General features: G+C 43.7%; 3 protein-coding genes and 1 pseudogene across 18 annotated transcripts; 3 read left to right on the top strand and 1 right to left on the bottom strand.

Moving 5' to 3' along the window:
- Window positions 1-4,126: 4,126 nt before the first annotated feature.
- Window positions 4,127-35,027, top strand: STRADA (STE20 related adaptor alpha). 12 transcript variants are annotated; one of them, XM_063080485.1, is made up of 14 exons: window positions 4,157-4,213; window positions 4,292-4,481; window positions 16,535-16,590; window positions 18,350-18,407; window positions 21,023-21,051; window positions 25,988-26,090; window positions 26,499-26,620; window positions 28,018-28,126; window positions 28,244-28,367; window positions 30,169-30,340; window positions 30,847-30,951; window positions 33,273-33,514; window positions 33,799-33,841; window positions 34,106-35,027. In XM_063080485.1, the coding sequence occupies exons 3-14, from the start codon at window positions 16,579-16,581 to the stop codon at window positions 34,256-34,258; spliced, it is 1,272 nt and encodes a 423-aa protein (XP_062936555.1). In that variant the 5' UTR covers window positions 4,157-4,213; window positions 4,292-4,481; window positions 16,535-16,578; the 3' UTR covers window positions 34,259-35,027. The 12 variants fall into 12 exon arrangements, with proteins under 12 accessions (XP_062936556.1, XP_062936552.1, XP_062936562.1 ...); XM_063080483.1 differs by having other exon boundaries at window positions 16,535-16,614; XM_063080486.1 differs by lacking the exon at window positions 4,292-4,481 and having other exon boundaries at window positions 4,127-4,213.
- A 3,679-nt stretch (window positions 35,028-38,706) lies between these two features.
- On the top strand, window positions 38,707-39,482 carry LIMD2 (LIM domain containing 2). The gene is made up of 4 exons (XM_063081458.1): window positions 38,707-38,766; window positions 38,957-39,001; window positions 39,078-39,217; window positions 39,294-39,482. Exons 1-4 carry the CDS (start codon window positions 38,725-38,727, stop codon window positions 39,451-39,453), a joined length of 387 nt encoding a protein of 128 aa, XP_062937528.1. The 5' UTR covers window positions 38,707-38,724; the 3' UTR covers window positions 39,454-39,482.
- A 2,268-nt stretch (window positions 39,483-41,750) lies between these two features.
- MAP3K3 (mitogen-activated protein kinase kinase kinase 3) lies at window positions 41,751-103,740 on the bottom strand. 5 transcript variants are annotated; one of them, XM_063080696.1, is made up of 17 exons: window positions 103,419-103,740; window positions 95,465-95,586; window positions 93,723-93,815; window positions 85,042-85,082; window positions 79,881-79,980; window positions 74,652-74,765; window positions 67,619-67,739; window positions 56,639-56,772; window positions 51,655-51,728; window positions 49,457-49,524; window positions 49,170-49,262; window positions 48,341-48,532; window positions 47,636-47,784; window positions 46,785-46,916; window positions 46,172-46,301; window positions 45,595-45,772; window positions 41,751-44,517 (listed from the first exon to the last, which is right to left on the bottom strand). In XM_063080696.1, exons 1-17 carry the CDS (start codon window positions 103,420-103,422, stop codon window positions 44,289-44,291), a joined length of 1,974 nt encoding a protein of 657 aa, XP_062936766.1. In that variant the 5' UTR covers window positions 103,423-103,740; the 3' UTR covers window positions 41,751-44,288. The 5 variants fall into 5 exon arrangements, with proteins under 5 accessions (XP_062936766.1, XP_062936767.1, XP_062936768.1 ...); XM_063080697.1 differs by having other exon boundaries at window positions 51,667-51,728; XM_063080698.1 differs by lacking the exon at window positions 103,419-103,740 and adding an exon at window positions 103,137-103,259.
- Window positions 77,247-78,249, top strand: LOC134365027 (ribosome production factor 1-like; annotated as a pseudogene).
- Window positions 103,741-103,940: the final 200 nt, after the last annotated feature.

Below are 103,940 nucleotides of genomic sequence, written 5' to 3'. Positions count from 1 at the left end.
AAGCGAGGATAGTAATTGTTTTCCCTACCTACCTCACAGGTAGCTCAACACTGGGAGATAATATATGTAAAATTGTCTTATAAACCATTAAGCACTTTACAAATGTATCACTTAGGACTGTTCTTCAAGTAGTACATTTTTGCTTTACTGTCTTTTGCTTTTCTTTTTCTCAATGGAAACCAAGCAGATCCATTCAAAGTTCTCTAACTTTATCTGCAAAAACTGATAGGGTAATTTGGGGGGAAGAGAGGAGTAGTTTACGATTGTGTTTCCTTAGTAATAGGAAACCTTTCCTTGTCAAGGACCAGGTGTGAAACTCCTTGCTTTAGATGGGACTTAGACCAAAGAAAAACAGTGGCATTCTAATACTACCCGTCCAATAGGAATTGGCAATATGAAGACTTAGGGCCTTGTACGAGGAAACATTAGGTTTGGTGGGGAGAGGCGAAATATGGTACTTCATCCTCCCAGGTTCTCTTTCCTTATTTCTGCCTCCACTCATTTTGAATGATGTGAAAGGATAAGAGGGAGAAGAGTTATAACCATAGGAATGGCTTCCATTACAGACTACTAAGACAGAATAGCAAAAAGTATTTTCTGTTTCTGGTGTTTGGTGATCGGCAAAAGATTTAATTACGTATGGAGGAAAATATAATGTTTTTATCTTTGTGCAAGTTGAGTACCATTTTCAGCTCCATGGCCTGAGAATTAATACCAGTTTCAGAAGAAGACAAATGTTTTTTCTCTTTTGTTTTCCCAAAGGGAGAACCTTATCTATACCACTATACCACTTTTACATGGATATTAGTTTTTAATCCTTTATTGCTTTCTTCATCTTTTAAAAGTAACTGTTCTCTTTAAATTTACCTACTTGGTTTTAACCAAATAGTGTAACTTTTTTTATTTATTTAAAAGACACCCAGTCCAAGGTTTGATCCCTGTACCGGCCAGCCACCAAAAAACAAAAAAATAAAGGACACCCTGGCATTTTTTTAAGTATTCGGTTCCATGGGAATTATTTGGAAATCAGATACTGTTACATCTGCCTGGATTACTTGCTCTGTCAACTTACTTGAGGGAGAACTCTCAACTGCCTTCCTATTACATTTTAAATTGAAATGCTTGGGCCGGCCCGTGGCTCACTCGGGAGAGTGCGGTGCTGATAACACCAAGGCCCCGGGTTCGGATCCCATATACGGATGGCCGGTTCGCTCACTGGCTGAGCGTGGTGCTGACAACACCAAGTCAAGGGTTAAGATCCCCTTACCGGTCATCTTTTAAAAAAAAAAAAAAAAAAAAAAAAAAAAAAAAAAAATTGAAATGCTTATAAAGCTTTATCTGCGTATTTTTCTTGCCTCTACTATATCACGAAAGAAGGTGGTAGCAAAGCTAGAATTGAAGCCAGTTTTCTGCTTCAGGAGAAAGCTCTGGATTTGTGGGCGGAGACCTACATACTGTCCTAGTGCTTTAACAAGTCTGTTTCCTCATCTGTAAATGGACATTATCTTCTCTCTCCTTCCTAAAATGTCTGCTTGGAGGATCATACTAGATAATATGTATAAAGTGCTTTGAGATATAAAATGCTCTACAAATTAACCCTGTTCAATTTGTACACACCCTACACATTTTTCTGTTTCTCTCACGAGTATTCTTATAGGCAATTAGTTTTACCTTTCTCACAGTGAATTTATGTGATATCTTGAAGAGGCTAATGTACTTAGTTTAAACTGAATACTCAGGGCTGGCTGGTTAGCTCAGTCCATTAAGAGTGCTGTCTTGTAAGACTGTATTAGTCCATTTTTGTTGCTTATAACAAAATACATGGAACCGAGTATTTTATAAAGAAAAACAACATTTATTGCTTATAGTTCTGAGGCTGGGAAGTCCAAAGTCCATGTGGTGGTGATGACAGTGATTCAGGGATCTCACATTGCAAGAAGTGGAAGCAGAGAGAGCAGAGAGAGAGAGAGAGAAACGGACTCTCCTCTTCTTTTAAAGCCCTCAGAACCATGCCCCTGACCACCATTTTAATCCATTCACTGTGGCATGGTCCTACAACCCAATCACCTCTTCAAGGCCCCACCTTACAATTACCATAATAGGATTTCCCTCCCTCTTAACAGTCACAGTGAGGGCTAAGTTCCTAATACATAAAACTTGGGGACACTATTCAAGCTTCAGGGAGTTTTGGGGGGACACAATTCAGTCCACTACAAAGACCAAGGTCAAGGGTTGAGATCCCCACACAGCCCAGCCACAAAACAAAACAAAACTGGATACTCGGTTAAGAACAAAAAGCCAGGATTTTCAGTCCATCTCCATTCCACCAGGCTTCAAGTTTCAGAAAGCTCTGGAAATCTTGGACAGTCCATACCAATATAAGCAGGTGAAAAGCATTAGGGAGGGAGCTTGTGCATCCCAGGGCTCATAAGTCAAAAGCAAAGCAGGATAGACTTTGTAAATTTGGAAAGTTGACCTTTAGTTACGCATTAGTTTGTTCTGAATTATCTGGATTGGTATGTGGGAGGTCCTATCACAAGAAAAACTAAAACTAGTATAAATTTGCTCCTTGAAACTGTCACAGCAGTCTGGGCCAAAGGGTTCTCTAACTAGCTTTTGTGGGCATTCATGAAGTCGGTAAGATCTTTTAGCCTCTTGGTTTGACTTATGAGCCCTGGGATGCACAAGGACATCCAGTTAGAAAATGATGTAGCACCTGGGCTATTAGATATTAGAAGAGGTGGGGAGTACGTCCATGTTTATACTCCCCATAGTAATGGCTGAGGAAGTATGGCATCTTTTCAGGCACTGTCTAATACTCTCAATTCCAAAGACCACATGCGAAGGTCTTTTCAACTCAACACTGCCAGGAATTTTACTTCAATTTCTATCTTCGTGAATTTACCAAGTTTACTGTTGAGAGGGGCATCTTGTTTTGAGAATGAGAGAATGTAAGGGCAGTGCTTTGGAATGTTACAGGCACTCTACCTAAGATCAAAATGATGTATGTAAAATTGAATAAGACCCTCAGGTGCTTATCAGTAGGGTGGCAAAGCCCACATAGTTTCAGTGGTATAGTTCCATCAGCCCCTATTTGGGTGTAGCCGTAGCATATTCCCATCTTGGAAGCGAGACCAGTATAAATCTGTGTCAAGAGTCAGAGCTGGGACGAGCGAGTGTTCATTACTTGAGGTACATATTTCACTTTCTGGACGCCCCCTACCCCCAGCGAGGGGAGTGAGTCGCTGAAAAACCTAGTCTTACAGAAGGAGATCTTGCTTGATAGCTTCCTTATTTCTCAAGCCCTGCATAACTTGTCTTGGGCCAGCTTCCCATCAAGGCAAACCTTATGATAGGTTTCTGCAAACAGTGTCTCTCGGAGTTGTGGATGAGGAAGGGTTCAGGGACAAAAAGATCCGGAAGGGAAAAAATTATAGTTCTCATTGGGCTATTTTCCTCGTGTTACAGACAAGGAAACCGGAGCACAGAGAAAGGGTAGGTACCTCGTTTGCAGTCTGTCGTCTGGTGCCCGAGGGGGCCAAAGTGAGGAATGTCCTCAAGGAAAAGTGAGAGACGGGTTTTCCCAGTGAAGTCCTACCACATAAAATGAAAAAAACAAACAGAAACCCCCCTCAGAGTAGCCAAGTCAGCAGCCAGAGTTGGTTTGTCTTTTTCTAATTCTCTTGGCCCTTCAATACTGAAATCACCTACTTCCTCTCCTGCTGCGGGGGCGGAGGCTCTGGGGAGCCCGGTCCACACGGATGACAAGCTAGGTCTTAGGCTTCCATACACTTGGGGACACGGGTCTGCTCCGAGATCGAACAACCCAGGTAGGCGCTGCGCGGAACCAAATAACAGAGGACCCGAAAACGGCTTTCAGCACAGCAGAAGGCGGAGGCGCCGCACCCCAAGGGCCTCGGGAAGGAGGAAGAGCTTCCCCAGCCACGCGGGCCAGGCGGAGCGGGGCGGGGTCGGGCGGGGTCGGGCGAGGAGGGGAGGGGCCGGGCGGGGCCGGGCGGGGCCGGGCGAGGAGGGGCGGGGCCAGACGGGGCGGGGGCGGGGCTCTCCTCTGCCGGCCCTCCCCGGGTCCCTCTACTGCGCATGGCACGTTGCGTACCTCCCTCCCAGCAACCGGCCTGGCGGCTGCGCGGCCATAAAATTGAGGAGGCGGAGCTGAGACGGGGTCAGGACTGCTCGCTAACTCCAGGAACAGGTACCGGACTGGCGGGGCAGTCTGGTGCGTTCCCGGCACCAGTCCCTTCTCGCCCTGACGCCGGTCCTGTTTCCTCAGGGGCGGGCCTTCGTCAGAGCGGCCATCCCGGGCTGCCCCTCGCCTTCCGCGGGCTCCCTTGAACCCTCAATCAGGGACCGCAGCCCGAGAGCAGCATAGGCTTGGGCCTGGCTGGGAGACGCCGAAGCGGAGTCGCTGGGCGGGAGAGGCGAGCTCCTTTCCCTCCTTCTCTCCCTCCCGGGATTTGCAGGTGGGAAACCTGAGGCCGGGTGTCAGTTTGACACATGCTCAAGCCAAGTGGCGACAGATCCCAGTGCTGACCTCTTCCCGTCCCCCGCCCCATCCCATCCCCATCTCATCCCAGTCTGGACAGGCAGCGGGCCAAGCCCCTGTAAGGACACAAGATCCAGGTGACTCCCCAAATCAGCCAAAACGAAGAGCTTCTAATTGTCTTTTTGTTTCCCAAGACTGTTTAAGTGCCCGCAGTTGGGGTAAGTGACGGGGGTGGGGGTAGGGAAGTGAGCATAAAGGAAGGGGAGTGGTTGAAGTTGTTCGTGGTTGTCAGGAAATAGGGAACTAACCTCTCTGCCCAGCCTTCAGCTAAGATCCGAGCACTTTAACTTGACTCTGCCCAAAGAGGAAAAGCCGTTGGAATCGGTCCTTTTCCTATTGTAATATCTCTAGAAGCAGAACCATGTTCCAATATGTATTCGCGGCATTAATATAGTTCTTCATTGACCGATTCGTACTTTCTGGAGACACCCAAGACTGTTGCTTGTCCCTGAGAGTTGATGAAGAAGCCGAACTTGATTGCCTGCCTAAGGCCAGGAGCCTGTTAATTCAGCCATCAGTTACAAGTGCTGAACTGGTCAAAGTTGTCCCCCCTCATTTAACGAGGTTTCTTAGAGGTATTTTGTCCCAAAGGCAATGTTTATAGTTGTAACCTCAGACATGGAGAAAGTTTAGAAAACCAGTGACAAGTAGGGAGAAAAAAATTTTTTTAAGTCAGGGTCAATGTGTTCTCCTTTCTGTACCATTTGGCATCTGGTCAGCAGGTGGTATCTTCTCAGACCTCACTTTAACTCTCTGCACCCGGTCTTGAACCACCACTCTAGGCTTCTCTATTATCACTCTGGTTTCTAGAGCACAGGCTTTGGAATAGATTTAATCAGTCTCCTACCACTTGCCTGTTAAATGCTTTGGGGCATTTAACTTCCTCAGCCTTCTTAACTTCCTCATCTGTAAAACGGGGATGGCAATACTTTTATTGTGAGCTGATCTCCATGAAGCATTTAGTACAGTGCCTGGCACATAGTAAATTCTCCATAAATGTTTGCTGCTATTATTATTTTGGCGCTGGCCAGTATGGGGATCCAAACCCTAGACCTTGGTGTTATAAGGCCACAGCCTAACCAAATGAACTAACAAGACAATCCCTTATTATTTTTACTATTATTAATTTAATAGATACCTGGGGGCACAGGAAGATATCCTGGGAATAGATACCCTGGGAAGGCAACAATGAACAAGATTCATTCCCTGCTCTCAGAGTCTCTGTTCTAGTGGAAGAGATAAAACAGGCAATTAAGAGTGTGATAGGTGTAAGGGTTGAATGGGAAGAGGGGAGAGGGGGGTCAGAAGGACTTCCTATAGCACAGAACACCTGAGGTGAGAACTGAAGGACAGGACGTGGTCCAAGGGAGGAGGCAGGATCTTTAAAGTGTTTCATTTAGGCTCTGTCTCTTACCTGTCTACCAAGAGCCATGCCCTAAATAAGGAGCTATCCCAAGGCTTGCTTCTCAGCCTCTGCTTTTCTCTCACCATTTTCTCCCTTAGTGAATTTATGTCACTCTTATAGCTTTACCTGCTGACTCCCAAGTCCCCATAGGCATCCCTAACCTCTCTCTTAAGCAACAGTTCTTTTCTAACTGAAAGCTATATATTTCTTCCTGGGATATATAACTGCTTGACTTCAATATGATTTAAACACTTGAACTCATCATTCCACCAAAACCACTTGCACCTCTGAGCTTTCTTGTTTCTGTATTGACACACTACTCTTTTTCCCAATCACTTGGACACACAAAAGAAACTGGAATCGTAAGAGTTGTCCACAGGTAGGATTGGCTCCCTGATAGCGTAGTAAGTCTCTGGCATGGGAGGTTTTCAAGCAGAGACGATATATCCAGGAGTTTGTAAAAAATTACTCCAAAGGACGGAGGATGGATTAGATGACTTCTGGTGTTCTTTCTAACTGCTTTATAATTTCTTTATTCTCCCTCTCTCCTGTCTATTTCTTTAACATTCCCAATGCCACAGGCTCTTATCACCACAAATGTGGCCCACTATAATTGTATTCTAACTGGCATTCCTTTCTCTGGATTATTTTCACCCCTCCCCTCTCCCATCTCTTTGCACATTAATATTCCTTAGAATGTGACTTGTAACAAGATGTCTCAAATGTTAGTTAATATGATGGTTGACAGATCAGCAGCATTACTGTCAACGGAATTTCTTAGACCTACCAGGCCCCACTCCAGACCTGAATCAAAATCTGCATTTTAACAAGATCCTTAAGTGATTTGCATGCACAATAAAGTTTGAGAGACACTGCCTTAGAACCACTGTTGTGCTTTTGTCACCTTACTGTTCAAAACCTGCTGTGGCTTCCTCCTGCCTGCTACATAAAATCAATACTCTAGGATGCATTTCAGGCCTTTTCATTGTTCTCATTTACATGGAGTTCTGCTTCTGTAACTACTCACATTACTTGGAGAGTACATGCAAAGTGCTAAAACACTTCTCTGCACATTTGTTCAGTCATTCAGTGTTTAGATGCCTACTGTGTGGCAGGCACTATTCTAGAAGCTGGGAGATGTACCTGTGGACAAGACAAAATAAGCACTAAATAATCAGTACCTAATAGTATTTCCAGCTTGGAATTCCCATTTCCTGGGTCCACCCCGGCTCATAGCTTTCCCTTTGCTGAACAACATAAGTTGCCCCTCTCTCATTTCTACTTGTGTGTTTCCTTGCTATTTATCTTATGTGTCCTGCTTCCATAATTAGTTTGGAAGCTCCTTGCTTTCCCGGAATGTATCGTTCCTTACACCATTTTGTATCCCTAAGGCGGGGCACCAAAGCCCTATTAGAGGAGGTATCCACACATTTGAGGGTGATGAAATGGTTATCCTTTGAATCCTGTCTCCAGCATACACTCTGGGTTTTTAAGATTAGCTAGAAGCCCCATGCCTTTTTCTAGTCTGAGTGTACAAACCGCTCCATAATAGCTATTATTTCTATCAGTGCTCTGAATGTAAATAAGTATATCACATGATCCAAGTGCTGAGACTTAGAGACAGTTTGTTAAAAAATGTATGTATGGAATTTAGTCATGCTCAGCAAGACCGAAACTTCATTCTCACTATTCTTTAGGATTTCAATCATAGGTTTGAATACCAGTAGAATCTTTTAAATAATCATTTAAGTCTGCTTCTAAATAAAGCTATTTCCATGTCTGTTCATTAGTAATGTTGTTTTGCTAATGTGCATATGGTGTTAAATATTCTTGATAAATGCAGATATATCTTTTCAGTGATACATCATCTGCCCTCGCCTTCCACTTTGCTTTTTGGTTTGTTTTGTGGGGTTTTTTGGCAGCTGGCTGGTAGGGGATCCCCTTCTACTTTGACTTTACATTTTAAAGAAATTAGAAGGCAGCATTATGATTTTAATGTCACACAAAGTTCATTTGTACATGATTCCATCTGAAACTAGAGAAATCCTCCAAAATTTATGTAATATATATCCCTAGTCCTTAGGTAGAGCTACTCTAAACCATCTCAGATGATTATCTTTTTTGTTAACAAAATTCTGTCAGAGAAAATATAGTCTTAAAAATAGTAGCCCCAGCTACTATTAAAAAAAATAGTAGCCCCAGCTACTTTTGAAACTACTATACTACTACTATTATAAGTAAAAAGCAGCATCCCTCAGTTTCCCCTATCCCCATCCCATGTCTATTCCCTGTTAACCATTTCTGGTTTTAGTTCTTCCATAATTCTGCACAACATGCTCTGACTTGATAGAGGACTGACTAGGGAAGCTTATCCTCATTTTCCCAAAAGAATAAAGGTAGAGCCGAATCTCACACTACCCTGTCCTCTCCACCTCTCAACTTTTAATAGTTGAATCACTCTATTTTTGTTCTTGTTACCTTTGCAACCTTAACTAATGTATATAAATCTCTATTCTTATCAACTTTTAGCATTACTTTTACCCTCTTGGCAAGATAGGGAGGGTAGCTTCCTCAGGCATTCCTGTCTCTTCCCTTTTCCATCTCCCATCTTCTGACAACTGAAGTTTTACTTTCATATCACATCTGAAGACCTTCACATTCTGTTCTTTTTTTTTGTCTTTTTCGTGACCGGCACTCAGCCAGCCAGTGCACCGGTCATTCCTATATAGGATCCGAACCCGCGGCGGGAGCGTTGCCGCGCTCCCAGCACCGCACTCTCCCAAGTGCGCCACGGGCTCGGCCCCACATTCTGTTCTTTAACCTTAATTGTTTATCATGCTTTCTCTATAGTTTCATCCTAAAACTTGAAAGCTACTAAGAAGCAATTAGAATTTTGTAAGCACTACAGAGCCAAGTGGAATGCTTCACCCTAGTTCCATTGTCTTCCTTGTCATTCAGGATCAAGTGGATTTTTCTTTCTCACATTTGTTGCTCAATTGCTTAAAATTATACCACATTTAAGTTTGTTTCATGTTCAGACTTTGACTTTTTTAGTACAATTTTTCTTTTTTTTTTTTTTTTTGGAGTTTTTACTTGCCTTTCTGTTTTCTTTTTGGGATAAGAAATAGGCCACTTTCTACCCCGTCTCTGATGTCTTTCATCTTTTATACTCATTCTATATATTTAATGAAATAATTTTATTTTCTTCAACCCACAAACTTCATGTTCTAATTTTGACTGATTCTTTTCTTGACCTACTTCATAGCAGCCATCCTGAGATTTCTTTTCAATGGACTCACCATTTTTTGTATCTCATTACTTAATATTTTTGCCAGAGTACATCCTCAAGTAATTTCATTAAACAAATACAGGAGGTAATTTTGTTTTTAACTTTTTTCATGTCTGACAAGTTATTTTGCTCTTACACTTTATTGGTAGTTAATTTGAGTATAGAATTCTAGGTTCAAACTAATTTTTTTGTCAGAACCTTGAATGTCTTGTTCCATTTCTTCTAGCATTCTGTGATGTTTTTAAGAAATCTGAGGGCTGGCCGGTTAGCTCAGTTGGTTAGAGAGCAGTGTTAGTAACACCAAGGTCAAGGGTTCTGATCCCCATACTGGGCAGCTGCCAAAAAAAAAAAAAATGTCTGATGTCAATTTGACTCTTATTCCATTGCAGGTGACTTGTTTTTTTCTTCATTTCTTAATATTTTTCTCCCCTCTGTTTTCATAGTACTCCTACTTTCAGATGTATCCTCTTGCTTGATCCTCCGTGCCTTATGTTTTTTCTAATATTTTTCATCTCATATTTTGCTTTTTGGGGGGCCAGTGGCAGGCAGTAGCTGGCCCGCGCAGGGATCCGAACGCTTGACCTTGGTGTTATTAACACCACTGTCTAACCAACTGAGCCAACCAGCTCACTTGTTATTTTGCTTTATAATCTAGAATATTATTCTTTTTATTATTTTTTACTTCAGATATTATAATTTCCAATAATTTTTTCTTTCTGATTGTTTCTGTCATGATCTTTTTTGGTTTTATGGAAACAGTATCTTCTGGAACCTCTAAAGATACTAGTGTGGGTTTCTTTGTTTTTCTTTCTCCTAAATCATCTGTTTTCCCTGGAGTTGGGTGTGTGTGTGTGTGTGTGTGTGTGTGTGTGTGTGTGTGTGTGTGTGTGTGTGTGTGTGTGTGTGTGTGTGTGTGTGTGTGTGTGTGTGTGTGTGTGTGTGTGTGTGTGTGTGTGTGTGTGTGTGTGTGTGTGTGTGTGTGTGTGTGTGTGTGTGTGTGTGTGTGTGTGTGTGTGTGTGTGTGTGTGTGTGAAATGCCATAGACTTTTTCTCTGATTTCTGAGGATCCTTGATATTCACTTGTGTATGGGGATAAGGGAATAGAAAAGCTGACTGGGAGCTCTGTATATGTGACAAGGCTAATCATCTGGCAAGTGTGGATTTAGGGACACGTGGACATAAGGGGTCAGTTACGATGGGGGCTTCTTTTGAGCCCCACTTCTGCTCTCATTCCTACTGTTGCACTTTTGGTTCAGAGCCCCTTAGGATGGTCTGCTGGGCAGGTCTCCTACCATCTCCTTCATTCACATTCTAGCCTGTAGCTTTCTCCTCTATATTTCATGGGACAACACTTTTGTCCACTTTTCACCTCCTAGAAGTTTATTGGAATGTCACCTGTTAATGGCCCCTCTCATACTATCCTCTGATACAGGTTTATTATTTTTTATTCTTTTACTTTAATCATGATGGAACCTTGGGAGATAGGTGAGATAAATACATATGCTTAGTCTAGAAACCTAAATCAAGAGCTTGAATGTCTTCTATTTTGAAATCTCTAAAAAATTTCAAGGTCTCTTTTAGAAATGTACTTCATAGGATGGGCCCGTGGCTCACTTGGAAGAGTGTGGTGCTGATGACACCAAGGCCACGGGTTCGGATCCCATATAGGGATGGCTGGTTGGCTCACTGGGTGAGCATGGTGCTGACAACACCAAGTCAAGGGTTAGGATCCCCTTATCAGTCATCTTTGGGGAAAAAAAAAAAAAAAAAAAGAAATGTATTTCATTATTATTAGCCTCACTATCAGAGGGAGACGGATATCCATGTCCCAGGTATAAGAGAGATGTCATTAACCTCATTTTAGAGATGTTAAAGTTGAGATCCAGTGAACCAAAGTAACTTCATCAAGTTAACACAGATGACAAGAAACCAATTCATGCCGGGGCTATCTAACTTCAGAGTCTGTGCTTTTTTTCACTCAGTTGCCACCCATAAGTATAAATTTTTGACTTCAGATTACTTTTAGTGTGTTTAGCTAATTTTTTAGTGTTCTTGGTTGTTCTTACCATTTGCTTAATAACATTTTATGTAAAATTAGCTTGTTTTTTTCTAGACGTTAACCTTTCCTAATAGCTTCTGTTTTTCTAAATCTTTGTTTTACAGTCTTTGAAATGTTTTCAAGTTCTTTATGTGTCTTTGCTATTTTCTTACATAGGGAGTGAAGTATGCATTTGATAATTGCTGTTAGAGAAAGATTAATTTGGACAAGGATGAAGTAAATTTAGCAGAAATCCAGAAAAAGCAAAATTATTCCTGATTCTTAATCCAGATTGACTTTTCCTGTGATTATTCTCACCAAGTGAATAAGAAATACAGAGCATTTTTAGAACGTGCTTATTGGAAACAAAGTCACAAGTTTCCTAGAGCTTTAATGTAAAATATAAAGGCTATTCAAGTACAGTTTAGTAAAAGCAGTTTTATTGGAGGCAGAGTAGGATCTAGGCTTATAGCTATCCATTGTCCTGCTTTATTCCAGAAATAAATTTAGAATATTTAGAATAATTTTCTTTAGGTAGCTCTGTATTGGAGGTTCCCAAGACCACCCTCAGGTTGAGTAGTTCACTAGGAGGGCTCACAGGACTCAGCATTTAGTCACACTCATGGCTATGACTTTTTACAATGGAAGGATAAGAAGCAAAATCAGCAAAGGGAAAATGCACATGGGGTGAAGTCTGGGGGAAACCAGGTGCAAGTTCCAAGGGTCCTCCCCCAGAAGAGTCACACAGGACTCCCAGCAAGGGATTGTGACAATATGTATAAAATGTTGCCAACTTGGAAAGCTCATTAGAGATTCAGTGCCCAGTATGATCACTTAGGCAACCTCTGCCTGGTGTGTACCAAAACTCCAGACCCCTGGAAGGAAAGCAGGTGTTCAGCGTAAACCGTGTTATTTGTACAAATAGTTTAGGCATAGTAAGCCACTCTTATTTCTGGTAATGGTAGGAAACCTGAAATCCAAATTCCCAGATGCCAGCCAGAGGGTAACCATGTAAGCAGACTTTTTTAAGGATAAGCAGTTAGGCCTACTATATTAATTCTTTGATGCACAAGCCCAATCTGTAAGTATTATTATTATTATTATTTTTTTTTTTAAAGATGACCGGTAGAGGATCTTAACCCTTGGCTTGGTGTTGTCAGCAACACACTCACCCAGTGAACTAACCGGCCATCCCTATATAGGATCCGAACCTGTGGCCTTGGTGTTAGCAGCACCGCACTCTCCCGAGTGAGCCACGGGTCAGCCCTTGTAAGTATTATTTCTTCAAACTGGTCTTTTGAGAGATATGGGGGTAGGAGTGAGTTTAAAATTGTACTCTGACAAATACCAGGAATATTGCTGTTAGCTATAACCCACAGATCTTAACAAACATTTAGTAGTAAAAATTGAGGAGCCTAGTAAAGACTTATACCTGAACAGAAGGGCATCCTGCTTCTTTGCAAGAGTATGCCTAGCTTATGCTCATTGGCAGGCCCAAAATATTTTTAGAAAATGATTTTTAATATGCCATTGTGCACACACACAGTCTCTCTCTCTCTCTCTCTCTCTCTCTCTCTCTCTCTCTCTCTCTCTCTCTCTCTCTCTCTCTCTCTCACCATGGCCATGCCATTAAAGGAAGAAGAAACGAGTAGACCACCAGTGGCACCAACACTCTAACCATGAGGAGTTCCACTTCCAGTGTGTCCTTCAAGATGAACTCTTTCCAAATGTATATCTGAGGGGCTAAATTAGGTGACTTTGCCCAGTGAGATTATTTAACATAGGTCTGAACAGGTCAATTAAGAATTTCCAGAAAGATAAACGATGGATACATTCAGCTGGCTATATGCATTTCCGAGAGAGAACTAAAAAATAAGCATTTCTTCTAATAGAGTAGCTATTAGCTACATGTGGCCCTTGAGCACCTGACATATGAATAATGTGACTGAGGAACTGAAATTTTAATTTTATTTAGTTTTTCTTAATTTAAATAACCACATTGGCTAGTGGTTACTATAATAGAGAGTGCCGTTAGAGAAGATACCCTTGTAACTAAATTTCTATATACGTTTTCCGTAGGGTAAATTCATAAAAGTGGGCAAGCAGCAATTTTTAAGATCCTTACTGTGTATTTAACTTGAGATTTTCAGTTAGCTATACATTTGAGGAAATGTTCCAAGACCCAATCAGAAAAGCAGGAAGAGCCTGGAACTTCATCATTTTTTTCAGTGGTTCTCCTGACAGTGCAGGCTTTTGTTGTTGTTCTTGTTGTGGTGGGCTGGGGGAGAATAGTGGTGGTGGCAGCAGCTAGAACTTTAAAAAATATATAGATGTCCAAGGCCCTCCCCAGACATGCCAAATTAGTTTTTTCTTTTTTCTTTTTTTTTAAACAAATGAGGCAATTTATTAGCTCAGCATCACTTGTTCTAATGCTTCTTGTTGGCAGCTACCACCTGTCTGGCAATTCTGTCCAGATCCCACTGTCTCCGAGGTGTCAAGTTTGCAGCCCCCATCTTGGTCCTTTTCTAACATTTTCAGCCCCTCCAGGGCTTGGAGGGCCCAGTGGGCCATACTCTTGGAGTCTGCTGAATTGGCTAGGCATGACACCATTTCTTTGATGTCCCCAATAGATCTTGGTCACAGAGGCAACCCCAGCACCGCCTGGGAGGTATAGGTGCTGTGCTGTGGAAGCAGCTCATGTGTAAACCAATTCTCATCATAGGAAGCAAACTCTTTATGCTTGGCCAGCTTGACTGTCCACCCATTCAGGGACTTTCAACTTCCTGGACTTTTTGAGGAAGGCTGCCAGAGCTCTGATTTACAGTAACTCTGGGCTTCATGTGGCCTCTGTGCTGCCAGCCAGGAGAAAGGACTGAATTAGAAGTTTTGAAGGTGGGCGTCCAGGCATCCGTAGGTTTCTATAACTACACAAGTTAATTTGGAACACATCCTGGTTTGAGAACCAATGGTTCATATCATTAATGAAACTGTTGATGTGGTGGCCTACAACCAGTTCTTAGTTCTTTCCAGGTTGGCAGTTATATTAGTTAATACAGTGTTTTGAAATTGATTTTATTTTTTATTTACAATATTTTTTCCAGAGCATAAACCATTTCTTTTACAGATACCTCTCTAAACTTTGAAGGATTCTGCCCAATTGCCTTTAAGGCATTCTCCCAATTTACCTCCTTCCCCGCTGGGTATGATTTTCTTACCATCTCACTAGCATTAAGCTTTATCAGTCTTTAAACGTTTTTGCCAATCTGATAGGTGAGAGTAAATTTTTGTTGTTTTAATTTGTATTTCTTTGTTAGTTTGAGCACTGTTTCTTTTTAAGTGAATTTCTAGTTTTAAGCCTTCTGCATATTTACTATTGGGTTGTTTTCCTCTTTTATCAAGTTGCAGAAAGTTCTTTATACATTAACACTATTAACATTTAGTATGTAGTAAATGTTGAAAATGTTTTTCCTCAAAAAAAAAAAACCAACCCTACTTCTCTTTATTTACATTAATATTCTCTTTTCTTTCTGTTGTAGGCTACATAAGGATATGGACCTTGTTTCTTCTTAAATTTCTTTTTCATGATGCTTTGTGTTTTTTGTTTAATTGGTTTTTTTTGGCAACTGGCCAGTACAGGGATCGGCACCTTTGACCTTGGTGTTACAACACCAGCTCTAACCAACTGAGCTAACTGGCCAGTTGCTTTCTGTTCAATGTTACTAAATAATGTGCATTCTAATAATCTTTTTTTCAAATTCAATCTATATTTTAAGAATTTCGTGACGGAATAAATGAGTGATTCTAAATTGGAGGAAGGGAGGTGGTTTCTATAACAGTATCAGGGTCGGAGTTGAGAATGGATACAGTTTGACAAAGATCTACAGATGATTTTGAAAGACCTCCTGTCTCCCCTGGATTGAAAATCATTGCTTTGATTTCTCTGAAACAGTTCTTCTAAGGATTTCTGGAACTGTGTGCTCCAGATCAAGCCTTCTTCCTCCCAGACCCCCATTACTATTACCACTACCATAACCCCTGACAACCCCACACCACTTCAAAAAAAAAAAAAGGAAGTGTGGCAGGTTCTTGTCTACATTATTCAAAAGCATTTCTGATTCTTTAGCCATTTTATTTTTTAAATCAACTTTATTTGCGTAAAATTTACCTATAATAAAATACCGTTTTGTACAGTTTACTGAGTTTTGACAGATACATTCATGTAATCACCACACAATCAAGATATGGAACATTTCCATCACCCCAGAAAGGTCTCTTGTGCCCCTTTGAATTTGGTCTCTCATCTCACCCCTGGTACCAGGCAACCAATGATCTGCTTTCTGTCATTATATTTTTACTTTTTCTAGAATTTTGTGTAAATAGAAACAATATGTACATTTGTGTATGACTTTTTTCACTTAGCATAGTATTCTTGAGATCCATATTGTTATATGGATCACTAGTTTGTTCCTTTTTGTTAGTGAGTAGTTGTCTATTGGTGTCTGTACTACATTTTGTCTGTCCATCTAACTGTTGATCGACATTTAGGTTGTTTCTGGTTTAGGGCTATTGTGAATAATGTTGTTATGAACCTTCACGTACAAGTCTATGTGAAGCTTTTTTTGTTTTTTTTTTGGCAGCTGGTCTGTACGGGGATCCAAACCCTTGATCTTGGTGTTTTAACACTGTGCTCTAACCAACTGAGCTAACCAGCCAGACTTGATCATATGTTTTTATTTCCCTGGAGTAGATAACCTAGGGATGGAACTGTTGAGTGATAAGAAGCTACTAAACTATTTTCCAAAGTGGCTGTATTATCTACCATGGCAGCATGCTAGTAGACAAGTGTTTAAGACTAAGTCATGGCCATATAAACACTAAGAATGATGATCAAACGCACGATAAACAGACAAAAGAATTGAAGACAATTGCTTCTACTAAAGTGTCAATGGGGGGTTAGGTCAAGAGAAATTTAGAAACTAATTTAAATAAAACCATATAAAACAAACATCTCTTTGTAGAAGTCGCAGAATTTCAGAATGTACTTGGCCAAAGTACATCCAGGTTTATCATCACTGAAAGTTTCTCTAAACAAATCTTTAGAATCTAGCAGTTTATAGGTCTAGTACAGTGCTTTGAATGCTTTTCTTTTTCTGAAGAAACCCATAGTAATTTTTTTTAATTAGAAGGTATTTCTATAAAACATTTTACTAACTCAACCTATTTCTATTTTCCTTTTAGGTTTAAGTTTTTGAAATTGAAATAGGTCTACACATTAAGAACTCATGTCTTTTCTTGTAAGTAAACCAGAGCGAATTAGGGTGAGTGTTTCTATTCTTGCTTTACTATGTTTGTTTTCTGAAAAGTAATCTGTTTTGGCAGATATTGTAGGTATACTTAGGTGGTTTATTATGTGATGCTGGGAATCATATAGAACTGAGGGATGTAGGAAGTGAAGTAGAGGTAGGTACTCATATTGCAGCCTCCATTCCTGAGAGAAGAGCTTGCAGGCAGTGGCGGACCAGAAACACAAAATATACCCCCAGCTTGTCTGACAGAGAAGAAACAAGAAGGTGGCTTGTTTTATAAATATCGGTCATACAATAGTTAATGAGTTGATGGCTCTTTTTAGTGTAGATGTGTAACTACTAATGATGTCCCCATTTCCTCTGTGTTTTTGATGGGTTTGTGTATTTTTAAAACCAGTAATAAATTGTAATTACTGGAACACTTTTTTCTAAGTATAATCCTTAGTTTTAATTGAAGGTTTTTCGAACATGAAAAATTTTATTACTCCTCAAAATTTTATCAGCTAAAATGACCTCAAAAACAAATAGTGGATTTAGCTTCTTTACAAGCTCCTGTGATTTAATACAAGAGTATCTTATTTTATTTTATTTTTTAATTTGGAAAAAAAATTGTTATAGAGGACAGTGAATGATGTTGTAGTTCCCATTGACAATCCATGTTCTGCAACTTATTTCTGAATGTTACTTAGTCTTTTTTCTTATGTTTATGTATATTAAAATAATTTATATTAGAAAGAGTAAATTTCACTGTTAATTAAGAGGAAAAAGGGACTCTCTCCTTACACAGAACTCTACCCAGTGGAAAGAATGCCCCATGCCAAACTTTAACGCCAGTTCTTAAGTGAAATACCATCTTGATTCCATTGCTTTTAAGTATGAGCTTCTTTTCTGTTTCAACCTAGCCTGATTCAGGTGAAACCAGACCACTGCTCAGTGTGATGGAAATCTAATACTCATTTGAAATAGGCCAGTGAGGTGAACCATAGATTGGTCCTGCTAGTTTGGTCCTTGTGAACTTGGTAGAAAATGTAAGCAGTGATGTCTTTAGAAACTCTAATGGATAAAAGAATATGAAGCTTGCTGTGTTTCCTTTTACAAAACTATTAGAGGCTTGTGAAAAACTACTGTTTCATCCCTTTTTCTGTGTTATGAATTCCAATAATAATTTTTATTTATTTTAATTTATTTTTTATTTATTTATTTATTTTTTTTTTTTTAAAGAGGACCGGTAAAGGGATCTTAACCCTTGACTTAGTGTTGTCAGCACCATGCTCAGCCAGTGAGCGAACCGGCCATCCCTATATAGGATCCAAACCCATGGCCTTGGTGTTATCAGCACCGCACTCTCCCGAGTGAGCCACGGGCTGGCCCTCCAATAATAATTTTTAAATTAGCATTGATCAAAGGCATCTGTAATAGATAGCTATGGAAGGAGTAATATGGAACAAAAGGTAATTTTATATATAAGAAAGACAAATGTGCTTTGCTTTAGGGACAGTACTGTGTATTTCTTAATCAGTCAGAATTAAGAATTATTTATCAAATTAGGCAAAGAGGAATAGAGAAAGAAATCAATCTGTTGTTTTTAGTTGATTTCAAGATTCTTTTCAAAACTTTTCCATAGAAATGTGTCCTAACTGTACTGCATGATTCCGTATTTGTAGTTGTGTTTTTGTTTGTCTAAAGGCTGATAGCTAATTTGTAGCTTGGAAGAAATACTAATTCTCTTTGGGGTTTTCCTCTTTAGCGGTGGGTCTCGGAAAAGTTCATTGTTGAGGGCTTAAGAGATTTGGAACTATTTGGAGGTAAGTACAGTATGACATTTAGCTTTCACTTGAGGATAAATATCACTGCTCTTTTGTTGACTAAATCAACTCATAGAAATTAGCAATTCTAAGGACAGTGTAAACTATAGTTGTTGGATTTATTTGGCTTCTTTTTGAATCTGTGGTTTCCCAAAGATTTGAGGACTAATATGGCAGTTATTCTTGGCCTGATTGTTAGAAAGCCAGTATTTACTTAAAGGCACACATGTTTCTTCTAAGTATTTGTCCACTTAAAATACATATTCTTTTTTTTTTTTTTTTTTTTGGCCGTTGGACTGTACAGGGATCCACACCCTTGACCTTGGTGTTATAAGGCTGTACTGTAACCAACTGAGCTAACCAGCCAGCCCAATATTAATATTATTATTCTTACTTTTTTTTTTGCAGCTAGCTGGCCAGTGCAGTGATCAAACCCTGGACCTTGGCGTTATCAGCACCATGCTCTAACCAACTGAGCTAACTGACCCACCCCAAAAAAAATATTTTTAAAGGAAAAAACTAAGTGTTCAAAAGTCTCTAGCCTTGAAGATTTAAGAAAATAATAGGATGAAGATAGCAGTGATAAAATGCTGGTTTTACTGATCGATCTAGTTGACTCATTTTTTCATGGTAGAAATTATGAGACTTAAAAGAACTAAGGAAAAATATGTTGGGGCAAAAATATTAACTTCCTACTGTAAAACCTAAATGTTGGTTTCAGAAATAAACTGCTAAGTTTTAACAAGCCCAGGTATTCCCCTTTGGCCATTTCAAAGTGAGCCTGTGATCTCAATTTAGGGCAAAAATATATACATATTTCTTATAAAGATAATAGTAGTATTGCCCCATTTTTTGTGTCTGAATACTAAGATGCTCTTTTAGGATCCCATAGCTAAAGAAACAGGTTATCAGACTGAGTGCATTGATCAACTGCTCCAAAATACCCCCAGACAGCTGGCCAGTTAGCGCAGTTGGTTAAAGTGTGGTGCCAATAACACCAGGGTCCAGAGTTTTATCCCTGTACAGGCCAGCAGGGGAAAAAAAAGTCTACATAATACACCCAAACAGGGTTAAGTAATTGAAAACTCAAACTTCTAAGTTACTAGATGGTACCTATTAATTTATTTTTCCTAATGCATCCCAAAGGACTTCTAGAGTAGTAGTATTTGTCAACTTTGTCAAAGTGTTATGTTTTAGACAAATGGAAGTTTATAGAAAAATGATGAGTTTTTTTGTTTTAGCTATAAAGAATAAAAATTAGCTGCACAGTAAAGGAAAGGCTAATGGGACCAAAATACTATATTGTGATCCTGTTCTCATTTTCTTCCCATCATTAATGGGAGTAAAATGTTTAAAAGTAAACATTGGCATTGATGGAAGTTGACTTGGAAGTCCAGTATACAATGAATTAGTTACAAATATTCCAGTATATGTGAATTGAATTAATGGGTTTTGGTTTCAGTATCTTGAGAGTAGGATCTCTGACAATGCCTTAGTCTCTGATCTGAGGAAGGTGAAGAGGTTGTTCTATATAAAGTCTATATTAACAAGTTTTGTACAACTTGGAATTTGCCTTCTATCTGGAAGATTGAGTTAGATTTCCTTCAATTCATTCACCTGGCTTTTTACCTTTGGTATACTGTCTTAAGCAACTGCTCCTGCCATTGGTGTACTAGAAAACTGATGTTAAAGGAGGAAAAAATTCCTATTTTGATGAATTTGAGGCTAACTTATTCTGTAGGCAGTCTCCTCTAGCAATAAATTTGGATACTCTAATATATTTTAGAAGAAAGAATTTTCCTTGGTGACTAGAGTTACTTTTCTAATTTTTTATAGTTTAAGATATTTAGAACTACATAATTTACTTGGAACTGTATAAACACCCCAGTACTTTACAGTTAAAATTCTTCACTTTATTTTAATCACTTTGATACAATGGAGAAGATCAATAGCACATACATAATTTGCCTGATTTAAGAGCAGAATGTTATTTCAGTTATTCTTTGCTTTGTTCATTTTCACTAAGAGTAGCAGAATGCCAAAATGCCTTTGCTTTATTTGCATTCAGAATAGAATGTATCTTTTTAAAAAAAAAATATTTATCTGATTTGAAAAATCAAATTGGGTAATGGTCCCTCATTACATGTGTTTCTGTATGAAAACATTTTTTGCTTTTAAAAAAAATTTTTTTTCTCGTCCCTGTACACCCTGGGAAATGGCCAGCTCTTTAACTTTATAATAATGACTTTTGGGCTCACAAAGTGTAAGATCTGAAACCAGCCTATTCAAAATAACACTGTGTGCTGACGAAAAGTAAATGTATGTCCAGAATTGTAGCTGTTGTGTTAGACCCAGTAAAGAATACCCATAGAGTAGTAGCCTTGCCAAGTTTTGAAGAGCCATAGATCCATGTTTAAAATCCCACTTATCTGTAGCATTTTTACTGTGGATCTGTGTGTGTGTTTATATGTAGCACGGCACGCACTTTCTGCTATAATGACTTTTAAGTGGTTTCCATTCATAAATGTAGTCCTAAGTGCAATGATTGCTATTCTGAAAGTGGGTTTGTCTCTTGCTAAAAACCAAAATGCCAACAATCAATTTCTCTACTCCAGAGCAGCCTCCGGGTGACACTCGGAGAAAAGTAAGTGCCTTTCTAGGCTCTTTAGCATTGTGGCTGTTGCATGGAAATGACTTCTTGTGGAAGTTTGTTTTGCTGACTTCTCATTTTATGTTTCTGCTTATCTGTCGTTGAGTTTTATTTGTAGTGTAATTCTTTTACTCGTGGAGATTCAGGTTTCACCCTGGAAAGATTTTGATGTGTAGTTTCAAAACTGAAAAAGTCTCAGGTACTTTTTGTCTCTTCTTGGTTGGGGATTCCCAACCCTACCAATCACCCATCATCCCCTCCCCCCAAAAAGTAAGTTTCAACAATCTGAAATGTGGTTATCTTTTAGTGGCTGGTAGAACTAAATTTTCCATCCTTACCTTATTAATAATAGATTTCAATTCACAGAGATAATATAGACCTCATTCTAGATAATAAGGCAGGACCTCAAATTTCCTACCTTAAAAACAAAACCAAATTTAACAAGTATAAAACAGAAAATTTAGTTCTTTCATTGGCAAAAGCTGCAAGACTCTTGCCCTATTTCCTCCTCTTCTAGTTTATTTTACCTACGTAAATAGCACCAGATGTGCACAGTGTACCAAGCAATTTTGGAAAATGTGAATCAGTGTCATTTGAAGAGAAAGGATAAGAACCCTTTCCTAAGTAGACAGCTTTTTTTTTTTTTTTTTTTAAAGATGACAGGCAAGGGGATCTTAACCCTTGACTTGGTATTGTCAGCACTACGCTGTCCCAAATGAGCTAACCGGCCATCGCTATATAGGGTCCGAACCCTTGGCCTCTGTGTTATCAGCACCACTCTCTCCCAAGTGAGCCACAGGCCGGCCCTAAGTAGACTTCTGGTTACAAATGCAAAGGTTTGCGCCTTTTGCCAGCAGCCTCAAGGTTGATGGAAGAAAGTAATGTTGACTGGGAGTTTCTCTTTGAGTAAAGCTTTGGCTGTGCTTGTATTGTCTGCTCTTCAGGAGCACCTGTCTATCAGATCCAAGTGTTTTTCCCGTCAGGAGACCAAAAAAGTTTCCTGTGGGATCAGTTAGGTGTTTTTCTAGAATACAGTGTCAATTATACGCAATTTTTATATCTTCATGGCTGCTGATATTATATCAAAAAGTTATCCTGTGTGAAACCTGTGGGAAGTTGAATGTGTTTATTTGGTAGCATTTCATAAATATTGTCTTTGTATGCTCTATTGTATTTTGTTTTAAAGCTCTTTAAACAAAGTTATTTTGTGGTCATGTCTGGATATCGTAGCTTATGTATTTTTCAAATGCTTCAAAATGAATAAAATGCTTTTCATGGTAGGAGAAACTAAGAAAAGACTTTGATAGAATTAGTTTCTTTCTTTGAGTAATTTGAGATTATACATTACACTAATAAAACTGTGCCATGCTGTGTTTAAAGAGAATGGACTAAATATTTTATCCTTTTCATCTGAATGTAGACATTTTCTAAATCTGAAACAATATAAAGAACTAACCTGCCTTTTGTGTGGCAATATCAGGCCAGACCTCTTCCTTTCAAAATATTGCCTTTGTTTCTTGGTTTGTTTGTTTTCCTAAATAAACGTTGTCTTTCTCTGAGTTCAGACCTGTAGAATATCCACAAAGTAGAAAATCTCGGTATTAGGGTTGTTTCCAGTGAGTTGGGGACAGAGGGGTGGAGCCACAGCAATCACTAGACTAGTTCATTTCACGCAGTTCCCAACTGCCATAAACTCATATTCCCAATTACCCAGAGAATTTTATTTTCTAAAGCTAACAATTTTGAGTAGTTTTCTGTACTACTAGATAGTAGAAATATTTGTCAGGTTACTAACTAAGCACATCAATAATTTAATGAATCATTTCCTACTTAGGCTCAATAAGAACGTATCTTGCGTATAGTCTGGTAGACAGTATGTTTTATATGCACCAGTGTCGAGGAAAAGGGACATAGGGTAATAAAAGTATTTAACTGTAGTTCTTCCAAAGGGAGTTATTTGAAGTGGACTCAGCAGGACTCAGCTGTTCTTCATAGTCTCTTTTTCAAATCAGAGAAACTTTAAGGAGTTTGCTTGGAGATCAAAGGAGAGAAAACCTTCAAATACAAAGTAGTTGCTTCTCATTGGTCCATATTGTTACCTGCTAAAAAAAAAATGCAGTACTTTCTCACATGCGGGTATTGGATTCTGATCTACAGAGTGCTCCTAGTATCAGGGGATTCTGGTGGAAGCGTTGTATGAGGGGTGGCACTTCCAGTATAGGTTATTATGGTGAACCCTGTCTCCAAAGGAACTGGCTGGTAACATTTTTCCTGCTGTCCTCTTCAGTGCATGGGAATGACAAGGTCATGGGCAGAAAACCCCCTTAGTTCAAACTTCGCCTAAATGATTTTTGTTTTTCAAGTATGTGCCAGCATTGTTCTAGGCACTGGGAAATAAATACATCAGTGAACAAAACAGACAAGGTCCCTGCCCTCATGGAGTTTGCATTCTAGTGGAGGAAACAAGCAATAGATAGATAAGCTGTGGTGATAACTACTGTAAAGAAAGTAAAGCCAAGCAATACAATAAAGTGACGAGGAGCCTACTTTGCTTTGGCTGAACAGAGTCTTCTCTGAAGAGATGATATTTAAGTTGGTCTTTGTGTAATACTTTGTTTTACTAAAAAAAAAAATAGCCTTTCCCAAATTACCTTCCCCCCAATTTAATAGATATTAGGCACAGAAGTTTCCCTGGACAGACATATTTGGGAAGTGCTAGGTTAAATAAAGTGAAACAAGTTTCCTTACTACAAAGCATCTCAATGCCTTTAATATGAGAGTACACCTTGTGATTCTCCATGAGAAAAGCGTATGTCGCATTTCCTGACTTGACATGGGAATTTTTTCATGCATCGATTAACACTGCAACATCAGTGTTCTGTGGGACCTACTTTGGGGAAATCCTGCACTGACAACTCAGCAGAAAAATGTAGAAGAGACAGGAAGAGGCATTTTCACCTTGGAGAAAATCTACATAGCCAATAAAACACATGAAAAGATGTTCACCTTCATTAGTAATCAGGGAAATGTAAGTCAAATCCACAATGACATTGGCAAAAATTAAGAAATCTGAAAATACCAAGTGTTGGGGAAAAGATCAATAAACAAGAACACACATACATTGCTGATAGGAGTGTAAATTGGTATAATCATTTTGGAAAACAGTTTGGCATTATCTCATAAAGTTCATTGTTTAAATACTCTGTGACCTAGCAATTCTGTCTACTTCTAGGTATAAGCTTTAGTCAGGAGACATCCAAATGTGTTTATAGTCATAACAGCAGAACTGAAAAACAACCCAAAAAGCTCATCAATGTCGGAATGGAGAAGTTGAGGTATATTCATGAGATGAATATTATGCAACAATAAAAATGGATGAACTATAGCAAAATATAGTATGGCTGAATCTTAGAAATATAAAAAGTTGATCAAATTAGAAATGGAATTTCATTGTTAACAGGGCTCGATTTTGCTTGGCTATTTTCCTGTAACTGGCAGTGTAAGTTGTAAGGGGAGGCAGAGCCCCACATGGTTCCTTTCCCCATCGGCAGCATCCACTGTTTTGAAACCAGATGTTCTTGAAACATCAGCTAACAAGGTGGTGTATTAATTTCACTGGCCTGGGTCCTGTCTGTGCTGTGTACTCACATTTTGGTTTTTGGCAAATCTCTTAAACTCTTTGGCCCTCATTTTTGTTATTGCACATGGGGATGACATCTGCCCCATCTACTTCACTGAAGATCAGAGGCATAGGTCAGATGCAGTGTGGAAGTGCTCTGGAAAGTATATCATGGTCAGAGACCAGGTATAGAGTACTTTCATTTTTATGGGCTCCTGCAGAACCACATCCCTGATACTTGTTCTGGCACCACCTCGTCAGAACATTCTCAACTCTCACTCTCCTGGCCAGTGCTGAGCCATGAACCTTTCATGCGTTCACAAGGATCTTTTTCTGACCAGAGGTCAGGTTTATGAATGCCACATATGAAATATGAGCTAGCCTAAGTTTTATCCATTTCAGTTAGACACACATCTAAAGAAAGAGAATCTAACAAAAAGCAAAATATTCATAATCCCTAAATCATACAAATAAATTTGAGTCTAGAAGGAAACTGAGCCCATTAAGCTGAAAGAAGAGCTGTTGTCTGCCATGTGTTTTTCTTCCAGCACTCAGAGATTGCTGGACACATTTTTTTAGGACTTCAGAGGCCAGAGCTGTGACACCCACATCCTGAATGGCTGAGCTGCAGCTTCATTCACAGCATGAGTGGGCAGGAACGAGGGAGCAAGTCCCTTCTGCTGCCTGGGAGATGGCTGCGACCAGACAGCTCTGGTCCTTGCCTGCAGCTCCGTGCATTGGTGGTCCTCTCACTTCACTTGGAGATGTCAGGGAATGACTGGCCTGGGTGCTTGGTTTGCTAAAGATGGGGCTGCTTCCTGCCACATTTTCCGTAGAGCAAGATAGTGTTTGACCTTTTGGGATCTTGCAGTAAGGACTTTTAAAATAGGACCCTGATGCAGCAGGATATTGAGGAGAACCCCCACCTCTCCACCCCCTTTTCTTTTCTAAATGTGCCTTTCTTTCTCCAGACATCCTTTCCCCAGGTAAGAATTACACGGTTTTTAGCAAATGTCGATTGTTGGAAAGGACAAGAAGATTAAGAGCTGACTGGAATGGGTCCTTGTCCCCCCACAGTCCCCCATTTGTAGATAACACTGGCACTTGCTTGCTCTGATACTGGTGCTGATTACTACAATGAACATCTGATATTTCATTGCTCTTCAAATAGCGCTGGCGCTACTTCTTTGCCACCAAGTCAGGATTTGTATGTGTGTCTAGATGCCAGTCTCCTTGTGGGTCTGAATTATCATCTCCCCTCCACTTCCCACCCCCAGTTTTCTCTATTAACCTGTTTTTCTTTTTCTTTAGACCAATGAGGCGAGCTCAGAGTCGATAGCATCCTTCTCTAAACAAGAGATCATGAGTAGCTTTCTGCCAGAGGGAGGGTGTTATGAGCTACTCACCATTATAGGTAATGTCTGGGGACTGTCATTACTTTCCTGCTCCAGGGACTGCTGCAGCTTTCTCAGCATCCCCAGATGAAGTGCACCAGAGGCCGCCAGCTAGGTAGTAAGATTCATGATGACTAAACTGGCTTTTGTGGGTCTTTTTGTGTTTTCTTATGCCAAGACAGGAAGAGATCATGTTTTGAGGAGAGAAGCTCTTTCGCCATTTTTTTCTTGGTGGCTGCACACTCTAGGCCATAGTCAGTTAGAATGGTTGGCTGAGAAGGAACTAATAGGAGAAAAATCAAGAAATATCAGCCATGAAAGTAACAGCAGTGAAAATTTTAACTTGAATTTTCCTTTGAAATCAAGTCCTTTTTCTTTAAGGAAGAAAAGCCTTCATTGCTATTGTCCTTGTTCCTCTTTTCTTTTAGGCAAAGGATTTGAGGACTTGATGACAGTGAATCTAGCAAGGTACAAACCAACGGGAGAGTATGTGACGGTACGGAGGATTAATCTAGAAGCCTGTTCCAATGAGATGGTGACGTTCTTGCAGGTAATAACACATGAGCATGACACTTGGAGGGTGGGCTCTTGGTTCCAGTAGTAATTGCCAGGCATCTGTCACTCTGGTCCTCTGAAAGTACCTGGCAGGAGATGAAGGTAGACCAAATATTAAGAAGTTGTGGAAGCTTTCAGTGGAGAATCTTGGCACTCAGCACTAAGGATTGGGCTGTAATACTGCTCAACCCCATTTATATTCCCCTCTTTTCTCCAAATACTCCTTTCTGGCTCATTTATTTGTCAGAGAGTTTAAGTAACTTACCTGTGGTCACACACACTAGTAAGCGGCAGAGGCAGGATTCAAACCCAGGCAGTTTTGTTCCAGCTGCAAAGTAGCCTGCCCTGCAAAGTGGCTACCTTCTGGCTCTTAGCATCCTGTTTGCCCAAGGTTCCTTTCTAATGGAGAAGCAAGTAGCCGCCGTCTTGTTAAACTGAGAAGAGACTACAGGTCTATTAACTGACTGGACCAGATTCTCCTTCGTTGATGCAGGCTTAGGTTTAGGCCTGGGGCAGTGCATGTTCAGTTAGTTGCAGCCCCTCCCTGTCTTCATTTACGATGTTGCTCTGACTTGATGCTCACCTGATGGTGCTCTAGTACCAGCTCGTCCGTCCAGAGTAGTTTGGTGGCTCTGAGGATGGAGCAGGCCAGTCTCAGCTTAGTTATTTGAGAAAAAACATATGAGTTGTTCTCAAGTGTGTTGGAGTTTATGGTTCTTCTGGATTTTCTTCTGTAAAGTAGTGGACATGCAGAAGGTACAGCCCATCTGGGCTTAGCTCATGTCCCAAAGGCCAGGACCCTGGAGTTTCTGTAATTCTTTTATCCAGATATTCTTTACACTTCCTGTAGCTGCTGCTGAGGAAGGATCTGTCAATCTGAGCTTGCTGGAAAAATATCTTCTAATGTTTAGTAGTTGTCATTTGTTTTTTAATACTTTCTTGTTTCTATCAACTACAACATTTTCATTTATAATAGAAAAACATTTTTTTGTTTTCTTATTTGAAAGAGAAATTCTGTACATTGGCCCTTGAAGTTGAGCTAAGCTTATAACTTCGTAAGTCTCCAATCAACAGTTTGTTTTCACCATCTCTGAGGTGGTGAGCCAGGACCCTCCATTGTGTTGTCAGCAGTGTCCTTGTTGGGCGGGGGATTGTTTCTTGGGGCTCTTTAGGATTGGCTGGCAGGGCCACATGGAGGCAGAGCTAGCAAAGCAGTGTGGCTTCCCTCAGAGACAGCAGGACCTAATTTTTCCTGTAGTGGTGAGCACCAGGACTCTGAAAAGAGCACTCAGAAAGTACTAGGTCCCCATATTATTCATGCTGCCCCCTTCACGTTGAGCAACACTCTTCAGTGCCCTTTGATTCTGACTTCATCTTTACCATTGCTTTCAGGGGGAGCTTCATGTCTCTAAACTCTTCAACCATCCCAATATTGTGCCATATCGGGCCACCTTTATTGCAGACAATGAGCTGTGGGTTGTCACATCATTCATGGCATATGGTGAGTGGCAAGGGGTTCCTGGAAGAGAGGGGTTCTAAGAACTCTGTTTTCAGATTGCTTATGTGCTGTTTTCCTCTCTATTAGCCTTTACTACCTCCCCACAATTCTTTTCTTTAGGTTCTGCAAAGGATCTCATCAGTACCCACTTCATGGATGGCATGAACGAGCTGGCGATTGCTTACATCCTGCAGGGAGTGCTCAAGGCCCTGGACTACATCCACCACATGGGATATGTACACAGGTGTGTTCCTAGGCAGCCTCACCCTTTATTAGAGCAGGTGTCTGTGTCCCCAGGTCCTCAGGTAAATGAGGGTTGAAGGTACAAACACTTGAAGTGTTTTTTAGTTGGTTTTTTTTATGGCGCTAGCCAGTTCATTGCTTGAAATTTGACTGAAGTTAGTGAAGCCAGAGTTTAAAATCAACGATCTGGATTCTGACCTTGCGACTGACTTGGGGGACAGTCTTTTAGCCTGTCAATGCTGAAACCGTTGACTCTTTACTGAGCAGCTTGGTCCTGTGTATTGTGTGAAAGGAACATCTGATGTGGACCTCTGACCCCCGCCCCCTGCCTCATGTGCCCCAGAGTCAGTCCTATGCTGAGAGATTGCTTAGTAGGTGGTGTCAGGAAAATGAACTCATAGTAGGAAAGGTAATAAAACTGCACCCCTACATAAGTCCATGTACATCGAGGACTCCAGATGGATTAAAGGCCTAAATGTAAAATGTAAAAACTACACACTTAGATAGAAGGAAATGTGAGGAAATATTTTTATAACCTGAGGCATAGAACTTCTCAACATTTTAGAAGCACAAAGCATAAAGCAAAAAAATGATGAATTTGGTTATATCAAGATTAAAGATTTCTATCCAATAAAGGAAACCATGAAAAAAGTCAAGAAATGGATGACAGAGAAGAAGAAGATATTAGCTTTGTCTAAAACACAGAGGTAAAAAAAATGAAACACAGTGGAGTTTAATTACGTGGAAATCTTGCAAAGCAACAAGAAAAGGACAGCAAAGAATAGAAAAATGGGCAAAGGACATGAAGTTTATAAAAGAGGAGACTCCAAAGACTAGCAGTCATTGGAACAGACAAATGTTTAGCCATCAGAGAAAAGCAAATGGAAACAAGATGGCACTTTACCCACACGAGGCTGGCAGTGGTCAGGAGGGTGGGTAAGGCCAGTGCAGTGAGGATGTGGGAGCCTCCTGTCCAGGTGATGGGAGATGGCCCCATGCAGCCAGGAAGAGTCACGGAATCAGACCATCAGTGCTATCTCTGGGTGTTCATCCCAAAGGAACCTTCGTGCAGGACCACCAGGGAACATGTTTGCAGACGTCATTGTTCATATTTGTGCTAGTTAGAGGCAGCACGAGTGTCCCATCCCAGAAGAATTGAAAAGTGTTAGATCCCATCACAGAGTCAAGGTGGCAATTACAAGCAAAGATTAGGAGTATACACATAGCAACACGATGGATCTTGAAACCATAGCACTGAGTGAAAAAGGAAGAATGAGATGCATAACATGGTACCGTTAGGTAAATTTAAATTATATGCATATGGCTGGTTAGCTCAGTTGGCTAGAGCATGGTGCTGATAACACCAAGGTCCAGGGTTCAATCCCTGTAGTGGCCAGCCACCAAAAAAATAAAAAATAAATTATATGCATACAAAACAATGGTACACTTTAGAAGAATGCCTACCAACAAAAAGTACAGATTAAAAGCATTAGTAGGAAGTAGGGGGAAGAGATAGTCTATGAGCATAAAAGAGAGATTAACAGGGTATAAATGAGTTTTTAAATCTGGTGATATGTAAATGAGGTCATGCTATTTTCTCTTTTGTGTATGTTTGAAATTTTTCATAAAAACATGTTTTTTTATATATAAAATTCATATGTGCACATATAATACACACACACACACACACACACACGGCCAGGGAAGAGAGCTGACTGGATCTAGCATGTGAAGACCAAGGTTTGTAATGTGAGAGGCTCCTGCTGCCCGTGACACCTCCCCGCCTCCTATATCCCCCACAGAAGTGTCAAAGCCAGCCACATTCTGATCTCCGTGGATGGGAAGGTCTACTTGTCTGGTTTACGCAGCAACCTCAGCATGATCAGCCATGGGCGGCGGCAGCGTGTGGTCCATGATTTTCCCAAGTACAGTATCAAGGTCCTGCCTTGGCTCAGCCCTGAGGTCCTCCAGCAGGTCTGTGCACTGGGTCCTGATGAGCCCATCTCTCACCAACTCGTGATTTCCCAAGAAAACCTTCAGGAATTTCCCGGGATAGGGGCTGGTCTCTCCTTCTGAGTGGGGTTCCCAGAGGGAGGGCGGTTCCTGCCCATTGCAGATGGATGTGGTTCCCTTCTGTGGGGACCTCAGCTGTACATCATCTCAACTCCCTGCAGGGACCCGTCCCACTCCATGAGAAGGGTGAGCATTTTGGAAATAGTTGGTGCTCTCTAGATCCCCGTGCTGAGCAGACCCATGGGGCCCCGCACTTCTTGCTGATTACAGAGCACTGCCAAACATTTGTTCCTTGTAAAGCAGCAGTTAGTCTTCAGTAGTGTAGTCAGGAAGAGTCGTTAGCAGCTGGTCCCGATTTGGGGACAGGCGTTCTTTTCATCCCCTCAGTTTTTGCTCCATTCTTCTTTTTCTAAGAACAAAGACCAAGGCTACAAGTGGAGTCATCTGTGGCTTTTTTCTCCTGACAGAATCTTCAGGGTTATGATGCCAAGTCTGACATCTACAGTGTGGGAATCACAGCCTGTGAACTGGCCAATGGCCATGTCCCCTTTAAGGATATGCCTGCCACCCAGGTGAGCCTGCAGCCCACTGGTTTCTTTCTTGCCTGCCTGCCTGCCTTCCACAAATGTTTGAGTACCAGGACACTCAGGACACTGACCAGGGATACTAAGATGAAAGACAGTCCTTTCCTTCAACAAGCCCCACCCAGTGGGGAGATGGTTGTATAATTCTTTGTTTACTTCTCTGTGTGATAAATGCTGTGGTAATGGAGCCCAGCCCAGGGGACAGGAGCCCAGAGCAGGCCCACTTCCAGCACTGCAGTGCCTGGAGCAGGAGAGCAAATGGAGACCCACATACCATATGTCATTTAAAATGTATGAATCGAGCTAGCCAGTTTTTATAAATTTAGAAATTATGTTCTATTCTCCTATCTTGATAAATATACCTGAAAAGTTAATTTCTAATTTAGGATTCTCAGGTTTCTCAGAGTACTGTGCCACCACATTCCGGCCAACCCCTTTGGAGCCTCCATTCTGCAAATTCAACTTCTATTCATGCCCCCTACCAATGCCTGCCCTTTGGCCATCCCTAGGGCCTAGGGGCACACAGCCAGTGGCACAGTCTACCCTTGGGAGGACAGACCCAGGGAAGAGGCTTATCTAGGCATCATCACATCCAGGAAGTGGACTTGGAGGTATCTGGGCAAGGATTACCTGGGTCCCAGGCACCTGGGAGTGGGAGGTGTGCAGGCTCTGAGCAAGCCTCTCCCTTAAGCCCACAGTCTGCTTACCCTGTGGGGAGGGGCAGCTAGAGAATGGCCAGAGAGGAGCTCTCTAGAGCAGGGATCCAGGGAGGCTTTTGGGAGGAAGCAGCACTTGAATTGGGTCTTAAAGGCAAATAGCAATTAATTGGGTGAAGAATGGGAACTAGAAAGAGACATCAGGGCAGAGAGAACAGCATGACCCAGAGTCAAGACAGGACAGGATCTGGGGAACAGCAAGTAGTTGTAAATGGCACAGGTGCTCCTGAGGAGCTGCCTGGTGATGAGGCTGGAGAAGGAAGCAAGCGCACGTTGTGGAGGGCCTTGAATGCCACTCTTGGGCACTGGGTTCCTGTTTCAAAGCATGTGGAGAATTGTTGAAGGATTTTAAGCATAGGAATGATAGCATGAAATATATATATTTGATAGATCACTCTAACAGATGGATTGGATCTGATAGAGCAGTTAGGGGTGTGTGGAAATTTAGGAAATCTAAGTAAAATAATTCAGTAACACAGATGTTCAGGAAAGAGTTAAAAGGCTATTTAGGGTGAATAAGAGTACTGATCTAGAAGCAATACTGTCCAATAGAACTTTCTGCAATGATGGAAATGTTCTGTATCTGTGCTGTCCAATATGGGAGCCACTACCTACCTGTTGAGCACTTAAAATGTGGCCAGTGAGAATGAGGGACTGACTTTTAAACCTAATTAAAAGTAATTTAAATGTAGGGGCCGACCCCGTGGCTCACTCGGGAGAGTGCGGTGCTGGTAGCACCGAGGCCGCGGGTTCGGATCCTACATAGGGATGGCCGGTGCGCTCGCTGGCTGAGCGTGGTGCGGACGACACCGAGCCAAGGGTTGCAATCCCCTTACGGGTCAAAAAAATAAATAAAATAATAAAATAAAATAAATATATGTGTATATGTATTAAAAAAATTATTTTTTAAATAAAAAGTAATTTAAATGTAAACAGCCACATGTGGCTAGTAGCTACTATATGAGCACAGCTCTAGAGAAATTTCCAGGTTTCTGGCCTGGACAGCTTATGAGGCTCCTGAGGACAGCCTCGAGGACAGCCCCAAGGTGTAGCTGGCTCTGCATGTGTTGTGTTTGAGGGCTTTGGCACAGCTGCCCAAGCTGGGCCTACCCTGGGCACACTGCTGCTCTGCAGCCTGCCACAGCCACAACCCAGGATGTGACACTGCAGGTACCGTGCTGCAGGTACTGCACTGTGGACCCCTTTGGACCCATGTGGGCCTGGCAAACGGGCTGGCCTTCAAAGAAGGTGACTTGGCCTTCTCCATCCTGGGGGGCGGCCTCTACAGTTAGAGGAATTGGGTGCCTTACAGAGGGGGAGAGGAAACTGTGAGCCCCTTCCTTCCAGCCCCCGGGCAAGGGGGTACTTTTGCACAAGTCCTCCTCTCCTCCTCTTCATGTTGGCCTGGCTGGGGTGGAGCTGCCGAGCTGGTGACCCGCATTCCAAGGAGGAAAAGTTAGACTTACTCCACTTCCATCTTTTCTCAACTCCCAAAAGACACAATTGTATACTAGGAAAAGCGTATTTGTGAAGAGACTCCCTAGGCCTTCCAGGGACCCCCTGCAGCCCAGTCCCTGGCTCTGTCCTCCCCAGATGCTGCTGGAGAAACTGAATGGCACAGTGCCCTGCCTGTTGGATACCAGCACCATCCCCGCCGAGGAGCTGACCATGAGCCCCTCGCGCTCAGCAGCCAACCCTGGCCTGAATGAGAGCCTGGCCCCCTGCACACCCCGGCCCTCCAACGGCGACTCACCCCCCCACCCCTACCACCGAACCTTCTCCCCCCACTTCCACCATTTTGTGGAGCAGTGTCTTCAGCGCAACCCAGACACGAGGTATTCCCGCTGGCCTGGGACTGGGCTTCGGGAGAGCAGAGAGAGCTCTGGAGTTAGGCCAGGGTCTGAGAGGATGTGCCCCCCAGAAGTTCTGCAAGGGGCTGGCTTCCAGGAGGACTCTGGAGACCCCACAGCAAGAGGGGTCAGCACGAGGGTTTGCTAAGAAGCCAGCGTGGGTGGCTCTGGCTGTTGTCCTCAGTGAGCTGAGGGAAGTAGAGGGCCCTTCAGGATTTTGGAAGCTGGTCGCAGAGGTGAAGCTGGTCTCTCTTGCCCTTTTTCTCCAGGCCTACTGCCAGCACCCTCCTGAACCACTCTTTCTTCAAGCAGGTACAGTAGCACTTTCCCTTGGCTCCGTTTCCTCTTGCGTAGGTTCTTACTACCCACAGTCCCCTAGCTTTGGGGTCTTTTGTTATTACTCCTCCCTTTGAATTAGAGAAATTAGCAAGTTTCTGAAGCCACTTAAAGCACTGCTCCTTCCTCATGGAGTCTTGGCTCTGATGGCTCATCTGTCACTGGGCCACGGTTCCTTGCCCCATGATGTCCTGGGACCCAGAGCAACAGGATCCATCACCCAACTCTCTCCTCTCCTAGATCAAGCGACGTGCCTCAGAGGCTTTGCCTGAATTACTTCGTCCTGTCACCCCTATCACCAGTTTTGAGGGCAGCCAGTCCCAGGATCACAGTGGAATCTTTGGCCTGGTGACGAACCTGGAAGAGCTGGAGGTGGACGACTGGGAGTTCTGAGCCTCTGCAGAAGGTGCACATTCTCCAGCCCGGGACGTGGGAGCCTCCAGGGACCCCTCCTGAGGGCTGGCCACATTCCTACCCTCCCGGGTGCAGATTGGGTAGAAAGGACATTCTGCCAGGAGAGTTGGCTGCTTACTGATTAGGAAAGAAATTCCTGGAGAGACTTTTCTTCACTGCTGCTCCAAGGCTTTTGAAACACAAGGGAATCCCAACAACCAGGGATCGGGAAGCGTCAGAAAGCTGACATCCCCAGTCCTGTGAGCTTAGACCTTCTTGAGAAGGAAGGGATGCTGCTCTGGCCCTGGTGGCTGAAGTCCAAGCCCAGTGTTTAACTCCTCAGCCGAGGGAACTGTGTCACCTCTTCCAGCACTTGCTGTCCTGCCAGCCTAATTCCATTCTTTTCCTTTGCCCTCAGGTCCTATAGGTCCACAGGGCAAGTAATAAGCAGCCTGCTTCCCTTCCCCTCATACCTCTCCCTAGTAATTGAAAGGAAGGGTATTTCCGTGTTTTTAAGCACCAGGTTAAAGCTGGGGCAGTCCATCCTTATTCCTCTTATCACCTGGGCCCTGACACCTAAAACTTCCCATCACTTATCTGTGTAGCTCATTCCTTTCCCACCAAGAATCCATCTTCACGCCTCCTGCCAGCTGCCTGGTGCTGTCTCTGAGGGCCATAATGTCTTGCCTAGCCTGAGAGCTTAAGTCCTTATGCTGTGTTAATTTCATTGTCAGAAAAAATTAAAATTTTCAGAGAATCCATCAGAGAATGGAATGGTGCTTGCTTGAGTGCAGGGACCACAGCCCTGCTGCCTAGTGTTTGTGCCTACATGGGTGGCTGTACAGGCCAAGACCAGAGTGCTCTGCCATCTGAGAGTGTACCCTTGAGGGCTTGTGGAAGCACAGCAGTGACCTCTCTCACTACATAAACATAGCAGTTTCTTTTAAAACCCATAGCTGGCCGGCTGGTTAGCTGAGTTGGTCAGAGTGTGGTGCTGTTAACACCAAGGTCCAGGGTTTGATCCCTGTACTGGCCAGTCCCCTAAAAAAGAAAACACGTGACAGACTCGTCCCTTTACTATCTAAAATTTCGAGACTGTTAATTTTGATGGCCTCCCCCGTGGCCATCAAACCACTTTGGGGCTGGAAAGGTCTAAAGGTCAAGGTGCTGGAGACAGCCACTCTGCAGGACCACTTTGGGGCCTCTCAGGGTTGAGGCAGAAAAGGAGGTAGAGGGTTTTGTCGTGTAACCTGACTTTGGGTGTTTCCTTACCTTGGGTGCTAACACCTAGAGAGCAAGCAACCTATGGAACAGACCTGCCCCCTCCCCTGTCATCTTGGCTGGTGGCTGAGTGCAAGTGAGGGGCGGTTCTCCCCTGGGCCGCCTCCGCAGTGCTTCACAGGCACGTGTGTGCACGTGTGTGTGCACGTGCGTGTGCAGCCCCAGCTGGGTGCCTTCCCCCTTGCCAGCCCCTCAGGGTGAGCGGCCCTCTTCTAGGTGGGGCACGTCAAATGCCAGATTAAGGAAGTGCCCTTCCTCTTTCCTGAAGCTCTTTGAACCACCAAATGCCCCCACTTTCCCTTTCCTCAGAAATGTTAACCAACCCCAAGGGCTGGCCTGTTAGCGCAGCTGGTTAAAGAACGGTTCAGATCCCCCTACGGCCAGCTGCCCAAAAACACCAGTTTAAAAAGGAAAAGTGAAAAACCTCTTCATTTGGGCTGTTATAGGAGCCGAGGAGAAGGGAATGACACCGCCATGGGGGGGGGGCGGGGTTGGAGGGGACCTGAGGTGCCAGGTCACGATTATTTCCAGCCTCCTCCTTCCCCTGCTCAGCTCTTTTCTTTCAACCTCAAGTTCCCTTTTCCTAACACGTATCAGTTCTCTTGCCTTCCGGACGGCCTGCCTCACCTGCTGCCGGTGCAGCCTGGCCCCGCGCTGCTGTGCCAGCCGCCTGCAGCTCAGCCCCGCGTCTGTCCTGCCACGCACAGGTGCTGCACCAAGCAGCCCCTGGAGAACCTGATGACAGCCGGGGACGCTTGCCTCAGAGAGAGACACAGCTTCAGAGGGTCCTCCCTCCCCACCAGTGAGCCCTCGGGTCCAGGGCACAGGCAAAACCCAAACCTTCGCCCAAGACGCGAGGAGGCTGAGGGGAAAGCGAGCGGGCGGGGGCTGGGGAAGCTGCTGCCTCGCCGCTTCCCTGCCAGGCGCCAGGCGGGAGCTGTTCTCTCCCCTGACAAGTGTGTGGGCCGCGCTCCGGCGGGAGCCACCGGTTCTATTCCTGCCACAGCGTACAGCGTGGGAACACGCAGTGCTTAGGGCTGTGCTTCCTGAAGCAGCTTCCCCCCTGATTTCAGGCAAAGCCGAGCAGTCCCTGGTGCCCAGAAAGGCCCGGCCTCCCAGCAGAGGTCGCTGCCCTGTGTCCTCCCAGCGCAGCTGAGGCTCCATCCCTGGGAGCGACCATCAGCTGCCTCCACGTGCCTCGGGCTTGTAAAGCGGCAAACAGTAGTTCTGCTGCGCTGGCCCTGCGACTTGGAAGAAGCCCCTTCAAATGCCCCCAGGTTAAATGGGGTTCGGGTGCGCCAGGTTTGCTTGTTGGATGGAAATCTCCTGAGGGGGTGCCCCCCCAATTCTTGCAGGCACCGGTGTCCGCAGGGGTCTGGGGTTACTAACCCCACAAAATCCGGGCACAGAAACGCTTCGGGACGTCGGGCCTTAGGAGGACGGGCGCTCTGGGAACTCTTGGTTGCTGGGACGCAGGAGAACGAGGGTGGTGAGCTCTCCGCACCCCTCGTGCCGGCCAGCCGCGGCGAGCGGGCAGTGACGGGGACCGAGCGCGGGTGGCTGGGCCCCACCTGCGGCCCGGGCCTCCCAGCCTCGCGTCCGGGCTTGGCGGGACCGCGTGCCCGCCGCGCTGCCATCTTCCTCTGCGAGACGTGCGGGGGCGGCCCCTGGCAGCAGGAGGACTCCGCGGCTCAAGGGGCGCGGGATCCGAGCCGGTGGACCCTCGGCCGGCCTCCGGGGTCGCCCCAGCGGGGTCTCTCAGGCTGCAGGGCCCGCAGACAGCTGGGAGGGACGGGCGCCGCCGAGACCTGCACTCGAGGGCCAGCCTGGGGAAACTGAGGCAGCATAAGGCCCTGCCACAGCCCGGTTATCCCCATCCACCGCAGGGGCCGCGCCGGTAGCACCTTGTGTCCCGCAACCACAGCCGTCCCAACCTGAACTTGTCCCCGCCCCAAGGGGTGCGATGAGGGGCCCTCCGGCCCGCCGCCGTCCCTTCCCCTGGCGTCGGGAGCGGGCAGACCGGGCGGCAGGTCCCCCGAGGCCGGCGAGCGCGAAGCCCAAGGGGCGGTGCGGGGCCGGGAGCGCGGGGTCGGAGCTGGGGGCAGACAAAGGCGGGGGACGGCGAGCAAGGATAAGACAAAGCGCAGAGGGGGGTCGGCGGCCGCGCCGAGGCCCCGGAGGCGGCTCCGGGAGCGGCGGAGCCAATGGGCGGGCGCGGGGCGGGGGCCGGCGGGGGCGGCGCCGCGATAAGGCGGCGGCGGCGGTCGCTCGGGGACCACTGGCAGCGGCGGCAGCTCGCGCCCGCGCCCTCCTCGCAGCCGAGGCGCCCCCCGAAGACCGACTCCCGCCCGGCGGCCCAGGCCGGGGCCCGGTGAGACCCGCGGGCGTGCCGGGGGGAGGGACCCGCATCCGGCTCACGAGCCGCGGCGCCGAGGTGGGGGGGCCAGGACCGCCTCCCCCGCCGCCCGCTGGGTCCCGCCGCCCGGCGTCTCCGCGCGTCGCTGTCGCCTGAGGCCAGGAGGCTCGCCTCCGCCCTCCAAGGCAGGCCTCCGTCGGGGGCGCGGCCGAGTCCCGCTCGCGTGGGTCTGCAGGGGTCCCGTGTCTGGGGTCCCGTCCACGCAGGTCTGGGGCCGAGGAGCGGCGCGCGCGGGCGGCGGCTCGGTCGGGAGGGGCGGGCGGCCCGGCCCGCAAGCGCTGCCCAGGGGCGGGGCAGCCGAGCCGAGCGCCCGCGGGCTCGGCAGGGCGCTGGGCGGTGTTGGGCCCGGGTCAGGGGTTCTCGCCGCGGCCCCGCCCGGCCCCACCCTCGCCTGACCTCCCTCACCCCAGACGGGGTTCCTGCCCGCGGGGCGCACACAGCGGCTGCGCGGAAGCCCCCAGTCCCTGTTCCGCTCCCCGAGCTCGCCGCTAACTTTGTTCTCCCGCCCACACATGGTTCCACTCAGGGACCCCTGCCCCTTGGGGAGCAGTGTGGGGGGAGGTGGATGAGGGGCGGAAGTGGCAAGACCAAAAGCAACAGGAAATGACTTAGGGAAAGTCCCAACCACAGCCCCCCAGTCCCTGCCTGTAAACACCCCCCACCCCTGCAGGCTGGAGAAGGCTGGTGGGGCCCGACCGACCGACTTCCCCTTGCAGAACCCAGCGGGTGCCGCGTCTCCACTCGGGGCTTCCATCACCTCCAACGAGCCATGTTCCAGGCTGCAGGAGCCGCCCAGGCCACCCCCTCTCATGTAGGTGACCAGCCGAATGGGAGGGTCCCCCCAGGCAGGTGCCTGGCCTGGGGTGAAGGGGAGAGGAGCAATGTGTTTGCCTGCCACCCTTTGCCCCCTTTTGACTGCCATTGGGATCTGGGCTGGCGACCACTGCGGTGAGCGGGGGCGTCCCAGAGCTGCCCCTGCCCTGACTGCCCCTCTCCCTCAGGAGGCCAAAGGCAGCGGTGGCAGCAGCACGGTACAGCGCTCCAAGGTAGGGCCCCGAAGGTGGGATGCGGGGGGAGGAAGGGCCGGTGCCCGTCAGGCTCCTGGCTGAGTCTCCTCCACAGTCCTTCAGCCTGCGGGCCCAGGTGAAGGAGACCTGCGCCTCCTGCCAGAAGACTGTGTACCCCATGGAGCGGCTGGTAGCAGACAAGCTCATTTTCCACAACTCTTGCTTCTGCTGCAAGCACTGTCACACCAAGCTCAGGTGCGCCCCTGCCCTGCGTGCCCCTACCCTCGCCTTCCAGCCTGGCCTGGCCTGACCCCGTGTTCTGCCTCTGCAGCCTGGGCAGCTACGCGGCGCTGCACGGGGAATTTTACTGCAAGCCCCACTTCCAGCAGCTGTTTAAGAGCAAAGGCAACTATGATGAGGGGTTTGGCCGGAAGCAGCACAAGGAGCTCTGGTCCCACAAGGAGGTGGACCCTGGCACCAAGACAGCCTGAGGCCCCTCTGACCTTCCACTTCCTCCACAGAGAGCCTGGAGCTGGGCAGTGGGAAGGGTGGGAAAGAGGTGGGATCTGGACTTGGGTGGGGGACAGGGTGGGAAGGGGATGAGGCTTGCTCAGGCGGAGAGTTCCAGGGGCAGGGGTCTGCCCTGGGACCCCTTCCTTTTCCCTCAGTGGGCCGGGACTTGGGAACCAGGATTGGGGTTAGCTCACCACCCGACTTCCTGCTTTCAGCCCAGCCACCTCACCCCATGGCCCCCTGGTTGGCCCCCAAGCCCAGCTTCCCTATCTAGGTGCCTTTTCTCCAGCAAGGAGTCAGCATGCCCTCCTCAGGGTCCCAAGCTTCCTCACTGCCACCCAGGCCATGTGCAGCCCCCATGTCTCCCCATCTACCTCTGCCCTTAGCATGGTCCTGAGCCACGGAGACTGGGAGAAGGAGGTCGCAAGTGCCACCTGCTGGGCTTCACAAAAGCCACCGTGCCGGTGGGGGAGGGGGTGGGGAAGTGTGGCTGCCCTGCCCTGCCCCGCCCCAGTGGGGCCTGGGACCATCTCGCACCACCAACCACCAACCGAGCGAAGTGGAAGCTGAAGCACCCGCCGGGCTGAGAGCCTCAGAGACCGGTGGGGGGCTGGCAGCACCCATACTCCCCTCCTCCACTCCCTTGTTTCTTCCCGTTCTGTTGTGATCAAGCCTGTTTTAAACATGTTTAAACAGATCCTGACTCTGTATTATGTGGCCTGATGGGGGGCTTTGTGGCAGGAAGGATGCAGACTCTCATGGGGAGGGGAAGAGGAGATAGGGTCAGCCCAGAGCACCCTGGTCTTGATAGGGGAAAGGGGGGCTGGGTGCTAGGGGAATACCAGGCAGCTTGAGAAAAGGGGGTGCTGCTCTTCCCAGCCGGGGCTCCATGCTGTCAAACCTGGAGTGGTTTTATGACTGAAACCCCACTTTGCCCCTCGGCTCTGCGTTGGTTAAGACACCCCAGGCCCACCAACTCACGCATACACCCCCATCCTGATCCTGAAGAGGAGAGCGAGCGGGAGGGCCGGGCCTCGGCGTACATCAGTGTGGTGGGGTGCAGGGCACAACCCTCTAACAAGTCCTTGTCTGAGCCCCCTTCCCCCCTTCCGGCTGGTTCCAGCCGTTCAGCTCCCTCATTCCCAGCCCTTTGCCCTGGACATCAGCAAGGAACGGTGGAAACAGCAGACCTAGCAAGTGCTGAGGAAGGCTTTAGTGGCTGCCTTCTTCTGTCCCTCCCAGTCTCTGTGCCCTTTCCCCCTCTCCTTGCTGTTACCTTCTTGCCTTTTTCAAGCTCCGGGGAGTGGGGCTGTCCCACCTACTGTCCCAGGTGGTCCACGGAGAAGCTGTTCACCTGCTCCTAAGCACCCAGGCACACTGAGATGATAGGTCACAGCACAGCAAACAACGCAAGCTTGGAGGCCCACCCCTGGCCCCAGCGGAATCCAGGCAAAGTCTGAGTTGTCCTGTCCTGGACCCAACTGTCCTTATTTTCCCAAACTACCCTCGTAATAGGTGAGCTGGTGGAGCAAGAGAACAGACTCCTGGAGGATTTGCTGTCGCCACCCCATACAACTCATTGAGTTCTCTCTCAGGTGACTTCAAACCTATGGAACAGGGGAGGGAGCTGGACCTCAAGCTTTGGTGGCTGGTGGGCCACTATGCCACACTGAGATAGGCACTGCTCCTTGAGGAAGCAGAGCTAATACTCAATAAGCAGAAATGGCACCCTGAGTCTCATCCTTGGAGCATGCGGAGAGCTGTTCAGAGCCTGTCAGGGAAGACAACTTCCTGACCAGAGGTCTCAGATGGGGACAAGGGTCGTCTCTCCCTGCTCAGTTGAGCAACAGTGGCTGATGGGCCAGGGTGAGATACTGGAGAGGTGGCTCCTGGAGGCACCTGATCCCTGCCCTGTAAGGTTGAGACTAAGGGGAGTCCTCTGGGCCAGGAAGGCACTACTACATGCCATGAAAGTCTCAGGAACCCAGCTACTGGCGACATGAGGATCAGGAAGGCCAACAGGGCCACCTCACATTAGCCCTAATGGAACCACCCTCAGTGAAGGTCCTGGAGGGAGAAGGGAAGGAAAGGGGCAGCCCCTCCGAGCTAACAAGGGTACCCAGCCAGGTCATCCCCGGAGCCCTCTTCCTGGTGTCACTCTAAGTTGTCTTCTGCCTGAGGGGCCCAAGCTTGCTGCCAGGTACCATACCCAGCCCCTCCCAGGCAAACACCTACCTGTCACCACCCAACCAAAAGCACTGCCACAGGACCCCTCTGGTATAAATGATCCCTTTTATTGTAAGTAATGCAGGACACTGGCCTGGCTTTGCACTGCAAGCCCTCGGTCAAGATATAATCAAATAACTATGGCTGCAGGTTCTTCTGCACGATCCACAATTCAGACATAGACACAGAGCTGGGGTGGGTGGGAGGAGCAGGAGAGTGGCACAGTGTGGACTATCCCCAGCCCTGACCTCTCCATGCAGGGTTGGCCAAGGCAGACACACCCCGTGGAATGAGAAAATGGCAGCATGGTCCCTTCCCCCAGCTAAGCCTGGGGCTGCTAGCAAACTGCCTTTCAGAACCTTTGGGCCCATGCTATCCTAGAGCCCCACAACTTTTCATCTGGATTAGTTTAAAAAAAAAAAAATTAAGCAACAGCTTGGGCCTGAGGATGCTGAGCCAGCATGTCCACAGTTTTTGGCACAAAAATATCAGGGCCTTTTTTGTTTTCTGAGGTGCAGGGTTTGTTGGCTTGTTTTCAAATTCATTTTAAAACACATTTCCTGTGATGTAAGACCCCAGCGGGGTGGGGCTCTGTGAGAGCCTGAACCTGGGACACACAGAGTCGTCTCATCTTGTCAGCTGGCACCACACTCGTTTCCTCTTGGGGAACAGGGACTGGGGACAAGGGTGTGGGCCAAAAAGAATTCTACAGCCATCAGGATGGGGTCAGGGAGAGGCCGAGCTGCCACACAGCAGCTTTGGTCAAGATGAGGGGCCAGTCCCCACCCTGGGCAAGGACCGAGATGGAGGAAGGAGCATGTGCTTACTGTCTTCAGAAGGCAGTGTGGGGTGGATGGGGCCTAGCAGAGGCCCCTTGAGGAAAAGGGACAGAAACAGAAGAGCCCAGGCCCAGTTGGCACCATGCAACACACATTTCTGCAAAACCAGCTGCTTTCATTTTCTCTTCTCTCTCTCTCGAGGCGTCCATCACCTGTAACAGTCTAGAATTGATATATATAAAAACCATCAAATATGATCTGAGATATAAATTAACAAGTACAAGGCCTCACATTACATGATGTGAAAAGGCTAAAAACAGCGATAGAAACTACATTCATAAAAGTGCATCGTCAACACACAACGAAGGCTTTGGCTTGTTCTGTGCCCGTGGGGAAGTGGGCATGGCTGGCAATGAGCTGCCTGGCACTAATCCCCAGCTCCCTGGAGACGCCCATCCCCGGGCACTGGCTTTTTTTTCTTCCTGTAATGACAACTCCCAAAGAATCTGGGTGTTGAGAAGGAGGAGCTCTAGCAATAGGCACATTTTGGAGAGGAGGGGCCGGAAGAAAGGACCAGCGCCCAGGCTGAGGTAAATCTGGCCAACTCTAAGCTGCTTGGAGATACTGTTTCCCCGACCCTTGCTGCCATTCGTCTCCCAAGGGAGAAGAAAGAAGGGACAAAGAAGCTGAGACCTCATGGGGATGGGCAAGGCTGGCTAAGGAAGAACAGAGCTGGCAGTTTTGGACACAGTCGGCAGCATGTGGGCTTTCCCTTCTACCAGATGGAGAGAGCTCTGGCTTGGTGGGTCACAACTCAGACAGCCTGAAACACTCCCCTAGCTTTCCTGAATGGCCCACTCCAGGCTCAGGGCAATCCAGCCGGGCCAGTTGCCCTGTGTTGTCCACCTTCCTTTCTGCTCCGGTGTGGGGGCAGGTGCCAGGCCAGGAGCACAAAGACTGTTACCTTCAGCTCTTTCCAATCCAGCCAAGGCCCAAGCCCATAGCAGGGGTACTCAGAGCCCAGAGGGCACACAAAGTCTCCAGTTTAGAAACTGGGTACAGCATAAGAGTGACTCCAACTTGTAAAACAGAGACAATTGCATTGACAAAACTGGGTCTCCCCCCTCAGTAGGGGCAGTTCCACATCTCAGTCCCCTGCGTGGGGGAGGGGAGTCATGGGGGCAGGCAGGACAGGCTCCTCCTTCCCTGAATAAGGCAGCATAACATTTGCTTCATTCATCTTTGGTAAAGGACAAGGACTGGTGAAGCTGACCCGGAGTTTTAAGGGAGAGGGCAGCCTGGGCCTCTGCCTTCCATTGGCTGGGGGATGCTGGGCTTTACCCCAGGCTTAAGTGGGCTCATCCATCTCAGAGACACCCTGGTGGTCTCCAGACGTTGAGAGGAGAAACAAAATAACACTCTGAATGAAAATAACACTATTCATACCCTGGCATCAGTCCTATGACCCAGACCCTTTGGGCTTTGGCGCCGATTGCAGTGTCAGGACATGTCCCCGAGAGTGGGGCCCATGGCCACTTTGCACACTGTTCCCAGCTCCTTCCCCTCCACGCTGAGCTTAGGATGATGAGCTCTGGGGTTTAACAGGCTGGGAACTCCCAGTCCTTGAGGCTGCAGACAACCATCCTGACTCTGAGCCCCAGTGGTGGAAGGGCACATACAGATGCTGGCTGGACTGCAGCTCCATGGTCCACAGCCTTGCCTGGGAGAAGCAGCAACTTCGCTGAGCCCTGCAGCAGCCCCCTGCTGGTATAGCAGGGGGCAGCCAGCAGCAGCATGGCCTTGAGAGCTCAGTACACGAGCTGTGCAAAGTGGTGTGTGAGCAGCTCCTCAGCTGAAGGTCTCTGGCGAGCCTCCACAAAAATGCGCCTCAGGAAGTCCCGGCCATGTTCAGAGATGTGGGAGGGCAGCTGAGGATTGGTGGGCTGGGTGGCAATCTTGAAAATGGCAGCCATTGCTTCATACTCTGCCCAAGGTGGTTTCTCTGTTAGCATCTCCACCACAGTGCAGCCCAGGCTCCTGAAGAGAGAGGACTCCACGTCACCCCTGGGCCATCCCTGGGCTCCCAGCTGCCTGCACACTGTGTGAAAGGAGGTGCCTTTCTCAGAACGTACTGAGGCACAGGATGGGACAAGCTAAGGGTTGACAGCCCTTGGATCCCCAAAGTCAGGAGAGACTTCCAAGCACTCTTGGCCCTTGTCCACATAGGCTTCATCAAGGTACTTATCACCACCCACCCCAATACTCCTTGAGACTGGGGAAAAGAGAACCACTTAGCATTGACAGAGAAAGCTCCACCAAGAAAACGGTATTAGCCTCCTACTACTGCTGTAAAAATTACCACAAATTTAGTGGCATAAAAGCAACACAAATTTATTATCTTACAGTTCTGGAGGTCAGAAGTCTAAAATTAGTTTCACTAGGCTGAAGTCAAGGTATCAGCAGGGATAGTTCCTTCTGGAGACTCTGAGGGGAGAATCTATTTCTTTGCCTTTTCCAGCATCCAAAGGCTGCCTGCATTTCTTGGCTTTTGCGATAAAGCCTCCTCGCATTACTCCAACCTCTTGCTTCCACTGTCACATCTACTACCCACTCCGATCTCCTGCCTCCCTTGTGATTAGGACCCTTTTATAAGGACCCTGGTGATTATATTGGGCCTACCTGGATAATCCAGGATAATCTAGGATAGTCTCTCCATCTCAAAATCCTTAACTGAATCACATCTGCAAAGACCCTTCTGCCATATAAGGTAATAATTACAGATTCCAGGGATTAGGATGTGGACATCTTTGAGGGACCACTATTTAGCCCACCACAATAACTTTTCAAAGGGAGAAGCTCTCACGACTTCTGGGCCCTTTCAGAGTATGCACACAAAGTTAGGCAGAGCAGATGCAAGCCATCTGAGCACTAGAAGGAACAAATGTCTGCTCTTGTTTAGAGACTGATCCAGGCCTTCTGAGTGAATTCTACTTCTTTAAAGAATTCAGCGAACATGAGGAATATTTTCCGTGGCCTAAATTCCCAGCACTAATCAAGCGGTTTGCCATTTGGGGTTCAAACACAACCCGTTTTGTCGTATGTGCTAGCGCTCACCACACGTCTGCCTTCCTTCCGTAGCCCTCGCCGCTTATCACCTCAGGGCTCATCCAGTAGGGTGTGCCAGTGACCGAGCGCATGCCTGTCCCTGACATGCAAATGGTCTGCAGGCGCTTGCTGGCCCCAAAGTCCCCCAGCTTCACATTCCCAGCAGAGTCTCGGAGGATGTTGGCTCCTGAGGCATGAAAGAGCACAGGTTGCAACCTTGGACCCCCTTGCATATCCCACCATCCTCTTCCTTCCTTCCTAGGTCACTGAGACCTGCTGGGGAGTGCGGGGGTTACACTGAATTAGACATGAACTGCACACAGCAAACAGTCTAGGTAAGGGAAGCCTCAGATCTACAGTATGAAATGACCATCACCATGGCAAACATTCGCAGAGAACTTTATGGTATTTTCCCAAATTGCTCAACCAATCTTTACACCAATGCCCCAAGGAAGCACAGGGGTCCCACTTTTCAGAAAGTTCAGAATGGCTAAGTGATTGGTCCACCAGTAGTTAAGTAATTGGTCACTAAATGGTAGACTTGAACCCAGCTGTTGGAGACTCCATACAGCCTGACCCTGTTCACCTTTGATGTCCCGGTGGACAATCATGTTGCTGTGCAGGTACGACATGCCCTCCAGGATCTGCCGGGTGTACTTTCGGGTCACACTCTCCGTCAGAGCTCCGTAGGCCTTCAATTGGTCCTTCACCGAGCCCTACCAGCCACAAGGAGTCAGAAGAAGTCCTCTCAGGGCAAGGGTGTAGAGGGGGGCAGGGCTATTCCCAGCCCCCAGCACAGGACTGATTCATCCAATTCCCATTTGCAATATGCTGGACACTTTACCAGGAGCTGCTGGGCAGTTTGGAGAAGAGTATGAAACAGTCTTTTCCTCAAGCAACATTAGACCCCAATACAAGAGAAGGCAGGTCTGCTTACTGCAGGAAAAGGCTGTATTTCCTGGACAGAAGACCAGCCCTGCAAGCCTCAGGTTAGGGCTGGGCCTGGGACATTTCTCACCTCACACCATCACTGCAGCCCTCCTGACTCCAAGCGGGGCTATCACCTCATGTTGCTCCCTTGAGCCTTTGGAGCTTCAAGTGGTTAGACCCATGTCAAAAGCGACCCCTCCCCTGCAGCCCCAGCCCCCAGGTCAGGCCCTCTTTTGTGTATGTCTCACATGCATTCAAAGGGCACATACCCCTGGCATGTACTCCATGAAGATGGTCAGAGTCTTCTCAGCACGGTCCCGCAGACAGCCGTAGTACTGCACAATGCGCTCATGCTGCAAGTTCTTCAGCAACTGGATCTCACATTCCAGAGCACTCACCTCCTAGGGGAGGAGTCAGTGGTCACCTCAGCTCTCAGGACTCCAGTTCTGCCCACCTGGCATCAGCTCAGCTTGCCCTAGTCAGTGGCCTCACAGGGGTCTACCTTGGGAACTTCGGCTGAAGAAAAGGGGGGCTCTCAACTGTCTGGCCCTTGGCCACAATACCGGGCAGCCCTTGGGATGGTGGCACTCCCATGGCTGGAAAAAGGTAGACAGAGAGGTGGGAGAAGGGATTGTGGGTACATAGCTAAGGCAACTGCTGTATCTGTCCACTCAAATTGAAGTGTAGGCCACATCCAAAGCTGAACTCCAAAGAGAGGCCATAAATTTCCTCCTTTAGAACCAGACTAAATGAGTGAGCTCCATGGCTCCTTCTGGGCCAGGGGCTGGGGAGAGGTGTCTGTTTATTTGGGTGGGGGTTGGAGGGGGGCAGGGAGTGCTCTTTGTGGCACTGGTCATCACTCTCAGTTTGGACTGCTTGGGACTTTGGCACTGACTCCGTTCCTCATACCCAATCCCTCCCCCAGATGCTTGGTGCTCTTTGGACCACAGTCCCTTCACCCCATGGCCAGAGCCAGGGTGGACAGCAAGGGAACTTAGGAGGAAGAATGACGGGGGAAGCAACCTGTAGCATCTCAAGCAATCACTTTACTTTGTGCATTAAGTCAGGCATTTTTGTTGAAAGGGGGGAACTGTAAGTCAGACCATGGGAAAGGCAGTACCTTGCTTGTCTCAGGACTGTCTGGGTCAAATTGGACCTGCTTAGAGGCAAGTTCACGTCCCGTGTCCACGTCATAGCACAAATAGACCCTGCCGAAGGCACCCTGGCCCAAGAGCTTGCCCCGGCGCCAATTGATGGGAGCACTAGGAGCTAAAGAACAGAAGGAAGGAGGATTACTTCATGTACATTATTTATTGATACCCTGCCTCATTCTCCAGAAGCCCTATAATGAGGCCTCTGGCTCAGGTTCCCCCTCACCCAGCACCATTCCATCTCAGTACAGAATCTCCACCCCAATCTAGAGCAAGCCCAGTACCCTGGTCAATCAGACCTAAGATTAGAGTCCTGAGAAACAGAAGACTAGCTAAAGTCATGGTTAAATGCTCATCTGCATTGATCAAATACCTTTACTTCCAAAGCCCCTAAATATTTTAATATGGCAGGGATTGTGGCAGGGCTCTTCAGTTTAAACATGGAAAAACTGAAGAAAAGAGAAAAGAAATGGCTTGTCATAATAGTGAAGTAAGGCTTAAGGTCCTGGGGGGGGATCTGCTGCCTACTCCAAAGCTTTTCCAGTGTGGTGAGGATGGGCCAGAGCAACTGACTGCTGAGCCTAAGAGCCCAGTGGCCCGGCTGTCTTCCCACCCTTGCAGCTTGTCTGAGCAACCCCCTGGGAAGCCTTTCCTAGACAGGGATGACTCCTCACACTTGGTAGGCACGTTCCTTTCCTGCACAGAGAGGGCATTCTCGCTGTCCGCACTCCTCAGGCGCCCACGGGGGTCCAGGTATTGCACTGCCAGACCCATGTTCTCGCCGTTTGTGCTCAGGGAGCGGCTGGAGGGCACCAGAGTGAACAGGTTGCCTTGATGACGCCGTATTCGGGGAAATGTTCTTCTGCCTGAAAGGGTGCAGGGGCCAGAGTAGAACAAGTCAGACCCCTGGCCACAAGGCTGAATGTGGAAAACAGATCCTCACTAGATGTGACAGATAACACCAGCTCTAGGCCATCCTATCTGCCTTCCCAGCTGACTCAAGCCAGAAAGGCTGCTGTCCCAAGCACCCCAAGAATCAGGACAAAATCAGAAATTAGAAAGTAGCCTGCTTCAGGGGGCCCTGGCCAAAAGGAAGGAGGAACAGGGCTGGCCCTTGGGTCCCAAATCATTCCCGACACCAATCCATAGCTGAAGTCTCCATTTTCCTTGTGATCCTACTCTTAACCCCTCTGAAGAGGCTCCATCTGCTGCTACAGGGCAGGAGAGGGTGGTGGAGAGGTGGTGCCCCTGGAGTATGCCACGGACTCAGACAAAGGACAGAATTCCCAGTGGCAGCATCTTGGTCTACAAATAAGACCCTCTTTTTTTTTTTTTCCTCCTGTCTCCCCTGCCTCAAGTCTAGGGCATAATTCCTCAGAAACAGGAAAACACAGTTTCTGGAGGGCCAGGGCCAACCCCCTTGTGGTGGCTTTTCCAAGGTAGAGCTTTAAGCATGTCCTTTAACAAAGCAGCCTGCAGGGGGCAGCATAGAGGTACACTCACCATCATTGTAGTCCTTGTGGTGCATAGACACATGGTAGCGCCGGGGGTAGGTTCCACCTTTGACCCCTTTGTCATAGAGCTGAGTTTCCCGGTCTGAGTAAGACATGAGAATCACAGGTCAACATGAGTGAGCCACTTAACCCCTCAGGTGGTCTCAGACCTCAGGGCAACAGGCCCAAGAATTACATTATAGCCCTCACTTCTCAACTCAGAGCAGTTAAAAGCAGAACCATCTGTAGCCCCACCCAGACACCCTGTAGTGCCCATCCAGGCTCTGTGGAACTCACCTGAGTATTCCTGTCTGTTATCTGGAAAGCTCTGGGCTCGAGACATTCGTGATTTCCGGAAGGATGGGCTAGAGAAAACAAAAAACCACAAAATAGACCTCAGCACACTTCCAGAGCAGCAGAGCAGGACAGAAGGCTGGGCATCCAAGTGGTCTCCCTTTCTAATTCCTTCCCGCATCGTTAGGTGTTGGGAAGCAAATTTTGAGGGAAACAGCCCTTTTCTGAGCCCAGCCTCCAGCTTTCTCTACCCTCCCTTTGACAGGACCCTGATTGGTAAATCTCTCCTGCTCTACCAAACTCCGCCTTGGCTGCACAACCCTTTCCCTCTTTCTTCCCAGCTCTGTAACAGGTAAACAGATGCAAGAATCTTTGCCCAAAGCAGTAATAAAAATAGCAACAACAATGTAGTTTGCAGATTGCTGCTTTCTTATTTATTTCACAAAGTGAGCTTTTCCCCATTTAATCCTCCCAACCCTGTGAGGTAGGAAATATAATAAAAATACTATAATAGCAGGTACCTATTATTGCACAGCTGCTATGCTATTTCTAGTCCTCACAGATACCCTACAGATTAGGTATTAACATTCCTATTTACCTGCTCAAGGATACAGCTAGTAAGCAACAGGGCCAGACTTCAAATCCAGGTCTGTGACTACAAAGTCTACATTCTTGCTGCTAAACCAGGCATCTTCCTTTCAGACTAATCACCGCCATCCCATTTTAGAGATGGAGAAACTGAGGAACAGAGATTAAGGAACTTGTCTGAAGCCACTCAACTAAAAGTTGATGGAGCTGGGACTGGATCTAGGTTTATCTGGCTCCAGACCCCATGCCCTTTCCTAGATACCATGAAGGGAAGATGAGAGCCCTGAGCGTAAGTTAGACGTGGCCTCAAGGAAATAAGTCCAGATCATTAGGTTTCATTCCCAGAGAGAAAACAAAGCACTGTAGGGATGGAAGAAAAACCTGAGAACAGAGAAGTGGGTAAACTTAGCTATCTTTCCCAGCATCCACCTGAATGGCCTTTTCCCTCGTATGTGAGTGCCTTTTCAGAGGGCAACAGGTCAGAAATCCTCAAGACGGTGACTTTGGGGGATGGGGCGGACTGCCCCCTATTTCCCAACTACTTGACCTTCTGTAGTCATCCCTTCCCTTCCCCTCCAAGCTTAAGAGATAGTCCAAAGCCAGAGTCAGCCCTTTTCCTAGCAGAGCCCTCTGTCTATGGCAGCACCTCCTGGTACTTTTACCTGTGCCTTCTTGCTCCCCTGGTTGCAGAGCAAGCCCAAAACAAGGCTACACGTTGGAAACCAACAAGTAACTACGACTGTATTCTATGATATCTAGAGGGAAGACAGTGCTCACCAGTGTTCAAGTCTGTTAGAAAAGACATAGTACAAATTTGGCTATAGTTATAAGACCAGTACCCACATAAACAATTAATCAGTCACACAAACTGATTACAGTTACAGAAAAAGAAATCCCCAAATCTGCTCCGTAACCTCTCAACCATAACCCTAAGACCAGCCAGACATGATCAAACGTACTCTTGAGCTTAATGAGATTGAGGTGAGAGAGCGGCGGGATCAGCGCCAAGGCCTGCTCCAAACAGACCCTTGCCACCAGGTGAGTCAGCTCCACAGAGCTGTTTGGTATGTAAAGGACAGCACTTGTTTGCTCCCAAGTGTAAGAAAAAGATCACACACAAGCAGGCAGTGTGGCATGCTAGGCAGTCTGGATATCTTGCTTTCTGATTTTTAAATCCCAGTTTCTTATTCTACCAGAAACACTTGGAAAAAAAAATGAAAGTAAACCCATGTGTGAGAATTCAGTTTTTCCCCCAAAATTCGATGGTCCACTGTTTCTCAGTTCAGAACACAGCAATGAGGCCAAAACTACAAGAGCAGAATATATTATGTGGAAAGTTAAAACATGTAAACACTTAGAACAACACAGCAAGCACTTAATAAATGAACTGCTATTTAATGAGCTACTATTACATTCATTTAATCATGTAAACATAGCATTCTCATGGCCCTTAGAAAATTAAGGAAAGGGCTTTCCTAGAAGCATGATGTTATTACCTGGGCCAGTAGACCAATGTCTCAATCAGAGACACACACTAGCTAACTCTACTTCCTCAGCCTATCAGTTCCAAAAATGCCTACACATTAACTCCCAAACCACCCCCAGTCCCATACCTGTCTGCTGACCTGTCCAAGGATTGGCAGCTTCCCGACAAGGAATTTTCAGCACTGCTCAGGGGATCCAGCACCTGTAAGGGCAAGTCACACAATAAAAATAAAACTTCAGCCCTAGCCCAAGTCCCAGCCAGGTGACCTGGGCTTTATGACCCAGTCTGTGCCAGCAAATGGTCCTTTTGGTCAAAATATCAAAGTGCCCTTTCTCTTGCCATGCAGCAGGAAGAATGGATAGTAAGGTACATTCTCCTCCTTAGTTTGAAAGGGAAGTTTCCAGGAAGGAGAAAAATGCTTGGCTGGCATCCCAAGGAGCTGTGCCAGGACGGCAAAGCAGAGATGCTGCTTCTCTTGTTGGCATTTTCTTGGTTCATTAACATCAGAGCCTGGCACTGGAGATGGTACTACCCTGGAAAGGATTCCAGTGAGTTTGGGTGGGACCTTAATACTTCTGTTTACACTCCATAATTTACAATTTACAAAGACAAGTATTGCCTCATTTCACAGACAAGCATTACAGATCTTGAAAAATTAAGAGACTTGTCTAAAGTCATAAAACCAGTTAGTGCACAGCTGATGCCAGAACAAAAATTTCCCAGTTTCTGGTTCTGATGCGAAGTTAATAGGTACCTATATAATTAAAATATTTATCTGGCCCCTGGTCAAATATAGTAACAAAAAGCCTTCAAAATAGCCTTTTCTCCAACTAATCTCCTGAAGGTCTTCTCCTTCATTTTCTCTGTACAGTGGTAGGGGTGGGTGTGGGGTCTCCAATTTCACAGAATTCATTATCTGAGTTCCAAAGTTAAACATTACATAGAGAAATAGCTGGAAGAGAGGATTTTGTATGTTCCCACCACAAAGAAATGGTAAACGTTTGAGGTAATGGATATGGTAATTACTCTGATTTGATTATACAATGTGTACATGTATGAAAATATCACTTTGTATTCCATAAATATGTACAATTATTATCTATCAATTAAAAAAGTTACATAGGGAAGCAAAGTATTAGAATTATAAAAATCTGGGGTTGGCCAGTTGGCTCAGCCAGATGGAGTATGGGTGTTATAACACCAAGTTCAAGGGTTTGGATCCCCATATGGTCAGCTGCCCCCCACAAAATTATGAAAATTCATTGATAACTTTCATATAATTAGTTTCCAACTCAAATATCTTTACTTAATAGTACGGTCCATCCCCACCCATAATTTCAAATGCTTTAGGTTATACTGTCATATGTGATTTAAAAAGATCTGCTAGGGGCCAGCTTGTGGCTCACTTGGAAGAGTGTGGTGCTGACAACACCAAGGCCACGGGTTCAGATCCCTATATAGGGATGGCTGGTTGGCTCACTTGAAGAGCATGGTGCTGACAACACAAAGTCAAGGGTTAAGATCCCCTTACTGGTCATCTTTTTAAAAAACAAACAAAAAAGATCTGCAAATCAAGGCAAATTAATTACAAAGTAAAACAGCAACTGTTGCTGAGGATACACAATATCCCAAAGTGGATGAAACCAACATGGAAAAAAAATGCTCCCAAACCATCAAGTGCGTATTTGGCAGTCAGGCCAGTTAGAGGAAAAAGAGAAAATGGACAAGTATAACAACATGGCAGGTATGATGAAGTAGGAAGAATACTGAAGGTTCAAGAGAGGTCTTGGGAAAAATTGCTGAGTCTTGTGAATGCTTTTGTAAAAACTGACCATCTTTATGATAGTGCTGCAGAAGTCAAAGGGAAAGTGAAGGAAGTCACATTGCACTAGCATAACCCAAGGCATGGAGAAGGGGACCGGACCTCTCTCCCACAACCAGGCACAATGTGCCAGGGCCTCAGGGCCCACCCGGGGTTCCAAAGCATTGAGAGGGGAACCGGACCTCTCTCCCACAACCAGGCACACCAGGCCAGCGCCTCGTGACCCACCCAGTGACCCGAGGCATGGACAAGGGGAGCAGACCTCTCTCCCACAACCAGGCACACCATGCCATTGCCTCGGGGCCTATCCGGGGACCCAGGGCATGGAGAAGGGGACTGGACCTCTCTCCCACAACCAGGCACACTGTGCCAGCACCTCGGGGCCCACCCAGGGACCTGGGGCATGGAGAAGGGGACCGGATCGCCTTCCCACAACCAGGCACACCATGCCAGTGCCTTGGGGCCCACCTGGGGACCCAGGGCATGAAGAAGGGGACCAGACCCTCCTCCCACAACCAGGCACACCACACCAGCGCCTTGGGGCCCACCCAGGGACCTGGGGCATGGAGAAGGCGACTGGACCCTCCCTCCCCCAATCAGGCACACCAAGTCAGCTCCTTGGGCCTCACCTGGTGACCTGAGGCATGGAGAAGGGGACCGGACACACCTCCTACAACCAGGCACATGGTGCCAGCGCCTTGGGGCCTGCCCAGAGACCAGAGGCATGGAGAAGGGGACCAGGCACACCCCACAACCAGGCATACCGCCAGTGCCAAGGAGCATACCAAAAACAGCACCCCCATGTGGGTGGCCCACTGCAGCCTCCACAATAACCATGGCTGCCACGAAAGCGACTAGACACCACAACCACCACGCAGATGGTCCGCCAGCCACTGGAGTGCATTCACACAAGGAGAGTCACCAGCAGACACAAAGAAAAGAAGAGGATGTCTCTTTCCACAAAGCCCATTTCAGAGTGACAGAAGAAGCATCTGCTCTATGATAATATTGGGGGACCCGATCACACCTCTCAGCATTAGACAGATCATCTAGGCAACAAATTAACAGGAACCATAATTCTTTCAGAAGGAGAGAAGAAATCTAGGGTAATTACAGGGGGGAGGGGTAGGGAATGGGGGAAAGGGAGAGATTGGACAAGGGGCATAAAGAATAATTACAATTCATAACAATATATATGCTAGTAATATTGATTTGATCAACATATCTCAATGTTCAACTCCCAAAATATGTATAATCGATTTTGATTCAATAAGTAAAATAAATTTTAAAAGTGTGTATATATATATATGTGTGTATATATATATGTGTGTGTGTGTGTGTATATATACACATATATATATAATTCAGGAGGAGGAATTGACCAGGAAAAAAAAAACAAAAACAAAAATCAAGTCAAAAAAATTAACATGAATCATGCTTTGTTCATTCTAAAAATCAGCAAATAGATGCAATTATTTGATCTTTAATCTGATTAAAGAAAGAACAAAATAAACATCTTAGTTTCACTTTTCAAGAAAGCCCCAGTGTAATATTCTTGCACTACATACTATGGTTTTTTGGTCCCTGGTAAGAGGATTTATCTTGGACAGCCTGTTACCAGGAGCAATTCTCTTCAGCTAGAGACGGGCACTAGGGGAGGACCTTGGCAATCCCCAGCTGCCACCTTCCTTGGCCTCTTCCTAAAAGTCTGTCTTCACTAGGAGTCAAATTCTCCCATGACTTCCAGGACCAGGCAGGTAAAGTAAAAAGGTGAAATGGCTGGGGTACAGGACCATGGGGAGGGATAAAGACCAAAGGCAATTGACTTCATTTGCAATCTCTGGGATTTTACACCTAAGTCTCCTCTTGAAGAACTGCTGTTCAGAAGTGCTCCAGTTAGAGAAACCAGAAAGGACAGTCAGTAAAATGCCCAAGAAGGGAATATGCAACTAAAGGCACTTCAGGTTGCTGTTCCAAACGTGAATTTATCTGGACGGCAGGAACATAGAAGGGAGAATAAGATTGTAAAGGGCTTCTCATTGCCTATATAGTTTGAATAATGCGAGAAAAGTGACAAGAATCAGTTTTTTGTAAAATCACCCATGTGATGGTGCTGGCCCTGCTGTTGGATATTCTACCCTTAAGAAATTTCTCCTCCTCAAGACCAAATCCCAGAAATTTACATGAGCAGACCTTTCTCTCTGCAATCAAAGCAAGCTCATTGAAAAGATCAGAATGAAACCAGAAATCTCACCCTTGCTGAGTTCAGTAAGCCAAGTCGCCATTTTCATCAAGTAAGCCAGTGGGTAAAAAGCCAGCCATTTAAATGGGTGAGCCATTGTGGTGACACACCCTAAGGTTACCCCCCCAATGAGTCATGAGTCACCCTCCCCTTGAGTGCAAGTACAACCTGCGACTTGTTTCTAGCCAAAAGAAGAGGATAGAGTATTCATTCCCATGCTTATGTTATATTACGTAAGACTCCATCTTTGTAGACTGGAGCAGCAGATTTTCCTGGTGGCCTTGAAGAAGCTGCCATGTTGTGAGAGGGCCATGTGACAAGGAACTCAGAGCAGCCCCTTGCTAGGTGACATACAGCAAGAAAACAGGGACCTCAGTCGGACAACCACAAGGAATAATTCTTTAAATAACCACATGAGCTTGGAGGAAACCCAAAGCTCAAGAAAGGAATGCAGCCTGGCTGACACCTTGATTGTGGCCTTGTGTGACCTTGAGTGGGGGACCCAGCTAAGTCATGCTTGGATTCCTGACCCAGGGAAACTGTAAAACAGTAAATGTGTAGCATTTTAAGCCTCTAAGTTTGTGGTAATTTGTTATGTAGTAATAGGTAGCTAATACAGCTGTCTACCATCATAAAAGGTCACCTATCCAATCCTACAGTGTAATATGGATATGGTTTACTCCTCACCTTTCATCAAAAATAGCAAAACTAAAATATAGCCAATAAAAAACAATCTGTCAGTTTAGAATTGGTCATATGAAATGAAGATAGGTGGTTGTAAGGAAGTACGAAATAACAGAGTGGTATTCTGCAAGAGGACCAGAGGGAAAGTTTGTTAAGTGATCACCCCCCACAAAGGAGGCTAGGTCTTTGGTAGGAATTGATTATTTGGCCCCTAGAAAGGAATACTCCATATTTAGGCAGGACTGGTTTACAAAAGAGCTATTGGATGGGGTTCAAGTCCCTTAGGTATGCACCACTGAAAACCCCCAGTTATAACCTTGGTCTGACACAGGCCATGGGTACACCCAAGCCCCCCATACTCACACACTGCTCGCTGGTCTCTGGGATGAACTCCCCTTCACTGTTAATGCTGGTGTAGGACCCTTGCCGGGCAATGTGCTGCTGCCGCTCAGGCACATAGCCAGGAGGAGGTGAACTTCGGCCAGGGTTCTGAGAGCCTAAAACACAGAAACAAGGCTTTTAACAACAGAGCCCAGGATGTGTAGCCCTAGAGGTCAGGGCCTCCAGGGCCCAGTGTCTCAGATGAGTCATGTGACTCAGATGGGTCATGGCACCAAAGCCCAGCATGCTCCAGCTCCTGAGGCAAAGTCCTTTCCTAATAGGAAGGAAATTCCAGAGATGGAGGAGGCACTAGAGCATACATGACCATGAACCTTGGCACAAAACATGAAACAGAATACACCTATGAAACCAATTTAAGCTGGTAATCAGACCAGCTGCTTTTTAAAAAATCCTTGTATATAATTATCCCTTCACAACTGTCACTCCTATCTCTTTCTCCCTTAAGAGCACCAATGCCATTTCCTCCCATCCTAGGAAGAACCTAGGAAAATGACCAAATACATTGGCCTAGTCCTTTTACGCTTTGGGTTTCAGCAGCATTTTGAGGCTGGGGCCCAGGGAAAGGTAACTGGATATATCTGGGCATCTCTCTCTGCTGCCTTGTTCCTCCAGTCAGTGCCTCCCCCTACTTTTCTCTAACCTTATCAGGTAAGAAGGCCCTCCTGATAGTCTGGCCAGCAACCAGAGGCTGCCTCCTCCATTCCTACCCACTCCTGCACTTCCTGGCTAAAACAAGTAATGACATATTGCATTTATGTAGTACATTGCTTTTTGTAGGACATTCACGGTAATTACCTCATCTGATTCTCAACATGCCTGCAACAGAGGTTTGGCAAACATTTTTTTAAGTGCCTACTATGTAGCAGGCATTCTGCAAGGTACTTTTACATTTGTTACTCCACTTAATTCTTTCAACAATTCTGAGAGGTAAGCATTCGCTTTACTCAACAGAAGAGAAAATTGGAACTCAAGGAGATTTACATTTCTCAAAACAACAACAACAACAACAACAACAACAACAACACAGTTTAAGGAAGCAGGAATTATCCCCATTTTACAGATAAAAGAATATAAAGCCAATATACAACTACATCAGTTTATAGGATGGAACGGTTTATCATCCTAATATCACCAAATGACACAGGTATGAAGAGACACTTTACAAATCATTAAGTAAGGTTTTTGTCATAAGAGGTTTTGCATCTGACAAGTCACGTCTCCCTAGCCCATAACTTTTTATGACTAACTCTATTGCTTTCCATGAGTAGAAGAGACAAAATTGAGGCCAGAAGTTTGCATCTTTTTTCCTTCCTAAGCTCACCAGACAAGATCAGAAGAGCCAATCTTCAGAAGGTTTAAAGAAGCTTTAACAATACTCACACACAAATATTTCTAGTAGTTTCTAAACTTAAATATAGGGCTCTTATCCTGAGCACTTTTCCTGTTCTAGAGAGAACAGATTTATCCGTCACATAGAAAACCAGAAACAGGCGAACCCTCCACACCCTTATCTAACACTCCCACCGCTCCCCCATGACCCAGCAATTCCCAGACACCTCTGGTAACAGTAGAAGTACTGTCGCTCAACAAAGCAGGCTACTTTCCTTGCTGCCTGGTTTCTCCAGTCTAGTTCAGTGGTTGTAGCACTAGGTTTCCTGAAATGGAACTGCAGGCAAGATGCTCTGTGGGAATAGCTAAGGAAGAGAACATGTTTGGTAGCTGGAGATCTGGGGAAGAACCTGACTCATTCTACCCTGGTAGATGGGACTAGCCATCTGCCAATTCCCTCCTTTCTTGATAGAACCCTAGTCTAGATGAGTTTCAGAAGGAAATTGGGGTGGGTCCAAGTGCAGTGGTGTTTATAACTAACTGATCACAACCAGTTATAGATTTCATTTCTTCTCTACTTCCAATGTTTCAATTGACTAGGAGTGAAGGAAAATTTGTGATGTATAGTTTTAGATATTATCTATCTATCTATCTATCTATCTATCTATCTATCTATCTATCTATATATCTCCTCTTGTTCAAAAGCCCACGTGGAGCCTCAGCCTGTGGTCTGGAAATAGAGGTGGCACACTAGGGACTACGCAACTACTACAGAGGCTACTAAAGAGCCCGGTTGAGGCTCTTTGGACATCCCGGAAGAGAAGGTGGGCCTAACAAACTGCTGGGGCTCAACAAAACTCCCTGAGCCAGTGAGGCTCCTCCTACTTTTCCAAGGAGCCTCAGAAGGAAGAATAACACTTCATGGAAAAAAGATTGATTGGGAGGCTTGCTCTCTGAAACAATGTCTAAGGAGTTCAAACCATTATTTTCAATGTCATCCAAGAAACTGACTCCTCCATTCTCCACGTGAAGTCAGTTTGTTCATTTGGTTGTGCAGAATACATTTTAATAAATTCACCACCAAGAACACCTCTAATTTCTTCTTGGAGGCATCAATCTAGCTTCCCTACAAGAACGTGTCTTGGGCAGGAATACTAACATAGGCCCTTCAGTAATCTGGCTTCCCCACCTGACTCCAGAGGAAAGGGCAGAAACAAAATTGCTCTGAAAACAGGCATAAAATTTTGCTGGATTTCCTGCCTCAACATCTAACTCACACAGTAGAGGCTACCAATTCTGAGATAAAGCAGTACCTGAGCCATGGTTTTCAAATTATCTCAAATAGCTCACAGAAGAAAGAGTATGTTGGTGTTTTCTAAGCCCTAGTAGAAACTGAAGCTGCTCTGAGCCTAAATTTAGGGATATTGTGCCATGAACTAACAGAGCAATGAAATCAGCCAAAGCATTTTCCTTTCTTTTCTTTTCTCTCTCTCTTTCTAACACACTGTTACCTCTTGTCTAACCCTTACAATACCCCTGCAGGTGCATTATCATCATCCACTTTGTGCAGAAGAGAAACCTGAGGTGCAAGGCCATACAGAGACTCAATGGTAGGGCTGCAACTAGAAAACAGGCTCTGTGATTCCCAGTGCAGTTCAGCCCTGGCAACTTTGGGACCATAATTTATTTCCGAAGAGGGCAGGCATGCTGCTTAACACAGTGGCAGAAGGCAAAACTTCTTCCTGAACTGACCAAGCCACACACTCCCCATGAGCGATCCATACGGAAGATGGAAATTCTCTCCATGGGGAAATGTGACAGTCTTTCTGCCAGGCACAGGAGGGAGACTAACATAAGGAAAACATAGAGCTACGTTTCTCAAAGCTCAAATTCAGAGTTGTTTTGTCCATGATCAATTATGAGTCAGAGGCCAAGGATACAAAATGCCATTTGCAAAGACAAGATAAAGGTACGGGCAAATCTGGACCAAGGATAAGAAAACTACTCCACTTACCAGTGGCCCAGATGTCAAAGACCCATGTACCTGGCTCCTTCCTTTGCCATTGTAACACAAAATTCCAATGCATCCATGAAAAAAAGGATAGTTTTCTTAAGCCCTACCATGCCTCAAAACACAGAGCACTACTTAACCCTTTGCTTGCAAACATTAGCCTAGTGCCTGCTTCCCACTTTTGGGTTTGGATGACATTTTGGTGTCCCACAAGTTCTATGGCAATTGAATTCATATGTTAGCAATATGTGTTGGCAGCAGAATCAACCCAAAGGAAGCAAGCAAGGTTACTGAGAAAAGTCTAAGCTTTGGAATCAGATGAACATGGTATCAAATCAGGCTTTGCCACTCATTAGCTGAATGATTTATTAAACTCTCGCCTCAATTTCCTCACCTGCAAAGATGAGAGAAGTATCTACCTCATAACTTTTTTTTTGAAGTTATAAGTGGTGGCACAGGCACACCTCTACATGACACTACTTTATGGTAGGTACTCGGTAGAATCCCATTTGTTTCTTTCACTTTATGTGACAGATACAACAGGTTAGGCTCAAGATCCACTCCACACTTCCAGCATGCCTTCCTGTACTTCAGAAGCTAATTAACTAAAGGCTCTATTTCCAAGACTCCCTTTAGGCTCAGCCAATTAGATGCACTTGTGTGAGATTTAAAGGCTTCCCGTCGTTTCTGCTGTTTCTGGGCACCGTCACAGAAGCCTCTGGTTTTTCTGCCACAGCATTAGCAGGTCTCACACCTGGTCTCCAGCTTTGCCAATGTCGAGAGGTATGGGCATCACTGTGTAACTGCTGTGGCCCAAAGCCAAGGGACACTGGGCTTCTGGATTGGCAGCTTCACAATTACAGAAAAGAAGGAGCGCTGTGGTATGTCTTAACCCAGAGCCTGCTTCTCTCACATTCCCAATGACTAATAAGCCAGACTGTGCACTAAACCTCTTCTTCAAACTAGTTAAGAGTAGGTTCCCCTCTGTGCAACTAAACCCGACCAATACACCCTGGAATAAAAAGACATTAAACATTTTACATAGAATGAATTAAAAATGTCACCCATTCCCTCCCCTTCACCAGTTCCACTGAACTCTCCCTTGGTTTTGCAGGTGGGATGGGACTAGCTCACATGAAGCCAGCACTACAGACCCAGGAGGGCCTAGGGGAAAATAGCAAAGGTTTTCTGAGCTTTTATTTCCAGCCAGAGACTTTCACTTTTTCCAACCCACACAGTGGCCTGCAGAGAGCCAGCCTTGTTATCTGATGGGCAGCATGCCAGGCGCTATTGTGCACAGGCCCACAGCCTAGAGCAGGAAAGGGAAGTCTCCCTAAACCTATGGCTATCAGAGGAAGCAAATGGAAAAACCAGGAGTTGGCAGAACTGCTCCAGGGCATTTTCAGTTTTGTTTTTATCTTCATTTCAGAAATTGGGAGCCAATGAGGTGCACAATAGCAGTCAAGAACAAATGAGTCAGGGAGCTGAATTCCGGACCATAAGATTCACTTATGGTTACTTATCTACCAGCAGTGACAACAATGAGCCAGATGGCACAAAATACAGTGGTATGCAAAACAGCTCATTCTATAGGTCTCAGAAGGCAGGCACAGGCAGGGGTGGCAGGTTCTCTGGGACATCCTTCCCTAGCATTCCAGCCTGATCTTGCTCTAACCTCATCAGGCCATTTGTGCCTCAAGGGGCCCATCTCAGCACCAGGTGAAGCAAAAGAGCACAGTAGTAGCCCTCTGTTCTGAGTGGCCAGTGAAGGCACTGTACACATAAGGAGAAGACCTGAATGTAAGCTGCTAGCTGTCTGCATTCCTCCCAGGGCATGCCAGCTCTCTGCTAGCCTCCTTGACCCAGAGAAGCAGAGTCAGAGATAAACTCTCACCCTAGGATACAGCTGATTCTTTTGACTCAAAGCTGAAAGACAGGCTCTCAGATTCTGGCCCTTCTCATAGGAGAAACCTCATCAGGAAGCTGATGCAGTCAGGAAGTTGCCTCCACAGGGAGTTCTAGGGCTTTGGGTCAGTGTTAATGTGTAGGTCATTGCAAGTACAAAGAGATAGCTTTTTTTGGCCATCAACCATTTTCTAAAACCTTTTCTCTCTTGGGGGACAGATGAGATAGGAAGAGGAATCAAATAATTTTTCTTCCACAATGGAAAATCTTAAGCAATATTTCCCAGTATGCTCACACTGGACCAGGCTGTGCAGAACAGTGCTTCTTAACATTTTCATCCCGTAAGACCCTGTGAACATCCTGTATATTTCAACTTTCAAAATCCCCATTTTATTTTGAAGTTGCTGGTCTCATCTAGTATCATAGAAGAGGTTATAGCAAGAAGGAAAAAACACCTTCAGAAGTGACTGCCTCTGTGATTCTGGTTTCCACCCTTTCAAACCTATTCTAGGACAGGAGGTTTGTACTACACAGTCTCTAACTCTTGACTGGCCAGTTGTCACTATAAGTCATCTCATCCTTTCAACGTTCCTTGTTTTTCCCTCTGCCTGAATTTTCCCCCTTTTCTCTCAGAGTCAGAGGTCTCCTGTCTTCCTTGCCAAGGCATTTTTAGACCTCTACCTGGACTCCTTGATTCATCCCCAGCTTCCCCATGGTTTCCTCTTCACCACTTTCATCCCTCCCTTCATAAAGTTGCTCAGAACTCTAGCCCAAAAATATCCTAACCTCATTTTTGCTGTTCCTTTAAGCTGCCACTAGCCCCCCCTTTTTTTTTTTCCCCCAAACACTACCAAACTCCTTGAAAGAACTGACTGCCTCCACTCATCTTAGGGGTTGCAGCCTGGTTTGCCTCACTATGGCACGAAGTGGCAAGACAAGGAGAAAGAGTAAGAACAGAGGCAAAGACACTTAACAGTATGCGCCAGACCAAACAGGAGTCAGAATGTGGCAGGGAATGAGTCCCGTGGTTGAGGCTTGGCTACATGGCTTAAGGGCACCATCCAATGTATTACAGAAGAATGGTGCTTGAGCTGGCCTTCAAAGGTGGGTAGCATTTCCATAGGCAAAGATATGAGGGAGAACACCTACCTTCATGTAGGGAAATTCCATCTGTCTGCCTTGCAATCTCCCCACAGGGAGATTAACTCTTTTAGGTTAACTCATTATCCAGTAGTGGTTTTGTTTATTATTATTATTATTATTTTTAGCATGAACTAGTTTAAGAGATTAACTGGCTTGAAAAAAATTAGAATTCAAGGTATGTTTATTATGATTGGAAAAAACAAAGGGTGAACATGATAGCTGGTTTCAAATATTTGAAAAACTGTCATATGAAAGATTTTCTGTTATTTGTGTTGCTTAAGAGAGCAGTACTAGAATTAATGAGTAAAGTGAGAGAAGGCAGATTTTCAATTCAAGTAAGGAAGAATTTAAATAAATAGAAATGTGTAAAATTGGGGTTACCTTGTATTTCCCCATCTTTGCAAATGTTGCAGAATGACCTGCATTGCTGCAATCTCTCACTAAAGGTTCATAGGTATGTTAATGCTGATGGCGGAGGGAGAGGAGGAGGGAGAAGAACCAGTGGGAGGTTGAATTACTAAGGCTTACTCACCAGAGTTCTCCTATGACACCACTTGTACTGCTAGGACTTTTCCTGGTCCCTCATGCTTTAACCTTGATTCTCTTTTCTTCCTGTTTTCCTTTACTTCCAGAAGCCTTATACTGTACCAACACATAGCATATACTCAGATATTTGTGGATGAAATAGACAAGTTTGTCTTTCTTACCCTTGGTCTGTCCTTTCCAACCTGGCTAGTTCCATGTCAGGCCTCCTCCCCACACTCCTAATTTCCTTCCAACTTTTCTGGTCACTCCGTTCCTGTGTCCTTTTAAGGCTCATCCTCTTCTAACTGGCTACTACTACGTGTCAGGTTCCTAAGGCCCAGTCCTAGGCCCTCTTCTCTTCTCATTCCATACCCTCTGCTTAAGCATTCTCCTCTGGGCCCATGGTTTCAACTTGACAGTTTCTAAATCTTTTCCCTAGCCCTGATTTTCTCCCCTCTGAGCTAGAGATCTGTATATCTAATTGCCCATTTGATATTGTCTCTTGACTGTCTCAAAGCTACCTCAATAGCAACGTGTCTAAAACATTAGGTCTGCTCCTGTAGCACCTGAAACCAGGCTCTCCTCCAGTATTCTTGTCTTAGTGAAAGGCCGTGCATTTATCCAGCTCCACAAACAAGTAAAATTTACTGCCCTCTCTCAAGACCTGCAAATTCAATCCAATACCATAGCAGTTCTTATGCCTTTTGGTGTTAGCACTCCTTTATGCTTTAAAACCAAAGACACTTAACAGCTTTTATTTATGTGGGTTTTATCAATTGATATTTACTACAGTGACTCAGAAATTTTTAAAACACGATGATACATAAGCATACATTCCATAAGCCATCAGAGCAATGACATCACCTTAGGCAAATGACCTCTGGAAAACCCTACTGTACACTTGTGATAGAATGAGTATCATGTCTTAGCATGATTATGAAAACATCTTTGACCTCACAGACCCTCTGAAAGGATATCCAGATGAGAGTCCCCAGACAACAATTCGAGAACCATCAAAATGGCATGTTGTCAGTTTTACCTCTAAAAGTCTCAAATCCACCTGCGCCTTCCTCTCTCCACTAATATCACCAGCCTAATATAAACTTGTTTTCTCTCATCTGGACCACTGCATTAGCCTAATATGGCTCCTTTGGATCCATTCTTTCTCCCTCCAATCTGTTCTCCACACTGTAGCCAGAACAATCTTTTCAAAATATAAATCTGAATATGTAATACCACTCATTCCTCCTCTCTTAAAACCCCTAAATGGATTTTCACTGCTTTCAACATAAGGATTAAAATCTTTATCACGGTCCACAAAGCTCTGCCTCCCTCCCTAGCCTCATCCCCCCTCCCACCCCTTGTTCCCAGCTCTCCAGCAATCAGGTTTCTGTTTCTCAAACAAACCACACTCCCTCATGCCATCAGTCCTCTGCATGTCTAACAGCCTCTGCCTGGAACTCTCTTCCCTGCATCTCCTTTGCCTAACTCCCATTCATGTTTTGGGTAATAGCCTAAGGCTTTCTTGGCCCCAAGATCAGGTCCCACCCCTCAGTTATACACACTTGAAGCAACACACACCTTTCAATCACAGCTTGTAATTATATATCAATCACATTATGACAAGTAAATGTCTGTCTTCCCACGGGTCTCTAAGGCTCACAGGAACAGGGCTCATGTCTTTTTTACTTCCCAAGTTTCCGGCACTTGGTAATTATCTCTTGAACAAGTTAACAAAAATGCAGTTTGATGGGAAAGAGATAAGATAACATGATAAGCATTACAATGGAGATGGGTATAAGGGGCAAATGTTTTCAGTGGCTTCCCACTGCCTACCAAAAAAGGCTAAATATAGTGGAAGCTCCTTAGAGAATAGCCCAGGCATCCTTTCTCAGCCTTCTCTATTCTTCCTCCAAAGGCATTCAGCCAATCTGGACCTGAAGGACAGTGAGCTCTCCACAGGCACAGCTGAAAAGTCCTCTCTCCTCATCCTTGCCTATGGAAATCCTCCACAATCTCTCAAGGTCCAGTTCAAACAGCTTCTCCAGAGAATGCATTTCCCAGGTCATTCCAGCTAGAAATCCTCTCTCCCATTTCTTGGTTATAGAAAGGCTCACAGGCTCTGCCTACTTTTCTTGTCACATCCACCACACCCCCCACATACTCCAAAGCACCTGGGGTTCTTGGAACCTAATACGTAATTTTGTGAATGTGGCTGGCAGGTGCTCTCTCCTGTGCCAGGAACATCTGTCTCCCTTTATGCTCAGTAACTCTTCCTTCATATGTCAGCACTGATGTGAAAGCCCTTCACTCCTGGGCAGATTTGGTTATTGCCTCCTCTGTGCTCCTACCACCCTCACCTTTCCACCATGTGCTCCACTGCAGCATTCATCCCAGCCCAATGGCTGGTACATAACTCTTGCTGAATGAAGGAAGCCAAGATCTAGGTGTTCTGAGAGGCTGTGCTGCCCATTTTCTAGACAAATAGGACCAACTTCAAAGAAATAATATTGCTCTGAATTCTCAGCAGGGAAATAATTTCCACATATGGCTCCCTACAACATGCAAAAAGGATCCAAATGGCCCAGTATTTAGCCACTGCCTCCACACACAAATCACAGGCTCTTGCTTGGGTACAGGAGACTCAATTACTGCCCCTTTCAATCCTCACTGGTTACTGTACAAAGAACAATGCTGTCCCACCCTCATCCCCTCATTCTCTACAAAGACTCTGGAAAAAGAGGCCAAGCCAGCAATTTCCCAGGCTCCAGAGCACCCAGATTCCAGGGCCAGAGATGCTATGGATAGGGTCTCCCTGCTGGGGTGCTGGCTCTCTCTCCTCAACCACCTTACTGAAAACATATCCACCAATTATCCATAGAAATCTGAAATTCATATACAGACTTTCACACTACTAGTGCTTGCTTGGGTTCAGAAATTACTCAGTGAGGCAAAGTCAGTGCCTCAGTAATAAATTTCTCCTACAACTTTCAGGAGGCACATCACTCACAGACAAGCCCCGCAACAGGAACAATGCTCAGATCTCTGCAAGCTCAGCTCAGGATCTTCAGAGAGTAGTCCAGTTTGATGCAATTCTATTTGTATGGATAAGGGCAAACTTGGCTTCCTAGCAGCAGCAGGCATCTCAGCAACATCAGGGCAGCAGGCTCAACATAAATGTTCAATAAGGCCAGATTTCCCTCTTGATACAAATTCCACAATTCGAGAAATGGGCTTTCTCCCTGGACACTAGGAAATGGGATCCAGTGAAATACACAGGCTTGACTTAGACTCCTTTCCTGAGGAGGCTTGGCAGCAGCTACACAGCTTTCTTACTAACTAGCTGATGGTATAAAGTATGTCAACAACCTCCTGTCCTTCCCAGACAACTTAGTTTGACTCTTCAAGAGTTTCACTGGTCAGAATCTTCCTCAAAGCATAAATACTTCTAAAGAATTGTAAGCAAGAGGTTTGAGGTCAAGACTCAAATTTAGACCTGACTCCTAACTTCACAAATCCAATCTTTGGGGTAAGAATGGTCAAAAATGAGTGTTGATAGCCTCTGGAAGTCTTCAAGCAGATGTCTAAAAAGACCACTTTTTCAGCGATGTTTAAAAGGAATTTTTTTTTTTTTTTAAAGATGAACAGTAAGGGGATCTTAACACTTGACTTGGTGTTGTCAGCACCACGCTCAGCCAGTGAGCTAACCGGCCATCCCTATATAGGGATCCTAACCCATGGCCTTGGTGTTATCAGCACTGCACTCACCTGAGTGAGCCACGGGCCGGCCCTACCCTAAAAGAAATTTAATCACACCATTACATCATTATGTTGTAAGCTCCCTAAGGGCCAGGATATTTTCCCAGTCATTTCTCTATCCCACCTCTCCAAATAAAGGCATAGAGAATTACTCTGCACAGAGTAGCAGTCAATAAATATTTGAGATTGTTTAATAAATATTTGTTGATTTTTAAAAATGTGGGCTGATAAAAGAGATGAGAGGGGAAAAAAAGAGGTGAAATACTCACTGACTGAGAGGTGCCTGCTTCTGGACTCGGGAGGCTGGTAGATAGTATTTATATCCCCCGCGGACTGGGAAGCTTTGATCCGCACCTGCCTGGACACCCCTGAGTGGGGAGAGGAACTGGTCTGTAAGAGAAGAAGAAGAAGGCTGAGCTAGATCTTTAAGCAGGCAGGCATACAGAGGCCCCCTTGCCCTTCTCTGGGACTCCCCATACTCTCAGCCACATTCATGCTTTTACCACATAAGCTACCTGGCTTTTCCCCAAATCTCGCTCCTTAAACTGTCTTGGCAAATCATTATTTGTTTGGTGTAGTTTTACAGCTTCAGTGATAAATGAGCACTGAGGCCCGATGCCCCAGTTTACCAGGTAATGACCCAGACACAGGGTAATAACAAGCATTCTGTAATAACCTGCCAAACAGTCAAGAGAGTTGTAAACACCCTCTCATAAAATTCTCCAAAGAGCTTAGGAAGAACTATGGGAAATTATTTCAGCAGCAAGATCATCTGACAAGAGGGGCTCAAAATAGAGAATGAAAAAAAATAAAGAACAGAGAATGAGGGCAGCTTCCCTGCCCAATAAAATTCTGGTTGCTAAATGTGTATTTTATAAAGTAGCTGGATATGCTTTTTCTTCCCCAACCAGAACCACTCCCTGAAAATCAAAGTAAAAAGATCTCAGTTGCTTCAAAGTACCAGGGTTTATATGCATATTATGTCAGGATCATGTTCAACTTGGAAAAGCCATCATAGGTGCCATTCTGCCAGCATTCAAGGACCTCAGATCAGGGCCAGCAGCCTTACTGCATCCATCCCCACTTTTGCACTGACCTAGTCAAGCCACCATGTAAGCCCTAAAGAGAAAACAAAGCAACAAAGGGGGGCATTTGCACTAAGAAAGCTTAAATCAGAATCTTGAAGGTGAGGAAGTGATATCAGGATATGATTACAAATTAAGTGGAGTACAACTGAGAGTGGGAGCTCTGAATTTATAAACAATTTGGGTCAAAGTTTCTACTTGCTTCTCTATCTCCTCTACCTCCCATAAGAAAAAATAAAGTCCAACTTAAACAAATTTTATATCCTGTCCTCCAAGAAAAAGGCTTCCTGCTCTCAGGGGCAAGTTCAGCTGCCAAGCAGCCTCCTCCATGCCAGACTTTATCACACCCAGGGCTGTCTTGACAAACTGTCTTGCTTTAACGGGAAGTCAGAACCAAGGGGGAAGTGAATGTTCTTGCTGAAGCCTCCGATGTGCAATAGCTCTCTGCTGACAGTCAGAAAGGAAAAAACAGTCAAAGCCACATACTGGGGAAGCAGGCTGGTGAATGGCAAGGGAAGGCCACAGCAGCAGTCAGAAAGGGAAGAGCTGCATGAGGAACACCCACGGACACCTGCCTGGATGCAGTGCCTCACACACAGTGAGAATTCAATAAATCTTGGCAACAAAAACTTGAAATGTACCAAAGAACAAACAATCTAAATCCTCAATTTTAAAATCTGAAAGCTGAGACAGGAAAGTAGGTTCAACAGCCATCACAAGCATGAGTTTGTGAAAGGAAAGGTCAAAGTGTGGCAACAGGCTGGAAAGCGGATGAAGGCAATCAGTAAAGGTTTCAGGAGCAGGGCTTCTTATGCTTTAATATGAATCACCTGGGATTTTGTTAAAGTGCAGATTCTGACTCAGGAGGTCTGGGGTGGGGCTCAGAGTCTGCATTTCTAACAAGTTTCCAGGTGATGCTAATGCTGCTGGTACATGGGCCACACTTTGAGTAGCAGGTCTTAGGAGGTAAGTCCTGCTTCAATTTCAGGTAATGTTTCTCAACCCTAGCTGACCATTAGAACTAACTGTGGAGCTTTTGATGCTTCAGACCAATTATAACAGAATCTCTGGGGATGGGGCCCAAGAACTGATATTTTTAAAATTTCCCCAAGTGATTGTAATATTCAGCCAAGTTTTGAAAACCTTGACTTAAGGGGACAAAGAAGAATGGCATGGTAAACAAAAATGATGCTGTGCAAGGATTCAGGGAACCTTGAACAAGACTGAGAAGTGGACAGGAGAGGAAGGAGGAAAGTGGGACTTTACTCAAAAATAAAAAGACTGTCACAGAGTGAAAGGAGAGCCTAAAGGTATGAAGTGTGTAGCTAGCAGAACATTCTAAAGATAGCAAACAGAAGGTGGAGTTTGACCATTCCATGAAAATCTCACTGAAGGATTCTGTGGGTAGCAGTGTGCTGTGGCTGATACAAACAATATGAAAAATTACCAGGGAACCACATGCGTAAAGATTCACAGTGACTGGAAGATAGGAGATTAGCAGAAAAAGAAGTTATTAAAGTTGATACACAAATTATTTCAATAAAAGATTTGGTAATATAACACAAAACGAACAAGTGGATTCAACTATGCAGAGGGGAAAAAGGGAGAGGAATTGCTTTAGTTTGGTACAGGAACATAAGGTAAGAAACGGCATGCCAGGTCTCACCAATAGCATCCTGTCCAGTCCTCTAACTTAATGGTGGTAGCAAGAGATATTTGCACAAAAGACCATAATAGTTATGATAGTTGTGGAAGAATCCATGTAACTTAATTAAAATTTACAGCTTTACCATCCAAAACTTAATTTAAAAACTTTTTCAAATGTCTGAAGCTATACAACTTCAGAATAATACATACCATGGTTATCACCTTTATACAAATTCTTATTTCCTTTTTGTTCTAAGATAACCCCAATATTCAAGGGTTTCACCCAGATTGAGATTAGTTGAATAAATGTGTGTTTTCATTATCCATACTCTTAAATACTTTGAAGACTTTGATTATATATATGTTAAGGCTGTCTTTCTGACTAAAGAGTTCCAAGCTTTTTATACTATTCACATATAAAAGTGACCCTAACCCCCTGAAAATTTTTTCTTCTCCTGGACCTTTCCCAGCTCAGTTATCTTCTAAGCTTCTGGGAAATAGAATGATACAGCATCTCACAAGTTTTCCTCATGAACAGTATACTTTCTGTTTTGCTTCTAATGATATCCAACTGTGGAGGAACCAGGGTGAGGTTTTCCAAGGGCTGCAATAATTCTAAGATCCCTTTCCTGGTTTGTAACTGATAGGTCCTAGACTACAAATCAGAACATCTGGATTCCACACCAGTTCTATCATTTACTGAGCCACCTAGGCAAGTCACTCTAAGTCTCTGTTTCCCCAGGTATAGATGGGTGATAACAGATTATCTGCCCTGGACTGCTTAGAGTTATAAGAATTAAATGAGAGATGAAAACACCTTTTACATGTAAAAAATTATTTTTAAATAGAAGCCAGACAGAAGCTATTCTGCCCAACCAGTTTTATCTTCCAGCACTTGCCCCACTATTTTAGAACTCAAAATAATTACCCTTGATATTTTGAACTTAAATGGTAGGCACGATAGTGTCAAACTCATTGATGGGAAACTTGCGAAGTAGGCAGTATTTGGATGAGATGATTAGAAGTTTACTTTTATCAGAGAGAATCTGATGTAACAAAACAAAGTGGCTGAGTGTACAGTGGAAGATCTGGAAGTAGAAAACCATACGAAGGTCAAGAGCAGAAAGATAAATTTACGAGTTAGATGCACTTATGTTTAGAGAAGAAGTCTTTAACGGGAATAAGCTAAGAATTGATGGTCCAAGCCAGAGGCCTAGGATAGCAAGAACTACTGAAGGAGACAATAAAGTGTCTTCAAATGACAACAGAAACCAAGGATAGAAAGAGGCTCTTCAGACAGAGGCAGTTCTGTGACTACCAAAATGCAGGAGGTGTCAGATAAGAATAATTTGATTCCTAAGACATGGCCTTGGCCAGGGTGAGGTGGAAGGAGCATGACTAATATACTTTGGTGAGGGATGAAGATAGAAGATTAGAAACTGTCACAGAAGGTTCGAAAGAAAAGGAATCCAAAGAGAAGAAAGAAATAGTGCATTTCAAAACAGGAATAAGAAGGGAAGTAAAGGAATGGATAGCAACAAAATGTGGATGAGGCCATTGCTAAAAATGGAGGATACTCAAAATTGGGAAACAAAGTGGCTGAAAGTTAACAGCAGGCGGAGACACAGACTAAGTGATATAGTATCCTGGAGCAGTGTACTTAAAATGTGATCTTTGGTAGAGGTGATGGTTACACAGCATTGTGAATGTAATTCCATGCAACTGTATGCTTAAAAATGGTTAAAATGGCAAATCTCATGTTATATATATTTTACTACAATAAAAAAAAAAAGTGTCATCATTGGGCTGATGAAAGCCCACCAACTGTGGTATACTAGTCCTAAACCAGCTAAGTATAGAAATGGAGAGTAACCCTTTTAAAACTTTACAGCTATTTGGTAGAATGACTTTATGTCTATTGAATCAAATAAAAACTGTGGCTTGTATTTTATATGTTTATAGTTTATTTTTCCATTTCACTTTTCAGTTTTTGTATCTTAAAAAAGAACTAGTCCGTGACAGATTGGAAATTAAAACACAAAACTGATATTTCATCACAGGTAAAGAAGCACTGTTCTAGAGGTGAGGATTCCTGAGCACATACCAATTTTGGATAATGATTCTTCTGTTTACTAAGAAGCCGTTAAGTCCAGCTGAGTAAGTTCCCAAGGAAAGATTTCACCACCACCATTACCACTGTTAGTCTTAAACATAAAGCTTTATAAATCCAAAAAATAGGAGCAGCTTAAGTGTCCCAACAGGAGCAAAAATGGTTATTTTATTAAACTATGTTATATTTACTCAAGGGAATTATGCATCCTTATAAATTATAATTATGAAGATTATGCAACAGAAAACATTCACAACAGTGTTAAATAAAAAAATAATTAGAAAACTGCATGAATACCATGACAATATTTACTTAAAATATGTATACAAATGGCCAAGATTGGAAACGCATATGCAAAAATAAATCAATAAATGTGTTATGGTGATAAGATTATGTAAAATAGCCCTCTTTTTTAAAAACTTGACAAAAACTTACATTGACTTTATTATAATTTTTAAAATATAGGTCCTCAGAAAGAGAGGCATCAATGTGGCATTTATCTTATGCAATGCCAGGAGTGTCAGATCTCAGATGGTCATCTTCCAAACAGCTCTGGGTGTTGTAGCAATACCTGCAGCCACGTGCACCCCCTTAATGGATGGGACTGCTGATGTAAAGAACCAGTTGTCTATAACTTCTCATCAGGGAAGTGTAGGGATCACAATCACAGTCAGGGATGCTAGCTCCCAATCAATCAAATTATTATTTAACCAAACTCCAATTCCAGCTTCTTGTCAGGAAGGGGTTTGCTGAATATGCTCTCTGCTTGACAATTCAAGAAGCACCCACTGTGTTTTGTTAAGTAAATGTGTGGGAAAGGGGTTCCAAAACAATAACATAGTTCCTGCTCTTGGGGAGCTTATAATCTTTTGGGGTAAAGCTTACAAATATTCAACTAGAAGACAATTAATAAAAAAGCTATAAACTAGTGTACAAACTATATCCAACAACTCCAACTAAAGGAATAAGGAATAATCAAAATGGCCTCAGTCAAAAACACTAACCAACTTGTAGCAGGTAAATCAAACTGGATCTGGAAAAAAAAGGTGATAGCCTTGCACTGGCAAAGAGGAAGAAGGAAGAACTGTGGGGCTGCAGGAGTAGGGGGAGTATGCTGAAGAATGTGGAAAGATAAGTTGAAAGCAGGGACAGTTGGTGGTGAACCCTGGGTGCTTGCCTAAATTTGGATCTTACATGATAGGAAACAAGGAAGGGGGCCGGCCCGTGGCTCACTCGGGAGAGTGTGGTGCTGATAACACCAAGGCCACGGGTTCGGATCCCATATAGGGATGGCCGGTTGCTCACTGGCTGAGCGTGGTGCTGACAACACCAAGTCAAGGGTTAAGATCCCCTTACCGGTCATCTTTAAAAAAAAAAAAAAAAAAAAAAAAAGGAAACAAGGAAGGACTATAAGGAGCAAGTGAGTAACTTGAACAGAAAATGAAATAATAAGGTATATATTTTACCTCAGAATACTTTCCAAAACATACTCAGAACAGTGATACATTTGGGATAGAGAAGACCACTGCTCATACACAGGGACACTGCAATAATATTAGAAAACATCTTCTTTATTCTATGGTTTCCTAACTGCATTCTCCTATGCTTCCCCCTAATCACAGGACAGCCCAACCCCCCGTTTCTTTAGAAATGAATGGTCAGCATGAGCCCCAGTCCACCTAAACTCTCTCCTGGTACGGCACATCCATAGTTCTCATGCAGCCATGTCAGCTGTCCACAGTCGGCCGCCTTCAAGCGTAAGGAAAGGAAAGAGTGCCAAGAAACCTTCGGGAACATGCATCTGAAGAAAACTGGTAGAGAAATCAGTGATTAGAAGACAGATCCAGATTGCAAGTGTTCTTGTGAAATGTGGGCCCCCAGGGACCCTTCAGGAGAGGAAACTGCATATGGGATAATTCCCTAGTCCTGACGGTTCCCATAGAGTGACTGCCATTTGGTAAAGCAGCAGCAAAGTTACAAGAGGCCCTTCAGCCCATGGCCTTTTTCCCCATTGAACAGAAGGAAAAATTTGTTTCCTATATGTGCCCTTAAAGAAAGGCAAGGCTGTTGAGGAGTTGTGGGAGTTGGGTTTACAAAGCATGATAGTCTCAAATCCTTAACAGCCTTTGCTAATCAGCACCCCCACACTAATCAAATCTCTCTTGCTGGGATCAAAATCTAACTGAAAGAACATAAATATATAGAGAAAAGAATTTTCTCCTTTATCCTAAAGGGTTCTCCTTCTCCACACATTATAAGCCAAATACCATTAGCTGCAAATTTAACACTGACAGTACGGCTTCTCAGTGAAATCAAATGCTACCGACATAGTAAGTTGCACTTGCGCCCTCACTTTGGCGGTGGCTGAGGAACATAAAATTCTGTCAAGGAAGCAACACAAGGTCCCAAAGGAAAGGAAGCTTTGTCTTCAGCTGCCGGGCCATGACAGGGGCAACTTACATGATTTCTGTCCTGGGACAGCAGCAATATCCTAAGGCTTTTCATGCTTGAGCTTCTATCCAAAATGTCGATTGCTTTATCAAGATCATCTTGGTTTTTCAGCAGAATGGAGAGCTGTGACACAGGACAGAGAAATGGAAATCATAAAATACAAGTCTATCTCAATGCTTCAGTTTGCAAAATAAAAAAAAAAGAAAAATATGTTTGGAAGAAAACAACCTCATTGGATACTATGGGGTCTTAAAAGATCTAGTTGAAACTATAGAGGTATTTTTTTAAGCATACGATTTAATAATTTTTAGTAAACTTACGGAGTTGGGCGACCCTTACCACAATTCAACTTTAAAACATTTCCATCACTCCAAAAAGATCTCTTGTGCTCATTTACAGTCCCTCCCCCTTTCCCACCTCCGGCCCCAGGCAACCACACTAATCTATATCCTGTCTCTACAGATTTGCCTTTTCTGAACATTTCATATAAATGGAATCATACAACTCATATTCAATTCATAAAGACCCACAGTCTTTTGCATCTAGTGTCTTTCACTTAGTTTAATGTTTTTGAGCTCATCCATGCTGTAGCACATCTCAGTACTTATTGAGATATTTTCTGGGAAGAGCTTCCTCTCCAGAAATACCCTTTACCCCAAACCATCAAATCCTAAACAGTTATAGCCCCCATATTTCTTCCCAAATTAAGCAGGAGAATCATGTCCCATCCTATCTCCAATTGTGCTGACATTAACAGAACACACAGAAAAGGCAAAGGAGGGGTAGGGGAAGTGGGTAGAGGATGAAAACTGAAATAAGAACACAAATTTAGACAATATAGCAGGGTTTAATATCTCAATGTTTAAAGGCAAAGTCAATGACCAGAACCTGAAAACTATCTCCTCCATTTTCATTCTACTGAGGTATTAAAGAGAAGGTCCTTGACGATGCAGGTAAGTCTCACTCGTTGTTAAAAGCAGAGCACATTATGAGTACTAAGCATTAAAAAATGCAAAAGTATGCTTTGCCTAGGACCTAGCAAATGTCTAGATCTTATACATGTGTGGCAAATACAAAATCAAGCAAAATTCCAACTAACTTATTCAGTTCCCAATTTATAATACAAGGAGATGAGAACTCTAAATCCTAAGCAGGGAAAAAGCAAGTAGTAAAAACAGTATTTAAATTAAAATCTCAGGGCTGGTCAGTTAGTTTAGTTAGTTACAGTGTGGTGCTGATAACACCAAGGTCCAAGGTTTGATCCCTATACTGGCCAGCCACCAAAAAAAAAAGGAAAAAAAATTTTTTAATCTCAAAACTACTTATGGAGTGGGAGAACGTTTTGCAAATCATCATATTGCAAAAGAATTCCTTCCTGGGTGACATTCATCAAAGTAGGAATAAATAAGGACTGTTGGAGGCAGGGAGATGTCAACTTTAAAAAAACAAACTACAATTTTGCAAATGTATGATAAGAGTCTAGGACACAGAATATATAATGAACTCTTAAAATTCTACAATAAAAAGATAACCCAATTTTTAAAATGGGCAAAGGATTTGAATACAGTTATCCAAAGAAAATATACAAAAGGCCAGTGCACACAAAAAAGATGCTCAACATCATTAGTCATTAGGAAAATACAAATCAAAACCACAATGGCATAGCACTTCACACCTACTAGGATGGCTATAAAAAAAAAAAAGAAAAAGAAAAAGAAAGTGTTGGCAAGGATGGTAAAGGAACTGCAACACTCATATGTTGCTGGTAGGGATGTAAAATGGCGCAGCTGTTATGGAAATGCTGGGCAGTTCCTCAAAAAGTTAAACAGAGTTACCACATGACCCAGCAATTCAACTCCCAGGTATATACCTTAGAGAACTGAAAACATATGTTTACATAAAAACTCATACACAAATGTTCAGAGCAGCATTATCATAATCGCCAAAAAGTGGAAACAACCCAAGTGTCCCTCAACACATGGATACAAAAAACGTGGCATATTGATATAATGGAATATTATTCAGCCATGAAAAGCACTGAAGTACTGATACATGATACAACATGGATGACCCTTGAAAACAAGCTTAATGAAAGAAGCCAGACACAAAAAGCCACATATTACATGATTCCACTTATATGAAATGTTCAGAATAGGAAAGTCCACAGAGACAAAAAATAGATAAGTGGTTGCCAGGAGCTAGGTAGAGGGGAGAAAAGAGTGACTGCTAATGAGTATAGGTTTCTCCTTGGGGTAATGAAATATTGTGGAATTAGATAGTGGTGCTGATTGCACAACTCTGTGAATATACTAAAAAACCACTGAGGTGTACACTTTAAAAGGGTGAATTTTATGGTGGGTAAATTTTTCTCAATTTATCTGTAACTACAAAAATATAAGTAAAACAAAAACCTCAATAGTGTTTTCATTTTGGATTCTCAAATCCTGACAGGGCAGGGTTTAAAGGGCAAAGAAAAGAAAGAAATTGAGGGATTTTAAATAAACAAAAAGGAAAAAAAAAAAAATTAATAAAATGGAAATTAGTCAACCCCTGATCGCCGACATTAGTAGAATACAGAAAGAAATGCATGATCAAAAATAATTAATGAAGAGTGGTGGCAGTAGGAAGAAAAGCCTGAAACAGAAAGGTGCTACAGAAGAACCTCAGGAGGCTGCAGTTGCTGGGGACTGAATGAGAGAAAGCAGGGTCCCACCCCCCAAAGTGGATGTCTTTCCCCCAGCCTTCAGCATTTCACAGATTAAGAACAAATAGTGGCAACACTTAATGTTCACATGGTAGAAAGAGCAGCAGTGGAAGGAAAAGTTAGCAGCTAAGAAAAAGCCTAAAAAAGAAAGAAGCTCTTGGTGATAATGCGAGTATGTAATGAAACCACAGTAAACCCTAATGATGAAGACGTTGCTTATGCTAAAGCTACAGATGAATTTGCTTCTTACTTCAACAGACAAACTTCTCCCAAGATTCTCATCACAACATCAAACAGACCTCATGGGAGAAGAGCAAGACTCTGAACAGCTGTTCACAGTTACACCAAATTCACATGTTTTTTACAGAAGGGGACTGGCTTTGAAAAAAATTATTCCACAGTGCATCTCAAGAGATTTCACAGATCTGATTATTATTAACAAAGAATGTAAAACATCAAACGGATTTCTTTTGATTCACTTGCCAAATGGTCCAACTGCTCATTTTAAAGTGAGCAGTGTTCACCTTTGTAAAGAAATTAAGAGAAGAGGCAAGGACCCCCAGAACATGTGCCTGAAATAATTCTGAATAACCTTATAACATGGCTAGGTCATTTGGTTGGATATATGTTTTCACCTTTTTCCTCATAATCCTCAATTTATCAGAAGGCAGGTCATCACATTCCACAATCAGTGGGATTTTATCTTCTTCACATTTCACAGATATAAATTCAACTGAAAACAAAGTGGGAATTCAAGAACTTGGACCATGTTTTATCTTAAAATTAAGATTTCCTCAGAAAGGAACCTGTGATTCTAAATATGGAGAGTAAGAATGGGTCCATAAGCCTGGGGAAATGGATAAAAGTAGAAAATATTCCACTTATAAAGTACTGAGTGAATAGTACTGGATTTTGCTGAATAGGTCTATCTTGAACTTGGTAAATTTTTTGTGAGAGAACACCCTTTCCAAAATGAGGAAATTAATTTCCTCAATCTTCTTTCACGTCTGGACAAATTTCCAAGTGCCATGAATTGCCACTGCATGTTTATGTAGCAAACACAAATAAAAGTCATTGTAGTGAGGGTTTAGAAGTTGCAATCTAGGTTTCCTAAAACATAATTCTCTTAAAAAATAAAAATTAAAAGACTAATAATAATTATTTATATTTGGCTTCAGAATTAATATCTGCATAAACATTTAAATAAGGGAACATGCGACATCCTGGGCAGTCATTTTGTTGGCAAAAGAGTTTGAAAATGGATTTAGGGACATTTGGAATTCTTAATGGCAATATTAACTGGAAGAGAAAAGAATATTAAATCATCTAGAAAAGTCTTTACTAACTAAAGAACACCTTTAATGTTGATTAGCAAGCTGACCTTAACCTCCCTTCCTTATGCAATCACTGAAGCTTGAGCTGCACTATGTACAATTTTTTAAAGTTTTATGAATTTGACATTTATATTTTGGGGGTTCTTATATTCTATATCTAAAATGTATTAGTTTACATACTTTAAAATATTTGAATCTATTTTATTTATTAACTATAGTTAGTGATTTATTTTCCAAATTTGCTGTATTTCTAAAATTTATCCAAAAACAAAAGATCAGATGGTCTTATTTTAGTAAGCTGGTTGACAATACATCCAACGCAGTTGTCCATTTTGTAGGAAGGGGACCAGGGAGTGTTTAGGCAAAAAATTCAGCACCTGCAGATTTCAGCCCTAAACTATGATGAAATTTTTTAATTGTTCATCAAATCAAATAAAACTACATGGTGAGGATCTGACTCTCAAAGAGCCCTAATGTTGTCCCCTTTCTTGTCTTGCCCCCGTAACTCAATTCCCTCAAGATACACGCTCTTTACCAGGCATAAACAAACTGCCTTTCAGGCTAATGCTAAGTACCATCCTAAGCTGATTGTGACCATTAGTACATTTCTTGAAGTTGAAAAGCAGCCGAGTAACTGACATTCAAAAGAATTTCTTCCTGGGTGATGTTCAAAGTAGTAATAAATAAGGACTGTTGGGGTGGAGTGAGGAGGAGGAAGTTAATGAAATCATTGGAGTAGGTGCTAACTTTCAAAACAAATAAGCTATAATCAGGACTTAAACTCTGAGAGAAGAATCCAACATTTATGACTGATAGAGGATCTACCCACTGGTTTTCGACACCTCCCAATCCCTGCTAAACCCTCTGCCTCTTGTTAAGGCTGTACTAGAAAGAAAAAGATACCTCTACAAAATATATTGGAGACAATATAAACCGTGGCCCTGGTACCATACCTAATTTTGCCATGGACTGTTAGAGCTCCCTGCACTGAATGAGTAGGGAGAATAGAAACAGCTGTATAATCTTCTATGGAGTAAAAACAGAAATCCCAGAGTTGTTGGAATTAAGAAAAGGGGCTCCAAGAAATAAAAACCTGCAGATGATATTAGAGAAACAAACTAAAAAAGGCTCAGTTAAGCAGAGAGAAAAAAGGTAGGCAGCTGTCTCTCTTGTCCCTGCACCATTCATCTACCTTCTCACCTCATTGTTCATGTAATGTAGATCAAGAGGTTGCCCAAATACTGTTGTCACCTTGTGCTCCACATCTTCATATCTCACAGGACGGCTGAATGCTATAATTCTGAAAAGGAACAGGAAGATTGGTTAATTGTATATTTAAAATGTAGGGTTTAGAAAGCAATGGCTAGAGTACATGAGGGTACTTCAAAAAGTTCATGGAAAAGAGTCACACTATCTTTTAAATCTATTTTTCCACAAACTTTTTGAAGTACCCTGTATTTTCCCTTTCTTCTTAACATAGGATTCTCTTTTTTCTTTCACTGTTTGCCTTTCTCTCTATTGCTTCTTTTTCTTCTCTTATCTACCTTTAACTTTTTACCCTTCTTCTGAGCATCTCTCAGGTTTGACAATAGTAGCCACAAGCATAGCTCAGTTCCAACCATTCATTCTACCACTTCAGCTTGGACCTTTCTGCCAATGACGGCATCATAGCAGGCCACTGGATTTAAAAACTATGTTCTGAATACTCTCGTTAGAAAACAAACTAGAAAACCTAGAGACTGGAGCAGCAGTCCTGAAAACATGGTCTCAGCTCCTAAATGATTCAACCCCAGGACTTGAAAGGTCTTTTCCATTGTTCTTAGATGCCACAGGAATCTGAATACTGATTATCCTCAGAACCGAGACTTCCTACTGCAGAGTCACAGGAATTCCCCTTGAGCTGGTGATATGCCTGATCAGTTTTCTCAACCTGTAATATATCTGGGCTTGTAAGTAGTGTTGATATTGTAGCTTTTCTGAAGGGACTCATTAGGTCAGTTCAAAGAACAATTTCTATAAATAAGATACAGTAAGAACTTGTCCAAAGAGGTATTAAAATATGATTTGTAATTAAATATCCCAGCAAAATTAAAAAGTGGTGATAGATGAAACAAGATTGACAAAATGCTCTCAATGCTGAAGCTGGGTGACAGGTCCATGGGAGTTTAGTATAATGTTCTGTTCTGTTCATATGTGTTTGAAATTTTCAAAATAAAAAGTTTTAATGAATATATTAAGTTGAACTACATGAGACTGCTGCTGATCATTTTTGATGTATAAAAATGGCAATTTCTTTTGGATCCAACCCAATACTCTCGAACTTGAATAGAAAAATTAAGCAAAAAGATAAGTGAAACACAAGAGAATATGAGAAAGAAACTCACATACACATATATAAGAAATACAGGATTAAAAAAAAAAATCTTTAAGTGGGGAAGGTCTTCCCAAGCATAACATAAAATACAGAAGACAAAAAGGAAGAAGATAGACTTGACAACAAAAATTTTAACTTCTGATGTCACAATAAACCATCAAAGTTAAAAAACAAATATCAAACTTGGAGAAAATACTTACAAAAAAAAAAAAAAAAAAAAATCAATAAGATAAAGACCAACAACCCAACAGAAAAACAGGCAAAAGATGACACAATTCACAGAAGAGGTTTATTTTTTTTTTTGCAAGTATTTTATGAATGGCTTATAAACACATGAAAGGATGCTCAATGTGATTAGGAAATACATACTAAAACAACGTCCATCTCTTTAGCACACCTGGGCAGGACAAAATGAGGCTAGCGTGGGGTGGAGCAGCAGCCCTCAGCCATGGGCCTCTACACTTCTTCCCTCCTCCAGGCTGACACAAAGAAATGTGTGGTTCTTTCACATCTTCCCTGCTCATCCAGAGTGGGAAGTGGTATAAACAGAGGAAGAAGCAATAAGACACAGGAAAGAGATCTAAGCCACTAGGTTTTAAAATAAAATTTGACCAGATAACTTCTTTTATGTTCTTCCTGTGCCAGGTTGGCTAAAATCAGTGAGCAGCATAAAAACCTTCATCATCTGGAACTGAGGTATTCAATGTGGAAACTACTAGCCACATATGGCTATTTAAATTTAAATTAATTAAATTAAATTAAAAATTGGTTCCTCAGTCTCACTAGCCATATTTCGAGTGCTCACTAGCTACAATATGGCTGGTGGCTACTGTATTGGACAGCACAGATAAAGAATATTTCCATTGTAGCAAACCGTTCTATTGGGCAATGTTGATAGAATATTACTATAAACCATAACCTATCCTTCCACAAAGCCTAACATCTCAGGAAGATAATTCCTCCATAATCTTTCCCTCATTCATCACCACCTTTCATTTTTTGGAAATTATATTGCCAACTATACTGGTTTGTCTCCATTAGGAAATCCATTTCAATCCTTATTTTTTTTTCTGTCAAATCAACAGTCCCAAGCAGCGATACTGTTAGGTTCTACATAGATGCGCTGTCTAGATGGGGGCTTTTGAGAGAATGGCTTTTCTGAAGGCTTTTGAGAGAATGGCTTTCCATTAATTCCTAATAGCAAATCACTCCCCCACCCCCCTGCATCAGGGCCTCAGCAACAGTTCAAAAGGGGCCAGTCTTTCTGGATAAAATCCCAGAAGTCCACTCAGATGTTCCTAGCACACTAATGGAAAAGGATCAGGCTCAGAGGTAAACTCTTCTGCATTTGGCCTGGCAATGAGCCATTCAAAACCCGAAAAAGCAGTCCAAAAGTTTGGTCAAGATCAGAAACCAAGACTTCCAGATTTGGTAAGATCTAAGCTGCTGTCATCACATTGAATAATAGGCATTTTTAGGCCAGTGCCTCAAATAAGGGTCTAACACCCATTACAACCACCTCCATCAGTGTCTTGCCATTAAGATTTTCAAAGGGAAGGAGATCCTAATCCACAATCCTCCTCTTCTATCCTGCTGGAACTAAGTGGGAGGAGGGTCAGGGGTCTGGTCCTCACCCTTCCAAAGCAAAGGGAAAGTTAGCCCACCAGAATGGATACCTGGCATCAATGAATCGGAAAGTCTACTTCTTTCCTCTTTTCTGTAAATTCTAATTCTATAAGGGCCTACATTTAGATAGATACTCCCCATATTCCCCATAAAAAGTAAAGAAAGCCCACAATGACATTCTCTACAAAATCCTAAGACACAAAATACATGACACTAGAGCCGTCTGTCAGAGAGCAGCTTTAATTTGGCTTCCCCACATCAACTTTATAAAGTCCTCAGTTCCACACATAACAGTGAAATGCCATGGCTCATGGCTCCTGAAGACAGCTCCATAAAAAGAGAATGCAGAGTTTCCAAAATATTGATACCAACATTCTGCCACTCAGGGCTTCAAAAGGCCATTCCTGCCTGACCACCTTAAATATTTGTGGTTTCAATCTGGCAGCTTCTCTGAAACCAAATACATACACTTTTCTCAATGTAAGTCTGCTCACTATAACTCTGTACCACTTTGGGAACAGGGAATTCGGGAGAGTGTAACTGCATAATTAGGCTCCAACATAACTGAGCTTTTGATTTCATATCTACTTCTGAAAACTCTGATGCTCTGAGTTTGGCCATCCCTTCAAAACCCAGTCAGGTCAGAAAGTGTAAAAAGCAGCAACAATGAAGTGACAATTTAACTTCCCTGCTACTGGCAGGACACAGGATGAGCAGCTGGGGACAAAGCTCAGAAGACCTTCCTCCCTCCAGGCCTGGAATAGCCCCCTAGAACCTACCTGGAAGCAGCAGGACCCTGGCTCCACTTACCACACTTGCCACAATGTCTCCACCGGGCACCCTCTGACCACTTTGCAGGCTGTGAACATATCTTTTTAAGGAAGGACAGCAGCTCTAGATCTCCTCTGGTGCTAGTTTCAAAGTAGGCTAATAGGTGTCAGCTGCAGAGAACTACCAGAGCTACGTTCGGGGGTACTAAGGTCCTACTGTGGAACTCTTAATGTAGGAAGAACTCATCCTTATGGGTATGGTCTTTGCCTCTCCAAATGCTCAAAGTAAAGGAAAAGGGGGATATCAACATACAGAAAGGCAAAGAGTGGGAAATGAACATCAAAAGGTACACTTACATGCACACACGCACACACAGGGTCCCAAATATCCCATGACCAGAGTTCTGTATGCTTTTTAAATGTTTTTCCTTAAGTAACTTGAGAAATTAAGTGGAGCCACATTTTTCTCCACTGAGAACTTCTGCTTTGGCTTCTTCCCACTACATACACAAAAACAATAATAATAACTAAAATACTGGTGCTGTGGGTTGAATGTCCCCCCCCAAAGCACACTGAAACTTCATTCCCCCTGTTTCAGTGTTAAGAGGGTGGGAAATCCTACTACGGTAATTGAAAGGTGGGGCCTTTAAGAGGTGATTACATTGTGAGGATCATACCCTAATGAATGGATTAATCCACTGATGGTTTAATGGTGGTCATAGGCATAGTTATAATGGCTTTAAAAGGAAAGCAACTGAGAAGCTCCCTCTCTCTAGCTCCTGCCATATTCACCATGTGACACGCTGCTGCTGTGAAGTGTCACCTCCCACCAACAAGGCCCTCATCAGATGTCTTCCCCAGGCTTTGGATTGCCCAGCTCCAAAACTGTAAGAAATGAATTACATTTCTTTATACATTACCCAGTTTCAGGTATTCTGTTATAAGCAATAGGAATGGACTAATACAACTGTCAATGGAGAAAAGGACAGAAGAGTTTTGTAACATTACTTTCACTTCCCTAACGAGGTAAGAGTCAGAAAAACTGACTGAAAAACTCCCCCTTCTATGTTCTCAAAGGATCTGAAATCTTTCACAACTGATGAACTTGGTGCAACTTCCCATGACCTGGAAACATCATGAAGAAACTTCCAATTCACCAACCTGGCCCCTGATGTGGACAAAGCCAGGGCTATTCTACTAGGGATAGAAATGTTACCACCTTTCAGGAGAATCCGGACCTTACTCTAATGCCCACAGGCGGCACACTATCAGTGTGTCTGGTAGCCATGACTCTGAGTAGAGGTAGAGTCCTTATTTCCTCCCCTAGCAAAATGGCAGAACTCCCAGTAGTGGAATGGAGCAGAATAGTAAAACATCAGCAGTTGAAATGGATTCCAGTTCTAAGACCAGAAACAAGGTTAAACTGGTAGGCCAAGACAAGGGTGAACTTTCCCCTTTATGCTCAATCCATCCCATCACCCAGCCAGTGGTCCCACAGGGATTACAAAAGGGGAACAGCTTCCACAAGCTTGATGCTTTCTGAGAACTTGTGCACACATGAATACAACTACCAATCAGAAGGCAGACTTACCGCCTCTCCCCGTTGTGCTCAAACTTGATTCTGACATCACTCTGCCAAAAGAAATGACACACAGGTTAGAGGGTTCTCTGGAATGCGTTACACCTGCCATTCCCAGGTAAGCCTTGGGCAGTCTGTTAGCAAAATTAGGGAAACATGGCTCCTGGTCTAACTTCTCGACCCCGAAAGGCATTCCTTTCCAATGAGTTACAACTTCCAGTTCTAAACTCAGGGGCAAAAAAACTCTTAGGACAAGATCCCTAGGTGGCTGTCCCAGTTCAGTTGCTATGCTCTGACATACCATTTCCAGCTTTATACACTCCCTATTTCTATAACTGGCTCTGAAGTTTCTCCCACCACATCACCTCCTGACCAGAATACCTTTCCTTCTTGGCTGATGTGACTTACCAGAAAACTAAATCTTGCTACTGATACTTCCTAGCTACATTACCACAGACAAATTACTTATCCCCTATGAGTTTTTCTATTTGTAGAGTGGGGCTAAACATACCTTGCAGAGTTCCTCTATGAACAAAATGAGATAATGTTAAGTAAAATACCTGACACACAGTAGACATGCAATAAATGGTTTTTGCTGCCTGCTACTGTAGATACTGCTATCATTGATTTCTCATGGTCCTCCCAAAGCTTCTCCAATGGGGATAGATAGGATCCTGAACAAATTACAATATATACTGTCACCAGCTTTATCTAAAATGACCATCATGGCCTGTAAACTCCGGGACGGCAGGACTCATGTCTACTTTATTTCTATATCCCCAGTGCCAAGCAAAAGGAATGACATATAATATTTTGGCTTAATAATACTTGTTATGTGGATAAGTGAATTAAAGAACAGAACTGAGTGTATATACCAGAAATAAGAGGAAGTAGATGTATCAGAATGTTAAAGAACAAATCAAAGAGGAAGTGGTATTACAAAAGGCCAAACAACTTGAGGGAGTTAAAACAACAGGAAAAGGCAAGAGCTATTATAGAAAGAAAGAAGAGGTATAGAAGAAAAGAAAAGTAAGATTGTCAGGAAACCAGCAAATAATAAGAGATGAGGAGAGAAAGGTTTCATAGTCAATGAACAAAAATTATACTGAGAAAGACAAATCAATAAGAGGGCTTGGAAGAAAGAAGTTGGCTTAAGAGTATCTGAAGATGAGGAACACACAGACAGAGAAGATAACAGAAGAGGGAAAGAGTTTGAAGAGTAGAGTGGGTGCATAAAGGACTCCCTTTTCCCAAGGAATTAGAATTCTCTTCCAGTCCACTGAATTGGAACAGTGGTTCTAATTCACTCTAAAAATTACTGAGGACCCCAAAGAGCTTTTGTTTATGTGGATTATATCTATTGATATTTACCATATTAGAAATTAAAAGTGAGAAAATTTACATTTATTTTATTCATTTAAAAATAGCAACTAACAACTCAAAATGTTAACAAAAATATATTTTTATAAAAAACCACACTTTCCAAAAAAATTTAGCAAGAGAATGCAAATGTTTTTAATGCATGGCCTAAGACAGCTGGATTCTCACAACTGCTTCTGCTTCAATCCGTTGCGATAACATATCACGTAGCCTCTGGAACACTCCACTGTACGTTCTTAAAAGAATGAGGGTGAAAGGGCAAATACCTCAGTAGTATTACAAAAACAGTTTTGACCTCATGGACCCCCAGACCCTCTGAAAGGGTCTTGCAAATCTCCTAGGAGTCACCAGACGATATCTTGAGAATCACTAAATTAGAATACAAGAATAGCATTCTTTAATCCATTATTTTAAAGACAAGGAAACTGAGGCTCCAAGAGCTTAGTGTCCCTGGAAAGTGCATCGTACTAAACAGCAAACAACAAGGCTCCCCTAAGGAATAAAGCCTGTAAATGTGATAACTCTTCAAAATATAGCCGTGACATAGCTTTAATATAACATATGGACCACTTTATCCGTCAATAATGCATAATAGCTAACATTTACTGAGCATTTACTGTGTACTAAAAGCACTGTTCTAAGCAATTACATATATTAGTTAAACTAATCCTCACAACAGGTACTATTATTGTCCCTACTTTACAAAATGAATTATAATGAAGTTAAATAAGTTCTCCCAAGGTAAGGTCACACTGCTCATAAAGGAAGAGTCAGGATTCAAACCCTGGAAGCCTCACTCTGATCTACCAAGCTATGCTACAACTAAGTGTCACACAGGCAGATAAGGTTTATTTTAGTCATAGATGCAGGGTTTCAATGGGAACACTGAAAGAAGGAAACTGTCAAAAGATCTTTTGTGACCCTACTTTTTGGAAATCATGGAGAAAGAGATGGAAAGCTCCCCATATCTGGAGTAATAATGAAAACTAGGGTACCAATCATGCAGCAAGCTGGGAACCAGTAGGGGAGCCTTTGGCTGAGGTTGTGGGTGGATGGCAATGGAGGAGGTAGAACAGAAAGGCAGGGCGCCCCATCTGATCTGCATTCTAGGTAAGAGAGTGAGTGTGCGAGCACGTGTATACACATGAATACTCGTGTACACAAGTGGGAAGGTGAGGCAGTGCGATGGAGGGAGTTACTGTATGAATTCAAGGTTTATCTGAGTGACAGCAGTTTTTCCACTGTCTTCTTTTTGTCCTTCTCTAAGCAGTTTCCACAACAAGAGCCCTCCAAAGCATAGTGCCTGAGACATGCTGCCACACTGCGACATGCCGTCTCCAGCTTCCCACACTCTCTATTTCCACAACTAGCCCTGGAATATCCCAAGTGCTCACTGAAGTTTGTAGTCCTATCTGTCCCTGTAGGTGAGTTACCACATCTTTTCACCTGTGCCTGCCTATAGCCCAGCATACCTTGGTATAGCTCTCATTATTATTTTTTTAATTAATATATTTTATTTTAGAATGGTTTTAGATTTACAGAAAAATTGAGCAGATAGCACAGAGTTCCCTTATATCCTTCTCCACCTCACACACGATTTCCCCTATTATTAACATCTTAACAGTAGTATGGTATATTTCTTTTTGTTACAATTAATTACCCAATATTGACATATTAACTAAAGTCCATAATTTATTCAAATTTCCTCAGCTTTTTCTCCTGTTGATTTTTACCTTTTTTTCATTTTTTAAAATTGTGGTAAAAAACATAACACTCATTCTTAAACTGGAACAACATTACATTTAGATGCACCTATGAAGGAACCTCCTCAGACTCTTTATGGGACTGAAGGAACTAAATTTATTTCATCATGGGCCCAAGAGTAGTACCCAAGTACTATTCTACATGAATTTAGTCAGAAAGGGAATTAAACTTTTGTTGCAAACCACAAATCACTCCTACACAAGACCAACCAAGCCTGTGACTAGTGTGCAGTATAAACAAGATGACTTCTCTGATGCCATGACAGCCTTTCAGAACAGGATGCAGGTCCCTGACCAGCTTCCATGTACCCTATGGTGTGCCCAAATCTGCTGAGTTCCTAAATCTGAGTTTCCCCTGTCAGGCTGACCATAATAAGCCATGGATAAGGGAAGTTCAGATAAAGATAATCTGATTCAATTCCTTCCTGCCAACCATTCTCCTTGACCTCTCTGAGGCATTTCACACTGATCGCCAAGTCCTCCTCTGACTTCTGTGACTCTATCCCAGCCCAGGGAACCTACCACCACTCTAACCACTTCTGCTTCTTTGCTAGTTCCTCTTCTTCATGCCTTTCCCACCCCACCCTCCACATGTGACCATTCCTCGACATTTGGATTTTTGGCTTCTGGCTTTCCCTCTTCTCCTCACATCTTCACTTCAATGGGAATAAGCTTAATCAGTCAGCCTCTAAATAGAAGATACTTAAATGGCTATGTCCAGCCACAATCTCTTAAGCAAAGCTTCATCTCCGTACCTTCTACCTGTATTTGAGGCAGATGTGTAGTGTCAAACTACTTGCCTCAAATCCTGGCTCTGCAACTTCCTAGCTGTGTGACCTTGAACTTGTTGCTTAACCTCTCTGTGACTCAGTTTCCTCATTTGTAAGGTGAGAATGATGATAATATCTATCTCACTGTGTTATCAAAAAATTGAATGGTATTAATTGGGTAAAGATATTAGAACAAGATCTGATATATAATAAGTGCTCAATAAATAATAATACAGGTCCATTATCTTTTAGCCAAAACTCTTGGGGCCAAAAGTGTTTCAGAGTGCACATTTTGGATTTAGAAAGGTAGTATGGTACATGTTCTGTATATCATGTGACTCCCTCTGCAGGAATGTGGGGGACTGTCTAGGGCGGCACTCCTATGGCAGAGGCAGAATGCTCACAAATATTTCCTGCACTCCCCTGTACTTCTTGAAGTTAGTCTGGGGCTTTGTGCCTAGTTCTGACCAAGAGCTGGGAACGGAACTGAGTTCCATGCTCTCTTCCCTGGCAGCCACATGTCCCAGGACAGTGGAGCCCCCTCAGTCCAGGTCGATAAGTGACTCTGGAGAAACACTGACCTTCTGTCTCCTTGTACTAGACATATTATAAGTAACTGAGATTTAAGGTTTATTTGTTAAGACAGTACAAGCTAGTTATCCAAACTATTCTAATTTTTGCAATGAATAATATGAATATTCACAGTAAGTGGAAGAAAGAGGGACCATAAATAGCCCCATATGTTCAGGCCAGGTTTTGTTGCAAATGAGTTTGCTGCAAATTAAAAAATAATAATAATAACAAAATAAAATAAAAAGTAAAAACAACAAAAACCCTTTAGTTTGCAGCACTCTCTGGATTTCACACACTCTCAGAGTTTTTCCCACTGTATCTCAAACTCAACCTAGCCATATGTGTCTACATCAACTAGTCTGTCTTCTCAGTGTCACTATTTCTAACATTGGTACTATTGATCTCTTGGCTACAGAAGCTCAAATCTCTGACTTCTGCTTTATTCTCTCTTTCCTTTCCCCACTCACAGCCAGACAGCAAGTTCCAATTCTCCCTTCAAAAGCCTCCAGTATAAGACTCTGTTTCCCATTCTCCCCAACATCACCCTCATCAAGACCTTTTCCCCTTGCTCCTGAATTCCTAAAGCTGCTTTTGTACTTAGCTAATGCCTTCCAACCCACTCTATGTCCTTCTACAGTTCCAACCATCTCAACCATCTCTTTTACCTGTCCCTTCCTTGTTCAAAAAGTAATCAGTGATACCCATGATCTATGGGATAAAGTCTAAATTCTCCGCTATCATTCGAAGCAATCCAGGTTTTAGACTCATTCAGTTTACTTAACCATTTCACATTGTTTGTTCCCCACAGGCACTCTCCTCTCCAGCCAGATCAATGCTCACCCTGAAATATGTCATATTCATTCCTTCCCCTAGGCCTTTAATCATTCTGTTTCCTGACCACCTTTCCTCCTTTCCACCTAACTAAACTTTCATACATCCTTCATAGACTAGTTCAAGAGCCACCTCCACCTGAAAATGACTCCCTAACTCCTTCAGCCCAAACGCATCTTTTACTTCCTGCTGAGAAAAATAGTTCCAGTATACAAATTTTGGTCTAGGCAGTTTCAATTCCCCTGCCCACCACAGTCAATCTGGTGAGAGGAATAGTGAGCGTCACTCCCAGGAGAGGGACAGTATAGGCCTCCAGGTTGAGCTACAGATTCAGGAATTTGGCAGGGGCAATGGGAGTACCGACGATAACACCAAACTTAAGCAAAAATGACCTTTTCAAAGTCTGGACTCAACAGGTGAACATGTAACCCAACAGGGCTCTCAAGAATCCAGAATAATCAAACATGGTTTATCAAAAAAGATGTGTGAACTAATTTGACCTGGTAAAGGCCTCAGCCATCATCCCTCTGACCCTCTCTCTGATTCTGTATTGCTCCCTCTTCCTGTATTTGCTATATCTTTGATGGCTCCTCACATCCTTGAAACTGGAGTCCTTATTTTGCCAAAGATAGTAAATAAATGAAAGAAAAAAAAGGACAACAAAAATTAAAATTTTATTTGTAAGTGCGATCCAGGAAAGTCATAGGAGATCAGTGGAAGAGATGATAAAGCAACCTTCTTACAAAACATAATGCCAGGCTTGCGTGTTGCTTTATGTCTTATTTTCAAATTGGCCAGCCCATCTTATCAACAATCCTTGAAAGCGAAAGGAAGTCCTGAACACCCAGGTCTATCATAGTTATAGCAAAAGACAGTCTGCTCAATCACTGACCTTGCTGGGGGAACAGCTCCTGGAATTCTGTTCCTCCAGACTGATAGCCAAGGCCCTGCCCTGCTTGTGCCTACCATGAAGAAAGCAGTTTTTCCATTCTGAAGCACCCACTAGTGGACATCTGGAGGGATGCATCCAGATCCCAGGCTCTGATCAAGCATCTACCTACCATTTTGATAAGATTCAAGGGAAACAGGAATCCGTGGAAATAAGGATTCTATTTCTTCCTCCACTGGACTTTTCAGAAATTAGGCTAGCTCCAAAAGTTTGCAAAAGGCCAGACAGACAGACAATAATGACAGTCCAATAAAGGTGAAAACACATTAACCCTTTTAGTTCCATGGTACTATACATGGTTCTGGTTAGAAGCTTTCCCTAAAGCTCATACCCACAGTGCCAGAACATAATAGAAGTGATGTAATCACTACAACTTTAACTTTGTTTTACAATGTACAAATACCTTACATTCTGTTTATGATCTTGTAACACCTTAAGAGGTAGACACAGTGGGTACTGTGTCTTTATTTCAGATAGAGAAATTGAGGTTCAGAAAGGTTATACAACAGTGTAAAATTACTGTGACTAGGAGTCATGGGGTTTGCTTCCTGGCTCTACTCGATACCTTTCTTTAAAAGCTTTGTTAATCTTAAAGTATTACACTCATGATTATGGTTGCTAATGTTGTTAACTACTGTTGTTAAAAGCAATCTGTCAGTTGTAAAATTCTATATTAATAGATGATTAACAACTTTATGACTCCGATGCCAGTGTTCTTTTTACTACATTAACTGTCAGCCCTATAGAGAACTAGCACCCATTGATAAAGCACTGTGGGTTGATGACTGCTACAGGGATGTTGCACATCATAGCCTACAAAACAACCACAAGCCCCAGCCATACCTAGGATGTGCCATACATCTGAGAATGTTCAGTCAGCTCTAACCATGCTGTAGGCTTCCAGGGACCTAATGTACAGAAGGGAGAATATAGAGAACACAAAACCTACCATTTAGCAAATAGTTCATAGCTGAGCAGCTCATTGCCCATGTACTTTCATAGCTGTTCAGAATGCTTATTTGTCCTCAGATGCATTCTCTTTTTCAATTAGTTACCAAGCTTGTTTACTTAGGGAAGAGGATGTCTAAAGTCCTGCCAAGCAGAGATGTTAAATTAGGTTTTCTAGTTCGTCCAGGCCTCGGCCCCCAAACAATTCTGTCAATGAACCCACAGCTCCTCTGGCTTTCCTTGCTGTGCAAGCTTGAGCCCCAGGAGGCTGTGCCAATCTCAACGCTGCCTTTTTGCCAGCACTGTCATTCTTACAATGAAGGGCTGTTTGCCTCTGCTACCACCATTCCGCACTTGAATAAACAACCTTTCCTGCTAGCCAAAATACTTGGTTACTTTCAACTGGGAGTCTGCAATTTGAATCTTTAGCTCAATTTGACATTTCTTAGTCCAATTTGGCATTTCTTAGCAATTTAAATTAGGTTTTGATCTTTCATTCCTCTCTCCTCCTAAGCATGGACTTTCTGGTAGAAGAACTGGTAATGAAGAAAACTGTCCTATCCCAGGCCTAAGCTAACAAAAACAACAAGAATAATAATAGATGTGAATTCACTCTGTAAATTGTAAAGTTCCACATCAACAGATTATTAACATTGCCACGCTCTTTTCATTACACTAAGCTGTAAACATCTCTTCCCCGCACCCCCAAATCTCACCCCATCTTTCCTAGAAATACATCTGCTGAGACTTTCTCCCTCTTTCTGCTTTCAGAATTTTGCTGAAGAATACCCCTCCTGGTCAGAAGCTGAATGTCTGCTATACTTCCCAGGAAAGACCATTCTACAACCTTGACTTCCATTAAGGGGAAAAGCTATCTTGCCATTTTCATTGCCCTTTTACCCAATATTAGCATAAAATTTTGAGCTTCAATTTCTAACCAGCCATGCTAGTTCCACAAACTTCACATTGCCGTAGAATAGAATCTTAGGTAGGATTCCCATTGATGAGCTTATCATAATGTGTAGAAACTCATGACCTGTGTGGAAAGAATGAATGCACCAATAAATCTCTACACATCTCCAAGCATATACTTAATTTCTTGCCCAACAAATCAACATTCTCTTACATAGTATAAAAAGCTGTGCTGTCCAATACAGTAGCCACTAGCCACAAATGGCTATATAAATTTAAATTCAGTTCTTCAGTTGCTCAATAACCACATGTGGCTAGTGGCTACCACACTGGACAGCACATTTCTGCCATCCTGGAAAGTTTACTGGATAGCACTGATAGAGGCTGCTTATGAATAATACTGTTGTAAGAAATGGTGACTAGAGGCACAGAACATAGGTCATGAGTAACCAGTGCTTCCTAGAAATCCACTAAAACAACTTGTCTGGGAAATGAATTCCACTCTTCCAGCATGAGTAGCAGATTTAAAAGCACATTTTAGCTTTAAAGGGTAATTTGGGTCCTTACCAAAAATTTCTTTTTCTCACTGGCCCCTGCACATGAGCCTGTTGTTACTGTGGGGCTGTTCAGAAGGGCTGAGCTGCTGCTGTTGTGTTTTTTCTTTAAAAACAAAAAAACTGAGGTTAATAATTTGTATCCTCCATGCAACAGAAACGTTTGACAATACTGAAGTAAACTGTCGGTCCCCAGAACCAGTACCTCTTGTTAAGATTACTTTCTAACAAACAGTGAATCCTTTTTCACATCCTTCTACCTTTATAACCACTGACTGCACTCCAGTAACTCAGCAGCAGGCACGGTAAAAGATAAGGACTTTTAATAGCTTTTAGGCTCTTATAATAGCTTTTAGGCTCTAAGCAGGATTCCTAAAAGGTAATCCCCTTTCAGGGAACTATCAGGGACCACTCCACCCCTCCTTCTCCCAGTCTGATTCCTTTGGGACCTCCAACTCAAGAAAGCTTCCCCTTTCACCCACTTACTGATATCCATGCTAACAGTCCAGTTAGGAGAAAGATCAGCTAACCAGAGCAGTGTTAGCAAGCACACTCCTCATAGGAAGACAGGAAGGAAAGTGAGGTCATTAGGCTCAAGCCTGGTGGAAGGAATTCAGTTCTGGTAACAGCTCCTTCCAAAAGTAGTTCTGAACACAAATGTTACAGCAAGGAAGAACTCACATAATTAGACAGAATAATGTATGAAAATAGTACAATAATGAGTCCTAATCTGTTATTGTCCCAGTTCTGTAAGATAAAAACAACAATAAAAGCAGCTTTCTAAACTAATCTGTCTATTATAAAAAGAAACAAAAAGACTCCTCTCTCCCTATGGTCCCTAGTATTCCTTAAGGCAGGAAATAACTCTGGAAGGCTATATCAGAAAAATTTCTAGGCCCTTATACTTTCTCTAGGAACCAAGGATACTTCTGAAGAACTGGTAGAGAAGATGCAAATAAGGAAAGAGGAGATTAGCTGTAACATAAAGAACCACAAGAGAGAATGTCATGAACAAGTTTTCATCAAATATGCCCAACATGGCCAGCTGATATAGCCCTAGATAGGAAAAATAGCTATATAGGAAAGCTCCCCATCATTCACACCTCTCTATAGACCAAAGTACCTAAGAAACAGGGAGGTAAATGGCACTAGAGGTGAGAAGGTTGTCAACCACACACAAGTTTAAATGTTAACACAAATAGGAAATGTCTTCCTAAAGAAGCATACACTCTCAATAAAACAGGTACTCTCAATTACCCGAGTTAATAAGGGCAAACAACTATAAACAACAATAACAACAAAATCACTTATTGTTGCCTTTAGAATATGTGACATTTTAATAAATAAATTTCCCTTCCTAATTATATTTTATATAAACTAATATAAAATGAATTAATTTTTCCTGAGTATATACTGTAAGGTAGCTAAAAACATTCTGAATTAAGGATCATGAATTTGAATAAAATATTTGCCAAACAATCAGTAAAGGGAAAAAAATTATATGAATACTGTCCCCATAACAAGTGAAGGAATTATTCTTATTCTCCACAGGTGAAACACTATTCAAAAAGCTTTGGGACTCCAGATCATGGACCCACGCCTGTTTGGTATATATCACTTACCATTTAACAGACTGAAAGGAAGGGACCAACAGCATTCGAATCTGGTATCAGAGTATCCCTAGCTTCTTATATATTTCCCCTTTAAAAACCCCTCCTCATCAAATCTAGTTAAGCTGGTCAGGGCCACACACACCTGCCTATTTGGGTGACTTGTGTCCTTGTTCTTCATGGTCTCATATCCAGGCACCCGGGGACGTCGGCTCATCTGAAGGGCCACCAGATCCTTCATGATCGAGTTCAATGCCTCCTGTTCGTCTGCAATGAAAGAGAGCACATAGGCTAAGATGCTTATACAGACCAGCAAAGCACTTTCATAAATCATATGACTGACTAATACTTAGAAAATTCTACCAAGGTAAAATGACAGACCCTGTAGCTATAATCACATGCAGTTGAGGCCCCCCAAAAGTAGATAACTGAGGTCAGACTTTGACAATTCACATGTTAATGGATCCTTAACAGGATTTCTGGCAGCAATATTTACCAATTCATTGTGGGGAAGAGAGGTGCTCACAGAGCAATTCATCTATGCTAGAGAAACTCAACCAGGAAAAAACAGACAAAAAGTTGGAATGAAGAACAACACAGCACAGTGTAGTAGGGTAATGAAGAGATTAATTCATAGAGAGCTGATTATGGGACACAGTCAGTCCCAGACTTATTATTAAAGCATCATCATATGTAGAAAGAACATTTTAAAAGGTAGCAAACAGGGACCTCAGGTAGCTGCTTTGAACAGAACTTGTTTTACAAGCCTAGTTTTTGAATGCCTCGCCCCCAACCACCCCAACTCTTTACAAGTTTATGGGCCTTTTGCTTCCCATAGGGAAGTCAAAAGGCAGTTCTATTGTTTTTCTTCCCTAACTGATCAAGCAATACATTGTGTCTACGTTATAGGCATTACTTTTAGTCTCCTTTTCCTGAAATAGCATTAAGTACTATAGTTATCATGCATTGAAGACAACTGGCCAAACCCCAAACCCAAACCAGCCCAATTCTGTCTTGCAAAGTTCTTCCAGGTCCTTAAAGAGATCTTTGTCCACTCAAATAGTATTTGGAGATTGAAAAAAAAAAAACCTGTTGATCTGGAAGGGAACATGAGAGATGAATTGTTACATTTGCTTTGGTGACAAGTGAGTCACTCAGGGACTTGGGGCACACCTTAAAAGAAGCAAGTACAAAAGGCTCCCCCCAAAGAGAGTGCCAACCTTGTGCCCTTTTCTCATTGTCTTTTGGTAATATTCTAAGAAAAGAAAGAAGAGCATAAAGTATAGGAAGTAAAACTGCTCTAGTCTCTTCTCCCACACTATTTGCTCTGCCCTCTCCCTAAACCAAATCTGCTCAGGTGCCTTACATATCCTCTGAGGAGGTGCAGGAAATGAAGGACAAAGGTTCCTATAAAGAGGTTTTTGCCTGTTCAGTAAAGTAGCAAGATTAGATTTAAAACCTGCAGGGAAAACACCAAAAGAGTAGCTTCCCATATGAATCTACTTCAAAACATACACAAAAGTATGTATGACAGTGACACAGTTGTAGTACCGAAAGCATGTGGTAAAGGGGACAACAAATTGTGACAAACTAGTTATCTACAAAAAGACATTGTCATAATTGACAGAATTTATGTTTTAATGATTTATATTTTCTAGCAATTGCCCTATAGGCTCTTTAAAGAAAGGGCACTTGTTTGGTTTTTTGTTTTGTTTTTTAATCTCACAACAAAGGTTTAAAAACTAGAGCATAACATCTAAGCTCGGAAGATTGGCTTATATTCGTACATAATACAAGGATACTTCAAAAAGTTCCTGAAAAAATAGAATTAAAAGATTGCATGAATCTTTCCATGAACTTTTTGAAGTACCTTCATATACATAGGCTTATATAATAAATTGGCTTATATATTATTAAGTATAATATATAAAATTAATGGGGCAAACTGTAACAACAGATTGGGATCAATTTATGGAAGATTATGACTAGGCAGATGTTTCTGAGGACCACCCAGTAAATATTCCTAAGAGTAAAACGGAGTTTTCAGTATCAACATTAACCACCATAAGAACTGAGAATTTCAGCTGTCTCAACTCAGATATTGAACCAAGATGGATGTGAATACACATTCATACATACACACACACTTTTCAAGTCAAATACACAAGTATGACTGGAGAAAATGTTTCTAATTCTGTATGAGATGATGCTATTATAAGAGCTGGTTTATCAGTTGACAAATTCTATTTCCAGGAAGCTAAGCAATTCCTGGCATTACATAACGGATAAACTTGTTTGGCAGTTCCAGTACTGAGAACACACTACAGGAATGGTTAGGCACTATCACCTGAATCTGAGACAACTGACACAAGTGAAACAGGGTTATAGGATTTGATTTTGTGTCAAAGTTGAATACATTAATAGAGGCAGACAGGTTCTTCAACTGATACTTCAAACTGAGGACATGCATAAAGACAGGAAGTAAATTAAGTGGCTCTTTTAGGCATTTCTTCCTGGACTGAGATTTTAACTGAATTATCAGTACTCCTTCAGTGTGGCATTCCTTTAAAAATTAAAAACAAACAAAATTTTTAAAAACAAATAGCTTTCTTAGAGTGCAGCAGTCAGGAATATAAACTTTGGAGTCAGAAAGATCTGTTTAAGGAAGGCCTTGAGCAAATCATCTCAATTTCCTCATCTGTAAATGGAGATGATAAAAGTATCATTTCACAGAGCTGCTGTGAGAGTTAAAAGAAAAAGAAAACTTACAAATTATTTCTCATAGTACCTAAAACTTAGTAATGCTAAAAAAAAAAAGAATGCTGGCTATTATCATCATCAATGGGAAAAGGTCAATGGAAAAAGACTGGAGGCCACTTAATCTACCCTAATACTTAATTTTATTCCTGAATTTTTATTAATCATTAACAATAACCATTTACTGAATACTTATCATGTATTATACATTAAAAAGTTTTAAAAGATACTTCGAGGTGTTCAAACTCTCGGGGTAAAAAGATAAAATAACACAAATATGAGGTTACACCTAAAAACCCCAAAAAACAGCTTTGAATTAGACAAAATACCAACCAGAGTACATAAACACAAATGTATAAAAATATATATTTTGTAAATGTGACAAGATGTTGTATAGATGATTTTACATAATTATTAACAGAATAAAGATTCTTTCAGAAAAGCAAGCTGTTCCAGCTATATCAGAGAATTTTACAAAATGAACTGAGAAGGAGAAAGAACGTGAAGAATAAGCAAGTAAGGCAGAGGGTGGAAGAAAAAAAGGTCAGGGAATGATCTTCAGTGAGTAATCGTAATCAAGTAGAGTGCAAAGAAGGGAAACTGGCAAAAAGTGTTTTTTGGGGTTTTTGGACAAAACAAGAATGAACCCCAGAAACCAAGACCAAAGAAGGGTAGTGGCAGGCATAGGCCAGGCAGGTCTGATAGAGTGGCAGAGACAGAAACAAAATTTTAAAAGGAATCAAGAAGCTGGAAATTGAAAGAAAATTGGAAGTAGCAGAAATCAACAATTTATTTGTGAGCCATATAAGGCTCACATGTAAGTGAACAAGCTGAGGCAGGGGTAATGGTGTGCTATAACCTTGAAAAGATTTCCTGAAGATGGGGGTGGACTGATACACTTAAAAGCTACCAGGAAGAAGCAAAAAGAAGTTAATTCTGGAGATTAAGAGGTTAAGAATCTAGGAAGGGGAGGAGTAGTCATAGAAAATAGAAAAGAGGGAATCTAAGAAGCAAGGATTAGAGTTCAGGCTTAAAAAGTGGAAGTTCTTAAGCAGTTTTAAGCAGACAGGTATCCATAACTCCCCAGTGGCATGTATTTTTTCTTCTCCTGATACCATTACCTATAGTATGGGGCTGCCAGGCAATACACTCCTCTCTCTCTAGCTCCAGTAGGAATTCACTCTTCCAGACTGATCTATTACTTCTACCTAAAAGCAGGGTCTTAAGGCACTTCCCATTCATGAGTTTCCTTGGCTAAAAACCCAGAAAAGTTGCCAGAAACACCATGTCCTCCAATAAATATTGTTGTCCTGCATGACGTCTGTTTACTATGCCATACTCTCTCTTTTCAATACATACAACCCCCCAAAGTAATATTTTAATCCTTGTTTTCACTTACTAATGATGTTATTTCTTCATCTTGCCAATGCTCTACCCAGCTCTGCCAGATCATCTATCATAATGCTCACCAGGAAAGCCTGTGCTTCAGAATGTCTGAGTTCTTTCGCTTCATGACATTTCACATACTTTCATAGCCTCCATCCTGTCCATACCCATGCAAACATCATTTTACCTTAAGTATATGCAATAAGGCCCAATCCTCAACTTACAAGAAACTTTTCTCCTTCAAAAACATGGTTAAACCTTTTCTAGATCTCAAATTCCGATGTTTTTCTGTTTCTAGAATATAATAGGCATTCAATATTAATAGATGGTTCAAAATTTAAAAATACATTTTACAGGGCCGAGCCCGTGGCGCACTCGGTAGAGTGCTGCGCTGGGAGCGCGGCGACGCTCCCGCCGCGGGTTCGGATCCTATATAGGAATGACCGGTGCACTCACTGGCTGAGTGCCGGTCACGAAAAAACGACAAAAAAAAAAAAAAAAATACATTTTACAAAGTAAGCCATTGTGTCCTCAAAAGAATTAACATATATCACCACTGTATTTCATTTTAATGTTTGATAAAATTAACATAAAGGAATGCAGACTGTAGCATTATATGTGTCAACCCCCAAACTACATAATGGTCCTCTCTCTCCTATGTACCTTTACACACTTTTGACAAAGTATCTACAACACCTTGCTGCACTTGTTTACAGTTTTCGGTTCACCTTACCTAACTGTAGCTACTTGAGGACAGAATAATGCAGGTACAGGGCTTAATACTATGTCTGGCACAAAGGGGCATTCAACAAATAGGCAAAGAATAAATGAACAGCTTATATAGAACTAGGAAAACTGCTTATCCTCTCTGTATTCCCATAAATAATGTTCAGTTGGACAGATACTTATTTTATAAATGCCTTAAATTCAGTTTTAAAATCCAACTGTCATTTAAAAAGTATCAGAAACCTAGTCATAACATAGCCATGTTTATTTATTAAATTGTGATCCAAGATTCAATCAAAACAGTTGCTAACCATTCAGAGTCTACACAGGTGGACAGATTCTAGCCAAACAGAATTGAGACTGTCTAAAAGTGAGCCCCCAACAGCCTTGGAACCCTAGTGACACACACAAGGTATCTGTATGTCACAATGATTCTGAATTGAAACCAAGCTGTCAAACCAGAACTAGTCCATCTTTAATCCTGTACTCAGTTCTCTAGTTTCCTCTAACATTTCCAAGTTGTTACATATTTTTCAGTAATATATCCCACTAAATTTCAGATTGCATTTATGAAAAGACCAAATAAAAGCTAGTGAATTAGTCTCTGGTATTAGCAGTATTTGCACTATAATTACTAAATCTGGGAGATAATTCTAGTGTGACCAAGAAAAAATGATCAGTCAACCCCAATTTTTTTATAGCCACATAGAATCAAAGCCAATAAAAGAATATTTCCTATTATTTACAGAGATAAGTGTAGTTTCCACTAGAAATTTACTGGGGCTAACAGCCAATATAAAATCTGACTTTTTTTTTTTATTAACAACCCAAATTGTCAAACAGGGACTTAAAACAGCTCAGGAAAATATGACTGTTAACCAAAGAACCTGCAGTGCAGGGACTCAAATTAGTTTCAGTCTTTTCCTCACTGGGCTGGAGTTTAATAAGCGTAATTAAAACCATTAAGAAGTTTATGTTCCTCTTTTATCAATCCCTTGAGTTTATTTAGAACTACAGCAACTAAAGCTAACTAAACTGAAAATTCTGAATTTTCATCATTTATGTCACCAAGATGGAAATTTGTATTTAAGAGAGAGATTGTGCGTGTGTGTGTACATATATCCTCACTGAACCCTATACAAGCAAATTAAAGAACCAGATGTCTGGGAGAATTCAGTATTAGCTCTAATCCTGTGTCGAGGTCATCTACAAAAAAGAATGAGGGAGAAAATGGAATAGGGGTAGAGAGCGGGGAGTGCTGAAGAAAGCCAGAACAGTGGTTCTTAAACCAGTTTGCCTAATATACTGCAGCCACCAAGCAAGTTAATTCCCCTCTCACTGTCTCAGTTTCTTCATGTAAATCTGACATGGGGACAAAGGAGAAGATATTTAGTTCCTGGTCCTTTTTCTTTGGGATTCTGCACCCTACCTATATAAAATAGTTCCTTTCTTCCCCATCACTCTCTCTCCATATACTCACACACTTGAACTTTTTAAAAATGCCTTGAAATGTGAAAATAGACTCACATCTATTTTCATGTTAGATAATGAGATGCAGCCAACACAATCTGGCTGGGCACTCTGGTTTAGCAGTCAAGAAAGTGGTGAGTGGGAAGTCTGCACACCCTCAAGTATTTCACATCCCCCTTTGGGACTTAGGGCTGCCCCCACAAGACAAAAGGAAAGACTTATTAGAAAGACTAACACAAAATAGGTTCACAATCAATTCAAAGATTTAGTTCAAATTCTATTACACAAGATAAGTGTTCGAAGCCTGGGAGAACAAGAAGAATTCTCTGTCCCATTTATAGTAAATGTTCAATAAATATTTGTCGAATTATATATTTAAATACCAGGCCTTACTAGATTCCTTTTCTGCCTACTCTCATAAGAGACTTCCCCCAGAAGAGCAACACTTCTGAAGTAAAGCATGGAAAGGAAACAGTAATCCCAGCAAATGAACAAACCCTTCCCATACTGTATGATGGACAGCACGAAACAGAACAAGGCAATTCAGAGTGTAGAGATGGGTCACAAAAGAATATCTGGCCAATGTGACATAGCATACACTTAACCTCCTACAAAAATCACTCGAACTTGCTACAGGGTAAAGCAAACATTAACGTTCCTTCTTCACATGGGGTACTTTACAGAAGCAACAAATGCCTTTGCAAAGGATCCTTTCACTGAAATTTATCCCTTTATTATTTAGGACAATATCAAATATTTTGCAAAACTTGCGATTGGGAACAACAGCATCACACAACACATGTCCCGACAGGAGACGCAAAGTACAATTAAAATGTCATTTGCTTCTTAACTAGCCCAACGATCATTTGCTAAATTACCAAAATGGATACGAAATATAATTCGGTTCAAATGCTGCGTGCGGAAAACATTAAAACCTTTTCTTAGATTACATCTTCACAGCAGAAATTGTAAATATTGACAAAAAGGAAATGATTTCATAGAGATTCCTCTGTGTAGCGAATGTTTCTTTTTAAAGTTACATAATTTCAAGGACACCAAGATAAAAATAATAAATGTAATAAACCGCAAGCGGATTTTTACAAAAGCAGGACATAAATTATAAATGGCAGCACCCGACCAATTCCTAACCTCCAGCAATCTGCGTGAGGCACGCATTTCTCAACCGCGCTGCTGATAACAGAGACTGCAGTTTAATCACCTCCCGGCGATCCCCGCACGCCCTGCCCCCTGCGCTGGGGCGCGCACACGGCTCGAGAGCAAGCCCCAGGAACTCTCACAGGCCGGCCTGTGTGAGCAAAGGGAAGGAAATGACACAGGCAGGAAAAAAAAGCAAATCAAGGAAAAGACACAACAGCAGCTGGGCCTGCACCAGCCTCCAGCCCGGGCCCCACACTGCGCTCTCGCTCCCCCGCCCTCGGGCTCGCGGGCCGGAGCGGGCTGCCCTGCAGAGCACTGACCCTCGGTCCCACCGCCGCTTCATCGGGATGCGCCCGCGGCGACGCCCGGAAGAACGGCTATCGAGTGGGCTCGGCCAGCCAGGCCGCTCCGGAGTCCGGGGCGCCAGAACCCCCGCCCGGGCCGCGGCGCCGCGAGCGGGGCGGGCGACCGGCGGTCCGTAGCCCCGGGCCGGGCGGGCTGTACATGCCTGTCAGGCGGCGGCCCAGGGTCCTCCTCCCCTCAGCCGGGGCGGGGCGTCGCGAACCAGCGCGGGCACAGGCCGGGGCGGTGGCGACACTCACCCATGGTGGCGATGGCGGCGGCGGCGGTTCGGGCCAGGGAGTGTCACCTCCGCCGCCGGGGCTGCATGCCGGGGGCCCGGGCGGCGGGGACGGCAGCGGGCCAGGTTCCGCGCGGGGGGCGCGGGCTGCGCTCGGGGCCCCCGCCGCCTCCCCAGGCTCCGGCTCGGGCTCCGCCCGCGGCCGGGCGCTGTGGCATGGGCAGGGTGGCCCGCTACATCCCCGGCGCTCCTGGGCTCGGCCCAGCTCGGCCTCGGCAGCGCCTTTCGGCCCGCCCGCCCGCCAGTGCTTCAGTCCCGCAGTCTCTCCGTCCGGCCAGCGTTCTCCACCTCAGGAACGCTCCGAAAAACAAACCGCTGGTCGCGCAGGTCGCCCCCCTGCCTGTCACTCACGCGAGCACCCACCAATCCCAGGCAGCCGTTGGGCCGTCGCACCCACCCCCACTCGCTTCACCAGCCAATGAGGAGGAGGAAGCCGGCTGCCCCCGCTGCCCCCCGTCTCGCTCTCTCCAACACCCTAATTCTC

The sequence above is a fragment of the Cynocephalus volans genome, chromosome 16 (genome assembly GCF_027409185.1).
Source record: "Cynocephalus volans isolate mCynVol1 chromosome 16, mCynVol1.pri, whole genome shotgun sequence".
In the NCBI taxonomy this organism is placed as follows: Eukaryota; Metazoa; Chordata; class Mammalia; order Dermoptera; family Cynocephalidae; genus Cynocephalus; species Cynocephalus volans.
This window is presented reverse-complemented; position numbering and strand designations above follow the sequence as displayed.

Excerpts from the sequence above, each read along its gene's own strand:
- MAP3K3 (XM_063080696.1), bottom strand. Across the intron at positions 74,766-79,880 it reads TACATTACATGAACAATGAG|CTCTCCATTCTGCTGAAAAA; the intron begins GTGAGAAGGTAG and ends CCTGTGTCACAG. Across the intron at positions 49,525-51,654 it reads TTGGACAGGTCAGCAGACAG|CCCATCCTTCCGGAAATCAC; the intron begins GTATGGGACTGG and ends TGTTTTCTCTAG.
- LIMD2 (XM_063081458.1), top strand. The coding sequence starts at position 38,725 with ATGTTCCAGGCTGCAGGAGCCGCCCAGGCCACCCCCTCTCAT. Across the intron at positions 38,767-38,956 it reads CCCAGGCCACCCCCTCTCAT|GAGGCCAAAGGCAGCGGTGG; the intron begins GTAGGTGACCAG and ends CCTCTCCCTCAG. Across the intron at positions 39,218-39,293 it reads CACTGTCACACCAAGCTCAG|CCTGGGCAGCTACGCGGCGC; the intron begins GTGCGCCCCTGC and ends CTGCCTCTGCAG.
- STRADA (XM_063080482.1), top strand. The coding sequence starts at position 16,579 with ATGTCTTTTCTTGTAAGTAAACCAGAGCGAATTAGG. Across the intron at positions 26,621-28,017 it reads AGATGGTGACGTTCTTGCAG|GGGGAGCTTCATGTCTCTAA; the intron begins GTAATAACACAT and ends CATTGCTTTCAG. Across the intron at positions 28,127-28,243 it reads CACATCATTCATGGCATATG|GTTCTGCAAAGGATCTCATC; the intron begins GTGAGTGGCAAG and ends TCTTTTCTTTAG.